The sequence below is a fragment of the Denticeps clupeoides genome, chromosome 5, assembly GCF_900700375.1.
Source record: "Denticeps clupeoides chromosome 5, fDenClu1.1, whole genome shotgun sequence".
Classification (NCBI taxonomy): Eukaryota; Metazoa; Chordata; class Actinopteri; order Clupeiformes; family Denticipitidae; genus Denticeps; species Denticeps clupeoides.
In genome coordinates this window covers 25,358,665-25,502,843 of record NC_041711.1, presented here as the reverse complement: position 1 = coordinate 25,502,843, position 144,179 = coordinate 25,358,665, and the positions used below count along the sequence as shown (strand labels likewise).

General features: G+C 44.5%; 6 protein-coding genes across 17 annotated transcripts in view; 1 reads left to right on the top strand and 5 right to left on the bottom strand.

Moving 5' to 3' along the window:
• The window catches only part of grik5 (glutamate receptor, ionotropic, kainate 5), a 53,155-nt gene extending 29,355 nt beyond the window's left edge, over positions 1-23,800 (bottom strand). For all 4 annotated transcript variants that reach the window (XM_028979049.1, XM_028979048.1, XM_028979050.1 and 1 more), the window contains exons 1-3: positions 23,520-23,800; positions 23,207-23,360; positions 20,373-21,795 (exon numbers count right to left, since the gene is read on the bottom strand). The gene's annotated coding sequence lies outside the window, so the exon portion shown is untranslated. The remainder of the gene's footprint in view (positions 1-20,372; positions 21,796-23,206; positions 23,361-23,519) is intronic.
• A 5,542-nt stretch (positions 23,801-29,342) lies between these two features.
• znf574 (zinc finger protein 574) lies at positions 29,343-43,299 on the bottom strand. Of its 4 annotated transcripts, XM_028981996.1 has the most exons (8): positions 43,237-43,253; positions 42,299-42,359; positions 42,095-42,224; positions 38,916-40,365; positions 38,010-38,568; positions 34,913-35,007; positions 33,917-34,368; positions 29,343-30,338 (listed from the first exon to the last, which is right to left on the bottom strand). In XM_028981996.1, the coding sequence occupies exons 3-8, from the start codon at positions 42,218-42,220 to the stop codon at positions 29,781-29,783; spliced, it is 3,240 nt and encodes a 1,079-aa protein (XP_028837829.1). In that variant the 5' UTR covers positions 42,221-42,224; positions 42,299-42,359; positions 43,237-43,253; the 3' UTR covers positions 29,343-29,780. The 4 variants fall into 4 exon arrangements, with proteins under 4 accessions (XP_028837829.1, XP_028837830.1, XP_028837828.1 ...); XM_028981997.1 differs by lacking the exon at positions 42,299-42,359 and having other exon boundaries at positions 43,237-43,299; XM_028981995.1 differs by lacking the exon at positions 43,237-43,253 and having other exon boundaries at positions 42,299-43,070.
• Positions 43,300-45,713: 2,414 nt separating this feature from the next.
• gsk3ab (glycogen synthase kinase 3 alpha b) lies at positions 45,714-60,642 on the bottom strand. The gene is made up of 11 exons (XM_028981650.1): positions 60,411-60,642; positions 59,440-59,716; positions 54,668-54,852; positions 54,052-54,135; positions 53,846-53,956; positions 53,169-53,299; positions 52,248-52,452; positions 51,361-51,456; positions 50,643-50,829; positions 48,526-48,603; positions 45,714-48,141 (listed from the first exon to the last, which is right to left on the bottom strand). The coding sequence occupies exons 2-11, from the start codon at positions 59,618-59,620 to the stop codon at positions 48,071-48,073; spliced, it is 1,329 nt and encodes a 442-aa protein (XP_028837483.1). The 5' UTR covers positions 59,621-59,716; positions 60,411-60,642; the 3' UTR covers positions 45,714-48,070.
• znf526 (zinc finger protein 526) lies at positions 60,319-67,377 on the top strand. 2 transcript variants are annotated; one of them, XM_028981647.1, is made up of 9 exons: positions 60,319-60,706; positions 61,219-61,321; positions 61,410-61,709; positions 62,331-62,500; positions 62,750-62,851; positions 63,277-64,070; positions 64,144-64,270; positions 64,685-66,421; positions 66,680-67,377. In XM_028981647.1, the coding sequence occupies exons 3-9, from the start codon at positions 61,415-61,417 to the stop codon at positions 66,857-66,859; spliced, it is 3,405 nt and encodes a 1,134-aa protein (XP_028837480.1). In that variant the 5' UTR covers positions 60,319-60,706; positions 61,219-61,321; positions 61,410-61,414; the 3' UTR covers positions 66,860-67,377. The 2 variants fall into 2 exon arrangements, with proteins under 2 accessions (XP_028837480.1, XP_028837482.1); XM_028981649.1 differs by having other exon boundaries at positions 64,688-66,421; positions 66,680-67,375.
• A 210-nt stretch (positions 67,378-67,587) lies between these two features.
• On the bottom strand, positions 67,588-97,903 carry cicb (capicua transcriptional repressor b). Of its 2 annotated transcripts, none has more exons than XM_028981645.1 (21): positions 97,696-97,903; positions 89,123-93,202; positions 77,490-77,639; positions 77,230-77,413; positions 76,180-76,294; positions 75,698-75,880; positions 75,451-75,583; positions 75,170-75,360; positions 74,759-74,873; positions 74,533-74,630; positions 73,491-74,448; positions 73,022-73,161; positions 72,724-72,884; positions 72,311-72,498; positions 71,670-72,188; positions 71,206-71,540; positions 70,619-70,776; positions 70,257-70,408; positions 69,985-70,119; positions 69,759-69,890; positions 67,588-69,659 (listed from the first exon to the last, which is right to left on the bottom strand). In XM_028981645.1, exons 2-21 carry the CDS (start codon positions 93,033-93,035, stop codon positions 69,382-69,384), a joined length of 8,238 nt encoding a protein of 2,745 aa, XP_028837478.1. In that variant the 5' UTR covers positions 93,036-93,202; positions 97,696-97,903; the 3' UTR covers positions 67,588-69,381. The 2 variants fall into 2 exon arrangements, with proteins under 2 accessions (XP_028837478.1, XP_028837479.1); XM_028981646.1 differs by having other exon boundaries at positions 72,724-72,845.
• A 3,250-nt stretch (positions 97,904-101,153) lies between these two features.
• erfl3 (Ets2 repressor factor like 3) lies at positions 101,154-141,244 on the bottom strand. Of its 4 annotated transcripts, none has more exons than XM_028979966.1 (5): positions 140,725-141,244; positions 112,955-113,189; positions 106,859-106,974; positions 105,328-106,421; positions 101,154-105,233 (listed from the first exon to the last, which is right to left on the bottom strand). In XM_028979966.1, exons 1-5 carry the CDS (start codon positions 140,744-140,746, stop codon positions 104,544-104,546), a joined length of 2,157 nt encoding a protein of 718 aa, XP_028835799.1. In that variant the 5' UTR covers positions 140,747-141,244; the 3' UTR covers positions 101,154-104,543. The 4 variants fall into 4 exon arrangements, with proteins under 4 accessions (XP_028835799.1, XP_028835797.1, XP_028835801.1 ...); XM_028979964.1 differs by lacking the exon at positions 140,725-141,244 and adding an exon at positions 135,003-135,213; XM_028979968.1 differs by lacking the exon at positions 140,725-141,244 and adding an exon at positions 128,063-128,076.
• Positions 141,245-144,179: the final 2,935 nt, after the last annotated feature.

Genomic DNA, 144,179 nt, shown 5'->3' with positions numbered 1-144,179 from the left:
CACCTCCAGTGGTCGGGTTCGCTGAAACGTTTACCGTCGCAACAGCACTGTGTCATTATGGTAATAATCCATATGCTGTGAGGAATACCCAAGCAGGCGAAATGAGTGGATATTTACGGAGCCGTGCATTTTTTATGCAGTGTTAGCCTAGTCTTGTTTCATAGTTCAGTGAGTCGCAGTTGAGTGGTAAATATATGCATATTATGCATTGTGTGCCTGTGTGTGCGTTCCTGCATCATGCAAACTAATCTCAATTTTGTGGGTGACATTTTGCACTCTAGTGTGTTAATCTGTTGTGATGAGTGGAACAGGCACACAGCAGTCACCAGGATTCAGCGAGACTTTCTGATTCACCACCCCATTTCCACAGAAAACGGCAATGATTAATTTGGGCCTCCTGCCATCTGCCATCACAGATATTATCAATTTCATTTTCAGGCTAATGATGTGATGTTCTGTGCCTGGCTTGCAGGTTCAACTGGACTCAGTGGTACTTGCACTCAAAGGTGTTTTGTTTCAGATCGAAACAGGAATGGAGTTCAAAAAAAGTCACATGGAGACTGGGACATATATAGCAGAAGTTCCAGACATATCACTCCTCACTCGTAAGGCGGCCTTCCTGCACTAGCCCACACTGTCAGATAGTGTGCCCCAACTCCCAATCAGTGCCATATATTACCCTGACAGCCAAACTCTGAATCAATATTCACACCCTGACAGCAAAACACACGTGTGATGGTGAGAAAGAGAGGGGAATGGAAAAGGGATGGGATAAACACAATGGGGGGGAGGGAGGAGATGATGGGTAAAAAGGTGAAGGGGAAGGGGTTTTGGAGGTAGCACGGCAGAGGCTGAACTGACAGAAAAACAGACATAAACAAATCGCTGGACTGCGAGGGAGAGGTGTGATGGAGTGGGGATGGAGAGCGAGATGAAGAGAGCATGCGAGTGGGAGGGAGAGGTGGATTCTATATATAATTGCAGGGTTCAGGCACAGTGTAGAGTTTCTCAACTGATGGGCTGCGGCCCACTGGTGGGCCATGAACACCCAATCAATATAGGGAAGAGTTCACTGGGCTGTATAGGGCTGCTGGTACAACTCAACATCGCATTATATCTTTATTCGAAACCATGTGTACTTGTGACATGAGCAAGCACATCTGGGTTCACACATACGGGTCCACAAAGATGTAACTGCAGGCATGTTGCTTGTAACATGTAACCACAAGTGTCCCAAAATGTCGTTCCATTGCCAGAGGTATGCAGCAAATCTAATCCAGACTACATTTAATATGATGTTTGTTCCAATTGTCACTGCAATTCTCAAATATTTCTCAATTCTATCAAATATCATTTTTGCCAGTCCCACAATGAAATTTCCCCAGGATGCGCAGTTTTGGTGTGTGTAGCTTTAAATGCCAATGAGGAGGAGAGAGGCCTATACAAGTGTGCGGGCAGGAAGTCGTGTCTGCATTTTTCCAGAAAAAATTTAATGAATCTTCCATGATTGAACTAAAAAATACATTTATGCTAATTTTTACAATCAATCACCATTTTCAAGCCATGACGGTTGGTGGAGTTACTTATTTAGGGGAGGGGAGGGGAGGGAAATTCTGTGGGTGGACAAAGCATAAAAAAGGGGAGGTAACCTTTCCCCTTACTACAACATAAGGGGAGACATTCCAGATCTGACTGTCTGAGCTGCCACTCTCTGAATGGTGAAGCAGAAAGGACAAAGCTCACTTTATACGTATCACCATATCTATTCACTGCAGGACCACAGACAGGCTAGGGGAACTTGTAATAATGTTAAATAATCTCACAAAGTGAAAATTTCATTATAGGGGACCTTTAAACAAATGAAGGTATTAAAAATGTAATGTCAGGGCATGGTGATAATATATCTCCCTGTTGCACCACTGCTTTTTCAAGAGCAGGGGGAATGAGCAGAGACGTTAAATCAGTTGAATTTGAATGAGTGTAAACTCAAAAAATCCCTGGACAAGTGATGGAATAGAAAGAACACTCTCTCTTCATTCCTGTATCCTCCAAAGTATCTCCAGTGCCGAGAGTAATTAAGTACAGCAAACTCAAACCATAAAGATGTGAATTACACCAACACTAAGAACAATATCTAATAGTAATAATCTAAAAAGTGAGCATGTGTATGTAAGCACACAAGTACATACTAGTAAAAATCGAGGTTTGTCCAAAAGACTTGATCAGACTTTTGAATTTGAAGAAATTGAAAACCCCTGTTGGAGGAAGGTGGTTTTATGTTTGATTTAAAACACACACACATCTAATCAGAGAAACCAAACTTGCTGTCAATAAACCATTTCACACATTTGGAACATACACTTGCCCTCTTTCAGATGCACATTCAGGTCCTCATCCAAGAGATCAACATGTTCAGATCTTTACCTGTCCATTCTGATCTCTCGGATGAGGCCTGCTCAGCAATGATATCGGTAAAGAAAAGCCAAACATGCTGGCACATACACATCTGCACTCATGTTCAGATTCGGCAGTGTGAATCATTCTCTATACACGCGCACAGCCTGCTTCTCCTGCCACTGCTAACTGGAGATGAGAGTGAGAGGGTCACGGGTTCAAACCTGGCTCTGTGCAGGCTGTAGTGTAAAAAAAGGCTTGGAGCTTCAGCTGGCAGCACAGAATATATCTCACACAGACAGACATACAAAACCAGCAGGGTAGTATCTAAAGGCCACATCCCAGAGAGCATGTGCTATGTAAGCGAAGCAAAGACAGCTCAGAATCCCCTTTTGCCACCCACCGACACAACCCACAACTAGTACACTTTGATAAGGCTCTCTTGCCTCTTCATCCTAGGCAAGTGTTTCTACCGTTTGGCCCAAAATAAAAGGCGAGTGCTCAGGCACTGTGGGAATTTCCAGGAACAGTTTGCAGGGCTGACCCTCTTCTTTTATTGTTTCTGTTTGTGTCTGGGTGCAGAATGAAGAAAAGGAAGACAGTGCAAATCAGTTTAAAAAAAAAAAAAGCTAGATTCAGTTTTCCAAAGCTGTTTGAGACCAAGCAGCAACACCGCTTTCAAGACAGCTAATTTCAGGACATCTGGATCTGTCCACATCTGGATCATTCAAAAAGGACATCTCTACCATCCTTTAAAAGGACACCAAAGACTGTGTTCAACCAACTTATGTAGTGGTCCTCAGATTGTTGCTTGGGAGTACCAAATCATTCTGCCTGGCTCTTTGGGAGGGCAAGAGCATGTCAGTAATAAAATCAGAATGTCATAGGTCAGACCATAGGTCAGACCACATCATAGGTCAGACAGGGAGTAAACAAATGCTGCTTTAATTGTGTTAGTTTATTTTAACTTGTTAAAATTTTATAAATGTATGTGTTCGTGAGTGTGTATTAGCACATCTGAGCAGATCCTGCATTATCATGTACCCGTCAGCCCAAAAAAAGTCAAGTGAAGACCTTTAAGGGAAGAGCAGATATTTCAAAGCTGTAATAATAATAAATGAATGCATACATAATAACGATAAACCTCATCAGTCTCCTGACTGAACTAAAACTAATTTACCCTGCCTACTGACTGAAAGAACCCATGCATTTTGTACTGTAGTTGCTAAAAAGTGGTACCCCTAATAACCCACTTGTTGGTAAAATCTAAATGTATTGTTTATATGGCAGTGAGGTAGCAATCATTTTTCTGCAGCTGAGAGCAGCATATGATGCCAGTGAGGAAGCCATTTTGCTTAGCAGTTAATGTTCATTTTCCAGACTATCAAACTGAGCTCAACCACTTGGGGTGAGAAAAAACAGGAGCAGGGGATCGGGGGAAAGGTGTGTGTGCAGAGTATGATACATGAGAGCGCAAAGAAAGACTTGTTATGGGTCAAGATAAACTAGGTTAATGCTGGCGTGTCTCTTAATTCTGTAATACGTCAAAACAAATGTAATTATTTTTGATAGATGGGTGAAAGAGAAGAACAGCACACAGTGCACACAACAATGTGTGTCCTCTGCATTGAACCGACCATGGGGCCACCACTGCCTCTGGATGGATAGATATAAAATGAAGGTGGCAGAGGAAGAAATCTTATCTGAATACAGATATTCTAACAGTACTGTCCTCCTTTCACTGATGAATAAAAGAGAGCTTACATGTGCAATGAAGTCCCCACTGGACCATAATTAATATACAATGACCATTACAGACATGTAAGTGTTAACATGGTATGGAGAGAGTCTGATTTAGACCCACCATGCAACGTTAAAAGCTCTTCATATCTTGACCCCGTATCTAAAGAGGAACAATGAAAGTGTTATTACAGGTCTATCAAATGTAATTTGTTGCAGTTACAGGTGTGGATTTTGTGCTGAAATTCTATATATTTAACAATTTGTTGTTAATTAATGTAACTGCTGAAATGTTGCTGTTTTATTGAATGATTTCTTATCTCAAAACTGAAATATGATCATAAGTGTAATCATGTCCTGCCCTTCTGCATGTTTGACCTCATATTTATGGTTCTATATAAAGCTAAATGAATCTGTCAGTGGTTAGTAAGCAGTGAAGTTCTATTGTGTATTGCATTTACATTTACATTTTACAGCATTTATCAGATGCCCTTATCCAAAGCGACTTACAATCAGTATTACAGGGACAGTCTCCCTGGAGCAATTTAGGGTTAAGTGTCTTGCTCAGGGACACAATGGTAGTAAGTGGGATTCGAACCCGGGTCTTCTGGTTCATAGGCGAGTGTGTTACCCACTAGGCTACTACCACCCTATTGGTATTGGAAGCAGATGATTAATCAAGCTACTTGTAGTGGATAGACAGAGAATATCCATCATCAGTCTTAATGTGTGTTCTGACTGCTCAGGGGAGGCCCGGGACTATGGCTGCATTAGGTAGACAAGTCCCTGTGCAACAGTCAATCCTGTTGGAACTCAAGTAAACCTGTGCACACACTGGCATATCAATTAAAAGACACACATAAAAAGACATGTGTAGCCCTGGAGTAACATCACTCCAGCTCAGCCCCTCATCAATTCCTTGTCTGAGCCGAAAGGAAGCACATCGCGTTTGAAGGGTCTTTTCACATGAAGCACTGCCAATTATAATCAGATAGGACAGGGGGCAGGTTGCCACACGTGTGGTGTAAAACTATAGAGGTGATTAGTGACAGTAGCATGACAGTGAGGGGATTTCAGCCCAATTTGTGTTTTGACACTCTGTCCCTGTGTGGTATGAGGAGCAGCAGTACTCCACACCACAGAAAAAATAGGGTGAGAGACACAAAAAGAAACCAAAATGACATGGTTTTCAGTTGAATGGGGGAAAAAAATAACAAATTGCGTAATTTTCTGCTGCTCTGTAGCTACGTCGGCTCTAAGTGTTCCACTACAGACCACTCTGGACAAAATAAAAAGCATGGAACATGTCGGTGCCCAGGTTCTTCTCCTGTATCAGCTACGTCAACAGCCCTGGGAGAAAAAAGTAAGACACTGTTTATATATAAGGAAATCATCCTGATAATAGAAATAGTGCTTCAGCAGGGTGGGGTAGGGGGTAAGGGGGTCAGGTTGACGTCAGACCGCTGTGTATAAAAAAACGCAGCCTGTGATTATGCCTGGAGTAGAGTGTAGAGCAGGAGATGGAGATGGAGATGGAGTGAGAGAGTGAGAGACGAAAGGCAAGGAGACAGTGCTCTGTGTCTGTCAGGTGTTCTGACACCAACTTTAGACTGTCTGCACTCACAGAAGTGAAAGAAGCAGAGAGGTGCTGACAAGAGAACTGCTCTCTAACATGCAGCCCACGTGGGCGTACGTGTCTGTGTGCAAAAGATGAAGCTGAAGGGTAGTCGTTAGTCTACATGTAGGTTACTCTGTGTGCAGGTATGAAAAGGGTGCGTGCATCTCTTTATAGGTGACGTTTTGGGGCAGCACGTAGATAAAAAAGAGTGGGAGACCACCCCCAGAATCAGTTCTTCACGCTGTTCCCATTCGGCCGCCAATATAGATTTGTCCACCACAGAGCTGAACATAGCTGAGCCTTACGTACAGACCCATCATTTGTCCCTGTCTGAATTACCTATCAAAGTAAGATCATCATAATGTCACAGTCCACTATCTGATACCGTTAAAATAAATGTTAATATGATACAGTTAAATTGGGAACCCAGCCACTGGGGATGCACATGTTTGTTGTGTATTTCTTCAGTCCCAATGAGGTAAATGAGGAGGTTTGCGTCAGGAAGGGCATCCATCGTAAAATTTTGCCCTGTCAATTGTGCAGCTAGCCAGACCGGCTGATCCCAATGGAAAAATAATTGATTTGGAGTTGGTAATGTTGATATTTTGTGGACAATTTGTTGTAATGAACCATTATCCCTTACAGCCAAAAAAAAGACTCAAACAGTAATAATAAACATAACGTTTTTATGTGTCACTGTATAAACGGGCATTTAGCGAGGAGCAAAAGCATGGTCATGGCACATTTGTAGTCCTAAATATACTCCTGGAGGCTTCAGGGTTTAAAACAGCCAAGCTTGTCCTCTGTCCAACTAATCTAGAGACTAAACTTGGCTTCAAACAGTCATGCAGGGAGAAAGGGGAGAAACGAGGGAGGACACGTGATGAGTGGAGGTTGAAGATAATGACTAGCAACATGGTTTGGGAGGGGCGAGGCTTGGTGAGTTGAAATGGAGGAATGAAGAGGGAGCGATTTCAGGGCCGGTTACGCCTTTCTGCTGGCACAGCTGCGCTACCTGTCAGAGTAAAATACCCACACCGCTCAATTCAGTTCAGTTCAAAGGAGCTTTGTCGGCACAGTTGACCCCTTGGAATGCAGCCAGAGAAGTGACGAGGAGCATTCAGGAGCGTCGGGAGAGCGACAGGCCCCCGGGGAAATGAACAGCGCGGTGGAAGGAGCAGCGAGAGCAAGCCTGAGATAATTAGCACACAACAAACTGCCAACAAAGGGTTAAGAGGCATATTCTTCCCCTTTGCTTCGCCGCGGCGCCTTTTAGACGTTTACATATTGCTTGGCTTGCGTGGCTCTCCCCTGAGTGAGGACAGCGCTCACATGTTAATCAGCACGTCGGGATGGTGGAGCCCTGCATTCTCTGCATCTGAGGGCCATTTTAGAGGAAATTGTGAGCCATAAATAGAATCTCTTAACCTGAACTGAAATAATGTTTTTTAAATAAGATTTCTATGCCTTTATTATGCCCCAAATTATTGATTAATCATTGTTGTGTGGTGGGGCAGTGGTGGCCTAGCGGTTATGGAAGTGGCCCCGTAATCCACTGAGCAAAGCACCGTCCCCACACACTGCTCCCCGGGCGCCTGTCATGGCTGCCCACTGCTCACCAAGGGTGATGGTTTAAAGCAGAGGACACATTTAGTTGTGTCGCCATGTGCTGCAGTGTTTCACAATGACAATCACTTCACTTTCAAAAAACAACAGTTGTACAGACAGTGCTGTACATGCTAGTCATAAGATACAATACAAATAGCAGAATTCAGATCTCAGAATAATGATGTTATTTAGAGATTCAATAGTTTCACTGTAAAACCACATTATATGTGACATGCAGATGGTGTTGGGGACAACGTGTATGGACTGTAGCATATGGGGCATATGCTCTGGCGCTGAAACATGGTCCTGTGAGTGTGATTAAACCACGCCAGTACAAATCTGGCCCAGTTCTAGGATGCTGACAGTAGCAGAGAATCTATCAGACGTCCACTGTGAAGACAAGTCGCTCTGTGTCAACACACACACACACACACACACACACACACACACACAAACAGGCATGCACTGCTGCTCACAATCTGTGTCAGCGGTGCCCCAATTCGAACAAACATCCATCCAATGGTTACAATTTAGGGTTTAACCCAAAGTTGATTGGACAGAAGAATACTCAATGCTACTGCCTCTGCATTTGAACATTAGAGGAAGAAGAATGACATTTTTAACTAATCTACATTCAGGCTGAGGCTCTTCAAAACATTGGAAATTTGGGGTTGTAGTGTTTAATGAAAGATTAAATCATTTGTGAGTAGCAATCTGCCATTGGGTGCTTGTGGGTTGAGTGACTTTGTTTGTATGTGCATATATCCTTTATAATTCCATTTTTTGTCACTTTTCGGTAGAGTTAATTATCTTCCCAATCCAAATATTTAATGTTCACCAGCTTCTAATGAGCTGCGATAACATCAACGTGCTGGGTGCCAAATACCAGCGGAGAGCCCTGGAGCAGCTGGCATCCTTCACGGTCTCGCTGTGTATCAACCCACACCTGCCCTTCAACGTGCCAGCGCGGCAGCGGCACAGGACCCGGGGTGTCCAGAGCTCTGCTCATTTCTCATTACAGATGCGGCGGGAGGCGCCGTCTGAAATGGCCGGCTTTTTCATTTTCCGCCGAAGGAAAGGTAAGGTGAGAAGATAAGAAAAGAGAAGATCTGTAACAGTGGGGAAGACAAAAAAGGGGAATAATTGATAATGGATGAGAGAAAATGGCGAAATACATATTTTTCTACACTTTGATCATATTTGAATATTGTTTTTTTTTTTCTCTCTTTTCCGGTGGATTCTTGCACCTCTGCAGTTGCAGGGCTTCAGACGTCAGTGGTTAACAGAGGATGAGAGAGAAGGAGGGAGGGGGAATACAGAGACGGAGGGGAGTGATGGTGTGTGGCTCACAGCAGGGTGAGGTGTGGTTTATGTGGCGATGTGGAGGCTGCAATGGGAAAAGGAAGATGTGCTACCAAACAATCTTTCACCTCTCTCAGCTGTAAAAACTTTTATTAGGACTGTTTCTCTAATCCTACAGGCTCTTGAATACAGCCTTGGGATTTCAAGGCAAATAGTCATTTAATTAATACCAAAAATCCCTGGGAGAGTCTCTGCCCTGGCCATGTCCTGGAATGGGCTCTGGCAGTCACACCCTGCTTACAAGTAAGAGGTCATAGATTGAAAACCAGAGTAAGTTAGTGATATCCCCACTTTTACTAATTTTTCACCAAAAAAATGTCATTGCTTTCAGAGGACAGTTGTTCATCCTTAACAAAGACACTTACACACACACCTACGCCAGAGTGTGACTGGCACTCAGTTAATTAGGCACATAAAACATCCAGTTTGTTGTAATGAGAGATTTGAGTGAGTGTGTGTGTGATTTTTACATCTAGTGCGACGTGGTTCTTATATGGTGTTCTTATGCAGTGTTTTATGTGGTTTCTTAGGCAGTCCTTTCTTAACTCTTTTAATATGTTGTCTTAAATATTCTCTGTTTTATTCAACCCCTTGTTTAATTCAAATTGCTGCATGTTTTATTTTATTCTGTTTTTCTTTTGTCCATGTCTGTTTTGTTCCTGGTAATTTAACTTTTTTTTTTATTTTAATGTACAGCACTTTGGTCAGATTCTTTGTTGTGTTTAAGTGCTTTATATATAAATATGGTATGGTATGGTATGGTATCTACCCTTCTGATACCCTTCAGTGCTCTTTTCCTCTCCTCTCCTCTCCCCCTCGCTGTGCTGCTGACAGTGGAGTATTGCTGGATGCTCTGGAGGTCTCAGCTCATGAGAGGGTCGGGGACAGTGAACTCAGTCTCTTCGGCTCTGTCTCTCCTCTCACCATCCTTCTCCTGCTCCCCACCCTCTCTCCTCCTCTCCACCCTAACCCCATTCAGCCCATTTTTCTTCTCCTGTTCTCATGATGGAGGCAGTGCACACACTCCCCCTTTCTGTCTCTCCACAATTTCTATCGCCATCTCCCTCGCTCCCTCGGTAGACAAAGGTGAAGGACAGAGAGCACGGGCAGGAGGGTGTTTGCGGATGTTGTATGGGTGAGTGAACGAGAGGGTTGATTTATTGCGACTGTTAGTGTTTTTCCAGCATTTAGGCTTGGCGGCTGAACCCAGTCTGCTCAATCTCAATAAAGGTTCTCGGGTCTGGCAAAAAAACAAATGAAAATCTGAAAATTGCAGGGGAGGAAAAAAAAATGGCTGCAAAAATCATCAGACAGGAGGAGTGGAACAAATGGAAGGAGGGATGCAGGTGAATGAAATCAGAACAACAGAAATAGCATGTGGGTTGCCGTATTGCCAAGTTCACAGTTTAAAGTGTTATGCTCCTGTTCGCTCTGACTGCATAGGAGGAAATGCAAATTTCTGGACACCGAAGGGGTTTCAGGGAACTGAAACTAGGCTGGAGAAAATGGATGAGGGCGGTGTGTGTGTGTGTGTGTGTAGGGGGGTAAGACAGTGATAAAAGATACAGAGAGAGGGAATGAAGAACAGAGACAAGCGAATGAAGAAGAACGTCAGAGAGAAAGCGATAAGGAGAGCAGTCAGAAAGTGTGACGGGAGGAAGAAAAAAGAGAGAGAGTGAGAGAGAGTGATATGGGCATTTGATGAAGGAAGATATGGCTGGAGCAGGGCAAAAGTAAACATGGAGAGTTCGAGCTGAGGAGGGAAAACTAGAGGGAGAGCTTTAAATAAGAAATAACCAAGGAGATGGAAGAAAAGAGATACGCATCTTGTTTGAGATCCAGAGGGAGATATTTGCTCTTTCAGGAGAGGAGAGAAAAAGGCAGTCAGACAAGTTAGTGTGCAGCAGTCAAGGTGTTAAATCTGTACAGAGTTCAGATTTTAGCACTAGGTCAGGGTTAAGCTGTTCGCTGTACACAGTGTAATCAGTGGCAAGGCAAGGTAATTAGAAAAGGAATGCATGGGATGTTTTATAACTCAGTGGATTGGGAGTCATGAATCCGCTAGGGTTTTTAATGTCATTTTAGCAATAACACATGAGATGGAGTACTATACCACACTGTGTATGCTGCAGTCATAGACTGGTGCCAATATCCCAAGGTACAAAACAACCAGGTGAGTGTAAAAGCTCAGATTTATGACCATTATCACCATGAAAAACAGCCTCAAACTGTAGATGCTCAATTGGATTGAGAAATAGAGAATTTGTGGGTCAAGTCAACACGTAAAACTCATTGTTGCATGTCAGGGTGCATTATCCTGCAGAAAGCCTTGGTGGTCATGAGCCAGCTGCTGGTTCGCTGGTTTTATTTGCTCTGAAGAATTTGTGTTATGCCCTAACCACTGCAAACATGGAGCATCCCACAAGAGCTTCTGTTTTGGAGATGTCATGAGCCAAACATGCACCCATCATAATTTAACCCTTGTCAAGTTGCTCAAATCTTTGGAAATTTGCCCATTCAAATTCTTACCCCATTTTAGCAATTTATTTTTTACATCCACCTCAAGGACAAAATGGTCATTTGCCGTATAAAATATTCCACCCACTGCCAGGTGCCACATCAACATTATTCTCTTCTCCTGTCGTAAGGATATGGCTGATCAGTGTCCATGTATCTTTAAAACACATTACTGAGAAACGTTAGAGATCCCACAATGAAAAAGTTCCTCTCCTCCAGTTGTTACTAAGCAACCTCCTTCAATGTAAACAATGTACTAAGGCAGAATGATATTTAAAGAGATGCGCTAAGTGATATTATCATGAGAGGGAGTCTTACTCCCATGATGCCGCTCAGCCATTTAAAAAATGCAAGGCTGGAATTATCCATGCTACAAAGATTAGTATGTAGGCATAAATGTGGAGCATTGGCAACAACAGACTTTTTAAAAAATCAAGAAACCACTTTCCTCCTCTGAATAAGACAGAGCGCGACTGTGTTCACATGTCACAGCAAATGTTCATTTAAATACAATGACCTCATGCTGATCGTGACACATGCAGATGTTTTCAATCAGACTGAATGCTGTCAATTGGGATCCCTGATTATCCAACATTCAAATAAAAAAAAATAAATAAATCGCTCAAACTAAATGAAAAAATGATCATGGCAGATCATGGCAAGTCACAGTTTGTGTCTTGTTCATTTAATGAAATAAAATGTTTCGGAAATGTTTATAAATAAACATTTCAGACGTCTGTAGGTTCAGGACCACTGTGGTGGTGCTTTGGCTGCTGTTTCCATAGGCTGTGCAGTGTATTAAATGGATTAGCATGACACTATATTTCTGCCATCACACGCCTGATTAACCAAAACATGAACTTGTTTCCTATGCAGCAGAAGCCTTTTAGGCTTGACTAGATCCGCTTTGACCTTAGAATGACTTGATGATGGTTACAGGTTCCACTTAAGCATTTAAAACGAGGCTTAACCCTTTGACATTTAGATAGCAGACCACTTAGACAGTGGCTCATCGGAAAAGGCTGTGCTGACTCCTGGGTAGTGACATTAAAGAAGAGCAAGACCTCAGCATGTCACGTCGAGCAGAAGATACTCATGCTGAGAATGGAAGCTCACCACACACTTCATCACAGTGTGAGGACAGTGTGAAGATGCCCCCTGCCATGCCTGCCTTTGTTTTACTCAACAGCAAACATCAGCCATTATTGTTTATTTTATGCCAAATATAGGGTACAATTTAAAGAACTGTCTGGCTGGACCTTTCCATGCACGACTCCAGCTGCCTGTCAGATTTCAAAGCCTCCGCCAACAGACTTTCTGAAATGATTATTGTTGATTCTCTGTAATTCTCTCAGATGAACAAACACAGCACTCTGGTTATCAGGCAGGAGCACAGCTGTGTTTAACCATCAGGTGGAAAATGAGCTGATCGCAAGGATTTGTGACTTCATGGCCTTGTTTTCCTCTCCACTCATCACCGGCGAGTAAAAGGTGACCAGCTTCCCATGAGAAAGTGCTGGTGGGGTTTCGCGAAGTTTTAAAGATGGTGTGGGCAAGCTGAGCCCACCCACAAAGTCCCTCAGCTTCCTGCTGATGGTTGATCGATAAAGTTGGAATTCCTCCCCCGCGTCACGCAGGCCCGTGGGGAGAGCCAGTCAGCCATTCATGCACCAGCTGGACAGAGGAGACCCAGGAACACTAAGCCTGCAGATTATTCACCTGGGTCTCTGATCTCTTTTGTGTGAAGCCTCTTCCTCTCTTGTGCTGCTGTCACAGTCCACTTCTGTGACCCACTTTTTCGTTATGCACCCTCCCTCCAGCCTAATATCTGACTGAGCAATGATCAGTCCTTGTTTTAAATTTAGGCTTATGTCTTTTTCTGAAAATTGTGGTTTTACCATGATGCAGTAAATGCATACAAAAAATTCAAATCCAACAATGATTTGGAAATAAATGTGGGTGAGTAATGTGTTCAGAAGACACATCATCCACACACACAATAAGATGTGCTGAAAATCCTCATTAACTGACTCAAATTGGCATTCAAATACAAACTTTGAAATGAAAGTTTTGAAACGATAATACTTTGTGTGGAATAGCATAGATTGGAAGCCCCCTGGACAGATCCTCTGAATAAATCAGTAGTTACACTTCGTTAACAAAGAAACAACGGAGAATAAAAGGTTGAAATGGGTGGACATGTTAATGTGGTTAAGAAAGATTTCATTTAGCGAGATGAAAGCCTGGGTGTTGGACCTGACTGACGTTAGACACTTTTCTAATTGCAGATTGATCATAATTGTGTAAATGGATATCAAGTGGGGAAAAAAATTATAAAAAGGAAATAGACAGGCATTATTCAGAAGCACTGTGTATTAATAGAAATATTAGCATAGAAATGTATTTCCATCAGCCTGGGTCCTGGGAGAACAAGAGCCTTGTTAAGGTCACCAAGGACAGTCCAGCAGGGCTCATAAATAATAGGTGGAGCATTTCAGTCTTATTTCATTTTCAGAATGGAATACCGAGCTCTTGTTAAAAAGCATGTCTTCAATTGCCCAAAGGGCAGAATGGTTGTAAAACATCTATTTCGAAGTACTGTTACCTGTTCAGCATGATATATTACAGCCAACAAAGTTTTCCTTGTTCTCAGTATTAGTTAGTTCTAGTCTTGATAATCTAAGAGCAAAAAAACAGATTAAATATGTGTTCCTTGTGTGAAAAAGCATGTTAAAAACAGAGTACAAACCCAACATCATTCTCAGAAGTCAGTTAGCTATGCCTCAGCCTCAAACAAGATGCTTTAATGCTTTAACAAAACAAATCAATGTTCCCCCTTCTGTTTTTCCATGCAAAAGCACATTGCAGTGATGGAGCCAGAGCCTGTCATGCTGTGCTGTATAGTCTCTTACACTGATTCTCACTTGCCCACACCCTTTCACTGTTAACAACAGAGTGCATCACTGGCATACGTCCCTGCTGCTTCATTATCTACACGCTGTGTCTAACCCACCCACCAAATCACACCACCATACAGTTTTACTTCACCCAAGTAGCAATGTGATGTATTTCATAAAATTGTATTAAAGATGTACAACAATATAAACTGCACAGTAGTACTGCGTTTCGTTTTGTTTCATATTGTAAACCTGTTGTTAACATGACAAAAAATGGATTTGATTTGTTTTTAGGCTGCAGCAAGCATTTGCATCACAATACATTACAATACAGTACACAGCACATTATTATGCCCATTCATTTTTAGTCAAACACAGTGTTCTCTCACTGTTATGCCATCAGTCATAAAAAATATAGTGGAAAAAAAGTTAGAAAGCATCATACTCAAACCCTGTGCAAGTACTGATATTTTGCTGAAAAAAGTGACACTGTGAAATCCTTAGTATGGTGGGCCTGCAGACATATTCTCTTCACCACCCACTCACTTTCAGTCTCATATCTTAATGAATCCATTAAGCACAGAGCTATTGTGCAGACGGTCTACATCTTTATGTTTTCTGGGTTCTCAGACCAGCAAGAGATGCTTGGAAGTAAAGTGTGCTGATGCCTGCCCATAAGTCCAACTCTCCACCCTGCTTCACCATGTTCATCTCAAAGGACAGACACTCCATCACCACTCCCTCCCACAGAGGGGAGTCCAGAGATGTGGAAACAGGGTCATTTTTTCCACTCCATTAGGCAATGAAGATTGAGGGAAAGGCTTTTTAAAAAAAAAGCCTCAACCTGGCATCAGTGCCAGCACATCATCACAGGGATCATATTCTCATTATTTACATGGGCCTTGTGGTTTATGACTCAAACAGTGGAGGCATTATTTAACGAGGGGGAAATTTTGGTGAGAATAGAACAGTGTAATAAGCCCTATACTGCCAGATGACTAATGGGTGACAAACCATTTCTCACCAGTTGACCTTCATTTCTTAGCTCCATTTTGAATAGTGGGTAACTGATCATTGAGAGAGTGCTAAACCAGGAGGCTACAGTTGGTTCAATAGTTCCTTTACCAGTCATCAGTGTTCATGCTTATAATGTTGTACTGACAATAAATCTCTCTTGCATCTTGAATCTATTTTAGTCCATTCCAGTTCAACTAAAGCTGAATATTTAGTGTCAATGATGTGACTTACTGTCATGGTTGGGGTAGTCAGGAAAGAAACGTGCAGGCATCCTTTCATGAACTCAAAATGGTGTGAAATACCAACAGAACTGCAATGGAAACCTTAGAAAACATAAAACAGAACTTGAGGCACATTCACACTGTGAAAATAGCCTTTGAAGCTGAAACAAACAATGGGGAAACCAACAGACCTGAAAGGGTTTAACTGACATGACAAGACAACAAGGAAAGGAAGACGAAGCCCCAGGATGGGATCAGGTGGTGCTCTTGTGACAGGGTGTGTATACACAGAGGAATCTGGCCAAATTGTCTCAGGAATTGGGATTGAAACGGATTTATATAAGTCATGTGATTTTGGGCTGTTCAGACTTGATACATGTGATCGGATTCCAATGGGATATGCAAATAAATTGGATTTGGACTGAATATGTGAACAGTCTGCCATATTCAGCTCAAATGATAATTCCTGAGACGTTGTTGAGACGACGAAAGTGTGACAGGGAAGGGTTTAAAATATCATCTTGACTCATGTAATCTACACGATTCATTCGCACAATAGCAAGTTGATACAAGTTTTTTATTTGATCTCGTATTGTTGTCTGCTCAAATAAATGTGTTGGATTGAGAGGCCTTTTAGGTCTTAATATATAGCCAATTCTGATGCTGCACAATGCTCCTTTTGGGAACAGAATTGCTTAGAACTCACTACCTGAATGATGCGAATAAAATCCACCTGAAATCCACTAGCAGACAATAAAGCCATCCATCCTCCTGCTATAGTCCCAGTTTCTCACCTAGCTAGAATGAGATATTAGAGCTATTGACAGCAACATACAACCTTTATCCTGTGCATGCAGAGTTGTTTATACAAGATGGTCTCCATCTCCAGGTTTTGGTGCTATGGTTTGTCATTTTGTATTAATGTACTGGCCCAATAATTTAATGTAATGAATGATCATACTGCTTTTCTGAAAACATATGTTAGAGGGTCAAGGTGCAATGGATGTGCTTCAACATGAGTAAAATCCATCAAGACTTGTGGGTGAGACACTCGTCTATGAACCAGACCAAGTCACAGGTTCAAACCCCAATTACTACCATTGTTTCCCTCAGTAAGACACTTAACCCTGAGTTGCTCCAGGAGGACTGCTAAATGATAGAAATGTAAATGTAAAGCATTTGTGATGTACAGCATAACTTTGAAATGGTAAATGCTTTGCATTATCCCTGCAAACCAGCTTTAATGTTTTACAATAGTATACATTGAAATGTGCCAAATTCTCTTCCTGACACCCAAACCTTCTTCTTCCACATCCATGCCTTATTAATATTTGCATAATGTGGTATTGTATTGTTTGAACATGAGCATCTTAGTTACAATGTTATCTTGAAGAAAACATACTGTATATTGATCCAAAATCTGTAGTATACCAGAAGTACAGGGTGGGCCATTTATATGGATACACCTTAATAAAATGGGAATGGTTGGTGACATTGAACACATTTTATAAGTGGTCAGAAACCTATAAATAACTCATGAAAGAATAAAGTTACTTTAAAACCGCACACCATTGTTTTTCTTGTGAAATTACCAATAAATTTGATGTGTCACATGACCCTCTTCCTATTGAAGTTGGATCCAATGGCCGACTTCAAAATGGTCACTATGGTCACCACCCCTCTTGAAAAGTTTGCCCCCTCACATATACTAATGTGCCACAAACAGGATGTTAATATCACCAACCATTCCCATTTTATTAAGGTTTATCCATTTAAATGGCCCACCCTGTATAACTGAGACTAATCTAAGCTATGGCAAGACCCTGATTACTAATTACAGTCTTCCAAAAACATAGAATATTGCCTCATCCAACCACTGTTCACTGTGCAATGTTTACACCATGTGAAGATACATCCAAGATGGGATGAAGCAATATGCTTTTTTGCATCTTAATAGTGTGCCAGCTTGTTCTGATTTGGGGTGGAAGCCCCAAATTTTTATATAATGCTATTTCTTTGTAGGAAAGTAGCTGTATTCTCTCACTCATACACTATCCATAACTGCTTTTACCTAATCAGGGTTATCGGTGCCCGTGACATTAGGAAAAGCACATGTTCTCGTAAAATCTCATTTCCAAATACTTGTAACAGTTTTGTAAAATATAACTGGTCTGAATACTGAATTCTTAGCTCTTTAATGCCCTGCTTATCAAATTTGAGACATGCCTTCCTGAGACCCTGTCATGATCCGTTCCGGAAGGGGTTAGTCTGGGTCCGGGACCCAGACCGGAGTTTCATGTTGGTCCTGTGTAATGTTTCCTGATCGTGTTCACCGGTGTCTGATTGTATAAAGCTGCCCTGTTCGTGTCTGTTCGCCATCGGGTCATTGTTAGTTATTACTGGATGTTTCTCCTGTCCTGTTGATCATGTATTATCATGTAAATGTATGAAACCCCTGTTTCGTGACATCGCCATGTCCAGCCAACATTCCAGATCTACTGCCTCGCCATGTCAAAACAGCATGACCCATTGTAATTTTGTATACTTTTGGATATGACCTGATGCTTGTCTTCTATCTTTTGCACTACAACAATTCTCACATAAAGCCAGTATAAAGGGAGATTCAGTGGTAAATACCTCAATGGTCATTAGTTATTTTTTCCTGGATGTTATATACATTTGTCTTCCATAATCCACAATAAAGTGTTTTGATTAATCAATCACACAATTTTTAGATGATAATTTATAAATGGCTAAAAGGAAGTTCCCTTCGCTTGATGGCATTTGCTTGATGGCAAGGCCCATAGAAGTATGATACAAATATGATATAAAACAAAAACATACTTGTAATGTGTAATGCCAAAAGTATCAAATTCATTGCATACTTGCAAATGATTATTTATTTATTTACTCGGGGTCAGGCATTAATTAAATGGTAAATCTCAGTAATTACAGATCCTATTAGATCCAGCATTAACTCAACACAGCCACCCCAAAATGGTAGGCACATTTTTTGAGATGCTTATCTAATTTAAAGGCCACTTTAATCATTGAACCTAGCTCATTCAGTGACTAAGACTGAGAACTCGATGAAAGACAGACAAAATGACGATTTCATTCCATGAGCAGGTTTTGCTGTTCTGTCCTATGAGTGCAGAGGTGGACATTTCAGATTCATAGAATCAGACCACGATCTGTTGAACCTAGTATGTCCACCTCTGCCTCAGCGTAAAGCATTCACAGCTCTGAAGCCTTGTGCTATAGCAGCATGATGTTTGCCACACCTCAGTAGATGCTCGTGTTCTATCATGTTCACAGTAAAGTAAGCACACGAGGGCACACGTGCTCAACATCCATAGTCTCTTTTCCTAGGTTAAGCATATGTCCAGTATAGAAAATAAGTGCTTGGGCCAAACTCTTCAAATTACACAGCTAAAAACAATTACGCTTATCCGGGCGGGGCAAACAGGGTGCAGATCATGACCCAGGTGAGCAGTCTGGAGTGCTGGTAGGATGATGGATGGACAAAATGTTAGGACTAAAGACCTAAATTGGGTAATATTCTACCTCACCATTTGTCCTTAGAAATAAGTTAAGTGTCCATCCTGCACACTTTCCAGCTTTTCCTTTACTGATTCCTTAACTGATCCATTAACTGGATCAGTTAACTTAAGAAATGAAGTACTTAACTTAATAATGATCTAATGAGCTGGGTGTGGAGTGAAACTGCAGGACACACTGCCTAAAATATTACATTTGTATTCATACCAAATTTCTATATCATACTTCTTAGTCATTTATTATAGGTATACTCTCAGCGCAATCCACAGGTATACATTTTTCTGAAGTGTTCACCCGCATGCATGTGAAAATTAATGCTTCCTGTGATGTTATTAAAGCTATGCTCATGTGAGGCAGTAATTTAGTTTATCTCCATGTGAACTGAACTCCCCTACCAGCAGAGTAGACAGCATCAGACAGCAGGAGCAGCTTTGTCTATGGATATCTGTCAAAGATTGCATGAAAACTGCAAGGTCAAGCCAGGGAAAATAATCAAGTCGGAGAAGCATCTACACCTGATTGATGAGCTGGCAGACTTACTTAATCCACAAAGTACAGATTGAGACAGAAGAAGGGAGGCAGTGTTAGGAAGAAACTGCATCGGAAGCACATGGATTCACTTGTACACACTCAGAGTGCATTATATGAACAGATATCAATGGGCATCGATTTATGACTAAAAATTACAGTCATTAACTTCAAAGTGGAAAACAAATGGCCATTGCAATAAGTTTTATGGGAGAGCCAAGGCAGGGTCGAATAAATTCATTGAAGCACTTTTCAATCCCCCTTCCAATAGAGACCAGGTCCTGGACAATCCCTGTTCATGGATTTGTGTAATGGGACCGTTATGATTGTCTAGCGGTGCTGGGTGTTCATGCTGAATTAAAATGCTGCTCTGTCTGTTGACTGATTGTAAGCAGTAATCTTGCATTATGGCAAAAGCATCTACAGAGCAATAAAACATGGGGGCTAGAAACAGTCTCTAAAGCACCATGTACACTGATGCGTCGAGAGAAGAAATACTCTCTCGAATATCCTCTCTTTCATTCTGTCTATTTGGTTCCAGTACAGCACTGCACAAACAAATTTGCTCAGCAATTTCAATTGAGGGCTGTTACTTGGTGCAAGAACATGTGAAAGCGTCGGCAAAAGTGGCTACATGACAATCCACAGAGTACACACATTAAAGCAGAGATTACCCTCTCTCAATGTGATATTTTTAATTTCTCTCACATCCACACACACACCCACACCAAAGTAGAGGGATAGAGCAGCTCATAGTTTTAAATATAAAGGCATAGCTGGAACACTACATAATGTAAACCGTCAAAAAGACAGTGACGGTGGGGAGTAGAGGACACTTATGAACATATGAACACACACACGCGTGTGTGTGCACAGAGAAGAGATGGCAAGAAAAGCAGGTGTACTCACAGAATGAAGCAGCCTATATCAGCAGTGGTGTTACATGGATTGCCGTGGTAACCATTCAGCACAGCCCTCGGCGGATATGTAGATGGGGTCCAGTGATGGAGGAGGGGTTGGGGGGTGTAAGGTATTAGGAAGGCGATACTTCAGTGAGAAGTAGATTTTCGGGAGGTGGGCTGTGGTTTCCAGATACTTTCTTTTTGAAGAGGCGTGGGAAGGTTACAGATGGCATGAAGATAGAAAATTCCAGTGCCTACGCTGTGAGCGTCTGTGATATTCCATTGGGAAAGAATTGAAAGAAGGAAAAAAAGGATTTTTGGAAAAAATAATGGATCTTCAATAAAGAGAAATTGTCAGAGTAACAATTACAGTCTGCGTAAATTGTACTATTCCTCTTTTCTGTTTTTAACTCATCTTAGTCTTCTTCTGCTTCCCTTTCTTATGCCTGTCTGAGGCAACGAGGTATGACAATACGAGAGGAGATCTGGGCCTGGGAGTAATAGCCGGATGAGGTATGAAGTATGTATGATTCCACCATCTGTTCCCCCTCTTTCTGAACTTTCTCCCCCTCTCCGTATCTCCCAGACTGTGACCCGAGTAAAAAAATCACAAGGAAAGGAGGCAATCAGATGCTCCTGTGTTCGGACGCAACTGGCTGTTCCAGCTGATTACAGACTGGGATGACAAGGCTGGCTGATCCTGAGGATCCTCCACCTTTTACACACATGCCTTACAAGCGCTGGCTCTGCACTCAAAAGACGGATGTTTTAGTTGCCTACAACATCCACGACCTCAGACGTGTCTTTGATCGCTTGTTGGAGGATAGGAACAGGCTGGGACCAGTCTTTTTGGCTCTCGGATCCACCTGATTCTGAACAAGCAAGATGGATTCAGGTTTGGAAAAAATACTTGTTGTTTGGGTTTGCAGAAAAATATTGTTCCATTAAAGAAAGACGAAAGCATAAGACTGGAGAAAAAGCACTTCACAACACAGGTTCTCAGGAGGATTTTTCAATTACTTGCTTCTGCCCATGAAGTGAAGTGAGAAGAAAACTTTCCAGCCAAGTCTTTTCAACACTTCATGGTTTTGTTTCCTTCTATGATTTTCTTGATTTTTTTCTGTGGCAAGTCTGAACATTTATATCCAGGGTTTCAGAAGGTCCAGTGGATTTTCGTGGCAATTTTACACAAATCCACGGTTGACGTCCGCCATAATAATAAATCTTGAGGTGGGCAAAAAATCAGCCTAGTCTCTGCTGGTTTGTAGGTAGGGCAAAACATTTCATTTCTTTCATACTGAGGAGTGGCATCTGTGCAGGTTTCTCTGGTCGCTAGCACATGGAACTGGTCCCCCATGGCGGGGACTGCACACCCCGGAAAAGGGAAAAGCCAGCAGGGGAAATGGGGGCAGGCCTGGGGTGCGTCGGCTCTGGAAAGGAGAAGTCCGAAAGTTAACATTCTAACTGAGATGAGGGCAAGGTGTAGCAGTACATAAAGTGGGAACTGGACCAGTCATCGAAAAAACAGGAAAAAACAAAAGTAAATTCATAAGAAACTAACGAAACAATTTCCCTTAATATTCTGAATTCAACTTTGTGTTGCTGAGCAATTGACTTTTGTCCACTTCTGGGTTTTGATAATTGGTCCAGCTCCCTGGACCATAAGCGGTCCCCAGGACTAATAAGACTTCACTGTCTGTGAAGCGTTAACTGTCATTAGATCTCTCTGGAGAGTCGCTGATGGAGACGAGGCTGCACGCTGCAATGTGCAGGAGCTGAGTGACAGCTGGAGCCCTCGTGAAAATGACAAGGGGGTAAAAAGGAGAAATAAGGACCACTTGAACCGCCACCTTTCAATGTTCTCCATGCACGCCGCCAAATCAATACCCAAGAGCGGATACCACCGCTTATCGAGACACACACTGTCCCCGAGGAGCATTGCGGCTTGTTAGCCTGTTAGTGTGGGGATGACAGCGTTATATTTGGTGTTGTCACTGGCCGGGCAGAGGTGTTAGGTTGGAAACGGATATGATGACAAGATGGATCGATGAAATACAAAAAGTTGCCACCCGCTGAGCACCGGGCTCTGTTTTAGCAACAATTCAAAAAAAGAAAGAAAGAATTGTGTGCGTTTCACTTGAGGGAATGAGACACAAACGCAAGCCCATCACAGTGCACATGGAGAAAATGGCAAGATTGTCCAGAGTTCTCCTTCTGGTCAGGGACGCAGATGCCGGTGTTACCTGTTAGCTGTTAGCCGCTAGCGCTGGCATTCAAAGCCCAGAGCAACAGGGGATGACTCCTACATTTATTTTCTTTTCTTTCCTGCTTGCCTGACAAAACGTGTTAGCGAGCGGCTGAGACATAAAATCAGGCAGGGAAGAAGTGGACAAGACAGCGGGGAAGACCGAGGGAAGAAGAGAGAAGGAGAAGCAACAAATTGAAAAATTTTTTCAAAATTTCCCCAAATCCTGACCAGCTGAACAGAGCGGTCTGGGCATGCAGCTTTACTGGAGGGCTGCTGGAGAGCAACAAGAGCGCATGGAGGAATAAAGGATGACAGAATGACAGAAAAAAGAAAGAGGGAAATGGGGTAAAGGTGGGTAAAAAATGGCTGATGTAAATGTATGATGTATGATGTGTGCTGGTGTAAAATGCACTGAGGAAATGGTGGAGGAATTCATCAAGGACACGATTATCATGGACCGGCAACAGCCGGGAAAGGGACACAGAGAGGGAGGCAAATGCGAGACATAAGGAGATCATGAGTGAGGCAGAAAGAGAGAGAGAGGGAGAGACAGAAGACAGAGAGACCGGAGGAAGACACAGCTTCAGACTCACCCATTTCAATGCATTCCACTCCACAGACGAGCACAATTCCAGCACTGTGATTCCATCCTGAGCCGGGGCTTGGTTTGAATTGTGAGGCTGTGCTTGTGGAATACCAATGGGGCTGCTATTTGAGTTCTCACCGGCAAAGAGAGAGCGGACAACACTACAGACACACACACAAACAGTCATGAACACGACACACTGTTTCCTCCTCTTCAGTTCAACATCCACAAGAAAGCCACATTAACCTCCTCCACTCTTTCACTATAACATGGCTACAGGAAAACACTTGGAAAATGCGAAGGGGATTACAAAAACTCACTCTAATGTTCCAGGGTTCCAGTGACGACCCCCGTGGTAGAAACCCTAAAGGCTCAGCCATTCCTGAGAGAGTGGGCAAAATGAATGAGAAAAAAGAACTGCTTTCCCCTGTCCTCTACAGCGTTCTCTCCCAGACGTGATGGCAGTGATTTCTGGATAGTTCTCTGATAGATCCTGTGGTTTCGTGGTTCCTCATGGTGGTTTAAATACTGGTGTCTGTGGAAAATATCCTCTGCTGTAATTCCACGGCACAGGACTGCAGACTGCATTCGTTCTCTCTCTCTCTCTCTCTCTCTCTCTCTCCCTCTCTGTCTCTCTCTCTCTACCCCCCCCCCCCCCCCCCCCCCCGCCCCTCACCTCAATTGTATCCCCATCCCTCGACTGCTCTCGCTCCAATCCAATCAGGACTCCCTCCCTGCTACCTCCTCCCCTTCTCCCCCCTCCTTTGAACCACCCACCCTCCCTCCCTCTCTCTCTCTTTCTTATTCTCTCTTGGGATTTCTCAAAGATAAACATCAACTGTCTCCCTCACCCTCTGTTCATCGCAGAGATAAGTGTTATTTAAAAAGGGAAGGGTGCTAAAGAACAAGCGGAGAGGAAATAAGTGAAGGGACGCTGCGCAGACTGTCCAGGGTAAATAAAGTGACCCCGACGCGCCTTGACACCACTACATGCTCAGGGTGACAAACACAATCGCGGTGACACACGAGTGGGCTGATACACTATGACACGGTAAGACACCGCGCCGCACACACCATCCGTCTCTCGCCGGCAAACTCGCACAACACACTGACTGGGGAGAGGAGACGCCTGCCAGTGAAGCCAGATAAAATGACAGCAGAGATCCGCTATTAGCCATAACTTCCAGTGAGGTCTCGGTCTAGGAGTCTCCGAACGAGCCGACATTTGCAACAGTTTTTTTAACCAGGGACCCCAGTCACAGAAGCAAAGGGGCAGCATGTTGGTGGGTTTTCGCTACAACTCCCAAATGAATCTGCTAATTAAGGCAATGGACTGGCTCATGAATCTTCTCGCATGGCGTTAAAGGCTATAATAAATGCCTGTCCTGAAGGAAATCATACGCACGCACACATACACCAGGAATTCATGGGGTTAGATAAGACCTCGCTCTGGGCTGGTCTCACAGAGCACTGAGCCCTGGCGGAGTGAAGTGACAGTGAGTCACTCCTACTCAAGTGCATGGGATCGTACAGGCTGCGCTTCCTGTAATGCATGCAGGCATTAACCTCCACAGGGTGGTAGAACACACCAAGGGGAATTGGGAACCAGCTGGCTCACAGTGGGGGGAACCACTAAACTGTGTGTGTGTGAGGGAGGGGTACACACACAAGCACAGACCATAATGGCTCATCTATGAGTCTAGCCATGTTTGTGGTTCCTGGGAGTGAGCGAACAGGGAGAATAAATATTCCACAAAAAGTCACCTTGTTGTTTCGTATTGAATTACACTGACGCTCACAGCTTTTCTGAACGCTTTCACCCTTGTCTGTGTGTTCTGTTTAAAGGGACAGCCTTTTTGCATGTGCATTTTCTACATAGCCGCTGCTTCGTATCCTCGACAATCTCTCTTCTCTGGTCTACATATGTACAAAAAAAAAAAAAAGTCCATTGCATTTTAAAATCACACCTCAAACATTTACCAAATAACACCTCCTCTTAAATATGCCAGTTGTCTCTTCCATATGGCAAGGTGTTAGTGTTATTAGTGCTAAGCATCTGCCAAGTCGGGTCTGTTCATTCAACATTTGTTTGATATCACTGGATATTGAATGCAGGCTTGACCATTATCTGTTTCACACACAAATTAGACCCTTCATTAGAAAGAGCAGAAATTGAATCAACGTCTGCAGAGCTTCCTCTGCATGTAATGAAGCAACTTCTCTTCGTTGTATTATGCTGCAGTAAAGGATCATGGGAATTTTTTTTTTATTTCTCTCATCCAGTCGACCCAAATCAGATCACAATCGCCTACTAATCAAATAATTTGTCAGGTGACTGTGCTACCACACAAGTGGCTCTAGGGACCCCAAGAGGATATCGATTGCAATACAGGTTTAAATCCCTGCGGGTCATGTGACATCACTGCCATTCAGGTTGTGTGTAGAACTGTCGGTGTAGATTGTAATGTGTATATAATCTTTTATTTTTATGTTATGTGTATTTTGGGTGGAGTGATGTGTGATGGTATATTGCAACAGACCCAGTTACCACCTGGCCATTTTTTTACGCTGTCTATTCCCCCATCCCTTCTTTTTCACCCCCTCTTCTCTCCCCTTCTCCCCTGCAGACAAATACAGCATTTTCATGGTCCGAGTCTGACCTTCAAACCCACACACTACCTCCCGCCATTCAGTCAATAGCCGCTGTGTATTTAAATAGCGGACATGAATTTCTTGAACCACTTACACATGGTTGAACAGTGGCCGTCTACCCGACCGCAAGTGTGTGCGTTAGTGTTACCTTCACACTCATCTTCACTCCATTTTTCCCAGTGCAGTTCTAAGTATGGTTCATATGTTAACCTTTGACTGGACAGACCACAAATGGAGGGGGTCCAAACAGAGACTAACAGTGTGAAGAGTATAAGACCATGGGAGAGAGAGAGAGAGAGAGAGAGAGAGAGTGGGGAAGGGTGGGAGAAAATTGACATTCAGCCTGAGCACCATGCCTTGCTTGTGGAATAATGATTAGCTGCTCAGTATTCTAGTCACATAGGCTCTACTATCAATGAGAAAGAGAAGGGAGGGAGGGGAGGGAGGGAGGAAGGAAAAGAGGCGGAGCACAGGGGTAACAGGGAAAAGGGGGAAGAGATACACATACAGAGAAACAAGATGAACAAAGGAGGGGAGGATGAGAAGAAGCAAAAGAGAGGAATGGCAAAACAGCGGCAAGGGGCTCTAGCGCAACAGCCAGTGGAAGAAGATAATTCTGCATCGCACCGCAGCCACACGTTAAATACAGAGTGGCACGGCCACACACACTCATGAACAGCTTCCAGATCCACCCCAGACTTATCAAGCAGATAGAGATGCGGGTCTTAAACCTGAGGGGGTTGTTCATCATGTGCCGAGATCAACACGTGATCAGTGCCTACCCACACCCACATGGTCTTTCATAGTATTGGACACTTCAGCACGCATGCAGTGAGAAAACATGCTTATATATGCATCTCTTTCTCATTCACACACACACACACACACACACAGAAAGAGAGGGGAACAGTTTGTCAAAGTCACAGCAGGTACAGCCACCTCAGCAAAGAAAGAGACATACCACAGCGGAGCAGGGTTGGCTGGGGTATGGTTTTGAGCATACAATTTGGACAGGAGGAACAAAAAATGCTTAACTAAGTTCATAACTTACATTCATGCACAATGAATATTGAATCAAGCCATTTAAGAAGAACAATTTGGATTTAAATTTCTTCAAGTGCTATAACTCTCTCAGTATAATGATATTTCCACCCCCAGTACACTGTCAGATTGAACCTTTTACCACAGGGTCACAGCCAAAAAACTTGCAGCATATCAACATGATATTATTATCTAGAATAACACTGTTTTAAACAAAGGGGAATTGGCTATTCCCTTCTTTAAAAAAAATCTGTATTTGAAGCGCATTTCAATAAACGTAACTCACACGCTTTTATTTAATGAGGTTACTTTACAGGTGCAGCAGAGAGAGCACTGCTCATGAATACTTATAGGACATTTAATGAGTTATTCTTTCACAGATCTCATATATATTTATACTGGCCTGCTTACATTATGCACACACTGATATACACACGCACGCAAATCACAAATGTACTGTGGTAACTAGCAGTGATCCAGATTACTGGCCAAATCAAAACCATACGTGCAATTGAAAATATAAACCATTACACTAATTTAATATTAGCCTTATCTCTAAAATAAGTATCCAGTGTGGATCACTTCACACCTACATTTGCAAGAGTGTCTTTTAAGCAGCTCTCAGGTAAACTGAGAAGTGGGCAGCAGGGAGAAGGAGCCACTCGGCCCTCAAGGGCCATGGCTTGAAAAACTGGTGTTACGTGCTGCCCTAAAGGCAGTGAGAGCGGCTCCTCTGCTGAATATGCAGGATCAGAGAGCAGGTCACCACAGAGGTCAGCTTATTTATAGAACATATGAGGCAAAAAGAAGAGCTCGACAAACAAATCAAGGTGAAGTCCTGGTGAGGAGCCATCTTCTCAAGGGCAGTCCTGAGTGGGTTCTGAAACGCTTCAGCTTTAAAGGTTCATCAAATGGGGAAAAAAAACAGGGAGTTTGATGACAAAATACTTATTATGCTGTTTTATTGATGTTTTATGATTTATAAGTTACATTTAATTATATATTTATGTAGATGTTCACAGGACATGTTCCACTTTTTTGTAACCCACATACAAGCGGTAAAAACCCACACTTACACACAAAGAGGCTCTTTAGTAGAAACACTAAAAATACACCTCCTCTCCAGCGCATTGGCTCATCACTCTGTCCCCACGAGTGTTCTCTCCATCCCCTCCACTCCCCACAGTCAGCATCCGTACCACAACTCACCCAACGCACAGTTTACACGGTGCATTTATCAGCCTCGCTCAGAGAGGGAGTCATCACCAAGCTGTTCCATTCGCCTCACGGTCCCCGTTCTCAAGGTCTCCATGTCCCGCAGATGCCCGGTGGAGTTCTTCCGGTGCATTCCACAGCACCACTTCATTTCAGGATTGATTCGGCTTAGATGGGATCTTTAAAGCATGAATAAAATAATGGACGGTTTCCCCTTCACAAGTGAGCTTTGAGAGGAATGACTGAAGCCACAATCAAGTTCAAGTTTTATTGACATATTTACACACATATTACTGCACAATTCATATACCACATTTGCATGTGAGGGTAAAGTAGTGCAGCTCCCCGGGCACCTGTCATGGCTGCCCACTGCTCACTCAGGGTGATGGGTTAAATGCAGAGGACAAATTTCACTGTGTGCATCGTGTGCTGTGCATCACTTCACTTCACAAAACATTTTTAAAAAATGGTAAGCACATCAGCATGTCACATATCTGATACTGAGACATCATTTGGTAAGTGCAGGGTGTTTTTATTCCATATTTCCTCTGTTGTGTATCAGTGTGAATTGTCAGTGTAGTGGTTGGGGCAATTAACAATTTAGTCAATTCATACATTTTCATTAATGTGTTCTAAAATTTGTTACATATTTTTTCCTGAACAGAATTCAGAAACTCACCAGACACAAATGCTTGAATCAAGGTGCATCTATGTGGCAAAAGCCGATTCTTGGAATGCTTGCAAATACTTAATGGGTTGTGGGCCTATGGTACTTAGGCACAGAGTCGATTGGTGCTTGCAGCTCAAGCAGATAGGGATGCAAATTCAGGAGAAGGAAGTCGGCATGCCTCAAAGAAAGAGCTTACGCAATCAATGCATCTCAGTCTAAGAAAATGGCACTTAACCTCTGCTAGGTACCGCTGTGTTTTCTTCTTGCATGTTTTTCCCCCCCGAGCAGGAAGTAAAGGTTAGGACAGCTTGGATCTATTACCTGTTAGGCAAGACAGCTTCCCCCCTGAATCACATCCATCCAGTAAGCGGGGGTCTCATCTGCAAGAAAAGGTTATGCTCTGCCTGTGTTTTTTTTTTGTGTTGGTGATTCAATACTGCTTTGTGTCAAACGAGTGCTTTGGCAATTTACGGTCAAGCCAATAAAACTGAGGAAATCTGACGTGGAAGACAAAGCCGGGGCTCCATCCGGATGCCTCCCGACCAGTAAAGGAGACACATGGAAATAAATTTGCTGACAGAAAGCTTTTTATTAAAGAGCAGGGTTTACAGCCAGTCAGGTTCAGCTCTGATAAAAATGAACCATAAAAAAAATACACAACAGCTGTATGTGAGGGCAAACACACAGACACACATGCACCAGCATTCGGTGCCATTCTCTCTGCGAACAGTATATACAATCTGACTGCACGGGCACACGTGTAAGATTCCCCACACTTTCACACCAGTCTTTTTTTGACCCGTCTATCTGTCTCCATGGCGAGATCCCTGAGCTGAGCTTTTCTCAACCTCGCACAGAACCCTTCGTCGCCTGCCAGACTCTCTGGTGTGGACGTATGCACGCACACTTTCATACTTGTCTACTTTGCTTAACTCTCTACAAGTCTACATCTGACTCTGTTCACACCTTTTTTCATTTCTACATCGCTCATCAGTCCCGCTGTCTACACCGTCTCCTCGATAATGAACTCGAGTGTGTGTGGCACATCGTGACTCTCCACCACTGAGATGGGCATTGATGACATGCTCATGTTCGGTACGGTGATGCTCGGGTGGAGGATGACCACCGACGAGCCAGAACCGGGCAGAATGGCACCGGCAGCCGAGACCTGGTCAGCTGGCAGGATCACAGCGCCCTCCTCCACCTCCGCCCCGCCGACCGAGGACACAGAGGTGGGGGAGGCAGGGGCCTGCACCAGCAGGATGGTCTGCACCGCCGACTCGCCCTCGCCCATCACTGCCTCGGCGGCCGGGTCAATGGGGTCGTCGGCGTGGAGGCGGAGGTGCTTGTCGAGGTTTGGGCGCGAGCGGAAGGTGGCCGGGCAGCGGGGGCAGGCGTAGGGCTTTTCACCGCTGTGCACTCGCGCGTGTTCAGTCAGGCGCGCCGCCACGCTGAAGCTCTTTCCACACACCCAACAGACGAACGGCCGGAGGCCGCTGTGGATGCGCTCATGGTCCTGAAGGTGGGGCAGCTGGCGAAAACGCTTCCCACAATGGGAGCACTGTGGGAAATGTGGGGAGAGAGAGAGAGAGAACTATGTCAGAATTCATAACCATAACGTACCAAAACAATGAAACAAAATTATTAGGATTTTTTTTTTTAAAGAGAGAAAGATGTCTATTGTTAGCACTGACCAGCACTGCACAGCCCAGAATAGCAGTAGTGGCAGCAGAGCTGGCAGGCAGTGAGGACTATGTACAGCCTCCCGTATAAATCAGGGCTGGGAGACGAGGGAGGCAGGGACAGTGGGATGACAGGTAAACAGGGCCAGCCAGCTCTGCCACGACGTGTCATCTCATGAAGGAAAGGGAATATACTCTGCATGGTGGCATCGCTGCCTTGATAAAAGGACCCATTGCCACAGCGCAAGGCCTTTGAGTGGCCGTCTTCAACTTTGTTTTAAAACTGAGATGGCTGACAATGTGAGAAAATAAATGGATTTCGGCTTGACACAGAGGAAAAAAAAAAAAAAAAAAAAAAAAGTGTGAATGTATGACAGCTAGCCTAACACAGAGGTTAAGACACTTATCAGCAGAGTTTCTGGACTCTGGAAAGCTGGAAATGTTGAGAAAATCCGAGGTCAGGAGCCAGCGGAGTGGAGGATGGTATTGTCACGTTGTGCCTGTACACTGCCAATTTCAGCAGCTGAGGCATTAAGTCATTCTGGTCTTTTACTCGCTTCTCTGAACACTCATCCATTGCCATTGATGAGTTGTGGCTAATGAAGCAGTTGGACGTTTTATCTGCTCTGCTCAAACGTGTTACATTGAGAACTCCAGCCAACTGTGACTTTTCATTCAGAGTTTTGAGAAACACTAAAAATATCAAAATTGAGAACCTACAAAATGGCTCATACTATATAAATATAGACTGATCAGCTTGTCGAGGCACAAACTCTATTAGAACTCTGAAGGTATGCTTTGGCGTCTGGCACCAAGCAGTCAATAGCAGATCCTTTAAGTCCTAAAGTTGTGAGGTGATTTCTCAATGGAGTAGACTTACAGCAAATCCCACGTATCTTAGAATGCATTTAGGTCTGTGGAATTTGGAGGCCCAAACTAATCGTCGTGTTCCTCATTATCCTGCTGAACGAGTGCACTGCCATCAGGGAGTACAGATTCCAGAATCCCTCTGCCTCTTACCATGGTGCATCCTGGTGTCACCGCTACTTATAATTATTCACACGCATATTTCCCTCCTTCAAACACGTCAACTTCAAGGACAAAATGCGCATTTACTGCATAGTGCATCCTGCCCACTGCCAGGTGCCACACTAATGAGAGAATCAATGTCAGGGGTGATAATGTTAAGGCTGATCGGTGTGTGTGTATATAAGCACTGAATTGCATGTGCTTATACGACAAGTGAACATTGATTTTCTGATTATCTAGCAGCAACTAACAAGGGTTAGAGAATTGGGGAGATGATGAAATGTCACCATGTGATGTGTTTACATTTACATTTACAGCATTTATCAGACGCCCTTATCCAGAGCGACTTACAATCAGTAGTTACAGAGACAGTCTCCCTGTAACAACTTAGGGTTAAGTGTCTTGCTCAGGGACACAATGGTAGTAAGCGGGATTCGAACCCGGGTCTTCTGGTTCATAGGCGAGTGTGTTACCCACTAGGCTACTACCACCCTATGTATGTATGTGTTGGAAGAAAGAGAAATGGGTGACAATCATCTCAGTAACAACGAGCACCTGAAAGCACCTACATTGGGAATGCATGCATCAGAACTGGACGAGTGAACAACGGAGTTAGAGGGCCCGGCCAAATTTTCTAAGACCATGTGGGATCAATGGTAGCACGATGCAGGATGACAATTCTGTACACCCAGTTTACAATTTTATATGTGCACACAGTTCGGTATAACTGATTTCATTAAATACATAGTATATGTAGTATAACATTTTTACATTACCAGCATTTGCGCTCTTATCTAGAGCAACTTGCATAATTATTTAAAAAGTCCATCATCGAAATATTCATTTGGTTCACTAGAACCCGATCTGTAAATACCATTATTTTAATAATTCAAAACCAAACCTTTAAATACATATAGTCTGTATATACATAAGTCTGTATATACATACATATGCATGCACACATATGTAATTTACTTAATACTTTACTTCCTTAAAGGAAATGTATTAGCTTGCATTTGAAGGTCTTTAGATCTTTTTAACAAGAGATGAAATGAGAGATTTTCAATGCCACAGCCTTGTTAAAAGCAGCAGTTGTAGTAAACTACAGAAAAGTCCCAAAAGTTCACCTTGGTTCAGTCTGTATCTTAAGAAAGACGCATTTGCGTATGTTTGCAACTCCAAGTCCAACTCGACAGAGGAAGGGGACTGAAAATGAGTTGGAGCTGTTTTGGCAACATAAAGGGAACTTACACAATACAGGATGGTTGGTTTAAAAATATATACATTGTTTTCACATATTTCAGAGGGTAATAAATATGTAACATATGTATGATAAACTATATATTTTCCTAGAGAGCATTTTCACTCGGGATGTTCTTAACGTTCGGATGTTTGCACTGCTTTCAATTGGCAATTCCTTTATGCAGTTCAGCATTCAGTCCGCACTCCTGGCGTCATGAATGCCAGAAAAATGCCTGGTTCAAGACAATAAGTCATGTAGTGATGACGTGGTCTCCTCAGAGTTAAGAATACAATGAATCGAGAAAGTATTCACTTTTAAATGCAAAATGCATTTAATATATTTTGGCATAAGGCTGTAAATGTGGAAAAAGTGATGTGATTCAGTGCATCCGGAAGATATTCATAGCACACCTCAGCAATACACAGGGTTTTTGCACATTTTTACAAAATAATTGTAGTTGTAAATGTAAACTATGTGGAACTATGTACTATGTAATGTTATACATTAATGTGTCAATCAGATTTCAATGACTTTTCCATGACTTTATTTTGTATTCCAAAACTCTTCAAGGCTTGGAAAATTCTATTTTCAAATTCCATGACTTTTCCAGGTTTTTAACCCTGTTATTATACAACTTCCTGCTGCAGTGCCTTTTCTATGGACATGTGACCCCTTCAAAAAACAAATACATTACAATTTACAGATCAAATTATATTATATTATATCTTCTATCGTGTATGGTTCAATTTGAATTTTACGGCATATCGCACAGCCCTGTAAGAAATCTTCTGTTTTTGAGCTATCTGAGTGAAACACAACGTTTTTTTTTTTTAGCACTACATCATGACCACATGACATTTTACACACAGATCTGACATTCTGTGTTAACTGTTGCTAAGCAACGGCAGCATGGAGCCAACAGGCCACGGTGAAACCTGCACGCATTAGCCAATCTGTTTAACTCTGCAGCTAGCTCATATGAATCCATTTAAGTGCACTAGACTGTGAGTGAATGTGTGTGTGTATATGACAGATAAATAAATAAGACTTAAATACAGTATGATAGTGGTACTGCCAATAGCAGCAATACAAATGCTCATATGTGGACAGAACTTGAACAAACATATACTTCAATAAAGTTGATCTTTGGAAAATAATATGTTTCCATATCAATTAAGGACTTACCTCAAATGGTCTCTCGTCAGTGTGGATGCGCATGTGCACAGCGAAGGTGGACGCATAGGCAAACTCCTTCCCACAGTGCTGACATCGAAAGCGGCGGGGCGTGGTCTGGCTTTTGCCCTGCATGCCCTGGCAGTGGGCGAGGACGTGGTCACCAAGGGCAGCACTGGTGGCAAAGCGTCGGCGGCAGGGGGCTAGAGGGCAGCGCAGAGGTGTCTGCCCTGTGTGCGAGAGCCGGTGCAACTCCAACCCCTCCTGTGTCACACAGCGGTGTCCACACATGTCGCACTCAAGTTGTCCCATGCTGCGGCCACGGCCCTGACCACGCCCACGCCCACTACCACTGCAATCAGACAATTCTGAGACCTGCGCAGTGCAGCGCTGCAGGTGGATGTCCAAAACGGCCTGGTTCAGGAACTGAGCCGAACACTGAGGACACGACTTGGGTTCTTTATCTGAGACAGAGAAACAGAGAAAGAAAAATGACATGAGAACATGTGTGTGAGTGCAAACCACAGCAACACGGGGAGCAGCAGTTCAACATGCTGTTAGATGAGAGCAGACAGGAGTAATTGGGTTCAGTTGCAAACAGAGAAGTTCACGTCCACATGCAGTGAGGCCAACACACAAATTAACCAGGAAAAGGGCTGAAGTATACAAAAGAAGAGGGCGGATGAGGGCAACACACAAAACAGGAACACATTCAACCACAATGCATCACATAATACAGCAGAGCCAAACAAACCGAAACACATTTTGATAGCAATCAATATTTAAGCTCCAGAGGACCAAATGTCATCAGCATCTAATCGTACCAACACAAACAAGGTCATAACGAAGACAAAAGAGAAAAATGTTCGTCCAACTTCATTTAGCCCCACGTTAGTATTAATCAATGAGAATACATTAACCTGCTGTAACAAGGGTACCAAACATAAATGTGTGTGAAACAGACCAATTACTGACTGAGCCCCATAACCCCCAGCATTGACCTCTGACCTTGGTGCTGCAGCGAATGCAAATCCAGATCTTTCCGACGTGTGAAGGCATCACCGCAGTATTCACAGGTGAATGGGTGACTGGTGTGGAGGAGCCTGACCCCAAAGAGAGACATGTAAAAAGGGGGTTAAAAAAAAAAAACACACACACATAGAAAGAGAAATTCAGTCCTGTTTGTAATGTGATTTTCCACACATAAGCCACTCCTTGAGGTTAATCGTTGTGTAATCCTCCTTTACAGAAAAGGGAAAGGCATAAACCAAGACTTAGTTCAGAGTATTAGTGTCATCGGCAAGAAAAGAACAAGAACAGTCAACACGTCAACTATATTTAAAAAGTCTGTGGGTTGCAAGACTAGGTATTAATATATCAAGCCCAGAGGCTGAAAGCCACTCACACAACCAGGGTGTGTGAGCAAAATTAAATCATTCAACAACCAAAAGAGGGAGCGAAAGACTCAATGATGTCAAACACTTTCTTAGAAAGCAGAGAGCCAAAAACAGCAGTGCGTTTCATTAGATGTCTGGGGCTCTTTTCTGGTCATCGATGCTGAATCAATTAGACTATGGCACAAGTGAGAAAATATTAAGATTTAAAGCTTATTCATAATTCGGTTGCGTAGAGTGGTCATTAGTCATGTGCTCCATGGTGTCTTCTCAACACCATTGTGTAAGTAGTGAGGCGACTGGGGGCCAGCATTACACATTTATACTCACCCCACTGAAAGTTAAATGAACCCAAGTAGGTTACTGCTTGGCAGAGGGGCACGTATTGCAGTGTTTAACCTTGTGCCGCATTTAATCCTTTATTTCTTTCGCTCTCTTGGAACTCTGTATAGGTCCACAGCTGCAATGAGGCTCTATCACTAAAGAAAAGGGTTTCTGATAAATATTTGAAAGAACCCAGGCTGCTGCCAAATGAATTTTGGAGTCGAGGGCCTTGGTTTCGACCCCTGTGTGTAACCCTGTGGTAATGAGGTGGCACAAAGAAAGGGCAGCTCCCAATGACACCAGCGCAAATGAGGCCGTATCCAGTTCGTTCAAGGGTACTGGCTCGATTTGGCTCCAGCTCATGCTTTCACACAAGTCCCAAGGTCTGAATCGGTGTGTGAACTCCATGTGAACACAAAACGATGAAATCAATTTGGAGTCCTTTCATATGCGGTCCTTGATCAGGGGAAGGCTTTTCAGGGCAGTGTGTGGTCACAGGTAGCAGAATTGAGGACAAGAACTGTGATGCTAAGTTGACCAATTATATATTAAGTCTGTTATCACCATAACAAAGGGTTACACTTCACAAAAGTAAAACGAGCGCCTTCATTTAAACCAAAAAGCTTTATCCATTACTCTCTTCCAGTTTTAATGTTGCCGTCAGGTTTCACCTATAATGGCACATCATAATGCCATTTTTCCATAACATACAAAAGTACTTGAAAAACGTCAGTTTTCTAAACTGTGTGTAGATGGTATTTAGATAAAATAGATCTTAAAGGGCTAAAATGACTTTTAGGGTTACTTGTAAAAAGAAATTGAGCCCTTTTTTGGCTTTTCATAAAAATTAATCCATAAATTGCATACGTAGAAACATTTTTACGGCCCTCTTAATCCCAATGCCACCGTTTTATTTTGCCCCTTCTCTCTGGGAGCTTGAAATGAATTAACTTAATGACCAAGGTTTCTGCAGGGCTCAACGGGTAAAATTTAAGACTCTTTAAAACAGTTTTCCAATAATTACTTTGAAAATAATTTAATTTATTCCCCAAACTGGAACAGCTCTCCCACATTTCTTTGCTGTTACATGACTAGAGTTTTGTTGCATGTAAAATCCTGAGCACCTCTGCTTTAAATGCTTCATCCCCAAACCAGAACTCAGTACACTTGCACTCACCCATTCAAATATCAAATCAGTACATTAGAAAACCATTCAAACTGCCATCTTACACTACATACCATGCAGCCTAGCTTATGTCAACCAATTTGTAAAGTTTATATCAAATGTCAATGCCACCTTGGTCACTTTTACATTGGAAAATACATCAGAGTTAAATAAGACCTAAATAAAGACCTAAGCATACGGTATTTACATTAAATCTTAAACTCATTAGAAATCCTGATAATACAACAACAACTGTATGAAGGTGAGGGCAAGTTTGGTGGGTTATTAAAGTAAAGCTGGGATTCAATAGGTGTCCTGCAAAACCAAGGCAACAAGCAGTTTGAAAAAAACAGAAGTCAAAATTTTCACTTCAGAGCCAAGCGCATGGCACTTCAAACTCAGATTAATCATATACAATCGCCTAATAACTTTTTGTTAATAAACTGGGAGATATGCATTTTTGCATATCCACTCTCCCAGAGTACTTGTTTTACTGAGTATTGTGTGATAAATACTTTGTCGCAGTGTAATTTGCTGAAATCCTAATTTGTGCATGAATTAATATAAATGTTACATGTAGCATTCAGTTCATTTAAAAAAAGGAAGGATTTGAAGGATTATGATTTAAAAAAAAAGAAAAGCTATTTGATGGCACTTACATACTAAGGTTAGCATACTAATTCATTGGACATAAAATATCTGGATCTGGGGAAAATGTCACAGAAAAGCATGTTATTATTCCACACTAATAAATACACCATTTAAAGCCTATTTAACCACAGACCTTATTTAAGCAGATTCTCTTAAATAGCGTTGCGTTTTCCCCACAGGCAACACCACTCAAGCACTCCATTAATTAAGAGAAATGTCAAGCAATTCAGTGGAACACATTACTGTACATGTAAACAATATCTGTGACACATTCCCTAAGACTAGAGGGTTGCTTGACTGTTTATTTTTTTCCATTTTCCATGTACAGGTTCTTAAAGGCATTTAAAAGCCACAACATTACGCTGAGTGGCATGTAAAAAAATTCCACATGTGACTCGATTTGACTGAATGAATCGGGGTGAATATTCCCCGGAGGTACTGTCCATTTAATAGACATGTACACACACATATAGGAATGTGTATTCACACTCACACCCACACCCAACCATATACGGATACCTCATGAAATGAGGTATCCCCATCCCGTTGGATGCACAAAACACCTTCTCACCTGTGTTTCTGCAGCTGTGTGTTCATTCGGAAGCTGGCAGGACACTCAGGGCAGCAGTGCAGGAAGGGTCCCTGGTCCTCGGAGGACATCTTGCCGGGCCTGACACGGCCAACCCGCCGGCGGGCTCCAGGCCGGCTGTGGGTGAGGGAGTGGCGTTTCAGCGTTCCTGCCTGGGAGAAGGTCTTGCCGCAGAGGCCACAGCGGAACGGTTTGATGGGCGCGTGGGTCTGGCTGTGGCGCAGCAGGTTGTTTGGGCTGGCGAAGGCTTTTCCGCACACCTTGCAGCTGAAAAGCTTCTCACCTGTGTGGCTGTATACATGGGCACGCAGCAAGCAGCGGCGGGTGAAGGTGCGGCCGCAGTGCGGGCACACATGGGGCAGAGACGTACGTGACCAGTCTTTGGTCAATTTGGCCGGTGGAGGGGGAATGGCTGCTTCGGACAAAGTCACAGGAGTGGTGGACAGGTTCTGAAGGTGCTGAGGGGATGTGACAGACTGAAGAAAGATGGTTGTTTTGGCCGGCTCTGTATCTTCACTCGCCAAGACAGTGGCAGAATTTTCTGCAGATAAACAAAGTTAAAAAAATATGTTTGAATTGCCTCATATGTACAAAAAAAAACAAAACAAACAAAGAACCTGCCGCAATCAATTGAGAAATACTGTTGCGGTAGAATGCCGGTTATTACGCCAGCACTCAGGAGATCAGTCATCTTCTTGGTTCCCTTCAATTACGGAATTCACTCCCCTGAGTCCCTCTGTTAAAAGTTGCATTAGCAACTCGTGGATCAATTAATAATTCAGACCTTCCAAACACAAGTAACTCTACTGAGAACTAAAAGAAATCAAAGTCTAAATTACTTACCACATCGCCACCCTGAACACAGACACAGACATTAGCACATCTAACCTTGCTGGCTGCTCTTCAGGAGGCTCATTCCCATTCTCACCACCTTGGCTCTGGATAAACCGGACGCGGCACTGGGTGGGGACAGGATCCTCTTTGCTCCCATGGCACTGCCTCCTTGGCCAGCATCAGTGTTTTTGTGTTCCCGGCGATGGTAAAGGAACTGGGTGGTGTTCATGAACTCCAGGCCGCAGACAGGGCAGCAGTGCAGAGCCCCCTTCAGACCATGCTGGGTTCTGCGGTGCTCCAGCAGCTCAGGCTCGGACGTGAAGCAGATGCCACAGTGGTTGCACAGAAAGCTCTTCTCCTGCTGCGGGGTGGGGGACAAGGTGGAGGCAGGTGCTGAGGTGAACACTTCCTCCACATCCATTTGTTCTTTCTCTTCTGTAGCCCCTTTCTCTTCCTCCGTGTCTTTAGGAAGATTCTCGTCCCCAGCCTCCAACGCTGCTTCAATCTCAGGCTGCTCCGCCCCGTTCTCCTCTTGTTCACTAATAAACTCAACCTCCTGGGAAGTGACCCCTTCCACAAGTGCTCCTTGCAGCATCTCATTTGTCAGGACGGTGGGGATGCCCAGGCTCTGGCCTTCCCCTGCAGCTGCCAGGAGCAGGAGGCCTTGGCCGTGGGCCACCTCTGACACCTCGATTGGTATGGGGGACTCAACCACAGTCTCAATCTGAGCCTCCTCGACCTGTTCCATTTCCTGTTGCCGCTGGCGGTGCTGCTTGCGGTGGTAGAGGAAGAGTGTGGTGTTGAGGAAGCTCTCACCGCACACGTGGCAGCGGTGCAGCGCGTCCGCCAGCCCATGCTGGCTTCGCCGGTGGGACACAAGCTCGGCCACGGCCCCAAAGCCCATCCCACAGTCCACACACAGCAAGCTCGATGGGGGTTTGGCCTTCTTAGGACCTCTCTTCCTGACTGGTGGCTCCTGCTCCTCCTCATAGTCCTCCTCCACCGGGGCGGTCTCGGGATGAGGAGGAGCTTCCTGTGTTTCGGGGCCATCCGTTCCACTCGCTACTGCTTCCTGGGAGGGCTCTGCTGCCAGATCAGGTTGGACTTCACTTCCACTATTTATTTCGGCTTGGCTCTCATACACAATTGTCTGGCCATCCTTCATCCCATCCACACTCTCCTCCAGTTCATAATGGGTGATTACATTCTCACGCTCATCCACTCTTGTAACAAGATCAACCTCCGCGCCATCGGCCTCTCCATAATCCGGCCCCTCTTGGTCCTGCCCCGTGTCTTGACAGTTGCCCTGCTTGCGGTGCTGCTGCCAAAGGATGAGCGAATCAAACAGGACTTCGCAGTCACCGCACTGGTACAGGATTCGAGGCACATCGGCTGAACTGCTCCTTTTGTCTGGTACGCTGGGCTCTGGAGACGTTGGGACACCGACCGACGTCTGGTACTCCACCTGGGTGATCTGGGGCATACACACCACTTGCTGCTGATGCTGCCAGGGATGAGAAAATGAAGCGTCGACATGAATGAGCTCAGGGAATGTTTGCTCTGTCGCTACAACAGCCAGACTAAGCACATCACACCTGAAGTAAACACCAGCATCAGACAGGAGGACAATGCAGACACAATCTCAGTAGTCAGATAGGTGAAACTTCAGTGCGACTACCACGATTTAATATTCTGTAAGCATCTTACAAGCAAGATGGAGCAGCTGGCTGTCCTTGAACGGAAAGCATTGACACCTTAAATGCAGAGCTGGGGAAGCTGAGTGCATTGCCATCTTGTATTTTTCAAATTTCACTGGTTGATCGAGAACAGCAGTAAAATCTGTAGATTGACATGTCCAGATCAACTTTCTTTGTGTAAGCCTTAACATTCTGCTTTATTCTTCAACAAGCACATAACCCTGCCTGTCATCATCTTGTTTCAGATTAATATCCTGCACATTACTGCTGAAATGCCAAATGCTGAGAAGTCAAAACCGCATCAATGATGTCAGATTACATTTCGTTCAAAAAAAACAAAAAAAAACATGATTTTCTTTAAAGGGGGTTCAGCGGGGGTCGGAGTGAGCAATTTAACAGCCTTTGTGGTGGTCTTAATCCGAAATGACAACACTGGTTAGTGTGACTCATCATCTCTTAAAAATAGCCCAACTAGTCCATTTAAAATTCCAGATGAAAGGCCACTTTAAATGGAACAAGGCGTGGATTGAGGAAGCAACCCAGATGAGTCGCTGACAGTTGTTCATGTTCTGACAGAGTGAAGAAAAATTGGCCTAACAGTTCAATTTTCTGCCAAGCAATTTCTTTTGGTCCTTCAACCGCTCTGACAATTTGACAGATTGTTTAATAAGACACATTTCCAAGCTCAACAAGACACTTGTCTGTGCCTGGATTGCTGTTGCATTTGAAGTAACAGTAATCTTGAGGAGCTTCTAAGTACAGGACTCAACCAGAAAGCTTGCATAGCAAGCAAGATTTGTTTTTAACCCATTTTCCTAGGAGTGAGTCACATGCTTATTATATATACACTAACAGCCAACGGTTTAGATGCACATATTCATTTATGGATCTTGCATTTTTTACATTATAGAACAAAACTGAAAATACAGGGCTATGAAAAAACACGAGGTTAAAAAAAAAAAAAAAAAGTTGAACATTTGCATCTCTCCAAAGCAGGGAGCTTTTGCTGTGATGGCAGCATTTCACACTCTTGCCTTCTCTCAACAACAGGGATGTTTTCCAACAGTCCTGGTTTATGCTGAACACATTCTTATCATTCACTCATCTCACGAAGTGGCTTTTGATGAACACAGCAGTCATTAAGTTTAAAAGAGGCGACTGTGAAAAAACATATTCATTAAACATACTTCAATTGCTACGTACTACAAAAAATGCTGAATAGGTTTCTTGCGTTGGATTCTTCAAAAGTCACTGAACAGGTGCATCCAAACTCTTGACAGGTAGTATACACGTATTTTGAAGTAACAATTAATGCAAATTTAACAATTCAATGCAAACATATTCAAAAGTAAATTGAAGCCATGTGAGTGAAGTATTTTTAAAATATAAAACTTTTCAATACAGACTGCACGCTAAAATGTATCAAATGCACTAGTATCAGCAGCAGATATTGAAACACACCCAGTGGCATGTTTACGGCCTCTTTTGAGAGCAGTATGTACAGCCGCCGTGTGTCTGGGTCCGTAGATCTGATACCTCTGTCTGTAGGGCCGGGGCTGTGGGTGCCTCTGCGCTGCAGGTCAGCTGGTGGGCAAGCACCTCTTCAAGGGTGGGAAACTCCTGGTAGCAGGGGAAGCACATGTACACCGAGGACGTCTCCATCGCTCTGGGGGGTACAGAAACAGTAGTATGGTGGGTGGTACCGAAGACAGAGGAGACTATTCAACCAACTAAACATACCTTTGTCAGGTTTGTCAGGTTTTCAGAGCCCATTTTAAAGCTCGTTTGGCAACACTGCCCTCTTCGGGTGAATCAGGGTGCTTGACATTAGAATTCATGGCAATAAACTTTTCTTTTCACTCTCATAGGTTACTTTAAATAAAAATAAAAAAATAAAAAGACAGGACAACACGTCTGACAAATGGTTTTCTTGCACATGAGTGTCCTTTTGCGGGAGGAGACGAAGAGTGTAGGACCGCTTAAACTTTAACCGAGACGCTGCCGGCCCACACGTCGGTGTGCAGCAGACTTCAACCCCGGTGAACGGGTGTAAGGCCTCCACCGCGACCAACACACGCCCGGTGACGATCACAAGCAGAAACACGCAGGCCGGTGGACATCTCAGACTAAACTGCAGTGGGCGGGATATTTTCAGGCGTCTCGCTTCAAAATAAGCAGCACTGTGTCGGCCCTTTTTTATTACTTTTATTCTGTTTTTGTTGTTTTCTCTCTCGACAGCGCCATTCCACCATACGTTGTGTCAGTCAAAGCTAAATTATCTGATTACATGCAGGAAACGCTAGCGGGCGGCTTAGCGAGCAGGCTAGCTAATGCGCGAAGGTTCTGAAATATTGAGCGAAGCACTCCGCTCCTCCGAACGAGCGCGGCGCTCGCAGTGGCGTCCTGGTCAGGGACCAGCGCTGTACGCTCGACGAGCCGAGTCGCCGCCCGGCTCCTACCGCCCCGCGGTGGGAAAGCGGCGAAGAAGGGCGCCCTGCGCTTCTTCGGTGGTGGTACGGCAGCTCGCACGGAAATCCCGGCGCGGGCTGTCTCCCCCGTTTGAAACTCCGCGCGGGCCGGTTAAAAAAAAAAAAAAAAAAAAAAAAAAAAAACGAGGAATAAAATGTACCAAAACTCCGTAAATCGGACGCGAGAACTCGTTTGATAGAAGAACTCACCGGACAGGGCCTCCGCCTCAGAAAGAGAAAATACTGTATTCGAGGCGTCGCAACAACACGCCAGTTGATTGGTTGACGTCGACTTGAAAGGACCAATGGTGTTCAGACAAACCCAGCCGGTACCTCCGCGCCAGAGTCAGCGTTAGCCGTTAGCAATGCGCATGCTAAAGACTTTCTTAGATAACTAGTAAGAAAAGACGATATTTAGTTTTATTCTTCTTTTTCTTAGTTGCTGCTCATTGCTGAAGTGTATATCTAATACGGTCTTTAAATATATATTGACAAGCAATAGCTCTCTAAATGGGTTATGGTAGGTTATTATATAGATATTGTTAGTAATGTATTTTTGTATGTGTCTTGTATTCCTTAACTTTATGTCGAGTGAGATTTTCTGTAGATTCTTTTACTACACAGTTACCCTGGTTTGAGGTACATTTAAACTAGTGTTTAAACCCAGGCCTTATAATATAAAGGTTATAGATCAGGCTCTGACTTTGCAAGCATTATTGAAGTCTTAATTAATGCTGGTTCGCAGCCAACAAAGTGAAGTGATTGTCATTGTGATACACAGCACAGCACACAGTGCACAAATTAAACGTGTCCTCTGCTTTTAACCATCACCCTTGGTGAGTAGTGGGCAGACATGAAAGGCGCCCAGGGAGCAGTGTGTGGGGATGGTGGAACCTCAGTGGCACTTTGGCGGTATGGGGATTTAAACCAACAACCTTCTGATTATGGGTCCATTTTCTTACCCTCTAGAATATAGAATAGAATGCATCCCAGAACATAGGGTGCAGGGTGGGTCATGACCCCGGACTTGACATTATGTGCACTCTGTTTCCAGACACTTCCAACAAGATAGAAAGATTGTTAAGCAGGAACGTTTTTTGTGTGCAATGCTCTTCACAGTCTACAAAAACGTTGAGTGGCAATGACCACATACTCCACAACAAAATGGTTACATTCTTTATTCTATTAATTGGGTCAGCAGTTCTGACCCTCACTCGCTGTCCACTACCACATATTTCATATCAGGTTTGCAGGCACCAGAACGCACCCCAGAAAATTGAGTGCAGGGTGGGGATTCACCCACGGCATGACACCAACCCACCACAGGGTGCAGTTCTGAGCACTGATGTGAAATATTGGTAAGCCATTATGAGCATCCCAGATTAAAGATGTAAAACTATATAATACTATAAAACACTCACTAATTATCTTGTATTTTCTAAATCAGCCAAATATTGGCCATCCAGCACTGTATTAAATCCCGTCCTCACCTTTTCACCACAAATTGTTTAATCCTGTCTCTAAAATGCTATTAAAGCGCTTCCTGGGTGTGTTGACAGTGATGTGAGAGGACTGCTCTGTCTCCACAGCAGATTATCAGAATGACTTTGCACTACTGGATCAGGTATGTTGGGCATTTTGTGTGACAACATACATACCATATGTGGTATGGTTGGTTTGGTAAGTGTATTACATCATGGCTCAACTCTGTGGGTGGTAGTAGCCTAGTGTGTAAAACACTCACCTACAAACCAGAAGACCCAGGTTCAAATCCCACTTACTACCATTGTGTCCCTGAGCAAGACACTTAACCCAAAATTTCTCTGGGGGGGCGACTGTCCCTGTAACTACTGATTGTAAGTCGCTCTGGATAAGGGTGTCTGATAAATGCTTTAAATGTAAACACTGGGAGAATCTGCCAAATTATGCTAAAAATGGCTGAGGGCAATGATTTTTACATTTAAAAGATAAGTTATTAATTCATAATTTTCACTAATGTTCTGGAATATAAAAATCTTGAAATATGGAAAGATGATGAGCCAAACTGAGATTTTTTCTCTTCTTTTTTTGGAGACAATAAAAATAGTTTTGATATGTTGATGCAATTACTGATTATTAAGTGAGGTCAAACAAGGTTTTTCCAATGTTCCTCTTTCCCATGAAGGAAGGTGCTTAAAGACCCTGGAGCATGACTATAAAAGTAGTCACTTTCATGCATTGGCCAAAAGCATAAAGAAGCTCCAATGTCAAATAAAGATTTTGAATTCTGAAATATGAAAGGCAATATCCAGTCCAGAGATTAAGCTATTTGTGTTGTGATAAATATCTTACAAGAACTCAACTGTATACATACTTCTGCAATCAAATCTTTAATGCTACTAACCATGTTTGTTAATTTAAACATGATTTGAATATACTGTAGAATATATTGTACAATATATATTGAATATATTGTATAAATGTATTTTATAAACATACATTACGGCATGTCTCTAAATACTAATGTACAATTTATTTAACATAGCATATACAATTGGTAATCATCGAAGAAATCTGTATTAAATATTTAAATATGATGGCCTTTAAAATCAAATCCCAGAAGAATAGCACCATTGCTATTTTCAGGAATTCATACAGTTCTGAAGACTAATATTTTACAGATGAAAAAAATGCATGCAAATCATGTAAGAAATTGAAGTTTCATCACTTTATTAATGAGTTTAATTATTTATACAAAAAAAATCTTTCACTCCCCTCCCCGCCTCCATTGCTTTCCACCTTAAACCGTTTATTGATCCATGACCCTTATCCTTTAAACATAGGAATAAAAACATGTTGAGTCATTTCTTCATTTTGGTAGGGTATAGCAGAGATCTGTAATATTAGGGGCACAAAGTCATTGTAAAGCATCTCTAATAGCCATACATACCAGCAATCACTCACTCACTCCTTAATTTATTCATTCTGCAAGATTCCCTCAGATATTTCTTCAACATCAGATTTCCTTTCATTCTCTCTCACATGCAAACGTGCAGTCACACAAAAAACAGAGTCCGTAAAGTTAGACCAAAGCAGCCATCTACATAATTTTGAATGGACAACAGCATTATCAGGCTACAGTACGTCCATGAGGATTCCAGCATTTTCTTCAGGTACTATTATACTCAGTCACATGATCTTCCCTTCACATTGGGGGAGGGGAAACAAAAATAATAAAAACAACCATTATGGCTCTGCATTACCATCTTGAAGTGTACCAGAATATGACCAAATGTTTACTCCACAATATTCCAAAAAGTTTTTGGGATACGTGTACCTTGGAACACTCTAGGTTTCTTACAAAACAAAACAAAACCTTCCAACCATCCCACCCCCCAAATCATTAATAATAAAAGGAAGAGACGGTAATACAATAAATAAAAGTAAAATAAGATTGTGAGGGGTGGGGAGAGGTAAAGGAAGGACTGTCAGTCAGAAATAATTGACGAGGGGGTAAGCAATAAAGAGCAAGAGAGGGAAAAAAATTTGTTCTGTCACCCTCCCCAATAAAATGGCATGTACATCCTGATACATACTGGGATGGGAGAGTAGGGTCTACTCCACTAGAGCAGGAAAATAACATGGAGAAGATGGGGGGTGGGCAACAAAATACAAGAACATCAATATAACAATAAAAAAAATAAAACATACTTGATATTTACAAATTACCAATGAGACCTGGAAAAGAAAGGGCTGCAAAAAAAAAAAGGGAAGGCTCCATATGCAGTCCAGAGGGGATGTTCTTCACTGGTGTGAGATGGAGGGAGGGAGGGTGTTTGTGTGTGTGTGGTGATACAGAGGTGATTTGCAGCAGCTCTTTGTACATGTATGTTTTCAGCCCTCTGTGCTACCTACATTGCTACACAGAAACGCTACAGAGACTGGAGGATGTGTTTGTATGCTTATAGCACACACACACATACTAATCTACAACCACTTGCATTTCTCATATGCACAAAGACAATAGTGGCAATCTACACAAATACATTTCTGTGAGCTCACCCCTAAGGTGCATGACAGTGTGTCCTAAACTGAGAATTCAAGAGTTGAACTAAATTCAGAGCCTTACTACCACTGTGACTGGTCACACTCAGGCAAGGCTGTGTGTGTATAAACAAAAGATCATCTTAGAGCAAAAATTAAAATCCAAGAGAGCAGTCAAATAAAATTACATCTATAAAATAGATATGACTGGAACCCCAGTAGTATATGGCTCAGAGATTTATGTTTAATTTAATTACTTATGAAAAACACACCCCAAATACACCTTAAAACCTGCCTCTCCATGTGGAAGGGTACAAAATTATTTCATGACTAATATCAATTAAATGTTTTTATGCATTAAAAAGGTCCCTCTTTTAAAATCATCTTTAAGACTAATATGGAAACAAAGTTCCTCTGTAAAAATAAGCAGTGAATATGGCTCCCTTATTTAAATGCCCGTTTGGAAAAGGAAAAAAAGCTAAATAATAATACAAAATTTAATTCAGCATTGTTTGCCTCTAAATTTGATCAATATCTCATTAAGAAATTGACCAGAATATAACATAGAAACAAACCAAGAGCTTCAGGTTAAAATGAACTAAAGCTCAAACTGGGGATTTCAGCTGGTCCCACCAGTTTCGGGTCAGTAGAATGAATGTCCAGTAGAGGCCACTAAAGCACCTCTGATCAGTACACGAGCGCCCTTCTCATCTCACTACCTCACGTAAATCACATAAACCAGTTGTACCACAGTTTCCTGAAAATGATTAGACTAGTTTCGCTGGGAAAGACCAAGCTCAGGAATAGGGAGGTGGAACAGGGTAGTCCTGACAATTCTGGAAGTCAACGGACCAATCATACACTCTTGTAGCCTGACTTACTTGGTCAAATAGTTGCTTTCCATGATTGTAGTATTGTGTAAATCTAAATGTTTGGGTTTATTTTTTGGAGCCTGCATTGTTGGGAATGAGGAAAGAGGAGAAAACATAAAATAAAACATAAAAATGACATGTAGGAATGTTCAGGTGCTGTTGCTCAGGGGACCAGGCACTGTGCTGGACTGGGATGGACTTTCTGAGACACCGCTCTCTACTGGATGGGGAATAGGGGGAGAAGAAAGTGTCAAATGAGTAAAATAAACTGAGAAAATACACACAGCAGAAGATGTAATATAGTTGTGCTGTTTAAGTCTCCATCTTAAATTTGGTGTACAGTGTGCATCTCAGAAAATCTAATTATCAGAATTTTGTAATTTAATTCAAACAAGTAAATCAAAAAAATCACAAAAAAAAGCAATAGAGATTGAAGGAAAACTATGAGATAAAGGCCTTTGACCTTTTCAGCTTTATATAATGACAGCCCATTTCATATATGACTGGTTTTGAAGTTATTTGACAAATCAAATCAGGGCACCTGTATCAAAACACAGCCCTACTACCATGCTTCATATTGATTGTTAATGCAATGTTGTCTTACCATGTGAGCCAGGCGTTGTCTGTGCACGAGCATGGGGAGGAATGAGTGTGGGGTTTAGCTGGGGTTGGATGGAAAGCTCTGCAAAAGAAATGGGTATGGTGTAGAGCACAACACACACAGACACTACCTACGCACAATAGCAGAACTGACTAATTTTAACGTGTGAGTCTCCCTCCCACCTACATTAAATCAAGACAAGGTCTACAAATTAAACTGTGCTCTGATACAGATCATTATTACTTAAGAGTAGGTTTGCAATGATTAGAAAGCTTGGTGGTACAATTATAATCCATGAAACAATCCCGATTTCATGATTATTTTACATGAATTCACAACTGTATTAACATATATAAAATCACACAAACATTATATAAAGCTTTTTGCTAAAGCTCAGTTGTTGGATTGAATAGGACTAACAATTGTGCTGTGCATATCAAAAGGTAGATTGTGTTTTGTGCAGTCAAGTGTTATCATTAGCTTGATCAGTCAATCAGTGATCATTTCAGGTTCCCCTGAGGTGTGAATCTGGGAGCAGGGTTTAGTGATTTAGAGTGGTCACTCTGCTACAGACTGTCTGCTGTGTATACAGTGGTAAGCAGCAGCAGTCAGCTGCAGTTGTCCCTCTCAACCTTTCTTCCACTTCACATCTCTGACCACCACTTTACGTCCTTCACCCTCACTCTGCCTATCAGACCCGAGACTGACCACCAATCAATCATTTGACATGACCTTTGACATAACGTTCACTCACCTTCATCCTCATCTTCCTGCACTCCTACCTCTGACTTATTCCTCTCCTTACCACTGGAAACTGCCACTAACACACTCCTCACTTTCCCTTTCTAAACCCAAAAGGACTATCTGAGACGTTGTGCGGCTTCTCCACTAACTTCACCTCTGCTACATCTACTACAATGCAAAACTGCCTTCAACTCTCAAAACCTCCATAACATATTCTACTATTCTCTACTGAACCCTCCAACTCCTCTTGGTCAATCTTTCATAACTGCTGAAGATTTCACCAGCTCCTTCACAGGAAAGACTAAGCAAATCTGCCAGACATTCGATCCAAACTGGTCCAGTTTCAGAAACAGTCATTCTACTTAGACGGCCCATGTGGCCATTTCTGAGAAGCTACATGTGGCCAGATCAGCAAACCTCATCTGTTCTTATTCTTCTCGACCTCTCTGCAGCATTTGATAGTTAACCACAAGACTCTACTGTCTATCCTGAAGAAACTTTGAATTTGGGGCTCAGCATGGCAATGATTTGCTTCCTACCTTGATTAGTGGTCTTACCAAGTGACTTGGAAAAGAGCCATGTCTGCTTCACGCAGACTCTCCACTCACGTACCTCAGGGCTCAGTACTCAGTCCTTTTTTTCCTCCCTCTACACCAGATCAGTTGGTGGGGTCAAGTCTTCACATTAGTTATCATACCACTGCTATGACTACGACAACGACACACAACTCATCTTCTCATTTTCTCAATCAGATGCACATGCCACTTCCAAAATCTCTGCATGCCTGAAATTTAATCTTGGATGGCAGGCCTCTATATAAAACTCAATCCCACCCAAAACCAAACTAATATTCATTCCAGCAGATTCTTCACAACATGAAGATCTTGCTAGCTACCTGTACAACTCAACTGCACACAATCCTCTTTAGTGAATACTTAGACTAACTTGTAACTTTCTTATAGCCTGACTTGTGTTTGAAAAACAAAGCAAAATGATTTTTTAAAAAAAGGAATTGCAATATAACAAAGTGTGTGCATGCGCAGTGGTGGCCTTAAGGAAGCTGCCCTGTAATCACAAGGTTTAAATCCTGATCCACCGAGGTGCCACTGAGCAAAGCACTGTCCCCACACACTGCTCCCCGGGTGCCTGTCATGGCTGCCCACTGCTCACCAAAGGTAATTTGTTAAATGCAGGACATATTTCGTTGTGTCTCCATGTGCTGTGCATCACTATGACAATCACTTCACTTTCACTTCATACATAAACACACGCATAGTTGTAATATGACTTTGCTGTATTAGTTATTAGGGGCTGTCAAAGATGTGTTTTTTCTTAACATGAGTAGTAAAGAGAGTCCTTGAAACAGACTGACTCACCCACAGGGCTGAAGTTAAAGAGCATGGGCAGCTCACGACCACTGGGCAACCGTGCATTGGGTTGGCGCAGCTCGTCGAAGAAGGCATGGGCACAGGCCTCAAGAGGGGACAGCCGTGTCACTGGTGTGTACTCCAAAAGTCGCGAGCACAGCGAGATTGCCTCTGGCGGAGTTCGTGGTTTAAACACCTGATTGTGAGAGACGGCAAGAGTTATATTTGTTTGCGTTAAAGACAGCTAAAGTGTACCACTCTGACACCCCCACCATATGCAATCTTCACAAAGCCACAGCCCCCTCCATACATAGACACACACAAACAATACTATTTTCTTGCCGTAAAAAGCAACAAAAAAAAAAATTGTGGCTCCCAGTGTGTTCTTGTTTGTTGGTCCAAATGGTTCTTTGAGTGTTAAACGGTTGCCGACCACTGTTCTAGACCTTCAAGCATGAGCAATGGCTGACTTCTAGTATAACTGCTCTTCAGAAACTGAAAACTGACCTTTGATTAATTGTGGCACATCGTAACAGATACTAAATTAAAGCCTATTCATTTTGCACTGTTGGAAAGGGAGGTGCTCTGTTCAGAATATGTGTTGGTTTGGGATAGGGTTCGGTCTACAAAGACGTAAAATAAGAGGAAAGTAGATGAGAGATGGATGTAAAAGGGCAGAAGGAGATATATAAATAACTGCAGGGTTCAAAGCTGGGTCATTGCATACCTTCGTCCATGGGTGTGCTTTGATCTGTGGGAATTTAAACTCTGTATAATTCGGGTTCATCTCTCTGATCTGTTCCCTAGTTGGGGTTCCCAGCACCTGAAAGATAATAAGCATTTCATCATTAACTGATTCAGTGGGACAGTAAATATGTTTCGCTATCCACAGCATACAGATCTGCTAGCATTTATTTCCTGCTGACACCCTGGCTGTAATGAACCAAAGCAGATCAATGTATTCTATTATGCATGCACTGAAACCAATATCAATGTTTAGCCCAACACCATGTGCTGGTACTCATACTCAACCAATTTCCTATAACGGTACCACTACTTGTAATAGGTGTTTGAGTTCAGTAAGCACGCATTGGCAGTGGAAGGGGGTGAAGGCACTTGAGGTTTTAACATGGCCACCCACCACTCCACATTCTCTCATCATGCCCATCACTGTAGTGGAGCATCACACAAAAGATTACAGGAGTGAATGTATCCCACATCTCCCTGAAGTCTCCCACATATCTACAGTGGCTTTTGGTTGCATGATAATATAGCATTTTTTTTCTTTTACAAGACTGTGGAAAGTGAAGACATTTTGATAACGTAGATTTTGAGATTTTCTAGAGGTGCTCCACATAACTTTCTCAAGCTTGATTAGGACATGGGTGGGTTTAGTGTTTTCTTAAGCCAACCCGTGTTTAAGGGGATGGATGATTCTTTTGAGCATTGACAAAAAAATAGAAGTAAACTGAAAAGGGTTATCTGAACATTAAAATGGTCAGATCACCAATCCCTGTACAGACAGTAGCTGGATATGGATTGGTGATGACCATTTTTTTTCAATTCTATTTTTTAAAATGTATTTATGACATTTTAATGTGTGATCCATTTTACCTTGATTATCTCCACCAATTGGTCCACTCCGCTGTCCCCAGGGAAGATGGGTTGACCCAGCAAAAGCTCGGCCAACACACAGCCTGCTGACCAGATGTCGATGTTGGAGGTATAGTCAGTGGCTCCAAAGATGAGCTCAGGGGCACGATAGTACCGTGAGCAGATGTATGACACATTAGGCTCACCACGAACCAACTGCTTAGCACTGAACAAGAGTAAAAGGGAAGAGACAAAATAAGTGTAAGGGAGACAAACATTTCATATGAACACAACTAACGGTGTGATGTAATGAACAACTGTTGGATGCAGTACATAACATGAAAAGGGTTGCAAAATTATACCAACAATAGTAAGAAACCACATTGGAAAACACACAGCCCCTTCCCTGCTTCAAACGGAAGTAGAGGGATATCAATGATTAAAAAATAAAGTGACAAATCACATCAGATTGTGGTTTGTCTAATAAATAAAATTATAGAAATTTAACTGTAAACCAAAGAAAGATATTTCAAATAACAGTTTGGATTAATAAACCTGTGCTACTAGGAATGAATATTGGCAAGGATCTTACTATATGATATGTATCACAATATGACTATATCCTGATATATTGTGATACTGTACATACTGTAAATTCTACAGTTCACAGAAAATGTAAAAACAGAGTTAAAATAAAATATGCTGTGATCGGTCTGTCATGTTTTGCGATTTCACTCTGCCTGGAATAACAGGTAGATTCAAAGCACCCAGCTGTACAGTGCCATCTACAGGAATGGAGGTTGTAGTTGATTCTCATCTCTGCTGACCTCACAAAACAAAATGCCTGACAGCACCACCCGGTGGACTAAATTCATATACAAAAATATTGATATTTGATGTCCCTATATCGATTCAATATCACCATACACATGTGCTACCAACCTGCCAAAGTCGCACAGCTTTAAAATGGCTGTATCTGGGTCCACGAGGAGATTTTGGGGTTTGATATCTCTGTGACAGACGCCCTGGGAATGAATATAAGCCAAGCTGCGGAACAGCTGATACATATACACCTGTAAGGAGAGAGAGCAAATAGTCAATACTGCTATTGCGTTGGCACAGTGACAAAATTGCTTTGTACCACAGATATGACGCCTGTGTGACCCCAACACTATGTAGGCATCTCTGAAATGCCTTTTGGTAATTTATTTTAAATCATTGTTTAAATTCCCCTCACTAAGAGCTGCAGCAAGAACTTGAAACATGCTACTTTATTAGGTAGTTTGTTAAAACTCAAACTATATATTACATTTTCAGAGGTCAGGCTGACTTCACAGACAATGAACTCATATTAAAAGGCTGAGGAAGTTAGTAAAAGTGACAGGCTCATGGAAAATCTATTGGGTCAAATGTGTGCACCCACTTAGAAACCTGACAAATCAGTCAAAGCATCACAGAATACAAGAGTGTATTTAGGTCAGGAATGACTGAGGGGAGAACACTTCACAGGAACATCTCAGTCCCCCAAGAAAAATAAGACATGCATTCTGGACTTTGAAGAATGAGACACACAAATTGAAGAATGAGACACACAAAAACAAAGCTGCACATCATTTTACCTTCACAAATATGATTGGGATTGTGGACTTGGATTTGTTGAAATGTCTAGCCACTCTGTACACGGTCTCTGGCACAAAGTCAAGCACAAGGTTGAGGTACACCTCGTCCTTCTGCGGGGTAAAGGTAAATGTTATTTATGTACAAATGCATTTCACTATAGGTTTAGATGGAAGTGGGTGTTTAGAAGTAATGCAACTGATGTCACCTTCTCTCCACTAGAGTAGAAGAAGTAGCGTAGCCTGACGATGTTACAGTGGTCCAGTTTCCGCATGATCTGTAGTTCACGGTTCTGCATGAAACAGAAACACAGTGATTGAATGAGAAACCTTACTGACCTACACTGATCAGCAATAACAGTACAACCACAACAGAATAGGGCTGTCTAATATGGCATAAAATTCATATCGTGATATAAATGGAACCATAGGCGGTAGACTGTACATATTGTGGTATTTAATCTAAGAAGTAAATTTAAATGTTAACAACTGTTTTTGAAAGGGTAACGTGTCCATGGCAAAGGCACTGCAGTAGGAAGATGTATAATATTGTATTATGAGTAATGACTTATGTAAGTTGCTCTGGATAAGAGTGTCTTCCAAATGCTATAAATGTATAATAAACTTTTAAAAAATACATTAACATATAGCATAACCATATACAAGATAAAATAATATCTGGGCAATTCTACTAAAAGTGGACTTTCAGACACTTCAGAACACCTTCGCATCTACATCCTTTGGCCTTTCACAACATTCTGCAAGTGGTGTTAATGCATATTTTGTATACTTGCAGAAAAGCAGTATGCTGGACAATATACTCACCTTAAACCTCTTGTCCTGAAGCACCTTTTTGATGGCCACCATCTCCTGACTGTCAATGAGTCGGGCCTGGTACACAACTCCAAATGACCCATTTCCTATCACCTTAATGTCAGTGTAGGACACTTCCTGAGGACGATCCGGACCTTGGCCGGGTGTGGCCACCACTTTGGTCACCTTACTTTCCCCTAAACAGACAAAAGACCAGAAGTAAGTTCAACATCCCCTTGTTCTCTGCCACCAACCTTTGTACAAACTACTTGCATGACAAAAACTACTCAAGACTCGCTCTCTGTGCCCCTGGCATTGCAGAAGCTATTCTCATTACAAGTCTCCCTGCACTCACAGCATGCTGGGTGCCTGACACCATAATGAACACTTGCCTGGGGGAAAACATTCATCAGCGCTATTAACAATGTTCACTTCTTACAGAAGTTTGAGGGTCATCAAATTCCTCCTACAACATGATGAGGCCTGTCAGCATTGAGTTCACCATGAAGATATGATGTGTTTTAAGGAACACAACATTCCTCAATAGGCCTATTAGTGCCAAGGCAGGGCCAGGGTCTATAATGTAATACATGAAACTATAATTCAATATGTATCCCTCCTAGGGCTGCATGATTATGGCCAATAAGATAATTACAATAATTGTAATCACAATATTGTAATTATGATTAAAATTATTATTTTTCCTAAAATAATGAATAAACAGTAAGTGAACCAGGCTTTCAGAGTTTAGGGAATTAAGAGATGACTGAAGGCAGGTCACTATGAATATATACACACACACACACACACACATAGCGGTTAAGAAAGTGGCCCTGTAATCAGAAGGATGCCGGTTCGAATCCTGATCCGCCAAGGCACCACTGTGCAAAGCACCGTCCCCAGGCGCCGCTCATGGCTGCCCACTGCTCACCAAGGGTGATGGGTTAAACGCAGAGGACACATTTCATTGTGTGAACCGTGTTCTGTACTGCTGTGTATCACAATGACAATCACTTCACTTTATAATATGAAAGACAAACAATCATTTACCTGTTATTTGAAAAAAAATTATAGGCAGAGCAGGTCCATACACAGAGGCATTTTGAATAGATTTGTCAAGAACTATAGACAATGAACTAACTATGCAATATATACAAGTGTCAAGAACAGAAGCTGTGCCTTTCCTATGGGATGGGGGTGGGAAGACAGATGCTCTGGTCTGTAATGTTATTTGTACAAGTATACAAAATGCTAAAATAATATCCTACTTATGAATGCATTGGATCTTTGTTCGCTCATTATTATAGCTGTATGTGGCACAAATGTCCAGCATTTTCGCTTGTACCACCAGGGAAGCGTGACTGAATTAAATATGACTGCGGTATTGAATCATGCTGAGAGGCTGAATGCGACAAGCCCAAATGCGGAACACTTTCTTACAGGTGTGCATGCAGCACATCTCACTCTGTCACAATTTGAGGTTGCCGCTCCATCTATGCTTTCGTTTGCCCCCTGGTGGTTGGTTATTTAAATGTAAATATCGCACAAGATCATGTTAATTTAATCATTGCAGCCAAAATTCTGACCGTGATTAAAATTCAATCAATTGTGCAGATGTTCCTAGATTTGTAGGACATAACTCACAGAGTCTAATTAATAAAGAGTGCAGTTAGTTGACTGATTTTCTTCAATGTGTAGAAAGTTTTCCTTTACATTTGCAGCATTTATCAGACGCCCTTATCCAGAGCGACTTACAATCAGTAGTTACAGGGACAGTCTCTCTGGAGCAACTTAGGGTTAAGTGTCTTGCTCAGGGACACAATGGCAGTAAGTGGGATTCGAACCCGGGTCTTCTGGTTCATAGGCGAGTGTGTTACCCACTAGGCTACTACCACCCATCCTTCAACTTGACCAGCGATGAATCAACTTGGAGGAAAATATAAAACCAGGATTAAATAGAAGGACTTCTCAGAATCCATGGATCAGGAACAATAGTCATTTACCACATTTGTCAAACTGGAACGGAGGCTGTTTGACAGCTGTAAAAGGGAACAGACTTACACATGCATATGACAGACAGGCTTACTACACCTGAGAGAATGCTCAATTTTCTGGGGTCCACATCAAATAAAAGACATAGATTCAATGTTAAAGTATTAATGACAAATTTCCCATCCCAAAGATATGCTACTGGACTTGAATGTATGTGAATACTATTTGCGTACCCTGAGCCAGGGTAGCCATGAGTGGAAATAAATGGCATTCAAGAGGAGCAATGTAACCAAACATTGTCCATATCAATCAACCAGCCCATATATTTAGCCCCCCATAGACACAATTCAAGACTGATCCATGAATTTAAACAAAACAGTGCATGCAAAAGACCACCATACCACCAGTACACATTCAAGACTATAACAAGTAAAAATTAATCTAATTTTTAATTGTCCACTATTTACACTTGCACTGACCTATGTTTTTTTTTTTTTTTTTACCTTTGCTGTTTTTAGCAGTAGGGTGGAATTCAAACATCTTTCTGCTCCTCTGGCCACTACCAGGGTGGTAGTAGCCTAGTGGGTAACACACTTACCTACGAACCAGAAGACCCAGGCTCAAAATCCCACTTACTACCATTGTGTCCCTGAGCAAGACACTTAACCCTAATTTGGTCCAGGGGGACTGTCCCTGTAACTACTGATTGTAAGTCACTCTGGATAAGGGCGTCTGATAAATGCTGTAAATGTTGGATTTTTCTCAGCAAGGATTTCTTGATAGGCATAACAAAGTTTTTATTCAAGTAATTAAAAAACTGAACTGGAAATCACTACTGAGGGGAAGTGGTGGCCTAGTGCTTAAGGAAGCAGCCCCATAATCAGAAGGTTAACAGTTCGAATCTCAATCCACCAAAGCTCCGTCCCCACACACTGCTCCCTGGGTGCCCGTCATGGCTGCACACTGTTCACTAAGGGTGAGGGAAATGCAGAGGACACATTTTCTTGTGTCACCGTGTGCTGTGCTGCAGTGTTGCACAATAGCAATCACTTCACTTTCACAAAATCCTATTGATACCCATTCCTGGAGATTTCATTTAGTAACCCAAAGATACAAACCATATACTAGAAAATCCTTGTCAACTTCTTTCACATATACGCCATCTATGATGGCAATCAATGAAATGCGGCACCAACCTCTACCCAGTAGTTATTACATGATCAAATAAAAAATTAAACTGGAGCAAAAGTGGTGTGCGCGGCAACTAATAATTTAGCCACGCTTGTCCCTGTACCTGTGCTGATCAGCCTAAAAAAAATTCAAATGGGTCCTGTTTGCTTTGTGTTCTACCTAAAGATCAATCAATTTAACCAAAAATATTCGCCATCATTACTACATTAAACTGGGGGCAAATGTAATCTTTGTGATGAGGTAATAGTACAGAATGCAAGAAATAATCCTGAATTCATACAGTAACGCAGTGAAATGTTTATAGTGCTCTTCCTTTTTGTCAAGTTAATAACAAAGAAAAACTCCCCCAGCTGTCCAACAAATAGAGACCAATTCATGTCAGACAGTAAGACATGGAACCAAATTATTAGTTGTTTTCGGTACTTTGTTAACCAATAAAAGCCGATTCACCCTAAAAACGACCCTTTACAGTGAAAACTAAACGAAGCCACACCTGTATGCCTCGAACATGTCCTGTGTATGATCAGCTATACGTGTGCAGCCCAAAAGCCCAGCATTAGTTCACCTAAACCTTTTAAAAGATAAATAGCATCTGTAAAGGGATGTAATTGGTGTGCTATGGTCCATTTCCTATCAGCCATAGCCCATCACTGGTAACTTCTGTCTCGTGTCTGTTCTGGCAAGGTGCATCTGCATGGCCAGATCCTGGCCACCGCCCACTCCCTCACAACTTTTGGTACATCCACAAAACTGTTTTATTGAGTTTCTTATTTCTAAGATTATCAACAAAAGGATACGGATTAAGAGTATTAATCAATTTCTGGTAAGACCCCTAACATTTGAAGTAAAGCTATTAGGTTTGGGATGATGATCACCCCGAATTCTTCCATTAATGCATCGCCTGACTGGACTGTGAATTCACACATTACAGGGACAAGATTTATTAATGATTATTAACCTTACATAACTGGTTAAATGCAACAATGGTCACAAGTATTTAAACTTCGTCCTGCTTTTACAGACGCTGTCATTTACAGACGCTGAACTTAAATACAGCAACGTGCCTACAACTGAATTTAACACATGTCAGGAAAGCAGGAAAGTTAAAGTACTGACAAACTGCATATTCGTTTATGGTTAACCAATCAAGGACAATCAACCAATATCAAGCAATGACTTTAATGTAACCGGGTAAACCCAAGTGCAGGCTTTTAAAAGGACGCTTGCTTGTTATCCAGCGTACTGAGCTTTGTTCGCCAGCACGACGACCGACTAGTGAAATATTTAGTCCGACTTTCCCACCTGTCTCCGCCAGCCCCTCTGGCTCTTTTAATCACAATATTACATTACTTTTGGCCGATTAATACTCGCGGCTAGGCCCAAATGTGCTCGTATTGTCTAGTTATTAACGTTACCCGCGAGCCAAAGCCTTCGTCTCTGTACCGTTTACACTAACATGGCTAGCCTTAGCCACCTAGCATTGCTAACTGTTGGGCAACCAAATAACATGGGAGTGCAAACTGGCAACAAAAAAAAACCTACAATTAATTTTCAGCATGCGACCGGGCCCCCTCTTGCCAACAAATAACACGAATACTCACTGTTCAGTTTCAAGTTTCCAAAAGACGAACTGCTCCCGGTGGCCTGTGAAGCCCCGGGTCTTCCTGAGGTGGTACCCCCAGCAACGGCCGATCCCGTGACGGCGGCTGCTGCGGCGGCAGCTCCGGGAGCCCCCGGTGGTTCAGCGAATGAGCTGGTCCTGGGCCGCCCGCTGCCGCTCATATCTGTGCGTGAGTGTGTCAGGCCAGGGGGGGGGCGAAGTGTCTCGTCGCGCAGCGCAAAGTGAGTTCCGTCAGCCTGTGGCCGACACACGGGTACCTGTGAACGAGAGCGGAGTCAGAGCGGCGTTGGTGCGGACGGAGGCAGCCTCAACTCCCCTCTTTTCTTCTTCTGCCCGTCTAAGCGGCAGGGCGCATAGAAATTCAAGTATAGAGCGAAGGCGGCCATTTACGCATGTTGGAATCTGTTGAGCATATATCTACAGCGCGAGCATGCGCACAACAGTGCACGCATTGCTCCTGGGAAATGAAGTTCTAACAAACTCTGCAACAAAGACATACATTTTATGGGCTAATACGTATTTGTTTAACGTACGGCAGACTCCATATACGAAATGGAAACTGAAATAATTGTAAGGCATTGTAACGCGTTATTGGTTTCATGGTACCATTGCACACATTTTAGTTCAGTCAGTATAATGTGAAAATGTTTAAGTAAAAAGAACTTCTGCGTGAACGTGGTAAGGAATAATTAATATGATTGCCAAGTTGTTTATCTTACTTTATAATTTTGCATGATTTATAACTTTGTGGATTTGTATTATGCAATATTAAACATGAATTCGAAAACCCCATCCACAACAGCGGCCGCCGCCTGTTGACTGACAGGCCTGCGGTCCAATCAACGCGCCCCCCGGATCACACGGTCAGCGCGTCAGGCGGGGCTGCGTGCCCAGAGAGAAGACACCACGGCTGGAACAAACGAAGCTTTTCTTGCCGCCGAGTGCATTTACCCCCCGCTCGACTTCACGGGCCGACCCGGAGCCGCGCTCCGAGCGCAGGCGGATCCGCGCAGCAGGGACCGACGCGCCGGGAGCTCGACGACAATCCCGCGAGCCGCAGTGACGGCGCACGAGGGCCGTCCGAGAACAGTCGATGAGCGATTCGGAAACGGGGAGGGAGAGGAGGCCTCGCCTGGCCGCGATAGACCTGCGGACAAAATTGGAGAGCGCCGCCTGACGACCGCCGTGCGCCGGGCTGCGGCGGAGCAGGAGACCGCGGTGTGCGCGATCAGGTCGGGGGGAAATCGGTGAGCGCCGCCAACAGCTCGCCACAGGCCGTGCAGCTTGTTAGCGCCTAAGTGACAGCCGTGTGGAGACGGACGTCGCGTTTTCACGCTCGTCTCACTTTTATCGGCCGCGAATATGTACAACATGCCTTCAATAACTGCTGCTAATGGAAGGTCCCGGCGTGTAGATGCAGCCAGCAGCTTATTATCAGCTTATGAGAAGCTGCCGATAGGACAGTCTTTTCCTTCATCGTTTTCAGTGTCTAAAATGGCACTAAACATGCCGGTGTGTAATACGATCAAAATGTGTTTTCCAGTGTATGCAGGTGACGTTTCTTGCCTAAAAGGGTTCTCTCGATGTCACCTGTAGGTGAGGGGAAACACAAAAGCCTTTAAATGTGTCATATTTTTTGTGTTTCGACCTTTTAATTATACAAGTCTTGTTGTAGTGGAATGGCTTACTTAGTTTGGAATGCTGCTTTTAATCGATTGATCTTTTCGTGAATTCTGTGCCCATTTCTTCTTGTTTTCAGAAAGTGCAGGACACTTTACAGAAAAGCAAGGCCTTACAAACCTGAGGTTCCTGTAACCTTTCACTTCACAAAAAAACCCTGCCAGCTTCAGCATTATTAAAAGGTGATTTTTCTTATCTGATGTGGGGGAATAACAATTCAAGAAGTGGCATTGTGTCACAATATCTTTGCTATATATTTCCACGCTGCAGCCGCCATGAGTGTCCCTCAGGAAGAACCAGAGGGGCTTTATGTGGAACATCAGTACATGTGTAGTGAGTGCCATCAGCTCTTCAACACACTGGAGGATGTACTGGTACATCAGCAGAGCCATGCTGGGATGGAAGCCGAGGAGGGGGAGGATGGTGCTGCCCAGCTACGGCAGGGTGAGGTAGATGGAGGAGAGAGCCAGTACCAGTGTCTGGAGTGTGGCGCCCTCCTCAGGAACCCAGATGAACTTTTGTTGCACCAGGAGCTCCACATGAGGGAGGCAGGACTGGAGCCTGAACACGGTGAGAGAGACAGATGGAGAAAGGGAGGGGGGAGGCTTATGGGTGGAGTGGTAGAACTGGTCGGAAGTCTCACCTATCAATCAGCTAATCCGAAAAGACCTAACAATTAACAAGTTATAACATTCAGAACATTATTACTACAGTTGTACACTAGAGAAATTAAAAAATACACTAGATAAGAGATCCAGCTAAATGAGTACATGAATGCACATAATAAAAATGCTTATCTTTGGTCATAATGAAAAGTCTTACCTTGCTCAAGCGGCCTTCATCGGCACCTTGACGCTCCGGGATTTGAACCCGCAACCCTTTGTGTCCGCTTCCTTACCCGCTAGGCCACCACTGCCCCCATAATGAGAGAGTTATGTCAGAAGCCAAAAGCATACATTAATGGCCAGTATTGTTGGCCTGAAATAAGGCAATGTATGAATTAAAATTTAGTTGTTTTTTTTTTTAAATACATGACTTCTTACATGAATCAATCCATATGGGTTTTGATGCCATAACAGTGGGAAATTACTCTGTTATGGATAGAGAATATAAGTAATCTACAGGTGATATGTGAGAAAACTGAGAAAATGTTGAGCCAGGTCTGGAGTGCTGTATTCTCCTTGTCCCCAGAGCTTTGTGAGGTGGTGGAGGCTGGCGGCACAGAGACAGAGGCACCAGTGTCCACCCCGATTCAGTACCAGTGTTTGGAGTGCCTGGCACTGTTCGACACGCCTGAGCTGTGGCTGGCACACAGGCAGAGCCACAGCAGGAGCAGCACCCACAGCGACCTCTCCAACACAGTGTGTACTCAGCCACCACAATCACAAACCATGCTCATTGCTCACAGCTTTTAAAAAAAAAAAATAAAACTCTTCACCAGCCATGTTCACTGTCTGACCACCAGTCTACGTATGATTCCAGTTGTTTTATCTTGTTGAGTAGTAAATGAGTAAGTTGAGTGTCTGAAGTCAAATGTATACACATGCCAATTAAATGTATTCCCTTTAACTTATTCTGCATTTCTGAGCCATTTTTTTTTCTCTTAACAGGAGTATATCCTGCAGCCTGATGGCTCCATCACTCCTTTGGTTAATGTCCAGAACCTGGTACTGGATGAGCAACGTGCGGGAGAGATACTGTCATTAGCACAGGTACCATTCAGGAATATTTTATTTCAGTAAAGGTCTTGATTTCCAATGCTTATTCTTCTTTTATAGTCTCTACAATATTTAGGTTTTAGTTTTAAAAAAATATATATTGAAAATTCTTGTCTAATGTACAATAATTAATATAATATTTTTTTTTTTTTAACCAATCGCACCATGGTGGGTCTGTGTGAAAGTTTTTCAAAATACGGTTTACTGTGTATACTGTTGTACTGACAATAAATCTCTCTTGAATCTTTTTAGCTTTAGTATGTGGTAAATTCAGAGATGCATAATGATTAATATTAAATATATAGATGTATATTGTGTATAATGTGTTGGTCACTCAATGAATAATTTATCCTCTGCAACTGCTCTGTCTGATTGTGATGTTATTGGAATATTTGTGTAATTATGCTCTATCGCTGTAGGTCTTGGCTCAACAGCAGCTGGACACCCCAGCTACAACTCCTCGTGCCTCCTTCCTTCCACCTGCATCTCCTATGGCCGGCTCAGCCACCCTCAGGCTCCAGATCTGCACTGCTCAGGCCCTGGCTGATGGCTCCACCACGTCCCACAGAACAAAATTGCTGCCCCTGTTGACCCCCTTGGAGGGCATGGGTGCTGGCAGGTTGGGAGGTACGGTGAGTCTGGAGAATGGACTGCATAGGCTGGATGTGTCTCAGCTGGCTGGGAAGCAAGAGCAGCTGGTAAAAGAGGGCGAGGTTGTCATCATCCACCCATATGAGTGTTCGGAGTGCGCCCTGCTCTTCCAGACGCCTGAGGACTTTTTGCAGCACCAGGGGGAGCACTTCCTCGGTCAGGACAAGGAGAGCGGTGAGGAGGGTGTGATGGAGGGCTATGTGGACGAGGAACGTCGGCGGGACATCGAGGTCAGGGAGCCAGAGGAATGTGGAAGGGTGCAGGAGAGAGCCAGGTTTGTGGTGGGTCCACGGCCACACAGCGCTCGCTCTTTGGGAGTAGATTCAGAGCCGGTTACGCTGCAGTGTGGGGAGTGCCAGCGCATTTTCACTTCAGCCAACCGGCTGGCAGCACACAGGCGTGTTCATGAGCATGGCACACACGAGTGCCCAGAATGTGACAAGGTATTCAAGAAGCCAGGCTCACTGCAGACACACATGCGCTCTCACTCTGGGGAGGCCAGGTATTTGTGTGTGGACTGTGGCCATGGATTCTCCACTGAAATGACCCTGATCATACACAGGTACTGGCACAGTCACACACCGTTACACAGTGTCAAGCAGAAATATATAAATATGCTTCTCGCCCCCTTTTAGGAAGTCCCACACCGCAGAGCCGCTCCACAGATGCCAGTTCTGTGCAAAGACCTTCACCAACATGACCAAGTTCTTGTACCACCGCCGCACACACACAGCCCGGGCCAACATCACGTCAATTTCCATGGTATGCTCCATTGTTGCAAAGAGAATTCAGCAGCAGTTAAGATGCTGAATTGTAGTAATAATAGATGATCTCTTTTATGACATCAATCCACTTTCCATCTTAACCAGTTCATTCAGAGTGTTGTTATCAAGGTTTGTTGTAGTAGATTTGGTCAGCAGAGGTCATTTTGAATTGTGGTCCTGTGAGAATGATTGCATATGTACAGCATTTACAGCAGTCACTCATGATTGGGGTATACAAGGGTAAAGTATGCCATGGTAGAATATTTTCATTCCACACCTGCACTGCTTTACATGAAAGCCAAGCGATTAAGTAGTAAAGTACTTCCATTTCATCTGCTGAAGCCATATTTTTAGATCTGTGCGAAGGCTAAATACTTTCCGTCATGATTATTAACTACAGCGTTTGCTTCAGCAGACTCCACTAGCTCCACGCAGGCAACCTGCGGCCCCACTCAGCATCCTGCAGCGAGCAAGGGAGCGAAAAGAGGCCAGTAAGAAGGAGGGACAGAACGAGGCCATAGCTGTCGAGAGCGGCCTGTTGGCTTCACTGACGGGTGATAAAATGGACACTTATGTCTCTGCTGAGACAGAGCACTCAGCTGCTGAATCAGTGGCCTCTGCTGCAGCCTCCCAGCAGGAGGGAGCCACCGGAGCAGAGAACGGTTTGGACTCGATTTTTGCTCCCCAGAGCGGGGAAGAACTGCAGAATGGTGGTGAAATGCCTAGCGATCCTCACACACTTGCTGTCACTGCTGGCACAGAGGCGGTCACGATGACAGGAAATCTAGAGCGAGCTGAGGCTGATTCTGTCACCTCCTGTAGTGGACTGCAGTTCCCTTGTCCATCCTGCACCAAAGTGTTCCCCACCCAGCTTCGGCTGGTGCGCCATCGACGCACCGTTCATGTAGCAGAGCGTCGCTTCAAGTGCAGCATCTGCAGCAAACCTTTCAAGAAGCAGATTCACGTACGGAACCACCTGCGGACCCACACAGGCGAGCGACCCTTCCAGTGTAGCGACTGCGGCAAGACCTTCTCCTCGCTGGCAAACCTGTCTCGCCACAGCCTGACGCACTCGGGGTTGCGGCCGTACCGCTGTGATATTTGCCACAAGGCCTTCAGCCAGTCCTCCAACCTGCGGCAGCACCGCCTTCTGCACTCCAACACCCCGCCCTGCCCCTGCCCTGACTGCCCTGCCACCTTCCTGCGCCCCGCCAAGCTGGCCGCTCATCGCTTCACACAACACCCCGGGTCTCCTGCGCCTTACCCCTGCCCGCACTGCCCACAGGGCTTCCTGCGCAAGCGCAAGCGGGACCTCCATTGCCTGGAGGAGCACCCGACGATCAGCATGCACGCCAGTCAGGACGCCACCCCCCAACCAGCTCTGATCGGAGAAGATGGGAAGGCAGTCCATGTGCCGGGGCTTGTTGCGAATGAGAGCCAGGAAAAGCTGCTGTGTGGTGCTCAGAGGGAATCTGGAGCGGTCACTGCCCCATCGCGGCCCAGCCTTGACTGCTCCATCTGTGGCAAGCGCCTCAACTCAGCGGCAAACTTCCGCCTCCACCAGCTCAGCCACGGCATGGAGATATGTCGGCCACGTAGCTCAGGGCTGTTGGCATCAAAAGGAAAAGCTCATCAGTGTCCCGTGTGTGGTAAACTGTTTGTGTCATCGTCCAGCGTGGCCCTGCACCAACGCGTGCACACGGGCGAACGGCCCTTCCCCTGCACCGTGTGTGGCAAGCGCTTCAGGCAGAACACACACCTGCGGGAGCACCTGCGGACGCACTCGGGTGAGCGGCCTTTCTGCTGCGAGATATGCGGCAAGGGCTTTGTGCAGAGCATGCATCTGGCAGAGCACCGGCGCACGCACACTGGTGAGCGGCCGCACCCCTGTCCCGACTGTGGCAAGGCCTTTAAGACCATTTCCAACCTCCGCAACCACCAGAAGATCCATGCACGGGCCCAGCAGCAGCAGCAAGAGAAGCAGCAGCTGGAACAGCTGGAGGAGGATGAGACCATGGAGACTAGCACGGCTGTGGCTGTGGTGGACGCTTCTGGCTTTGACCTGACTTCCGCAGTACCAGCATTGTGCCAGCAGGGGGCTCTGGGGCAGCCACAGCTTATCCAGATTCAGACATCTGACCTGCCACAGGTAAAGTGGAGTTTAAGTGATATGTGTTACATAAGTCTTGGCTGGAGGAATTCGGGACCATCTAGACTAGAATACGGTCACATGCCACAGCAGTCTGTAAATTGCATTTTATTGAATGTTTATTATTCTCTATATGGATCCCAGCAAGAAATAAACCTCAAATGCACAGTATAGAATGTGAATGCAGCTTCTATATGTATATTGAACCTATAATGCACCTATAATGTATATTGAAACCTAGAATGTTTCTCTTTTCAGTCACAAGGCACACCGACCATCATGTGCAATGAGTTTGGAGAGACCATCGCCATCATTGAGACGAGCGAGGGCGGCACCCTTCCCCTGGCCGAGGCCTTGGAGATCTATCAGACGGCCCTTGAGAACACCCTGGGAGTCCCTATGGACTCTATCACTGTAGATGGTCTGCAGCTGCTGTGAGATACTTCAGGGACACTACAGGGCCAGAGGTCCCCCAACTTCAGCCTGAAATGCCTGTGGACCAGTTCACACTACTGTGAACACTAATGGACTGAAGTTCCAATGAACAATGGATGGTGGAGCCTTTATACCCAAAGTGAAATAGAGCTGAAGGAACCCGCTTAAGTGGAACAGACTGCACAGACCTAACTGATCTGTGCAATCAGGGTGAGCAAGATGTTTTAGATGATTCGTGGACCTTACAGGTGGGATTGGGGAACATATAGAATTGAGAGAGCTTTTACAATTCGGACGTCATACTCCGGTTCAGTGTAGTACAGTCCAGTTCATCCAGTGATCCATTCGTTGGGATTGCTAAATGAAGCATTGAATAGTTTTCTTTGTTAGCACTAATTTTTATTTTCTTTACTAGTGTTGGCATTATTTTTGTTCATAAAAAATAAAAGTGACTTGTGGAGTTTTACATCCCACCTTTAAATACCTTTGTAAGGCTAATGAGCAGTCTTTTTTCTGCAATAAAATTTCGACGTTTGGTTTTAATGACAATTATCACATTTGTTAATGCTAATAAATTTCATCAAACATGAACAGAATTCTTTTTAACACAATCAAGACAGCAATATCCTTTGATGATGGGGTTGTAGTAACAATCTTAGGGCATTAGATTTTGGAAATGAAGTAATGATTCTCTTAAGTTTTCATAACACACACAGAAGCCTCAGGTTTGCTTATTTTAAAGACTATTTATTTGTATACTGATGGATACAGATACAAATTTAGAATATAAATTTCTTACTTGCATACTTTATTGGTAAACCAAGGAATAACACAAAGTTAATAGTCATATTTATTTACTTCCATCTTACAATTTAACGTCCTGTATTGTGTCTTATTCATTAATTTAAGAATGTTTTAATATCTTGAGTCTTCAGACTCTACAGTAAGTATGTACAACACAACCAAGTCTTGCACAATAAACACGACTAGTACCCACCCAGCTCTAGCTGAAATGCCCACCCTTCCCTTCAACCCCCCAATTTCTCTTCTCACACACACAAAACTACAGTGGTGGAGAGAGAACAATAAAGCAACCAAGGGAGGAAGGAGAGAAGGAAGGAAAGAGAGGTGAAAGAATACAAGTGGTGAAGTTATACTACCAAGGGAAGATGGGGGACGCAACATTCATCTGATAGATATGCTTCCTTTTCTTCTTGAAATGTAAGTAAAAACATTAGCTCTGGTCCTTGATGAGAGGTGAAATTATTGGTAGCAGTGGGAGCGAGGGTGAAATGGGAAGACTGAGTCGGGGAGGGGTAAAGAAGCCCCACTACCATCAGAAACAAAACCTCTAAGATAAAGAAAAGCAGCAGAGTAAGTGTCTGCACATAATAAAGATTAGACAACACAGTTACCATGAAAATAGTAATAACAATTATAAGAAATACAAGTAATTATAGTATGTCCATGTGTGATTAAAATAAACTAAAAAGGTAAACAAATGTCTCTTCTTGGTTCTTAAAGAAGGTTATGGTCCAACCATTTTCTGTTCTTCTTACTTAAAAACAATTAAAAAAATTGAAAGATGTGTGGTTACTCAAAAACATCTGCAAAGTCTTCAGACAAAATGTGCCCACTTGCCTTCCTTTCTCCACTTCCTTCATAACTAACCAATCAGGTGCAGGGAAAATTCTGCTCAGGTCTGACTGGTGGCTGCTGCATGCAGTCATGGGAAGTGAGAGCTCAACCTCAAATCTAAGCATCACTGGGTGACACTGGTAGGATTGGGAGCGTTGCCACAAAGTTCAGTTTGTTCAGTCAATCAAAGCTGCTCTTCAGTGCTTGAAAATGCCTTCTCGCAAGAGCCCGATATAAAAACAAAATAACATAAAACATAAATCATGTCCTTCTCACTGTACATGACTCACCTCCAGTCAATAGGGGCCCAGCCTCTCAATGTCTGGCAATAAAAGATGAGCCAGCCATCCAAATCCTACGTCACTTCCTCCGGGTGCAGCCTAGGACTGCTGTATTGGATGATTGTGTCAAGCAATGGGATATGATGTCATTTAAATAGGTCCAGCCCCCAAATAATGAAAACAAACGAGGTGGGCTGTTAACAAGGCAATGTTTCTTCGGTCTGTAGCCCAGTCCCAAAGTCCACTGGCATCAATGGAAGCTTTAAATATAAACGTAACAATGTGCTAGTTCAAGTGTGGGAATTTAAGACTGTCTATACAAAGCATACTGAAGTATAGACAAGTGGCATGTGTCTGTGTGCGTTTTTCAGAAGACGCTGTGCTACGTCAAAAGTGTACTTCAAATGTCACATTCATAGCACAGGGAAAAAGGGTACATGAGTACATAAACCTTCGAAAGCCATTCTCCCCGCATATAGCAACGTATTTTCTCAATGTCTCCATGCTCATTGGTGAAACTGGCAAACAGAGAGGTTGTAGGTGAAGCTTAAGATGCAGGGGAGAGACCTGGCTACTGATTTGACAAATGTGGTTGTCACTTTAAACTCATCTGGAGTCCTGTGAATCTGCAGTGCTCTTAAATTCTTCTGAACTGCTCTGTTCTCCCTCTGCGTCTTTGTCTGTCACCTCGGCCCCTATATCAATGGTCTGGGTGCTAGAGGGGCCTGGCTGGGATGCAATTTCAGAAGTGCTAGGTCCAGTGGTCTCAGAGGGTGCTGCAGTCTGCATGATTTTCTGACGGACCTCTCGGATCTTAAGCTGCAGGCACACTTTAGTTGGGAAGATATCAGAGTAACGTGCCTGGAAGGCAGCGGTGGCTTGTGCTGCAGAATGAGCAAACAAAGACCAGAAGAACACAATGAGTCTGGTTTACATAAACTGTAAAGGTTGGACATATTTATTACATTTAGAACAAATCTCACCAGATGGGAAGAAGCCATGCTCTTGGAATAGTTGCATGACTAGAGCTCTGCGCTGGTCCAGAGTCCTTCGCAGAGAGGAGTATGGCACCTTATCAAACTCCAGCTCCCCTAGGATGTCTTCACCATCAGTTACTGAAAAAAGGAGGAGAAAAAGGAGGTAAACTGAGGTAAATAGAAGATACATGGGCAAGTGGGCTTGCTCTGCGTTTTCATGAGTAGAAAATACCTGGCCTGTCAAAGGTGAAGATATCCCCTTCACATTTGGCCGCACTTTTAGGTGTGCTCGGTTCAGAACTACAGCTGGAGCGCCGCCTGCTCTTTCTCTTTGGCGAAACTGGATCTTCAGTTGACGAATCCAAATCTGAAATCAAACACATCTTTGGTTCAGGTGTGTCCTTTCACATATATTTAAATATTAGCTATGTAACAATAAAAAAAATCCATGTTTTCTGACATCAAGGGGCACATTTTTCACTCTGTCACTTTTTCTTCAAGTACCTGTGGAGTTTTTCCTCTTTCGGCGGTAGCTGCCCAGAATAGCTCGAGGGGACGTGGCCAGGCTCTGTAGGGTAGGGGATGGGAGCACTTCCTCTGGACGAAACTCTGGAAGCTCAGCAAAGCGTTCTTCAAAGTATACCTCTGACAGAACCCTAGGAAGCCATCCAATCAGAGGTCAGGATTCCAAGGTGCCATTAAACTCCATTCCCTATTTTCAACAACAATTGGCTAATTATCCTGTAGCTTGTTGAAAAGTCTTATTTCAGGCCACAGCCATTTCTGACATATGATATGGACATAAGCACTGGGCCAAAGTGAATGGAAATCTGATGAAATTTTATTAGCACAGATAATGCACTTACTTGTCCACAGAGTCAAAGGTCTTTTTAAGTGGAGGGGGGCGAGCTTTAACCTTTTTTGTTGGAGGGACGTCTTTGTCGGTCTGTGGGGGTGGAAGCACAGGTTCAGGCCCATGGGAAGGGGGGAGGGGAGATGAAGGACAGGAATCCTTCCATCCACCCTAAATATTTAAGCATGAGAGAGAAGACGAGGAAGAAAGTGGAAATGAAAGCAAAAGAAAGAGTGGGTGAGGTCAATCACTCAGCTACAAAAACAGCAGCACTTCAAATGAGCTGCATGCGCTGCTCTAAATGATATTCTGTGATCTTTTGCCCTCTTCTTCTCTCCATCCTGCTGAAGTACTGAGGGAGTTCTTATAAAACAGGAAGCCTGGTGCTAAGCTGTCTATCGATGGAGTTTGCACAGCACTGACCTCTTGCTGATTATTCAGTGCAAAAGGAATTAACCTAATCAAAGCACTGAATAAAACTGGCAGCACATTTGCAGTTTTGTACCATTGACAGGAACATAGGAGTTCATATTCTTCAGAGTATAATACAGTATAATATAATATCATGCAGACCAGCAATGACTAGGTCTTTGCCCCTACCTCTTTGACTGGTGCCTCTTTACTATGACTGGCAGTGGCGGTGCTGTCCCCAGCACTATGCCCCTCTGAGGTCACCTCTGAAGGGCCCTCTTCAGCAGAGTGTGTCTTGGGTGAGCTTGTGTCTCCAGGATGCTCTAACTCAAAAGAGAAATGGCTGCTGCTCTCTTTTTCTTTCTCTCTGTCTTTTTCCCGGTCCCTCTCTCTCTCCTTCTCCCTGTCTTTCCCGCGTCCCCCACTTTCATAGCTGCCCACGGGAATACTGGCAACAGTGGCCTTCACTTTTTGAGGAGTCCTTGCAGGGAGGGAGGGTAGTTTAGGGGTGCCTGGTGCACTGCCTGAATAAGAAAAGTATTATATAATTTAGAAACTTTGCCAGCACAGTCACAGCATTCGTAAAATCATAGATGATGCAGTATGTCATGCGAACATTTTTTCCCTTCTACACCACTCTATATGTCTCTTACCTGTGTGAGAGGGTAGAGAGGGGCTGCTGGGTAGCAATGGCACTGCTGATCCAGATGACGACACAGCTGAACTGGCACTTGCCTTTGCTGAGACCTGGGTCTGTGAGTGAGATGGCCTGTCCATATGCGAGTGAGTTTCTAGCTGCCTGTCTGCCAGCCGTTCTGTCTGCCTCTCAGCCTGTCTGTCAGTCTGTCGTTCTGATGGCTTTTCCAGGGGAAGGTGTGCTTGTCTTTCTCCATGAGGAAGTACATGGCTTTGCCTCTCAGACAGGGAGGGGGCAAGGGTGGCAAGAGATTGCTTGGGCAGGATGTGTGGTGACAGGCTGGAGGGACTTGACACTGTGTACACAACACTGGGTGGAACAGTTGCCACAGAAACCACCCCAGTGGCCAGGGTAACAGTGCTGGGTGGATAAATGGCAGTGACAATCTGCCCCCCTGTTCCTGTGGCTGGGGCAGGGAGTGAAGGTAAAGAAGGGCAGTTAGATGATGGGGCTGGAGTTAGCATGGGAGGCTGACCTGTTTGTAGGGTTTAAAAAAAAAAAAAAAAAAACAGGAAGCATTATTAAAAAAAATTAAAAAAATAAAAAAAAAATAACATGGCTGAATCTGCAATTGAAAGTTAAAATGACCACACTGACCTGCAATGAGGGGCTGTACTAGTGTCTGGCCAGGAGGTCCAATAGCCGTGAAACCAAGTGTTGCCAGGGGCGATGGCACATATGCAGATCCTGGTGGAGGAGGGGCTGGCTGACCGGAGGAGCCTGTTGTTGAGGATACTAGAGGCAAAGGGGTCGGGACACCTGGTGTAGACTGAACATAAGTTATCCTGTGGCAGAGAAAGGAGAAGAAAAGGAACGGGTGTGAGAAAATAGAGATGGAGACACAGATGGGAAAAATGCTGCAGCCAACAGCTACCATTGCAGTAGAGATGTATGCTAGATTGTATGTGGGTAGGAGTGGGAAGGGCAGTGGTCAGAGCAGCACTGCTGCAGTAGGCTGAAGTGAAGTGCCCACTGTTTAAAAGTGTCTCTGTTCAAATCAGGAGTCATACCTGGTGGGTGGGGGAGGCAAGAGCAGAGTCTGAGGGGGGGTGGAGCCTGGGGCAACCACAGTGGCTGTTCCCATGGAAACTGGGAAGGGGCTCCCAGGATGCACTGCACCTCCCGACTGGAGCTGGGATTGGACGACAGGCATTGGAGCAATCTGGATGATCTAAAAACAGCAGCACACCTGAGTGCCAAACCTCTGTGCTAGATCAGAAAAGTATTCTCCAACATCTCTTAAATGTATGAACATCTCATACATCACCTGCAAAGTTGTCAGGGTCAACAAAATTAAGATCTCCTCACCTTGCCTCCTGCCTGGGCACCATTCTGAACAGGTAGAGGAGGGGCCACAATGGGAATCTGCTGAGAAGGGGTGGGTGCTGTCCGTACAGTTGCCATAGGAACCAACATCTTGCCCTGCAAGACGGGCGACTGTGTTTGCACTGCGGAGGGAAAATGGCCGATACACAATATTAGAGGTGAATATATCTAGGCTCTACAATCTACAATTACCTTGCTGCAAACTACAGGACTACAGATGTTTGGGCCCAGCAACAACGCTCTGCTGTTCCTAATTTTGTAACTTTAGACTACAAATAAAAGTTACTGACTGCTTTTGATGTCTAATGTTACAACATGCACTGTAAGTAAATGAATGTGGAATTTTATGCATCTGTTTAATCAAAATCCACAGCAGCACATATACACACACACACACACACACACATATATATATATCCCACTTTCCTGTAGCGAATAAATTATTCCTCACCTCTGGCCCCAGGACTGACCACTCCCACTGCTGGACTCGAGGCATAACCTGTCAGTGGCACCGCCCCTGACTGCTTCCCGTTGGCCAAAGATACATGAGTGGGTGGAGCTGTGGGCAGGGTGAAGATACTAGTTGGCTGGTGTGGGGAGGGGCTCTTGGGATTGGTGCTGGCTGAGAGGGTGGGCAGGATGTACTGCACTTGGGTGATGGCCTTACCAGCTGCAGAGGGGGCAAGCGTGGGAGCAGGAAGAAACTGAGGCTGAAGCAGGGGTAAAGGCACAGGGCCGTTGCTTTGGCTGGGTGGTGGGGCAGAGGCGGAAGGACTGATGAGCTGGACTGTGGGTTGTGTGGGAAATGTGCCCCCCAGTACCAGATTGGTCACTAGTCCTCCAGGTGCTGACCCAGTGACCGTCCCTGCCCCTGCAGGATTGGGTGAGGACGAGGAATAGTACCCACCCCCTCCGGCTGCCCCGGTAATTCCTCCCGGTCCAATTAGAAGCTGAGCTGCCTGATGGCTCTGGGCTGTGGCAAGTTTCCTGTCATGAGGAAGAGGGCTGGCAGGTGTTCCTTCACGGGGCTTGCTGGCAATCAGGACCGGTGTGCTCACCACTGGACGCACCACGTTGGTCACCACTGTGGAGGCAACTCTCACAGCACCAACGCCCACAAGAGGAGACAGAGTAAGGGGAGTGGCAGGGGAGGGGTGTGGAGCTCCAGAACTGGTCAACTGACTGGAAGAGGACAGTGAGATGGTGCCTCCTTCGCCACCTCCATATCCATCCTTCTGTTCCTTATCAACTGCTCCTCCATCCAATCCTTTCCTTCGTCTGTGTTCCAGGCTTCCCCCACTGCTAACCCCACCTCCATCACCACAGTGCTTAGAGGGGTAGGAAGAGAGAGAGATGCTGCGCCCATGACGAGTTGAAGATGATGAACATATGACAGGGGTAAATACTCTCTGGAGAGGAAAGAACAAAGTAATGAAGTACCTTTCCAAATGTTAAGGTTTGGGATTAAAATACGTGAATACAGGGAACTGTACCTTACGATCTCCCTCATCCCCAGAGCCATTGTCACTGTCACTGTCAGTCACCCTCTCCTTACACTTCAAATCTATTGTGCCTCCTGGATATGGATCCTCTGAAAGAATGATCAAAAGAGAGAGTCTATGATCAAATCATTAAACAAATAAATTAATTAACTCAAGAGAGATATCTTCAGCCGTTACCCAAACATTGTCAGGCCACACAACAGACCAAGGACCTTACCAATGACATCATCGTCCCCCTCCTCTTCACAGATTACCATTCGCTCTTCATCACTTGTCATGTCCTCACTGACCCCCCGCTGCACCTGGGAGCGTGCAGGAACATGGCCTGAAAACTGACACATCAGACACATCAACACACATCTGAGATTTAGCCCAAAGAGAGAGACCAAGATGGAGGAATTATGGGTAAGGGTAGGAAAACAGAGTGGATGACTCATCAGACCAGCTGCCACTGAATTAAGTTTTTGCGGACAGGCCATCTGACTGGAATTCTGCCAGATAGCTACTGTCTCTAGATTTCACAAAAATTTTATTCAAGCAAAAAAAATCTGGGAGAGCAGAAAAGAGAGCACAAAAGAATACCTAAATATAAATAAATAAATAACTAAATAAATAACCACAGATTTACCTGTGCCAGGTCTGCCAGAGCTTGGGTGTTGCCACGCTCACTCTTCTCCAGACTGTGCACTGCACTCTGGGAAAAGGCTCTGGGGCGAGACAACTGTGCTACAGGCATCTCAACTCCTCCACGTTCAGCAACCCCAACTAAGCCAGACCCCACACCTTTCAGGTCCATTCCTAATGACACTGAAGGCGGTTCTGCAAAGACAAACATTGCAGACAAAAAAATGCTTTCATTAATAACACAATAAACAAACCAATAAACCGTATACTGGCATAGTGCCTTACCAGTGGTCTCTGACATGCTCCTCTCCCTGATGTCTTTGCCCCCAGGGACACCACGACCTTCGGAGTTTGACTTCTTCCTGTCTTTGTTGCACCACTTCCAGTCTGGGTGTGCCTTGAAATGGGCTTCCTTCACCTGTGTGAAAGGACAGGATTCAATAAACATAAACAGATTCGGATTCATTAGTTCATTCATATGACTAACTGTGCACTTAAGCGTTATCCCTTAAGATATGATCTTGTGGTGCACCTGGAAAGCCAAGTCATGGTACTTCTGCTTTTCTTTGGGTCCCAGTGCATACCACCACTCCCCCAGGATCTTGCTAACAGTGCGGTTGTCCTGGTTAGGGTGCCTCTGGTGCACCAGCGCCCGATGACGTTTACTGAAAATCATGAAGGCATTCATTGGCCTCCGGATGTGGTCCTTCTCTCTCTGTAGATGAGAGGAGAAAGTGAATAAAAAAAAGACGAGGTAATTTAATCAAACAATGAGTGAATAAATGAGTGCACAAACAATGACTTGTGACACAACCGCGGGTTACGGATGATGTCTATGAATCAGTGCAAGCATATAAGCAAAACACTTAAGACTGTGCATGTATATATTAAACACTGATTACATCATAAAGTTTATTTCACTACTTTCGGAAGTTTTATATCAGACAATTTCACTAACATAAAACTAGTCATTCAAAAGAGAGAAAGTCTGTGAATTTAGTGATGCTATAGTACCTTCCCAGGACTATTCTTGTCTCCATCTTTGGGCAGGGCACTGAGTGACTGGGTCCTCCTCTTGACTGTTGGAGACACTGATGTTGGAGGCTCAGGAAGTACACCCGGAAAGAAGCTGAAACAGATGAATTTTTTACATATCTGGCATTTATCAGGAGCCTCTATCAGGAGCAACTTAATATAGGTGGAAAGTGAAAGTGAAGTGATTGTCATAGTGAAACACAGCACACAACGAAGTGTGTCCTCTGCTTTTAACCATCACCCTCGGTAAGCAGTGGGCAGCCATGAAAGGCACCCGCGGAGCATTGTGTGGGGACGGTGCTTTGCTCAGTGGCACCCTGATGGTTCGGGATTCGAACCGGCAACCTTCTGATTACAGGGCTGCATCCTTAACCGCTAGGCCACCACTGCCCCAATATTAGTAATTACAGGGAGATAGTCCCCCCTGGAGAAGGGTCTTGGGACATAATGGTAGTAAGTGGGGTTTGAACCTGTGACTTTGGGGTTTTCTGGTCCATAGGTGGATGGGTTAGCCACTAGGCTACTACCTATACAATTTTATAAAATATTAGATTGTTCTATAACAATACAGAAGAATAATTAGAATGCCCACTACACATAATGACAACACATGGCCATTTCATAAATATGTAATAGGCCTAGAACACAGTGAATGACTGAGACAAAGAGTCCATCATTATAAACAGAGTTTAAAACTACACATTAACATAAATGCATCCACCCACATATTAGCACTCCCTGTTACACACACACACACACTAAAATAAGCTCAACTCCCCAAAGGCAGTACAGTCTACTCAGGTGACAGCTAGTACGTTTCATTATACGCGTGCCTCCCTCACTGACATTCAAGTACTAATGAAGGCAGGAATGGGAATGCCTTTGTTCCTGTTTTCATTGTGTTGTCATTATTTTGCTCTCCATAGACACTGACAAAGCACATTCAGAGATATAAGTATAGGTTGGTACAAACAGAAAAAAAAAAAAAAAAAAAAAAAACACACACACACACACACATTAGAGACTTACGGATCATCCACATCACTCTCTGTCTCACTGTCTGGTCTCTCTCTTTCCCCATCCCTTTCTCGCTCCCTCTCTTTTTCTGGGTGCAAATCTTCTATTACTGGTGTAGGACGAGATGGGGTTCCTCTTTCCAGGACCGGAGGTCCCTCACTGACCTCCTTCAGATGCAATGCAGGACCTTGACAGTCTAGAAAACATGAAACCCTTGACAATCATATCAGAGGAGGTTTGTTTTTCTAACAGACAGAAAATATTACCCATACCTTTCTTCAAACTGGCTGCCTGTGGGTGGCTGACAGACTGTTGTCCATCACCAGGATGAGTCGCTGCATCTGATTGGGTGGGAGCCAGGAAAGGAACCAATGAATGCCATGGAAACACCGGGACTGACCGAGGCTCCACATTGGTCCATACTGCAGAAAAAACAACAAAGGTTTCAATGGTTAGGCAATATTATAAATTGTATCAGAAGATTTTCATATTTGTTGCATTCTAGAAACAAAGTTTTATTTTCATATTATGATGACCAAATCATATCTTACTGGAATTTTTGTAAAACCAAACGAGAGCAAATTCCAGTATTAACATTGAAACACATATAATGTTTATAACAACTGTGTGGTGGTGTTTTTGTGTGTGTAAGTCAGCCATACAGGTTACCAGAGCTCAGATGGTCTCAAAGTTCATAATATGTAATTTCTCTGAGCATCCAAATAAAAACCAAAACTGAAACATTAAATTCACTCCACATCATCAAATTAAATTAACATATTGTGGTGAAAATGCTGTCTTGCCAAACGCACTTACTGGGCCAATAAAGAGTTTTTTTAAAAAAATTCAATGACTCAGAGCAGCACGATATGACCGTAATCGGCACAAATATGTATTACATAACCTTACAAGGTATAAGACGAAATCTTAAAACCATTATATTGTCTATTTGATGGTATTTGACATGGCACATTCAGACATGTGAGTGAGTATTACTGACCAAACATGCTCAATCCTTGACGGATATATTGAGGGCCTTCGGACGAGAACATGGTTGAATAAAATCCGTTCTCTTTGCGGGAGAAAAGTAAGTCTGTGGTTTTCACGACGAAAACGAAAACACTTGGCGTGCCTCTCAGGGCAAAACGCGGGATGAATCCTCTCGGCGAAGTGTCACAAGTCCAAGCGCCCGGCGGCTTTTGCAGGTGATGGTGGGTCCATCGGTAGAACGGCAGGTCATAGTCGATGTTTGCACCGCTGCTGGCAGCCACCCTCACCGGGATGCTTCCCCGCTTTCGCCCCTCCACTGCAAACACAACTCTTCCGGAGTGCGCGGACAATTTTTTTTGCGCAATTACTAACCTAGTATTATCATGTATATTTTTTGCGAGTGCGACGAGTGACGATCGGACGCCGCTAGTTCCGCTCGGACCATGTTAGATTTCAGCCGTCGCCGCGAAACGTCAACTCGGAAGCACAGACTGCAGCCAGGAAAAAAAAAAAAAAAAACAAACGAAAAAAAAAAAAAAAAAAACCAGAAACGCACGAAAGAGCGCAAATAAAAGGCCGCTAGAGTCGCCGACGCTGACCGTGCAGCCTGGCTGGGGAGGCTGCCCTGCTTGGTCCAGTTACCCCTGTTTGTTTACACTGGCGAAGCGCCGCGGCACGCAGCGGGTTAAGTAGGCCGCTGGCGCGTCCTCGGTCTAAATTGCTCCCGCAGACCGCAACCCAGATAACCACGAAAGCCCCACGCTCGCAGTCGCCGCCGTGACAGTAATGGTAACAACAACACGACAATGTGTCGTACTCGTCTTTTGCGCGCGTTAGACGCACAGTCGGGTTGGTTGCAAGAAGATAACACGATTAAGAAGGATAAAAGGCGGCGAAAACGGGCACGGGGCAATTTAGCCGTAATTAGTTAGCATCCGCTAGCGGGATAGCAGCCTGGCTAACACCAGTGCGGCGCCAGACGCTTGACAGCTCCTGCCACAACCAATGTTTATTCGGTCGGGTTTTGAACGTGTTGCGGCACTGCGCGATTTACGGGTTCAGAAAAACGCAGAGCGACTACCGAGCATTGCGTGAAGCTCGGCCGTTCGTGAACATGCTGGGGTCTCCTATAAACGGTCGCGGTAGTTAATAAATGGCACCCAAAACAAAACTGGGCTTACAAATGCGTGTCTTATATATAATGCCAAGTCGTGTGTAAATTTGACATGATAACGCAAGTTTTTTTTTTTTTTGCGGTAGTGTGTGGAGACTGACGCAAATACGGCGATATTCTGTTATGGCAGAATTGCCGAGGCCGTGAAAGCTACATCATACCCTCGCTGAGGGTTGTTGCTGCTGCGGCTGTTTTTCCTCCAGAAACTGGACCTGGTTTAAGCGGCAGCGTCCCAAATTAGTCCATCCCCCCGGGAACGCCCCTGGCCCCGCACCCGCAACACTGAACGCGGCCAGAAAGACGGAGGATGTCCTCATGTCGCGGCCCCCAACATCCACGACCGCGTATCGCCCCGTGCCGCTTCCACGACGCCCTCAGCTCAGCGCACAGCAAGTCGCGCGGAGTCCAGAAACGAGCAAACAAGAAGAAGACCACGAATCTGGAAAGCAGGCATCAGCCCCACCAAATCCCGCTGTCCACCTGTACGCTGCGGACTCTACGTGTAAAGTTCTCCGGCGAGCAGCATAACGGGCGCACAACTGTCCGTCGATCAGGTTCGGGCCACCTGGGCGTGTAGCGCGTCTCGGGGATGTCCAGCTACCCAAATTCAACGGAGCCGTCCCCGCGCGTCATTACTCTCACACCACGCGAACCGAGCCGGTGCCAGTAATAGTACCACGAGAGAAAAAAAAAAAAGAACTGACGATTTTTACAGCGATCTAAAAACGACCCTCCTCTCCCCGATCCACATGGTACAAAACGACTTCAAAAGACGACTAAAAATACGACAACAGTTCCAACGCTGTCACACTGCGCCGATGAAGCCGCTCTCTGACGGACAGCCGGGCGAGGCCACCTCCGTCCACTGTCCCCCGCTCTTCGTGTTCACCCACAGCGGCGTGACCGGCGCGCAGTCCTTCTGCGGCGGGGTCACTCCGATCCGCCGCTCCCCGCAGCGCCGTGCGCGCTGAGGAGGGTCTTCGTTTTAAAAAAAACAAAATGTCCCTATCCCACTATCACCCACTTGAACTCGACTCTCCCCTCGCGCCAGCTACCCTCTCCGGCCTCGCGGAAAACCTTCCCTCCCTTCTTCTCTCCTTCTTCTCTTTTCTCTCTCTCCTTCTTTCTTTTTTTCTTTCCCTCCCTCTTCCTCCTGTTGTACGCCAGGCTGCCCCCTCTCGCTCTCTCAGCGTGTCAACCTCGCCCAGCCGGGGCCCCGCCCTCTTCCACACACAGGCCCGCGCTTCATTGGTGCGCCGGGCCACGCGTCACACTCGCGCCGCGGCTGCTGATTGGCCGCAGGTTGCGCTGGAATGTCAGTCATATGCAAATCGGCCTGTGTCTTCCTCGGCGTACGACTGGTCCCTGGCATGAAAAAAAGGCTCCTAAATATTTAACGCCAACAACCCAAAAAAAAAAAAAAAGAGAAAAAACTGGAGCATGACTTCGCATTGGCTCTTGTGGAGTGCGGCGCCACCGTGACGTTTTCGCTGGCGGGCTGTGATTGGCGTGCATGATACAACGAGCCTGTTATTGTTTTACATAAACCCGCCCGCTGAACAATCCCATTGGCGAGGTTTGCTGAGGTTTTCAAGAGTGACGGGAAAACGGAGAAATCGAAACGGAGCCTATCTTATTTAGGACAACGAATCGCTTCACACAGCTTACAAACCCCTTCCACCCACAGAGGTTATTTGAGACGAAAAGGGAGCGCGCCATGTGCCAGGCTATTGTTTAAAGGCCTTGTTCATATGTTGAGCTTCTTCAAGGTACAACAGTTCTTTTCTCTGGCGTATTTGCCGATTTGTTAAGATGAGAAAGTCCCAGTAGAATGGAAACCAATGGCTGTGTAAGTTTTGTGTTGCAATACCAAACAGGGAAGTCATACATTTCTCTACAACACATGCACACAAACACATATCAGATATAAAGGTGTACACAAACATCTATGTAAAAGAAACAAACTCAATCCACAACCATGTGTAATGACCGTTGTCATGCTGATTTAAAATAAGGAACGTCTAATCGAATAGAGGTTTACTGGAATATGACTTCAGTTGACTTCCCGCTAAAACAGTCCCGTAGCAGGAAACCAAACTCCCGATTTGGCTGCCACTCATTCTGACTCATTTGAGTACAATGTAGATACAGGGACCGTTCCCCCGGAGCAACTCAGGGTTAAATGTCCTGGGGTTTGAACCTGTGACTGTTTTGTAATCCAGTCCATCTTTTTTTTTGTCTTCCTGTACCATTATTCACCACGTTCAACTACCTTCATGTTGGAATGGCTGATTTACTGGGGGCTGTGACTAATGCTTGAACGCACTCCACATTTACACAGTGAGAGCCTGCCAGGTGGTTGTGTGTGTAAGTTGACTCGATAACACTGTATAAAAGGTGCTTTATGCAGCCTAGATCAACTACTACCCATTTAAATGAGTAGTAGTGGAATGTTTGAGGAAGGGGGTGGAAAATTGGTGGAAAGGGGGAAAAAAAGAATGAGTGGGGCGTATAAAAATAGACTGAGTCATTCTCTGCAAAAAAAAAAAAAAAGTGAGTGAGGACGAGCAGGGAAAACAAGTTGTGAAAACTGAGGGGGAGAGGGATCGAAAGGAAAGCAAAGGAACAGAGAGAGATGACTACGTACGATGGTACGAAAGCAAAATCAAGATGAACAAACTCCTTATACATTTTGCGTAGGATTAAAGGTGAAACAAGCATCAAACAAAACACATCCTTCAATATCATGTCCTTTAATGCACTTGCCAATCAAACCCAGGGACAATAATCCCTGATTTATCTAGGGAAATCACAGGAAGTTCTGGGATCCAGCCAATGAGGTCACGTTAAACACCACGCTCAGAATGGAAATTCAGTAAAAGAGTGTAATTAACAGGTTTTACATTTATTTCTGTTAGAATTGATATAAACAGTAACACTTTCTCAACCTTTCCACTATGACTTTATTGTTAGAAAAAACATTGGAAGATGAAAGATCTTTTCTGAACTTGTTCTATCACTTTAGTATTTTACACTATTCTCCTGTACTGTAATGGTAAGAAGGTCTCAAGAACAGCCCTCTTTCTCTAACAGATTGAGATCAGGACATTCCAGGACATTGATCTTCATTTTCTTAGGACAGTGAGTGATCTGCAGCAGATCACTGTCCTGGTATTTGGAATTATGTTGACCAGAAGCTTTTGCCCAGCTCCAAGTTTATACTCAGAGGTCACTCTGGAAGGCACTAAAATGCTAATTAAACCTCAATGGTTTTAGTCCTTATGTTCTGTTAATTGACATAACAAAACCAGATCCCAAACCAGCATTTACGTTCTGTTGAAAGACAGGCTGATGTGCAGAAGCCCATTAGACATGAGCGACCACATAAAAATCTGAAGGATAAAAATTACAGACTTAAAGTGTGATGTAAAATACATGGATGAAGATTCACTGGGGAGCAGTGTGTAGGGACTATATTTCGCTCAGTGGCACTGCCCCTGAAATAAAATTATAATAGGGGACCTTTAAAAAAAAAAAAAAAAGACATGAATTCTATCTGACCATGTCCATTATATCACCATCACTACTACTCTCATAATTATTTTAAAAATCATTTGTGACATTTGTTGTGCCACCCCATACTGATTATTCTGATCTGTCAAACATCCCTCAACATCTGGTTTCCCCCCCACTGTAATACTACCCCACATACGTATGTATTAATATACTACTTATTTATTAATGGAAAGTAATCCAGGTTATATTTTAGAGCATTATGGTCAGTAAATACAAGTATTTTTCAATGTTATAACATTAAAGTTATGTGTCCAGTTGTGTAGCATAGCGTGTTTGGTATATCCAGTGTCTCTAAGAATAAGAGAGATCGTGAAACACAACTTAATGTCCTTTAAACCATGACAGGCATGTGTGGGGATGATGCTTTGCTCAGTGGCACCTTGGCTGTTCGGGATTGGAACCGGCAACCTTCTGATTACGGGGCCACTTCCTTAACCACTAGGCCACCACTGACCCTCCTGTTGTTGTATCAATCAGAGCTGAAGTTCATCAGAGAACTTCATCATGATGCCAGTGTCAAGGGCTTTGCATTTTATGTAATGAATAGTACTTTGAAATATTACTGGATGCCAAAGCTTATGCTTTTTTCTAGTTTGCCTTTTGTATGCCTCAGTCAAAGACTTTTCATCATACAGCAGTGCCTGGGGCTGGGATCACTGGAACTGGTGTGGATAATGAGATGAATGAGTTGTGAGCATTGCCAGTCAGATGTATTATGGAACAACAGCTTTTCATTTTTATTGTTTTGCAGTAAATGAAGACTCTGTCTCTGTTCTTCCAGTACATGCAACACTGTGATGAAAAATCACACTTTTAGAGCTTGCACTGTGATGCTCACTGATGACAGGCTGACAGCTTTCTGGAGCAATCAGTGCACTAATTGATTTGCACTCTTCATCCAATCCTCTTTCTTTGTCTTAGTCGCATAAAACCCTAGCTCAGACGTGAAGGACGCTATTTATGCTTTCATTTGTAAAATCTTCTTCACTGTAACATCTTCACTATTTTTTTCCGCAGTGTGTGTTGTGTTGTTTCTAGTTTGAGTGACTTATGTATGTATCCTCCAAATTAATTTCTATAATTCGTATGATTACTCTTTCAAAGTCAGCTCTCTGTACATCAGATTGCAAGTTTTATACATACTTTTTCAGTTCAGACTTTAACTTGGAGTCAGGATTATATTTAAGCCAGAAAATAGGTTTTCACTTACGCAAAATCTGACGTTTCACTGAGTATGCACTTTCTTTACCTTTCTATTCTACAACTCATTTCCATTATCCACTTGATCTGATATTCTTCTATGTTACCATGGTAACAGGGAAGTGGGCATGGGTTCTCGAGACACTCTGACAAACCAGCAGCCACTGATGCCATGGAGCCCTTCCCACGCTACAGCGTAACCCCGCCCCTTTCCCCTCCGTGGAAACTGCTCAGGATAAAAATACCTCTGATGCCATCTGGCTGCGTGTAGCAGTGGGCTTAGCGATTGTAAGTCAGAATATCGGGAAGATGACAATTCAGTGCTTTCTCTTTTCTTTTTCTTTTCTTTTTTTTTTGCAAAATCACAAGCAAGAGACCAAACAGCTGGATGTGTGAGTATTTAACATATTCGGCATCTTTTCGTTTATATCACACTCACTCTCCTTCCCTATTGATCCCAAGCATCTCGAATTTGCAACACACTCGTGAATGCATGTGTTTTCTGTGCGGGTCACCAGTAGACATCCAGCGCATGGGCCAAGACTGAGTGCTGCATTGTCAGGCTCTGTCCACGTGGTGGCAGCATGGGCCCGTGTGAAAACGGGCAGCAGCAGCGGGTGCAGAATGACTGGGCTGGTCACCCAGGAACGAGCGAAAACTGCAAACGAGAGCGGGACAAGACAGAAAGCGCAGAGGACTGTGGAAATAGAAAAAGTCCCACGCTCCCAAGTTATCCAAGTAAAATTGCAATAACAATGTGCTTCAGAAATAGAACGTTCAATGCAATTGACAGTGGACTTGCATACGGCCTCACACAGAGGGAAGAAAAAACATTATTTAGTAAATTATTATGGCACGGTAACTCATGCTTATTATGAATGTGGTGACAGTCAGTAATGCCTAGGCCGAACCAGGAAGTCCCCACAAGGCAGATTCTACAGTCCAACAGAGCAAGGGGTTAAGCCACAGGAGAGAAAGGTCAAAAGGACACTGACACATTGTAGGTGTAGGACAACTGTAAAGAAAGTAGACAAGATGAGCAAGAGACAAAAAAAAAAAAAAAAAAAAGACAGAAGACACAATCCTCCATTCAAATACTTGCCCCATGGTACCAAAAATATCACTTACTTGAATCAGCGAGTCGCTTCTGGCTTTCTAATGGCTGCTAAAGATTTGACGAATGAAACAAACAGCCTTTTAGATTAAGACTGATGTGTGTAGACAATGCCAGAACTGGCCTGTCTGCATATTTATCCTCTTCCTCGACTGTTCAAAGGCTTCTAAAATAATCTGCATATGCCATGCTACAGATTCTAGTATTGCATTCAAACATTCAAACACGTACAAGAGAATTTGAAAAAGAAAAGAAAAAAATCCCAGTTGATAAAATAAATCAATCAACATTTTACTTTATAGAGCATGAAATAAAAAAAAACTGTTTGACATCAAATTAATAATTCAGTTTGGCCCATTAGATTTTTTTTTTAAAGGATCCTCTATCAATAATTTGATGAATTATTTCTACAGAATTGAGTGTTTCTTGTGCACTACAGTCGCTGGTGTGTGTGTGTGTGTGTGTGTGTGTGTGTGTGTATCTGCTGCAAACAGGGAGATAAACACACTCGGCCTCCTTGGTTGGCAGCAGAGAGGATATGTATAGTGCGACTTGTGTATCGGTGTGTACATGCAGGTGTGCATATAGACATGTGTTATAGACTCTATAGTGCTGTTTGCTTTGGCAAACAATAGTTTTTGGTGTAATATGACAGGCAAACTTGCTCTTTCACTCTTTTTATTTTACACACACACACACACACACACACACACACACACACACGCACCCTTAAACATAAAATACATTCTTTCTCACTATTTTATTTTTAATCTCCCCCTGGCTTGCACATGTTTTCATCCTTGTCATCTGTCAGTTCCTCTCATCCTGTGTCAGCCTTGGTAAACATTTTCAAAACTTCAAAAAAGCTCGACCATCTGATCAACGATTTACATGTACAGCCCATACACATGCACACACTCTCCTTCAGATCTCAGATCTTAGCAGAGTTCTTCTGAACCCTGCTCAGTGCAAAGCGAACCCTGTCCTCACGACGCAAGGAGCGTGTTTGCATGCAAGTTAATGAGGGCTGCAGTCAGTATTACTGAAATGTTTCTGGGTGAGAAAGAGAGCAAGAAAAATATGTGTGTGTAAGAGAGAGAGAGAGATAGAATTTCATAACACATTACATACATAATGTATGTACATACATACATAAGTCAAAATATGTTCAAGATAATGATGAAAAAATATGAACGTTTTAGTGTGGTTGAGGGTCAAGGTTAAGCCAGAACATTTAGCCTTTTTTCAGGATTTCAAGAATTGTATGTTAAAATATTTCACATTTCAAGTCTGTCTTTATTTGCTTATTTTTTCTGATATTTAAGTGCAAACCAATAATGTAGCCCATAACCTCTACAGCCAAAACATTATTCCTCCCTGAATCTGGTAGATGACAAATCTAGAGACTTTCATTGTGGCTTAGAATAGGTATTTGACTTGATCATAGACATCCAGGCAATGGTAAAAATAAGAGATAAGTGGCGTTTCTATTCCAAGCACTGCAGAATTCACATTAAGAGTTTACGTTTTATTCATTCTAATTAACTTCAAACCTAAAATGTCTCTCTCCTGAATCTCTGACTGAGGGAAATGGTTTAGCCTATATGAGCTAAATAAATGGGTGAAAACACATTGCACAACATTCCAGCTAGTGTCCATAAAAAGATTACATAAAAATGCATGTGCAAATATTACATTAATATTTCAATGATCAACTACAGCAAAAGTCATAGACAACTAAAATAATATTATATTATTATTATATCATATACCATTTCTTAATTCACTAATTTAAACGTTTGTCAAATTAAAACATGTTTTTATTTAAAATTGTCCATATATTTCAATGCAGTGAAAATTCTGTATAAGGAATTTTACAATGGTTTCTGACGTCTGTAAAATATACAGGGAATCTTGGCTTTATTATGTTTTTTCTAGCTTAATGCCACATGGTAGCAGTTGTAGTAGCAGACCTCACTGTTCATAACCTGCGTCAGTCCTGCCCTTTTGCAAAAAACATGTCTGGGCAGACCTCTCTGTCCCTCTCTCTCTGTCTTTCTCTCTCTTCACAAACACAGGCCTTTGATTAAATTAAAGCTCACACAAGCACACCATTCTCAACACACATGTGACCAGCTGCAGAGCAAAGGCCATGACTTATCCTAATCCCGCATGACACTAAAAATACGCGTTATAAGCTGCAGAGGACAAGACACCTTATGTTTATTCGCCTTAATGCAAACATATTTGTGTACACACAAAAACACATGCACATGCAATGCACCAACACAACACGTGCAAACAGGTAATATTTGGCCTTTTTGTATGTGTTGTGAGTGAGATATCAGTGTGGTTCATTGAGAGCATGAGCATGGACGGCACAGTGCAATCCCACACAGGAGAGCAAAAGCACAGCTGAACGCATCACACACCCACACTCACTCTGTCCCTCAGTGCCACAAACACACACACAATGCAATGCAATGCAATCCCACAACTGCTTCTGTATGAATACAAATATACACTCACATGTGCATGGAGACACACACTAAATCTGCCTACGACAGCCCTCCTAAAATGTCACGCAGCCACACATGCAAACACACACTCTCAACTCAGAATGCGTCATTGATGAGCACGGGTGAATTATTGCCCAGAGGAGGGCCATTCATGCTAGTCAACCTCCACTCCAACACACCCCGAACACACACGCACACTACCCCCAATCGTACACAAAATCAAAAGAACCCACCAAATGCAGCAATGTAGTATCTTCACACAGTATCATCACACAATGTAAAAATGTGTGTTATGTGCATGTATGTGTTATATTTATTTATTATTATACACTCAAAAAACAAGTAGACATCTTGATGTTTCTCCAGAGTAAACTTGGCTAAAGAGATAGAGTATTGTACATTTTCATGCTTCAAGCAGCCAGCACATTACAGTCATTTTTGCACAAACATTCTTCTGCTAAGTCTGGAGTTACCTCCATCTAATATTATTAATTCTCATGTGCAAACCCTCTCAAGTCCTAAAATATACTTTTCATCCCCCTTTCAACCCATCCATTCTTTTTTTCCATTCAGAGGGCTTTCCTGCTCTGTATATCTTTACAAATGCACCCACAGACTGGGAATGAAAGCAGAGCTCTCCGACTACGCACAACCCTCACTTCCGGAATATCTGCTTGCCATGGGAATTTTGATAGTTCCCAGGTGAAAAAATGAAGAAAAAAAGGCCATTTTGTGTGTATTTATACAAAAAAGGTAGTAAATATGTGGTATGGTATTAATAACCTAAACACCACTCCATGGTTCCAGCAGCCACAGTGACATATAGTAATAATACAGCAAAAGTAAACAAAAAAGTTTAGAATTTATCTCAATGGAGAAAGAAATTTTGAACGTTGCAATAGCTTTTGAATGAAAATAGACGGCGGTACAACTAATGGCTCCTTAATGTGGTGTCGCAGAAATGAATTCTGCATAAATGATCATTTAAAGAATCTTGATGCTTCGGGTTCCTACAAAGACAGATGAGTGGAGAGTACTACATGGCTCCTTTCTCAGACTGCTGATATCACTTACAGTAGATTCATCATCTGACCAATTCATCACATAGCTGGATATGAGTGGCCTTATATTAGACTTTCACAGGGCCAACAGCAATGTTTTTAAGCCTTAACCAGAACTAATAAGATCTATTGTAGGCACCTGCAGTCACATTAAAAAACTAATATAACAGGATTGCAAGCACTTTATTGGTGCACTATGTTAATAGAATAAAATCATCAGAAAAAATCATTATATTTTAACAAAGATATTTTAACAAACATTTACACTTACCTGTGCCAGGTCGTCCCATGATGATGTCCTTTCGTGGAGCTGGATGGAGGCTCTCAGCTGGTAATATAAGTGGCAGCAGGGCTGTGGGAGTGGGGTGGCATGGCACTGGCTGCTGCAAGGGTCCATCCCTGTCCTTGCAGTCACCATCTCCCGAACGAACAAGGGCAGAACCAGAAATAGGGGTGGCCACAGAAATACAAGTGAGGGCAGCATTAGATTGGGTAGCGAGGCCAGATGGAGTAGGATTTAAAAGGGATGGTGAGGAAGAGACCAGAACCAGAGTTGGCGTCGGACTTTGAAGAAGAACTGCACCATTGTTCACCGCAGCAGCGTTTATTGGCACAGGGACCTGCAGCACTGCCCCTGCCTGAATCGAGGCATGGCCACCTTCTATAGAGGATGGTGTGCTTCCAGACACAGCTCGAGCCAGGGGTCTTTCCGTAAACTTGGCCAATGGCACCTCAGGGTTCCTCACAATAACTGGGGAGTCTCGCAAAGGCTGCTGGAAAACTGGGATAACTCTACGGGAGTTCGAATCTGTTAGAACGGGTGATGGGGGAGTGGCAGACACCAGCATGGGAGGAGGGGAGTTGGTCGAAGAGGAAGGGGGTCGGCTTGAGGGCGTGGCCACCCCTCTGGGGCAAGAGTGTGTGGGCGTGTGAACTTGTGCCTGCGGTGAAAGCACCCGGAATGTTCTGGTATCTCCTTGCTCCTGCTCTGGCTTGGCATAGTCCTGCATAACAGGTGGAGGTGGTGGTGGGGCGTCTGGCTTCCGCTTGCTGGGGCTCATTGGAACTGTGAAAGGCAAGCTGGTGTGGAAGGAGGGCTGCATCCCAGATGGGTGGCGCTCTCGCTCTGAGCCCAACTTTGGGGTCCCACTACCAGCTGTGCCACTCGGGTGGCGGTGGCGACGGGGATGGGCAAGGACAGGTGAGGCAGTTATGGGGCTGAAGTTGGCTGGCCGGAACCCAAAAAGCGGAGATGGTGAGGGCGAAGGAGTCTGTGAGAAGGGTGACTGATTGGACACTGGTGAGAAAGAGGGTGTTCCAGAGTGGGAGCTCCCCAGGGACACCAGCATAGTGGCTGCCTCGCACTCGTCAAAGTCAAAGCGTGAAGAAAAGTCTGATAATGGCAAGAGAAGACGAGAGGCTCGGCCTCCGCTGGTCTCACTGCTGTCCCGTGATGTCTCATCCCAGTCAAATTCACTGCTGGCACGTCCTCGCAGGTCTGAAGGGGTTGCCGTCCCTGAGCTGCTCCCTCTCTCCCTTTCCACCCCTCCAGCTGCTGTGGCATTGGCCGCTCCCTCCAATTCTTTGGTGCGCATAGAGAGGTGGCGTGAGCAGTACCCGCGGCGCTGTGACTCCTTCATGCAGCCATCACGAGAGCAGAGTCGCCGCCACTGCTTCCCATTGAATTTCTTGCGAATGCCATTGGGTGTGCACACCACATCACCCTTTTTGTACTTTTGTTGAGCAGCAGAAAGTGGGGTGCGGGACCGTGAGGAAGAGCCAGAGGATGGTGCAGAGCCCACTGCCCCTGGAATGGGTGTAGAAGTCTGAGAAGGGGTTGGGGTTTCCTCCACTGGGGTGAGGGGTGTCCCTGTAGAGCTGACTGAAGGTGTGATTGAGGAGGACATGTGATTAGGTGTTACCACACACCTCTCACTTCCTAAAAAAGCTGGTGAAGCAGAAGGCTGTGAGTTGGTTAGATGATGGTTTGAGGTCAAATGGTGGGATCCCAGCGGAGTCCCTACTTCTTGCACTGAAGACACAGGGCTAGAGTAGCTAGTAGGGTTTGAGAGTATGTGCCTGTGCTGGGGTGACCCTATAGCTGCTGTTTTTGGTCCTGCGATTGGGGCCCCCACATCAGCAGCATCCTGCAGGGGCCCCATACTGAGCCTCAAAACCTCCATGTCCTCATCTGGAGTGTGTGTCTGCTTCCTTTCTTGGTCACCGTGTTGCTCCTTTGCTGCCTTACTTCCCTCTCTTTCTACAGATATACTAAGTGCACTGCTGGAAAGCAAGGTTGATGAGGAGGTTGTGTTCCCATAGCAATGTCCCATAACCACACCTCCAATGGGTGGGTACCCAGCATAGGCCATTCTAGACACTCCTGCTCCTCCCAATGCCATTCCAATACTGAGCTGGCACACTTCCCTTTCCACCTCCATCTCCTCTCGTCGCTCCCTCTCCTCTCTCTCACGCTCATACACCCTCTCTTTCCCATCTCCATCCAGCTGTTCTGGCAGCTCCCAGGGTGGGATGAGGAGACGCAAGCTCTGACGGGACACCCAGACAGCTAAATTTCCGCCAGCCTCAACCTCCTCCTGCTCCTTTTCTTCACTTCCCTTCTTCTTGTCCTCATCTATATCCTGGCATAGCACCACCCTGTAAGGACAGGCCACCGCCGGGTGGGAATCCACCTGCGAAATAATTCCCTCTCTGTACAGTGGTGGATCGTTAGAATCTCTTCTTCCATAAGGCACACACACTCTTGTCCCTGGGGTAATGGACCCAGTACCTGGTGGAGGGGCATCAAGAACTAGATCCACCAGCTCACACCCATTCTCGTGGTCCACTGTTGCAGCATCGAAGGGGTACCAAAGTATCTCATCCTCCCCCATGAGTTGCACCCCCACACTAAACTGCTCAGCCCTCCGAACAATACCAGGACAGAACACAGGCAACAGAGTACCCACTGACTCCTCATTCACCGAATTCTCCTCTTTTCCACTTGCTCTGTCTCTTTTCCTCTGTCGGCAACGGGCCAGCACCCTCTGGTTCTTCAGCCCCTTGGCTAGAACATCAGCAAGTACCCCAGACAGAGGAGTACCATCCTTACGAAGGTGGGGGCTGGAATTATTATGAGACGGCTGAAAATGGGTGCTTGAAAAGAGGGGGCTACACTCTGTATTACTGGGGCTGCGTTCAGCTGGGGGCAAGCCAAGGGGTTCTGAGGTTTCCAGATCTCCTGAGTGCTCACTGGCTGTGTCAGTTGAAGAGGAACGTATTGAATTAGGGGTGTTCTGCCCTATCCTATTATGTTCTCCATCCACTGCCTTCCGTTCTTGCCCAAATCTTCCAGAGTTCCCTCTGCCTCTTTCGTTGTCTCCTCTATCCTTAATGGTGCTGTCTGAATGACTCTCAGTGGCCTTTTCACCACTGTTGGTGCTGGTGCTTTTAGTACTACTGTGGTAGTTGCTGTTAAGCATGGTAGAGGCAAGGATGGGGCTAAGGTTTGAGGTAGTGATTAGGGTTGGGGCTGTGGCATTGGCTGCACAGTGCTGCTCATACATGTATTTCTTCTTAGGCACCCTGGCTTTGAAGGTGGCTGTCTTGCGACTGGAGTGAGTGTTGGGGCTGTGGTTAGTAGACATGTTGTTGGTTAGGTCAGCACTGTAGGTACTGATGGTGTTTGTGGTGTTAATGTTGTTGTTGATGGTATTTGCATTGTTTATGGCATTTAAGTTGTGGCTGTTAGTGGTGTTTGCATTGTTAAGGACTTGATGTTGGGCATTTGTGATGCTGTTATTGCTAATGACCGTTTTTGAGCTTTTGCTATTGGTTAAGACAGCATTTGTGCTGTTTACATAATTTGCATTGTTCACACGCTTTCCTCCTCTGCCAACATCCTCTGTCTTCCCACCCTCCTCCGCCCGTCCTCGTACCACCTCTTTTGGCCCCTTCCATGCAGAGCTCTTAATGGGCTCTGAGTGATGGCTTTCTGACCTGGGTGGGGTCTGCTTCCTGGATGAAGGGGTAGGAGTTAAAGACTGTAACTCTCCTTCATGGTTATCCCTGAGTTTCTCTTTCCTGTTCCCTGCAGGGTTGGAGTCCACTGCTGCCCGTCTCTTGCTCCCTTTGGCCCTGGTAGCTGGAGGAGAGCGTGCCGCCTGCTTCTTAGGATGCTTCATCTTTTTTGTAATTCCTTTTTTGTCTACTTTTCAGTTTTGTATAGTGCATTCGTGGTACTGTTAATTATTTTCTCTCCAGCTTTTCTTTTTTACATATGTCTTCAGTGTTTATTTTTGTTTGTTCATATTCCTTGTTTCTGTCCTTTTTCTTCTTCCCTTTCAGTAGCCTGAGAAAGAAAAAGAAACATTTGTTACTGCCATCATGACACTGCAATCAGAGATGATGTCATACCTGAATGTGTGCATTAAGGGAAACAGCAAAGAGATTAACACGCAACCAGGGCTCTAAGTGGGAAAGTGCATTCATGTCTGCAAAAAGCAGTGGGATCAAAACCACAGTGAATACATTTTCAGAAGTCAATATGTGCCTGACTTTTCCCTAACACACACACACACACACACACACACATCCCATGTATATGTATAACTTGGATATCACAAATGCATTTCATTACTCGGTGCAGCATAAATTCAAATACATTTTAAACCTCAGTGTTAAAGTGCTCTAAGATGAAAAGTACAAATATATGTGCAAAACTAAATGCAATGTATTCCAAAACAGCATTTGTTATAATTCACCAAGCTATTTCAACAAAGAAATTGTGTCCATCAAGAAAATAATCTGCTGCTTTTAAGGGTATATTTATAGGTATAATGCATACATTTAATCAACTGGGCATTAAAAAATTCTGTAGGTCAATGGTCATCTGACCTTCCTTCCCCCCTCATGACACACACACACACACACACACACACACTATTAGACGATAATTCTTTCCTTCAAATTCCTTACTTCTGTGTATTATACACAGATTCCACATTTCTTAATTACTAATACATAATGAACTGATTTGAAAATGTAAAAGAATGCAGTACAATCACTGCAGCTAATACTATACTTACAGTACAGGAAATTTTATATTTTGATGTATTTTTATTTCAAAAACACATAATAATCAATTTCACGCATAGCTTTATGACTCGGATATAAAATATACTAAATTACCATAAGTATATACTTGAAAGCAAAATTTGCTAGCAAACTCAAAGCTTATAATTCAAAGCTCTTAAACTGTGTCAGTCAAGAAATTCACTCTTGGATTTTGCAGTCTGAACACAATACTTTATAAACCTATCAATTATGAGTTATACAATTATAATCACTTCTAAAAAGTGATCGGTAAAGAGGATTAGAGTGGAGGGCAGGATATGGTGATAATGATTTATACTGAAACGACTGCTTCTCCGGGCTACATCACTGCCAATGCACCATCCTTTTATTTTGTCTTTAAAGACACACGTAAAAAGAAATGCTGCACAGTCATATCTGCTACGTCATGCTTGCAAGGTTTTCTCTTTTTACTCTCGTAATGCAGCATGGGTTAAAGTGTCAAGGTGAAGGTGGACAGCAGCTGGCACGATTACACGAGCTCTTACTCGACTGTCCACAAAAAGAGGGCGCAGACCCACATCAGAAAAACAAGACACATGGGAAAGGTGGATGGGGTGCTTAGGTGTGGTGCGTTGTGTGTGTTTGTGTGGCCGTGAACTCTCCGTTTGCCATGTAGAGTCGCAGGGAAATTCCACACTCCCTCAACATGTCCAGATTCTCCTTCACGTCCTCCTCTCCCACCTACCCACCCGCACTCTTAAGGGAAGCAGAGGGTGGCGGAAAAAAAAATAATAATCTGGCGCAGTGTAATAAAATTGCGAGGAATTAAAAACCTGGCACACAGTCAGATGCATCTGCAAAAGTGGAAGAAAAAAAATCTGCATAAATACACACTCACTCATCTACAAGCTCGCACCGAAGCTCCCAGCCTGTGTCACGGGAGAGAGGAGCACAGCGCGAATTCTTCGGACCTCCGTTCCTTGACCGTGGCAGAAGTGTTTATTTAACAAAGCTGTTGCATCACATCCTGTCCTTCCTCCACGTTTGTTATGATCGTTTCAAAATTCGTGACATTGCCGTCATGTCCTCACTTTGATCTCTTTCTCACTGCCGCTCTGTCTAACTCACGATTTAAAATGGACAGGAATGGCCTTTGCTGGTTTACAAATCATTCACATTATGAATAATTAGCAGTTAAGTATGTGGGGGGGCGGTGGCTGAGATGTGTGGCGGTCTGAGACCTGGAAAATGGCACGAGAAATCGACGGCATCCGGCCTAAACCCTAAGTCTAAGTATTGTGCCGCTGCGAGGGAGACCAAGCCTCGGCTGCTGAGCTGAAAACTGCGTTCGGTCACGGCGTCGCCGTGAAAATGTGCCTGTCTTGACGCACTCGGGGGGAAAAAAAACTTCACAACGGCCATATGGACATGTTACAACCACGTGAGGTTCACATCGGCTGACAGAAAGCTGCGTTTGAAGCCTGTGGGCAAGCCCAGCCATACACCAGGGCCGAGGTCTTTAAATAAACGCATGCATACACACACACACACACACACACACACACACAGGTGTAGTCAGAGGTACCTCGCACATAGAGATGAATAGAGGAAAAAAAAGAAGAAGAAGAGAAAGAACACGCACTCCCCCACCACGCGTTCGCTGCGGCACAGGTTACGATCTAAAGTCGGACTTCTCCAGACTTATTTAGAAGGACTTCAGCCTGGCATTCATCAAAATCCCTGTGTACAGCAGAAAGGAACGCTTTCGCTGAACGGCCACGACCGATTCGTTCAAACAAGGACATTTCACTCGGACGACTTAACACAGCGCGTCACATCGACAATGGAAAGGAGAATAATTAAAAAACGTTTTTTTGTGGTTTTAACCTTAAAAAAACCAGAAGAAAATGTATTTATTTATTTGTTTGTTTTAATGGATGTGATCACTGCTCAGAATTAAAAAAAAAAAAACCTAATCTTCGAAGGTCAAAAGAATTGTGGTAATAACACAGATGTAAAGTTCACCCGATCGTGCCTTTTTGCAACCTACAGCGCATGTTAAGCATGTTTATTTGAAAGTTACATAACATCAAATTTGCAGTAAACAGGCCGCATCACAAAGTAAACACATTTGGGAGGAAAAAGAACGAAAGATGCCGCAACACACACACACACACACACACACACACACCTGCGACACGGCCCAGATGACAGTGCAGGGAACCCCGAAGTCAGCGCCCATCCGATCTACAGCGGCATTCCGTCCAGTGACACGGCATGCCGACATGCCAGGCCCAGCGCACCCGGCGAGGGGGATCCTGCTGCCTGTGTGACGACGCACCCCGGACCGAAGCTCCGAGGCGAGCGAGCGTGTGTGAGGACGAACACACCTCCCCCCCCCCGGGTTCCAGTGCGTTAGGCCGTGCGCAGGTCACACTGCAGGTTAACAAAACAAAACGCGTGGGCCACGACATGCCGAGGGAGTGCGGGGGCTCCGGTGGCGGCCCTTACGTCGTCTCCACGCCACACTCTATAGCCGGGGTTAGAGTTTCACCTCCTAACTGGGTCACACGGGACCACAAACACTGACACACATGAAACAGCAAAATGCTTAAGAGGCCAGAGCTCACGCACTCACACCGGAGTCCAGGCACCGCGCTGGCACAACGGCCGTCTTGCACATGAGTAGCTGTGGAGTAGCTGTCGGTGGGGGTCAAGCGACAGGAGGATCGGGCAGGGGAGGTGACACCAGGGCTGCCACTCGACTGACATATTTGTACAGTGCGAAGGAGCGCGTGGGAAAAGGGGTTTCTTAACAATGCAGGCATACGTCCTGGTGCCATGATGCAGACTTGCACTAATAATAGCAGCATGCATGCATTTTAGGAGGAACGTTGCCGTGCAATACTTAACACATGAGCACACAAGTCTATGAAAAACAGAACGCGTCCTGTTGCAAATGATTGACGCGCTTAATGATCATGCATTCGTTGAAATAAAAACAAACAAGCAAATGCTTGGTTGCCCCCCCCCCCCCCCCGCTGCCAGTTCGATAAGTTCGCGCGGTGCGACCGCAGTTGGACTGACCGTGACAAGCGTGGGGACCAGGCAGGATGCCGTGGCGTCGGTGACAGTCGGGGCTCGTAGTTCTACCGGCAAAAGAAGCCAAGACGCGCAGGCCTCCCTACGCGGGTCCGCAAAAAGGCGCAACTCGGCCTCGTAATCGCCGCGATGCAAACAGCGCGTCCCTGTGATCGCATGGAGGCGGATCGAAACGTCGCGCAGCCGTCGCGCAGCGAGCGTGCACAGGACGTAGTAACTGCCCACCCACCGTTGCACGTTATAGAAGCCGCCGTCGTGTCAGCAGCAGTGGTATTAGTAGTAGTAGTAGTAGTAATAGTAGTAGTAGTAGTAGTAGTAGTAGTAATAGTAGTAATAGTAGTAGTAGTAGCAGCAGCGCAGCAGGCACCCCCTGCGCCACGGCTTTACGATCCTCTCTGTGCGCCACCTGAGCGCTTCTGCAGAAGTTGCGTAAAGTCGGGCTCGCTGTCGAGTAGCGCCAACAAAACCCCAGAAAAGTAACTTTCGGCGGCGTTACTGGGGATCGGGCGAAGTTTTGGAGGGCGCGCCTCGGCGCGATAAAATACGCGGAGACTCCGTCGTTGCGCGCGCAATCGGTGACGGGAAGAAAAACAACAACAAGCAGCTGCAATAAAAAAGTGACAGTTACGAGGCGACCTCGAGCTGGACGCAGCGGACCAAACTCACCGCCGGACTGCGAGCCTTCGGCGGGCGGCGGCGCGACACTGCGGACGAGAGCCGCCGGGGCCGTCGCTTCGCCTCCGCTCCGGTGAACGCCTCGCCGCTCCACGCCAACTCGGGCGGAGATGAAAAAACTCTCGCGGTCCCCCTCTCCACTACAGTCACAAAATGGTGAATGAACCACTAACAGCTGGTCCGTCCGGCCAATCGCAGCTCTCTGACAGGTACAGTAGCCTATAGGCTCGCTGGTGTAAAATGAGGGGCGTGGCCTGCTGTCAAAGTGCGCCGGATTGGCGTGCGGTCTGTCCAATCCCGGTGGGGAATTAGCCAGACCGGTCGTTGGTGCGAAAGTTACAGTATCCAATTGGAGCCCTGGGAACCATAGGAACAGGCTGTGGGCGGGTAGGGGGCGGGGCCGTGCCCGCGCTGCCCAATAGCAAGGCGCACAGGTCCCACGTCCCTAAATAACGGGACATTACTAATGGTAACCATCCCGGTCTCAACCAGGTCTCTCTCAAAGATTTTTTTAAAATCTTATTTTCGCCAGGAGGTTTGCGGGTGAACAAGGGAAGCGTTAAAAAAATAAAGTTTTAGAGAAATTAAGTTTCACGCGGGGAAACTGCGCCAAACCAGAAGCGCACACGATGCTCATCCCTCCTTTCACCTTTCCCCACTCTTCCTCTCTTTTCTCTCAGCAACAGACCCTCACCTCGCAGCGCACAGCCAATCGCGGCGCGGTGCCCGTCCGCCTCTGACGTCAACCACCGCCTGGCCCCGCCCCCTCCCAACAAACTGAAGAGGATTTTTGGGCTGACGTCACCGCGCCACCGCGCGATTGGCCGGGTGCGCGACGAGTCGGAGCCAATGACCGAGCGCAACGGTGATGTCATCACGCGTGTTGCCACCAGCTGGACTGTGGGGGCGTGGCCTCGCGTAAACTCGTCTAACCCCGTGTTTATTTCACGGGTCTGCGCTGACGGCACTGGCGCATGAAAACTTTCTGGCCCGCAGTGGTCCACACGCAACATCATGTCGACTGTGATTAGAAAAAGCGCCGAACGTCGCACCATTTTCACATCCACGCTACTTTTAAACCACGCGAGCTCGTTAATCGTTATATAATCGCCCTGACGGGAACAAGCAGGTCCCCCGTTTCAGCGCCCTCTGTCGTCATCAGAATGCCCGGCGCGGAAAAGTGCAACACCTCGGAAATAAAACGGCAGAAAACGTAAAAACAGGCGAAAGTTGGTGTCGAGCAGCTAATTAAACGTTAAAACAAGACAGACCCCTCCCGCTAGAAGACTCGAGAAGATGAAATTAAACTAGAGCAAAGGACGATTTAACTCAGTCATTTTTAATTACGATGTGTGGTCAAAATTATTTAATAAAACGCTACAAATATAATGTCAAACTTTTATAACTCAAGTTACAGAGGGAGGAAACCGAAGAGATTGTCTGAAAAAGATCTAGAATGGAAGAGGGCCATCTAGAGGAATTGTTATAGCTTTACATGTTGAGTGTTTTGTGGTTTGTTCTACAAGGCCAAAAAAAACTGATCATAAATAACACATTAAAAAGAGGTGTTTTATATGTTTGCTTCAGCTGATGTTACTTAAACAATTCACATTTCAGGCCACAAAAGTGTAAAATTGGAACATTGGAAGGAAATAAACTCCAAATAAACTCTGCGGTGTCTCAGGATTTCAATAAAGTAGCATGCTCCGTCAACGGGACAGAGCTATGACATTGCTGTGCAAATGGCCCACATTCCCTCGTCAGTCGAGCCTCCTTTTTTCCTTTCTCCACGGGACTTTGCCCTATGATCCTGAACTCTCAGGCTGACAGCCACTTAGCTCTGCACACCCCAACACTTGCTTGCCAATCAACTGTCCACCCCATGCCGAGCACTGGGGCATTTGATCGGCCTGCTGTTTTAAACAGATGCTAACAAACGGGACTAAGGGGACAAAGAAATTGTCTAAAGCAGTGAGTTATAAGAGCATACAAATCAACATACAACATGAAAAGATATTATAACTGTATTATATATTGTAAACTTTTAAATTGGTTGTATACAGTGGCTAGAGAAGGCTGGTTGAACATAAAATATATAACACGTACGTGAATGCAGCGTAGGATTAATATATTATACACCTGATTTTAAACCTGAAGACTCCATGTTCTCACACACACTGTAAACCTCTAAAACCTACTCAGAAGGAAGGACTTCCTCTTTGTGGAATCTAATGCTTCTTAATTTCTGCCAGTCTGTACAAGTTTGTATGAACCTGTCACTTGTTGCTTTATCTGTTCAATGTTTGAGAAGATGACACATTCAGCATCTGACAAATGCGTACAGACATCAGTCATTATGATTCCAGTTGTGAACTTTTTTTACAGGCCATATAACACTACTGTCATGATTGTATACATGCATTGGGTAGATCCCAAGCCCCTGGGGCACAAAAAGTTCCTCTCACCCCAATACATTAATTAATTCATTTTCTTTGTCCTCAGAAGGGGCAAAGAGCAGCAGATCCTCAGTTAAACTGACATTCAATTTTACTTGGTCACAGCAAACACCGATGATTTGCATGTCTAAAAAAAGATCAAAGTCAGATCTTTATCAACATAGCAAGTCAGATTCATTTCAGTGTTTATGCTCAATCCAACTGGAAATATATAAATGAGACAAAATGTCTGTCTGGCAGAAAAACAATCCTTTGCATCTGCTGATATTAATATGCATTGGCTGTGTAACGCGAGAGCTACGTGTTGCTCATATTGGGTGACACTGGCGGTGAGGAGGGAGTTGTGGGGACTCTGGCGGAGTGTGATGCTGCGCGTGAGTGGGTGATGGAGCCTTTCCAGCAAGAGCCGTGACTAATTACACAGATCTTGTGATGGTGGGCATTTTCCCATCAAAGCTGTTTTTTAACTGCAGGTTGTTTGTTTTAGTCTCATGACAAGATTTTAAAAATAATAAATATTAATTTTACTCACATGATACCATTATTCACTTATCATCACTTGTTGTCCTTTGAATGTACTTTTAATCACCGGTCTAACAGTCCGCGTGGGCCGAATTCTTGGATTTAAATTATTTTAATTCACAAAATTTATTTATGTGGTCGTCATGCACTCACTAAAACTAAGCACACGAAGAAGCGGATTGATCGTTAAAAAGTGTGACAGCCTGTCATTCTTCATTTGTAACAGTAGATGGCGACATTTCTCACACAAAGCCGCATCATGGAGCCACATCCAGTCGTTCACTACATAGAAGTAGACAAAATCTAAGTTAATTATCACAGAGTGACACCATAGTGTCACTGATTCTGGCCATTTTCAGTCAGCAGTCGGTCACTTTCAAAATTTTCCTGAAGCGAACACCACCCCACTCTATTGGTAATGGAGAATTACTGGACTGAGCGATTACAGTTGACAAAAGCACAACACTTCCAGATAGTTCCAACCTGTTTTAATTAACCCTGATTACATCTTAATTACATGTTTGAAACAAATAAAACACAAAAAGAAAGAAGAGAAATTCATAGTTACATCATTGTATTAAAACTCATCCCTCTATGAGTGTTATGTAACTGCAGAAAAGAGAAATGGGGGAGGGAGAGACACCTTTACACAGTAAAACAATAATACATCTCTTCTTTTAAAATAGTACAATCCCCGAATGAAAACAAAAAAAAAATGTACAAGAGCAAGATAGAAAGAAAAAAGGTAACATTACAAAATAAAAATTACAATACAGGACAGATCCCCCCCAACACACCAAAATAAAAATCCTCCCTCATCCCTCGCCTTATCCTGCTTTGCCACTTCTGTTACCATAGAGCACTATATGATTTAATATTACACCTTTAGTTATCTTACAAATGTAAAAGTTACACCAAACACAAAGAAAGAAAAAAGGAAGAAGAACCTTTTCCCTCCCCTAATTTCCACTGAATGTGATAAACACTCAATGAAAATGACTAAACCCATGAGAAACGCAAGGGAGGGTTAAATTATTCAGCAACATTAATAACAATAATAATAATAATAATAATAATAATGAACAGCAATATTGATATCGAAGGAATAGTATGGAGCAGCGGGGGTGAGAAACGAATTACCTGTAAACACAAAAACAAAGACAAACGAGACCATCGCATACTGCCTCCGCCAAGCCCCTCTGAACACGGAGAAGGGGTGTGGCCAGCATATGCCCTGCCCCTGCCGTTCAGCAACCGCTGCTGCCGTTTGGGCCGGGTGATGCCCTTGGAAAAACCACTCACAGCAGCCTGAGTACGGACCCAGCATCCCAGGAAAGAGCATGTGACCAAGTTAGACTGAGGGCCTTGTACAGTATGCAATACACAGTGGCAAACACAGCACAGACAAAAGCGATGTCCTCCAGATATGAAGAGTTAGTAGTAAGGCAGCTTTCATTATAAGTACAGACGCAACAGGGTGGATTGGGTGAGAGGGATGGTGGAGAAGCTGACTAATGACACCACGTACAGCGCAAAACAAGTGGGTGTGTCAATCAGAAGAGCCCGACCAAACCAACATAAAAACGTTGCAAAGAACGTTTTAAAATGGAAGGAGGCCTAAGGTGGTGGCTTAGATGGGACTGGGAGTTTAGAGTAATGCCCTTTGTAGATCAGTCCTGAACATATCTGGTTTTTCGGAGCATCATAGAAAGCACCTCCTCCCCCCAGGACGAGGTGGACACGGCCATCCTGGCCACAAGCATCTTTGCTGCTATCCTTTCGCCCCCACTGCACCCTAAAACCCGCCACCAACTGACTCATTACTGTCAGCTCAATGACACAACATTCCCCAACATTCATCTCAAGACCCAGTGCAGGAGGACCGAACCTGAATTTCAGCAGATTGATGAGGGTGAGCACGGGTTTGAGTGGGCGGGGTCTGAGAGTGCACTGGACACAGCTGCCACTGCTGGGAGCTGCTCCGCATGTCCATACGTTTACTCCCCCATCAACGGGACACATTTATATAAAACGTTATATAAAACAGAAAGGGTCAAACCCGAGAGCTATCATTATAAGCTCTCGAGCACTGATAAATCGACCCTCCAGATCAGCTCTGAAAAAAAAGACAAAAACATTTACAAAAAAATCTGGATCTTTAATTTCTTTAAATGCCATGGTCTAAAATTGTATTTTATAATATTCATATTGGATATATAATATCTATATAAAGGTACAGTTTGTGAGTGTATATTTATTTAATTTTTCTTTTTAAAAAACATGCTATAAAAACAAGGCATAAGAGGCAGTGTGTGTGAGGTCTGGGACTATCGTCTCCTCCTTCGGTACAAGTGACACTTCCCAGAATCCTCTTCCTGTGACCAGGTCAGAAGTCACACCTGCCATGCTGGTTGGACTGGAGAGCCAGAGGACATGAGCTAATGAATTAAAGGCAGTGTGAATTTCAGTGTGTGTGTGTGTGTGTGTGTGTGTGTGTGTGGCAAGTGAACAGTGTGTTCTGCTCTGGTGTGTGTGTGTGTATGTGTGTATTCTCGATATGAATGGTTTTGTTAACACTATGAGACTATCATACTAGACATCTTGTTAGCTGGTGGACTTGATTGGTGAATTTCTGACAGGTGACCTGGTAGAGAACCAGTCGCTCCTCCAGGTGACTGGAAGGTGAATTTGATAGTGAGCTTGTCCTTCTTTCATTCATGAAAGGCCATTCAATTCACTCCACCACTGATGCTTCCTCATGTCCTCTCTGCCATTCTCCCACTTCTTTATGGTCAGATGGGGTGGAGGAGTGGCTGGGATGCAAAACAAGGAGTAGCAAGGAGTACCTCTGCTAGTCTGTTCATCGCCTGAGTTAGTTCGGTTTCGAAACGGTCCAACAGTAGCAGATAAATCAGCGGAATGAGAGGTGGGTTTGGATCCATGTGTGGTCCCAAAGAAACATCTAGCTGGAGAAAAGACATGAGGAGATGGGAGTATAGGCAAGCTTCGGTTGTTGCGACTGTTGTGGCTGTGGTCAAGTGTGTCAGCTTTCACGTCTTCTCTAACCATTGCTGACAGAGCCTTTGGATCATGATGGTTCCTCAACCAAGGTGTCAACAGTTGTGCAGCAGACAGGGAAAGGGGAAAGCCCTGATTACGTCAGACCGGGAGTTACCTCGAAAGCACAATCAGTCTCCCTCAAACCTCCGCTGGGCCAGGACAGAAACACGAAGGAGGCCAACACCATCAAGTGTACCTGAGTGGACCTGTCCATTTATGTGTTCCTCAGAAAAGCCAATAGAAAATGGTTCAAGGCTTTTCACTTGTGACCAGAGTTGTGAACTGCATAGGGAGCGGCAGGACTGAAGCAGTAAGAAAACAGGTGGAAGGACAGCACTCCTCCGTGTAAGTTCAGTAGATTAGAGGGAGATGATTGACGACTTCACACTCCTCTCCCCTCTTCTCACTTGGGTCATGGGTTCTGGGTAGATTACAGGCACTTCACTAATCGGATTCATTTATTTTAGAAAAATAAAATCTACACCTCTGACGTGCAAGGTCAGAGTTGGGAAAGAATTGTGTGCCAGTTGCAAATCTCTGATGCATCCAATCACTGTGCCCGGGGCTGAACCTGGCACATGCATAAATATGAACATACACATTCAGAGACAGGGTCCAGATCAGGGTCTAGGCTCCATTTTGTCCAGGAATCCTCAAAGTGTTAATGTCAGACAAAAAGTAAAACCTGTTGTACGACCGGTGAGCAGAATTCCAGTGTTCTCATGCAAGTCTGGGGTAAAAGATCTTGTGGTGCACATCAGTATTAGCATCGGTGAATGTCAGTTGTTTGAGAATGTGGGATCAGCAGTCGTTGTTCTCCAAGGAGAGCTGGGCAGTTGCCCGGTGCAGCTCAGTGCTCGCCCTGTGATGGGTGGGTGTATGGGGCAGTGGACATTCCAGGCCCTGATGAGGCGGGCTTTCTCCTTCTCCACTTATGCTCCCATTCTCCTCCATAACCTCCTCCTCGGCTCCATCCCGCTCCTTCGTCTGTCCCTTGAACATGTTGGTGTTTCGCACCTTTTTATCCTCTGCTTCCTCTGCACTGGCCTCCATGCGCTGGTCCTCGCTCCAGCGCCGCTTGAAACGCAGCTTCAGAGGGATACACTTGGTTTGCTGTTGGACTTCACTGCTGGTGGGTGGAGGAAGGGAATGGGGGTTGGCAGCTGGTGTTTCTCCAGGCTCGTCCGGCTCACTTTTCAGTGATGGGAGACCACGCCGGGTCTCTGCAAAGTGGGGACTGAAGAAGGGTAGCAATCCTGGTGGTGCAGGTGCTTTGAAGACATCCTCCAGGTCATCGTCCAGATGGGGTGGGTGGGCGTTGCCGTTGGGGTGATGGGAATGGTGTTGATGGTGAGAATGGCGATGGAAAGAGCGGTGGTGGTGGCGAGACGAAGAGAAGGACTCAAAGTCATCACGCTCATCAGCCTCTTCATCACTAATGTCTGTCACCTCTACCTCCTCTTCTGATTCAATGTCAGAGATGGGTTCCACCTACATGAGGAGACATTAGGGTCAATTAATGATCTGATGGGCATTAAACAAACACCAGATGAACCATTACTCCAGACACTGGTTGGAAACTCACCTTGATCTTTGGTAAACCGGTGCTGTTGAGAGAACCAGTGGAGGAGGAGTTGGACACCAGGCCTGAGCCACCGGCTGAGCTGAGGTCACTGCCAAAGGAGAGAGAGGAACCCAGACCAGAGGTTGAAGTGGAGGAAAGTGAGTTCTCTCGGACTGGACCTGCTTGGCCACCTTGGCCCTCCCTCTGCTTGCGGCCCAGTGGTGGTGGTTGTAACTTGAACTTGAAGGGTGAAAGGTGGGGTGGCTCTTCAGCTAGGTGAACTGGGTGGTGGATGGGGTGGGAGTGTGGTGGATGTCCATGGCTGTGGGCATGTGGGTGGGACAGGCCAGAGTGATGGCTGTTGAGCACTGTTGGACGCTCCCCCCGATCAACAGACCGGTCAACACTTCCCCCAGAAGCAGCTCCAGCCCCTGTGGATCCTCCTAGACCCTTATCGCTGAGCCGGTGGGGCTGAGGGATGACAATATTCGGATAGTGCAAGAAGGCACGGGGACTCAGGTGGTAGTTGTAGACACTCTGTGTGTGAGCCTGAAGGTAACGCTTCATGTCTTCTGGGTTGAAGGAGAAGTGAGAGCCCAGCATGGGGGAGAGAGTGGGAGATGGTGTGTAGGGGAGGTGGGATGAGGGTGTCATGGAGAGGGCAGGTGAAAGAGGAGGGGCTAACAGTCCAGCAGGCCCGGGACCTGGGAGTGGAGAAACAGGGAAGGGTGACAGAGGCTCAGCGTGGACCCTATGGGTTGGAGGTGCACGAGGTGGAGGGGGCGCTGCATTGCTGGGACCCCCATACATGCGGAACAGAGACTCGTGGGACAGGCGCGGATGAAGGATGCTCCGGAACCTCTCTCCCACCCCTCTCTCTCCTGCTCTCTCTTCTGTAGCTCCCCCGTTACCCTCCTCTATTTCGGAGTTGACAGACGTGCCGTCGCTGCAGTCGCTGACGGAGCCGCGGGCTATACGCCGTCCCATGCTGAAGACGCTAGGGCTGCGCAGCTCCTCATTGGGGGAAAGGACCTCCGAAGGCGTTGAGGGAGGGAAACGGAAGTGTGTGCCTGCCCCAGTCGGCACAGGAGGGGCACTCTGAGGAACTCCACTGCCTGGACGGGGAAGAGAAAATGTGTCCAATCATCTCATAACTTCACGTAAACTTACAATGACATGCTGAATATGATTTCAAAATTTTAAGATGTTTAAATTTGACAATAAAGTAGTGTTGAAGAACATGGAAAACAATTTCCCTCTGGGAATAAACGTTTTCATGTTAGAGATAATTAGGTCAAGCATGACCTCACATCACAATGCATTAATTATTAAATGGCTAATTACTGGCAAATTACCTGTTTAAAAGGTGTAACTGCAATGTTAAATGTAATCCAAATTGTTTAGGAATTAATACACTGACTTATGGATTGCAGTAATTTTTTTAAACTACAGTGACATTGCTAATCATGAATGATTTAATATTTAGGCACACTGGCCTCGGGAAAGACAGATATAAATATATAGCCTGATTGAGCCAGAGACACAGTCGTACCAGTAGAGCCCATGTCTATGAACGGGTAGTTGACCAGGACCAGCTTGTTGAAATTGAACTTGTAGGTGAACCTCTTCCCTTTAGTCTTGTGTAGGATCCTCTTGTTATAGTAATATCTGCCATCATATAAACACACACAGTTTAGACACTCATTTTATAGACAGATAACATGCACAAGAAGTTTATGTGAGACCAGCAAATCTAAGTTTGTTTCCTTTGAGTGTGTTTGTTGCTCTGTTGATCAGTTTGGCCAAACAAATGGGTGGTAGTAGCCTAGTGGGTAACACACTCGCCTATGAACCAGAAGACCCGGGTTCGAATCCCACTTACTACCATTGTGTCCCTGAGCAAGACACTTAACCCTAAATTGCTCCAGGGAGACTGTCCGTGTAACTACTGATTGTAAGTCGCTCTGGATAAGGGCGTCTGATAAATGCTGTAAATGTAAATGTGGTCAATTCAGGTTTGCCATAAGGTCTAATATATGGACTTAACAAACAGCTTCCGATGCGAACCATACAACAGAAGCAGATATCTGTCAATAAGAATAAATTAACCTGAATAGCTTCATTACCATGAATGTCCAAGAGTGTATGGGGGACCGTGGGTTTGCTGAGCACACAATAGGTTAGTTACATTTGTTGATGTATTAGACACTGTCAGTGTGATCTGTGCTCTTTTTGTTTATTTTTGCCAGCATGTCTGTCTGTGTGTGTAACAGAGTAAGTAGTGAGTGTCAGGGCCTTTTCAGGACAATGCTGGACATTCAGGTCAGTGTAGCAGCAGCAACCCATCACTTTACATAACACTTTTAACACACCAATAAACTCTCCCCCTCCTTAATCGCCTTACATAACAGCCATTCTCTCCCTGGGCCGTCTATAAGACCCCATCTATAATAACCTTTGTCCTTCTATATCATTTTATATAATCGGTTCCCTTTTTTCTTTCTTTCCATCCTTTTATATAACCCTGGCCCAATCTACAGCCACTTCTTCAGGGCTCTCGAGACAGCGTGTGTGAGCGTGTGCATGTGTGTTGCGTGCTCTTTCGTTCTCTCATTAGAGGGTAAACTGGTAATCTGAGTGAATGGCAGGGTTAGAGGAAAGACGCTTACATCAGCAGACTGCTGAATGTATAGAGTGTATACTTTAAAGCAGTGTATGCAGGTTACGTACGAGTCAGTAGAGTACGGTTATTAGGGTTCTCACGTGGTGGAGTTAAATATACCATAAAAGGGAGACAGAAAGACTTTTGTCTTGGAAACATGGCGTGTGTATGGGAGGGAGTGTGTGATTATATGCTGTATGTGTTATTTAGGGTTATGGAGAGCCTATGGCTTGGCTCTATTATGGTCTTTAGGATGTTTCTGCATCTGTTCAGACAGGGAGTTGCAGCGAGTTTTGCCTTCTCTCCCCTTTCTAGTCAACAGCTGCCTCAATCTTTCATTTTCACACGTGTCCTCATGTCGTCCTCCCCATTCTGCCATTCTGACAGAGACTGGGGAAAAAGAGACAGAAGTAGAGAGGGTGGGGGGCAGGTCTGCTGTGTCGAAAAACACTGTTTACACTGGGCCAGGAGCAGCCATGTAATTTTAGCGCATTGGAGAAGAAGACATTAACAAGGGCTTCTTCCCATGGAGCGCAACTGGGGACAATGAGGAGCAAGAGGCTACAGGAATGCCTCAGAGCACTAAATATTTACAGTAGCACCATACCTGCACACGTTCCCACAGCTGCAGCCCCGATAGTTGTAGTAACTGTAGCCACGGCAGTATGGCAGCCAGCTACGGGGGCACGTGTGGAAACAAAGCTGGAGGAAAGTTACTTTATCATGCGTCTTCGGCAACTAGTGCAAGTGAGAATGCTGGTCCTGTTGAGAGACGTGGGTCTCTGTTGGTTCGGTCGCATCGTTTTCAAATTCCAGCCAGAGCGCATGGCCGCATGCGTGCTCAACACAAACTCCACACACGGCGCACAAATACTCGAAACTTTTTCCCACCACTCCTCCCCCTCTCCCTCCCACTCTGTGAGTCAGGGAGGGAGGGCGCACTTTGAAGAGCATTTGAACTCACTTCAAAAAAGAAGAAAGGATTCTTTGAGGGTCTGCGTTTAGCTGCACAGCCACCCAACAGCCCAGTCCTGGCTGACCCGCACTCATCCAACATGGCTGAATCAAGATTTACAATTGAACATATATGTATAAAACGTTTTTTTTTCAATCCAGCAAAAAGGGAAGTGGGCCTTTACGTTTTAGGGAGTTTTAGGGAACATTGAGACTGTATGATCTGCAGTGGCCATGAACAGGATTAGAGGGCAGTTTAAAAAACCCACCGCAGACACCATATTCCCATTTGAGTGTTGAACAGGAAACAGACAAAAACACTTCCCAGTATTTACAGTGGGGCATTTCTGTGGTTAATTATGCTGGCCACGTTTCTGTCAATGCATTTATTCTGAGCCCTAGATCTTTCACACAACGTTCTGTCTCACAGTCACACAAATACATTCACACACAGCCCTGCATGTCCACGCACACAACAATACAGTGTACAATGTATTCAAATCAAGTTAAAGAAACACCCTGTAAAATGTCTGAATTTAGTGTAGTGGACTCAAAATCTCACATTCGCATTTCCTAATTTTTTGCCTTGTTCATTTTTTTAATTACTTTTAACTGTCACTTTTTATACAATTTGTATTTTACAGTTTGTTTGTTTTTTTTCATCCTAACTGTATTTTTTACAGCGTCAGTAAAGTGGAGGGGATGACGCTCTGTGGGTTTTCTGTTATTGTCCATGGTGCAACACCAACTGTTTGTTCGGTCAAACCATGTAATGACCTACACTGTTACGAACATGTACACACTAGTTGTCTGTAGCACAAGATCACCAGCTAGTCTGAAACTGTAGGTTTGGAACACTGGTAAAAATATTCCTACACCAAACCTACTGCTTAACACTGTTTTCATACACTAATAAATATGGGCCCAGGTTCCACACTGATGGTAAGTAGGCTGGTGACCACATATGTCATGGCATATATCAAGTTAATGCAAGTGGGATTGCATTGGATTTAAAAAAATGTGTGGTGCACAAGACAAAAGACAGTCTGCAGAATAAAATATATCAACAGTAAACCATAAATAAAAAGAAATAGAGCATATTTTAGTACAACTTGGCTTTATTTGGTGGGATGCCTCTATGAGTCACATGTAAAATGCCTCCAATAACAACAGGTTTTCTTTAAGAGAACTATATATTTTTTAAGTTCTTTAAAACACCCCCAAAACACCCACCAGTTTCTGCTGTCAATCCTACTGATCTGTGTTCATGCCAAACTTGTGACTGGATGTAACCATGCTGAGTGTGAGTGTGTGTTCTTTTCCTGAAATGGTCATTAAAGAAAGGGGGTCGAACAGCTCTGGTCACATGTCGAGACGAGGAGTTCCTGCCCGTCTTCCCCCTGCAGTGCATGGAGTCCATTCACTAGAGCCAGATAAACATCATAACGCACGTGTGTGTTTGCATGTGCCACTTGTCGGTGGAGTGTGTGTGTGCGCGCTTGAGCACGTGTATTCACCCACACAGCTAATAATGGATTCATTCTATGCCAAACAATAAGATGCACACAACTGCACAAGCTCAAACACATGCACTGAGTCAAGTTAACATCAACATGAGCATCAACAAGTCACACAAAGACATTCACTCAGCTATGTGCACGCACACACACACACACACACACGCACACACGTTCCATCATCCAACAATGAAGGCTGTTGTAGACCACAACTACTGTCCTGCTAAGTGCTACAAACAGAGTAGTGTCACAGCAGTTCAACCCAATCAACCCCACTGAAGGTCACAGCAGTCCAGCTCAATCAAATCCAGAGAGAGCTGATTGCCATCACAGCGGTCAAATTCGATCAAACCTGCAAGAGCTCAGTGACGTTCAGTCTCAAAGGCTGAATTTCAGTTAGTCACCACAGCACATAACTCAGCATACAGCGCAACACAAATAAAATGTGGTTAGTTGAAACACTATGAATTCACACCTCGTTCCAAAAAAATTTATAGGTTCTCCACTTTATGCACTTAAGATACCGATCCAATACCATCACTGCAGTTCTGCCAGTACTGAACAAGTACAGCAGTACTAACATATTGAAATTTGTACTGTGCTACTAATATGTCTTTGCATCTTTAAAAGTGTCACAAGCTGTCACAAGACATTGGACTTGTGGTATATTGGACAGAAACCAATATTAAGCACTACACTATATATTTTTTTTTAACTGAATATAAATTGTAGACTTGCTCATTCCCACTGGATCCCAGTGGTACCCATATAAGGCCAGTCTATAGAGCTCATTGTATCTTTTTTACTGGAAAGACAGCGAAGAAGCAGAGGGGTGGAATGGCAGTCAGAATCAGAAGATACCAGAGAGGGCAGAGATGGGATTTCACTATTTTGGAATTTGGACAAGAGTTGGAGTATTAAAAGGACCAATTCTTGATTTCCCTAATTGGGAATTCAGCAGCACAGGGAAATGACGAACAAGCAGAGCCGCATCCTAAGGTCTCATGGAATGTCAACAGTAACACAATAGAAATTCAGATAGCGGGAGTTTCCATACACGCCTGACAGGAAAGCGTTAGGGCATGGGCCTGAAAATAAAAATACAATTGTATAAGGGAAGGAAAAAAGTCTGGTTTGAGGACGGGCCCAACAGCACACACAGTTGTCAAGAAGAATAAGCTGGGGATTTTAAGAAATGGCAGGCTGTAATTTCTGGGGCCTGAGGTTTTTCTCTGCAGCGGTATCTTGAGGGATTCCACATCTGCCCACATGACGCTTGGCGTGTGGTGGTGTGTCGGAACATGCTGTGTGTGATTTCGTAACCTGTCATTTACAGTGTCATTAATCTGCTCTCAGCATTGTCTATGCACTGTTGAGGGATTTAATTCCAGTGTCTGTTCAGATCCTAAATGAACATGGTCCATCACAAACAGATTGGGTGTCACTGTGTGAAGTATCCAACGTTTGGTGTCCATTTGTACCCAACCCTGTTTCTTTATATATACAAGCACTTTGTCTAATTGGAAAATCTGTTAGAGCTCAGGCTAAGAATAGAACTTATTGGAAAAGAGTAAGGGAAAGAGAAAGTGTGAGAGAGGAAGAGGAACGTGGAGAGGACAAGAACTTCAGATGTGGGTACAGAACCTCTGGGCTTGGGTGGCAGGGCCTTTAAATTGCAGGGATTAATGATGGAAAAATCACTCCGCATCAGCAGCCACATGCCCCGTTCACTGTTAAAGAGCGACCCTTCTGCTGTTTGGAATCATTTGCCAGTCTGTTGTCATTCTTTTAGCCCAAGTCAACACGCCGTTGGCTGTGCCGCCTGGCTCAAACTTGTGTAACGGGGGTGATGTAAGAATGAAGCTCTGTCGTCAAGTAGCAAAAGCACCCACACAGTCATCCTCTCATCACAGGCCATAGTGGGGCATCCCAATCTCTAAATGGCAAAGTGAATATCAGTCTGATACCAAGCACAGGAGTTAAATATGTACCTGCACCCAACAGTGTGCAGCCTGTCTAAAAGTTGCGCTAATTTGAATTGTTCCTGAAAGAGTCACATTTCTATTCCTTCATTCATCTGATGCTGTTGTAATGGTCAGAAACAGTGGTACACATTATATTTACAGGTATCCTCACACTGGGGAAATATTGTGTAAGCTTGAGAGGATTTGCTTGAGAAAAAATGTGCTAAACAAGAGTGAGACAGAGACAGAGAGAGAGAGAGAGAGAGAGAGAGAGATAGAGAGATATAGATAGATAGATAGATAGATAGATAGATAGATAGATAGATAGATAGATAGATAGATAGATAGATAGATAGATAGATAGATAGATAGATAGATAGATAGATAGATAGATAGATAGATAGATAGATAGATAGATAGATAGAGTGAAGAATTGCCGTCACTGGTCATATGAAAGCGAGATTACCATTATGAGAATCAATGAAAACACACAAGCAACAAATAAATAATCAACAACCAAGTAATTAAAACCATTGATGGAGTTGCTGTACCTGAGCGCACGGCTGAGCTTGTCGTAGTTCATTTGGGGTTTGCACTTGCGTGCCCCCCACAGCCGAGCCACCTCATCAGGGTCCTTAATGACAAACTCGCCATAGTCTCCTTGCCAGGCAATCACATCATGATACTCCTCTTTCCGCAGAAGCTCCAGGATGAAGTGCCACAGCTGAATTTGCCGTGAACCGGGGCTCGACTCAGGCTTGTAGGCCCAATCTGGGAAGGCAAACCCTGTAGAGCACAGACACAAAAAGATGGTAGAGATGTTACTGAGGATGTCGCCCATCGATAGCCCAACCATCAACAATCTAAGGTCATGGGTTTAATTTCACATATAGGCAATTATATCAGTCTCAACTTGCTTAAAACAGACCAGGGACATATCAGTACATAGGTTTGAAGAACCTGACCAAGTCAGTGTCAAAAATGGTCCAAAATGACGTGTGACCCACATGATGTACCAGGGTAAAAGGGGGATCATCAAGGGGGAATGAATCAATAAAGAGAACATACTGCACATTCACATATGTTAAACTTTAGAGTTCAAAAAGAAAGCTCATGATCAACTAGAAAGACTATTTTTTTCATTGAATTTTCATACAGTAAAGGAAACATTCTACATTATGTTAAGATCTCAAAGTCCAGTCCTACATGTGCATTAACTCGCCTCATTTATTTACTCAGCGGTTATGCTGAGTTTTACCAGTTCTTTAGATCAATCAAACTAGCAGCTGGTTTTGTTTGTTTAAAGGTCAATTATAGGTTTATCATATACAGCGGGGGTTCTCAACCTTTTCAACATCAAGGTCCAACTATTGATCCTTAAAATATGTCAGAGTCCATATGAAATTTCTCAAAAAGCTCTCTCTCTCTTTTATATATATATAAAAAGACTGATGGCTGCAGGAGTCTACATCTTATTTGATTGCTCAAATTATGTACATAGAATACAGTATAATACAGATTCAAATAAAGAGAGGATCTCAATGTCATTTTGCCTCATACAGCAATGTTACATAAATACATCGCTGTAACAGTTCTGTATGAGGGAAAATGACATTCAATTCCTCGCTTTATTTTATTCTATACCACTACTGTATTCTATGGAATATGGAGCCATCACCCTTCAAACCTGTGATGGCAAAGCCATCTTTGATGGTTTCTGGTGAACTGAATCTTTTACTGAAACTTTGGAGAATTTAACTACACCCCTATTTGGTGACACCACTTTTACTACCATCTCTGGTGATTAGAATATTTCTGAACATATAACTGCACTCTTACATTTTACATTACGCTCCTTTAATGACAAGCAATGGTCATTAAAGTGTGTAATGTCAGATGAGTCTCTGCTACCAATGTCCCTACTCCTTTCTGGGTCAGACAAGAAAGGTCACCTAAGGACAGGGCTCCCTGACCGATCAGTGGAGGTGAACCTGGTGGCTCTGGGGCATTAACAGGTGAGAGGCCTGAATGGCTGCTCTGTAAGAGCCAAAGAGGATTAGCTTTATTTTTGGGGTGAGCCAATCCTGGGAAGCTCAGTTATTCCAAGCTCGGCCACAGACACAAATCCTCATCATTTATACCCCCAATTGCATGACTAAGAGCTTCAGTCTGTTCAGAGGGAAAGGTAAAGGCTGAGGGTGTATGATGCCATTCAAGAGATTTTACTCTGCCTCAAACGTATTCACACAATAATACTAAACATTATTAAGAAGTTGCTCAATTTTAATCAACCAGTGAAACTTGACCAGTAGAATGGAACTTGTATTTTGATAATCATGAAGGCGGAACATGTGGAATGTGGAGATTTTCTTGCCCTTGCCTCAACTGACTGCCAGTTTAATGGGAAAATGTGGACTATCTCGGACAGTCAAGCTGAAAGCAGCAGTTTCTTCAGGCAGCTGAGAAAAATGTAAAAAACTACTCATGAAAAAAACATTCAAAATAGGCACTGAGAGCTCATTAAAACAGCTATAAGCTGGAGATCAGCGCTGCCGAGTATAGCGTCTCTCTAGACTGAATGTCCAGTGAGTAGTGTGAGAGCTGGTATGTGTGTGTGTGAGAATGTAGGCCAACCCCTGGTCTTAGATGGTGAGTAATAATCCTCTTTACACTGTCCAAAACGGAGCCATGTTATCTGGCCAGGCTAAGCCACGTCTCTGTGGTCCATGCCTCACCTCATCAGCGAACAGTAAGCCACAGACGGGGGGTGTCGTGATGTCAAACGTCATGTAAGGCCACGTCCCTTAAAAGCCTTCATCTTTATATCCTTTGAACTTGAACCCTAGTACCAGCCCACAGTGACTATTCTAAATCAAACCTAATCCCAGAGCAAAACAGCAGCTTTTATTTTATTTGAGTCAGGGCATCTCCCTTCCAAAACTGGACATGCTTCAACCTAATTGACCCAACACGTCCTCGACCCCAGCTGCAATGTGTTATTGATTTTTGTACAGCGGTCTCCGTTGGGAACTCTTTCGTCACAGTTTGACTTTTTGATTAGCAGCAAATCGCTTTTTTGGTGGAACAGCGAATGCTCTTATCTCAGGGTCAGTGCTGTTTCCACGGCACGCTAACCCTCAGATGTGGGCGTCCAATATCCGCGGCCCGGGCCAGAGAGTCAGGTTTCACAAATTCGCTGGGTCTGAGAGTACCACACTGACACAAAAACACTCACATGCCCACACACTCAAACAGTTACTACGAAGGTGAAAAGTGGGCAAAATAAACAGGGTATTAGTAGGACACACACACACACACACACACACACACACACACACACACTCACTATCCAACGGCCTATCTGTGACTTGTGGAACACTTCTCTCTGCAGAGCATTCTTACAGTGTCATTCAGACAGGAGGTGTCCCACTCATCTCCTTTAAGCACTACAAGAGAGAGAGGTGTGTGTGGGGGGGGGGTGTCTGCAGGTGAGCTGGGTGGTGGATGTGACACGCTGTTTTCGCGGCTCAAATGACTAATTAGTTCCACGCGAGAGCTGCTCAATGCTATCGGGAGTCTCGCTCAGAACAGACTGGTTACCCTGTCTGGAACCAGCCCATCCCAACTCCCAACTGCACTTTCCAGGGGGGTTACGGTTCGAGACAAATAGTTGCATTTTGCGACAAGCACACAGATGCACAGCAAGCGCCAGGCTCTTCATTAAGCATCACTGTCCGTGCGCCATCTCACGACCAGAGTGTCCCTCATGTGCTCAGGCACAGTTATGTAATCTGCTTAATCATATCAATACACGGTCTTTCAGGCTGCAAAGAGGACCTATTCCATTGCACCCACCCAAGCAGTCGGCCTGCATGTTCACGCCGCTTCCAAATCAACGCTGGAGCATTCTCACCTCAGACCCGCTCCCACGTAAACCAACACACCATGACCTCGGCACCTGCTCACTCACACCTGCGCTTAATGCCCGAAGAAGACGCCCACAAAACTGCTTCTGCTTCTGAATGGCCTGCCTGACTGTCATAAGCACGGGTTCCTAAAATGTATAGGCTGAAAAAATAACTGCGTATTCATTTTATATATTTAACATTAATGAAATAAAATATTTTAAACGAGTTGACATCATTATTGCAGCTGCAGACATAGGTGTCATGACATTCATGCGAGCTAATTTGCAGGGATTAGCGCCACACTTAAAAAGTAACATTTTGGTTAATTTCTGCAATGTGCACTGCTAGGATCTGAAAGACCCAGAGTTAGAGCTCTAAATCGGGTCGAGTTGGGTTCGGGCTCAATTTCTATCATTTTAGTTTAGGTCATCCCAGTACATATGTGTGATCGTAGCGTTCTTTGCCAAACATGTCTGTAATAGCTTTCAATATGCATTTTGACCAGCTTTAGTATTGATAGCAAGCTTTAAAGTTAACATTAACATTTTAATCAACTGACAGACCATATATATATTTTATCTTGCAGTAATTTAATCATTAAAAGTGGCAACAGTTGGAACATATTTAATTTCCCTGTAAATGTCCAGCATACCCTTTTGTCCCAAAATTAAATTTACTTTTCATGTAAATAGCAGCATCAATCAATGTTTCACAAAATAGTGTTGCCCTCTCTACTTCAGTGCTGCTGCAGTGCTATAAAACCATAAGTGGGCCAGATAACCTTGGTTCAAGTGATTGATTTCATTAGCTAGAGGTCATGGTTGTGACTTTGACATCAGGCATACACAAACGGATCCCGTTACAGGTCAGGGTGAAAACGGATCCCGGGGTAAATGGCTGTAACAAATTCAATCGGCCCGCCGCTGCCTCTGGGAAAGAATGTCGGAGAGACATGAAGCATCATAGGAGTCCACAGAATGTGAGTCATGCCTTCACACCCACATACAGTCCGCAGGAGCGTGAATATATGGTTACACACACCACACACACACACTCTCATACACGTCTCAGTGCTGACAACAATGGGTGCCTCTACTTTTTGGTTATGAATTCAGAGAGCTCTGAATAACAAGGAATGTGGTAACATTATATTCCAGTTATTGTGTGTGTCTACAGGACAAGCGTTACACATGGCCCTGGAGAGGGTTGTGCATTGCGAAGGTTCAGCATCAGGTATCAGGTATATCAGAAATAAAGCGATATGAAATAGTGCATGAGAACAGAAGTGCTTCATGGTCTGGGAATGCATGGAATTAAAAGACTGGGATTCCTGTGTTCAAAGTAAATCAGACTTCCTTCCCTCTGGTTTAATGCCCTTCATACATTCTTTCAGGTTTTATCCACCCGTCTGTTGCCATCCTTCCCTCCAGGGGTGCAGTCAGTCTGTATTATTTGGCACAAAGCAGAGCTCGTGGTGAGGTAATCTACCTTTCAGAATAAAAAAAATCCCATAAACCAGCTTTATTCCACTGTAATACACCCGTATCAGGATATTACTCTATTACAACAGATCAAAGTAGCTGGGGCCGAGGCTCTAATGCTGCACACGGCAGCTGTGAGGGATGGTGTACCGGTGGGCTGGCACCACGCTGAAAGAGAACACCAGCCAGCACGCATCCAGATGTATGATTTGGATCAGATGAGTTTTATGCAGTTATTTCTTAAAAAGAAATAAAGTATGATCATCATAAGTATGCGATAAAATTCAAAAACAAAATATGTATCAAATCCCATTTTTTGGGAAAACTTTGGTCCTACTGTGGTCCTGAAGGTCCTCTGGAGCTTAATATCCAACTACCTCTAATGTACAACAAGAATGTCCTTTCCCAAAGTCCAACTTTATACTAACACATATTTTATAGACACGCATATTGATTTTTACAATTAATAATTTCTTTCCTGTGAAGAAAAAATGCAATAATTCCAAAGTCTGACCACAAGTTCAGTAGGTTGTGTAACACGTAACGTTCAGCATTTCCTACAAAAAAATAGTCCAGAACAATGAAAATAATAACCTCACCCCAATGGGATGCTGACAAAACTAGAAAGTGTCAACTGCTTCACAGTGAGTGCCACCGGGCACCAAGTTTTATTGGTTTCTACTTTGATTGCTTGAACACCCCTCTTTACCAAAAATATAAGATTTAATGTTTATTTTTTTGTTATAATTAAAATGTTTTAATGATACCCAGCCATATACAGGCCTGCGCTTCAGTTAGTGTGTGTGTGTGGATGAGTGTGTGTGTGTGTGTGTGTGTTTGTGTGCGTGGTTGAGAGAAGTGTGAGCTGACCTAAGCACACAGCAGCAGGACAGACTGCTAGTGAGAGTGCCAGCGCCAGTGTGTGCTCACGGGCATCGGCGTGTAAACACCAAACAAGAGGGAGTGTTCGGGAGGTGTCAGCAGATGACCTAACCACCTTCTCTTGCTCTCCCTCACTCTCCACAACCCCACCCCACCCCACTTAACCTTACTGACCTCCACCGCGACTCCCCCTCTCCTTTCACCCCACCCCCAGTCCACCTCCCTTAGCCCCCTGGGGTGGACACTAGATACCCATTACTGCTCAGCCACAGGAGAAGAGGAGATGGTGAGACACACAGACACTGAGACACAGCATCAATAATGCAGCCGCCCGACTGGGGCAGGGTAGAGTGAGTGAGTGTGTGTGTGTGTGTGTGTGTGTGTGTTTGTTTTTTAGGGGGGTGGTTGGAACTGAGTGAATTAAAACACAGAAGAAAGTAGAGAACAGAGAAGAATGTGAAAAGATGGGTCGTGCTGCGGGACGGTGAGAGTGAAAAGAGAGAGCAAGAAAGAGAGAGTGTGAGCAAGAAGAAGAAAAGAAGAAGAGGAAGGAGAAGTGGGGGTTGGAGGAGGAGGAGGAGGTGGGGCAGGAGGAGGGGGGATGAGTGGGTAAGAAGAGTGGGAAGAGAGAGGGAAACAATGGCTGGAAAGAGGGGGTGGTGGAGGAGTGAAAAAGAGGGATGAGATCATAGCTCGTCTGGTAGTCTGTTGTCATCCAGGTCAAATTGCCTCCATCCCTCCCTCCCTCCATCCATCCCTCTCTGTAACTGCAGATTCCTTCCTTCCCCTCCGAGATTTCAAATCTCATGTGGCTCCTCTTTAGGAAAAAGGGGGGAGAAGAGTTTGAGAGTGTTTGGGATGGCCACAGCTAACAACAAGCTAGCGTAAGAGCCAGGCCGTAGGGGGACCCGGGAGAGAGCGAGAGAAGGAGGGGAAGAGGTGGAAATAAATTAGCAAAAATTAAAGTCCAAATTCTAAAGCGTTTCTGTGGGGTGGCACAGTGGAGCGATTGAGCGAAGGGAGCTGCTGGCTGCTCCCTCCCTCCTCCTCTCCCCCTCTCCTCAAATGCTTTACTGGCAGGAAACACATGTCAAGATAGCCAAAGCACCGACAGTCATATAAAAAAAAAAAAACAGTAAGATAAATAAGTATTTTTCATAAACCAATACACAGGCGCAATAACATAAATTTAGAGAACTTTATGAGTCTGCCAATAAGAGAGAGGCGCCTTCTTAATGTCTTAGAGACATGTGCAATTAATGCAGAAGACATAGAAGAATTTTGAAAGGTAGGCAGCAGAAAACAAGTCCACCTCTGTCTGCACCACCTGTTACCGCAGTGACCACACACACGTCTCCCTGCGCAGCCGGGCCCGTCCGTGCCTCCGCATTTCTACGGCAGCCGGTGGCTAAAACTAACTACAAACACAAAATAATCTGACCACTTATAACATCGCGGAGCATAAGTGTTCTGTTTTAACTGCATTTGACTGACACATGTATAAAGGCATGGTGGGAATGCTGTAATAAGTTTTTTTTTTTTTATATATATATATATGTTCACGGTACAGTCCCTGTTAAACCGAGTGACCTCGGCCTGTACTGAGTGCAGCATTTTGGTTTTGCACCTGTCATGTGACCCCTTTCACTCGCCATCAATGCAGTTTGCCGGGTTTAGAGTGCTAAGCCCAGTTAGTTGCCATTTGTCATTTCTGTCCATTCATTTGCTGGGTGCCATTCAGTATTTTCTTTGTTGTCGCGGGTCATCAGGTTAAGAGACAGATTCCAGATCAGTGTTCCAGTCAGGAGCTGAATGGGTGCTGGCCAATCAGCACAGAGCCAGAGAAACACTCCCAAAACAAACCCCCTCTGAACTGCATTCTGGGGAAAATATGGTACAGTCTGGAGCACATTCAAATGTAAATATCACTTGCCAATTTATGGCTACAATCCATTGTAGATGAAAGATGCGTAACACCACTCAGGCGAATGCTGAATGAGCACAAACACAGCAGAAGCATGTACTCCAATGCGCTTGTCCAGCTGTAAAAAATGACCTGCATATTTACTGTGTACAGGGAGTCTGATCTGTCTGAGACGGTGACGGTTGTTTGTGAGTGAGTGTGTGTTTGTTAAAGAAATCAGAGGATCACACTATCAGCCACAGACTCAGAGAGTCACGGATTCATTTGTGAGAGACGGAGCAGAGACAAAAAAAAAAAAATAGTGGGACTCAGCAGAGGAGAAGAGTGGAGAGGAGGATGTGCGATGGAGGGATGGAGTCATTACTCCACCTCACTCCACATGGGACTGACTTTAGACTAAACACTGGGAGAGACAGAGAGAGATGGATTAGTTTCAGGATATAGAAGTTATATAAAAAAAGCAGCAAAGTGAACACAGCACAATGCCCCCCACCCTCTCTCTCACACACACACACACACACACACACACAAAACACACACACACACACACAAAACACACACACACACACACAGACACACATACACACACAGGGTCTTTTGGTAAGTGGTAATGAGACATTGCTTTTCAGAGTGCGAGCAAAGTTAGCAAGAGAAAGAGGGAGGGAGGAAAGGAGAGGCATGGAGGGGGGCACTGGTGGCCTTGGAGGCCAAAAATAGACACACACACTGGGGTTATTGTTCATCACAGAGGGAGGGAGAGAGGGAGGGAGAGATGGAGAGAGCTGTGAGAAGGAAGATGAGAGAGATTGAGAGGATGGTTAAAGAAATAAAAGAGGGGGATGATAAAACAAGGAAGGGAGGGGGGCAACTGTTGGAGCAGTGGCTCTGTCTCACCCCCTCTCACACGCTCACAAGTTTACCTCCAACCAAACAAGCCCTGTTCCAGGAAATCGTGTAGGGAGGAGCAAGAAAAGAAGAATGGAAGAAAAAGAGGGGCGGCGGGGGGGGGTGTAAACGTGTCTGATGTAGGCATATGATTCAGTCTCTGTTCCTCTCTCCCAGACTCTCCGTCTATTAAAAGAAAATGTCGACGTCTCCTGCGGTACAGGCGCAGCGCGGCCACCACGATCACACCCATCAACCCCAGACGTGTTTCAGGCCCCGTCAGCACCACCGACCAGCGTTACTCCTCATATACCCTGCCCCCAAATCACTACACTACACTACATCACTTACTCGCCCCACACACACTTTAAACTGCATGTGGCCAAATTAACGATGATATCACGATACTGTCAAAAATGCTGTGTATAAAGCTGATATATTACGCAAAGATTACGCACGATGCTACAGCTTCTGAAAGAAGTATCACGATGCACTGCCAAATTGATTTCTGACCCTCCCCTAATTTGTGGTAGGGCATTTGGCTGTGATGTGGGAGGTAATAGACTACTGGAAAGTTCCCTATGAACCACAGGTTGAACCACAGGATGAGCAGGTTGCTCATCACCCTGAGCAAGACCCGTATGGTGGTCTTGAAACAAGTGTTTCCGAGTGAGGTAAATATGACATCTGAGACCTTTCAGCCAATGAAAACGTGTGCAACAGGTCCACTGTAAAACTGTAATTACAGTAGCTGCAGAATCACACCCCCCCACCCATGATCTTTCACAGCCAGCTTATCCAAATTTCATTAATTGTGCTAACAAATTAAGCAGGTTTACAGGTTTACGGGCCATACCTGCAGCCCACCCTGTGTGCTGTGCCGACAACACCCACCACACACCGCCGGCAACAGAATAATATTATTTGACTGAGCTGAGCGCTGGTACTCCCAGGGCATGCTGTATATTTACCCTCGCTAGAGTAACGCTCGTCTCTCAAGTCATTAGCTGCTCCGTGATGTGACGCCCCCCCCCACCACCACCACCACCCCGCACCACTAGTCCCTCGCTCCTCTCCTCTCGCCCTGGCTCTCAGACTGGTGTTAACACACTTGACCCGGTGAACAACTGCAAGCTCATTCTTCCCCAGCAACGCACTGCCCGGCCCCTCCCTCCCTCCCTCCCTCTCTCCCTCTGTTTTATATCACCAGGCCCTCCCGCTCTCTCGCACCGTCATAATATTGAGCTGCGTCACGTGTGTTTGTGTTGACACTCCGCTTCACAGCCATGTGTCAGGGTGGGAAGTTCACTCCTTGAGCCTCAAAGTCCCTGCTTGGCCGCGTCGGCTAGTTGAAATGAAATATACCGCAGCACAGTCATAGTTTGTGGCGCTGCACAGCGATTCTTTCAATAATCAGAAAGGTCTAAGCAATATATTTTTATGGAATCAAAGTTACTGTAATACACTGATGTGTACAGCCAAAAACATGATAGCTCAAAATAAATGACACATTAGTGAGAACTGGGGAACAAACTACTTGTGACAAATAGTGACAACGTGACACATGCATTATAGCAATCATAGCAGAGCCTGTGTCCTAATTTTGAAACATCTGTTCTTCAGCATTCTCACTCAGAATGCACACATCTCAAGACTCTCTCAACTGAAGTCAGTGATGGATATGCAAACAAGAAAAAAAGAAACACAAGATGTAACTGGCAACGAAAAGCCCCCTGCTAATGGCGGTCACCACACTACACGTGTTTGTGAAAGTTGTGTGGGAGCAAGGAAGCAAGCTTCTGTATGGCGTGTCCTGCCGTGGCACTGACGGGGTTAAGCGTAGTGTCTGTGTGTGGTGGGGGGTTCTGGGAGGAGAGGAAGAGGGGATGTTTCCTGGAATGTGCCACCATAGCAAGACAGGAAGTGAGCAACTGTTCTACACCACAACAGCAATGCTGCTTCCTGTCTGTGTGTGTGTGTGTGTGTGTGTGTGTGTGAGTTTGTATTTGTACGCTGTTGATTGAGAGAACGTTTGTCTTTGTTACTGTAAAAACGCAGTGTGTCTGGTTTACCTGGTACACTATCACAATGCCTCAGTCTTACTATACCTACACTTACACCTTCCTCATGAGTTTAAAACATGCACACAATCCAGAAAACAAAAATCCCAATACAACCTGTTGACACAAACACTTGTTTTCATCCCACTGCAGACCAGCAGGATATTGAGCAGGTTTATAGGGGGTGGACATGTGGGACACGGCAAGAGTCAAACTTCACAACTTTAAAAGCACAAAATAGAGAGGGAAAAAAGCCGTGAAGTGACAGAAGACCCACTGAATCAGGGGTGGCCAATATTGACAGAAGTGACACATGGAGTACCAGCAAAATAACAACAGACACAACTTAGAAAAAAACAGCACAATAACAGCTACTGGGCAAAGAAGCTCTGTGTGTGTGTGTGTGTGTGCGCGTATGAGCGAGCACTGACTCAGTGCGTGAGTGTGTTTGTAATTCAGGATTCAGAACGCAAACACTTCTCTTCTCCATTCCCCTGCTTTCTCTCGTTTCTCTCCCTCCCTCCCTCTCTCTCTTGGACACTGTCTCCTAGCAACCAGACACTTCAGGCCTAAAAATAAACTCCTAGAAACATACAGAACAAAAAAATAAACCATAAACGACAATTAATCTTTTCATGCTGAGAGGAACGCCTCAAATAGAACAGGTAGGAGAGAGAGAGGGGGCGAGAGCTGGAGAGCCAGCAACAGGTAGTCGTGAGAAGACAGAGTTCTAAGTTTGTCTTCTGCTCCTCTGTTCTCTGGTCCAAGCTGAAGACTGCCAGGAGTTCATTCTAGCAAGGACGCGTTCAATTATCACACACACACACACACACACACACACACAGACATACACAACCTTGCTCTCCATCTGCATCCTAAACACATGACCTTTCAGCTATAAAGCCTTTCGGGGAGCAACTTTCACCAAACAAACTCAGTAAACCATTAGCTCCTGCTTTACTGAACTGCACCCATTAATAATGCTCTTACAAATGAACTTTCCAACTGAATGCTTAAAGAGACAGCAAAATGTCCACATTTTGATTGAAAAGACATTTTGTCCTCACTAAGGTGTAAATCATATAAGAAAACACACACACACACACACACACACAGACAGGCCCTTCTTCTGGCCAGCTGCATTCTTGGCTGGATTAGGATACTGTGTGTGCAGTGAAGCAGTGGAACACCTGACCTAAACAACAAGCATCAGACCAGAGCGGGTCAGAGTTAACCTGCTCAAGCCTACAGACCAAATGAAAGCACACATTACAGTACTCACGTACAGCGCTATTATTCACCATGGCCACGTTAACTATTTCATAATACTGAACAACACAGAGCTGACATCAGGCAGATGTGTAATTGCTCTTAAATAATGACGTAAAAAGATTTAAGATCTGTTTTAACTAAAAAATAAAAAACCTCAAACTTTCTTTACATGCAAACACAAAAATTACAAACACAAAGTTATGTGAAAAAAATAGGGAGTTGGGAAAGAAACCTGCCTAAATGATAAAGATCAACTTCATGTGCACTTCAAGCGCACTCTTATTACCCATTTAAACTCAAAATCAACTTTCTGGCAGCATCAGCATTTCCCTCCACGTTCCACACTACTTAAACATGCCAAATTATGAGTAGTTAGCCAATTAACCCACTCTAGAGACAGTTTATTTGTACGAATAGTCTTAAGTACATATAAATTTGCCCAAGTTGCCCATTAGGCTACTGTGAAATCCCGCCATCTCCCATAAGGCCTCAGCTCTAGACACCAAAGGAGACTTTTTAACTGGTGGTTACAGTTTAAGTTTTGTGACTGCAGTTTGTGAAACCTGTCCCTGGAAGACACAGACACACACGCACACACACTTTCTGCCCGAAACGGGCTGAGGTTTTGCTCCCTGCAGGGCAGCACTGATGGTCTGGTGCTGTTGTCTGTGTTTGAGGCCCTCCCTAATTGCCTGGAGAGTCTCTGGGGAGGGATCAGTGCGGTCCTGTTTTTCTCCTCTCCGCCTGGGACTTGATGGAGGGAAGCTGCTGGCAGCTCCAGCATGTGACACTTGCGGCAGCGAAGTTTCAGTTCTTACATTGTGTGTGCGTTTTTTAATGGACCCTCTCCTCAGACTCAGACAAAGGCCATGGTTGGCAAGTCATGGTCTGCACCCTACAAACACAATCATGTACGCTTCCTGACAAACTATTCAGATGCAAAGTCTACACACACCTCTACAGCTTATACAAATAATAATAAATTGAATAAAATTTATTTTAATTCAAGGCGCCTTTCTAAAACCCAAGGTCAATAAAAAACAAATAAATAAACTTTCTGCACTGTCGACGCACGCACACACACAAAAACTTACACAGGATTAGTTGGCCCACAGCATCATCCGTGACCATACTAACAGCCTTGTACACACCACCTATACACGTCACGACACAAACCTTCCAACAACTGAACAAAGGCCCTCTGTGCCTGCACACAGCACAAGAGTCTAAAGCGCCGAAGGAGCCAGACGTAAACACGCGCCACACACTCACACTTACTCAGCAGGCCCAGTCTGCTCCCTTAGCCGCCACTCAAAACCAGAGAACCAAACACGGGTGAAGTGTAACAGCACCTACTGTTACCAACTCCAATCATGCCTCATTATGTTTTCCTATTCAAAGGGGTCTGATTAGGGACGACAGGAATGCCGTGAATCACTCACTTCCAGGGTGAAGATTTGATGGCCCGTTCCGTGCAAAGAAATACCAACCCTATACCACAAATCATCAGTAGGACCTTTTACGCAACCTCCTGCACGTAAATGTTAAACATGGCAGAAATCTGATATCTTTGCTAAAGGCTGATGACATATTTGAAAAGCAAAAATAAACATAGTATTGGGTACAGAGCACCATGAGCCCCTAAACTGCGAGGACATTTGTTGACAAATTATTGACATGTAAAGAAACCCATAATAATAACACCCAAAAGATGCTTCTTCCAGCATCACAATTTGAAAGAAAGTGAAGTGATTGTCACACGTGATACACAGCAGCACAGCACACAGTGCACACAGTGAAATGTGTCCTCTGCATTTAACCCATCACCCTGAGTGAGCAGTGGGCAGCCATGACAGGCGCCCGGGGAGCAGTGTGTGGGGACGGTGCTTTGCTCAGTGGCACCTCAGTGGTACCTTGGCAGATCGGGATTCGAACCAGCAACCTTCTGATTACAGGGCCGCTTCCTTAACCACTAGGCCACCACTGCCCCAATTTGTACTGTGTGTGATGCGATATAAATTTGGCCAACGGGAGAGATTTTGGTAATACTGGCCTACCGCAGAAATATCCGCATAACCTGAGCGAAACCACGCCTACTGGCAGCACGAGGCCTTATTTTTGGAAAATGGACGTGAGCGCACGGAGGAGCAGCTTGTTAAAAAGAGTGGTGCAACGCCGATAATCTGACCTGAGCAATCTTAGCATTGGGTCCTGTGTTCACAGGCATTCACAGATCTGTATTATCCTTCCCGATTCCCTACACCGGATTTCCCTCCTTGAAAGGAGTACCTGCACCAGTGTTCCAGGTCCGGTATTATGGTTTTTGTTCGTCACTGTTTGTGCGTGGCAGGGCAGGCCAGGTCAGCGGTTCTACAGTGTCTGGTCAGTGGGTTGGCAGGTCCGTCAGGCAGCACCCTGACATGTCAAGTCTGACTCATGGGGTCTTGGTTGTGTGTGTGCGTGTACAGATTATGGTGTTGACGTGGTGCGAGTGTGGAGTGTTCCCCCGTGTGAGGGAGCCTTTTCGTCCCCCATTCCTCACCCCCTTTTCCCAAGCAGAGCTCTATATGTTTATTTGTCCTTCGTTATAATAAACCGTTATGTTTAAGCACCCACGCCTGGGTCCTCCCCTTCCTAGGTGTTGTCACATAGGGTTTGCGTTTTATTCTGAAACGCTGCATTCCATCAAAAGCGTAGCAAGTGGAAGAGTGGCTGTATTATTCAACATTTTCACAATTTATTCATAGCAGCAAAAGAAAAACCAACATGTACGTTCAGACATACATGACTTTGTGAAAGTGGAGATTTTGAGGTTTTTGTTTTATGAGTCAGAGAAAATCCTATGTAAAGTTCTATGAATGTCTGTCAAATACAGACAGGGGTGGTGGTAGCCTAGTGGTTAACATACTCGCCTATGAGCCAGAAGACCCAGGTTTAAATCCCACTTACTACCATCATGTCCCTGAGCAAGACACTTAGGGTTAAGTTGCTCCAGGGGGTGACTGTCCCTGTAACTACTGATCGTAAGTCGCTCTGGATAAGGGCGTCTGATAAATGCTCTAAATGTAAATATTTTTTCAATAATTGCAGATGTGCACAATAAATATTCTACTGGCTACTTTTTAAATGTGTAAACAGTTTATTATACAACTACCGGCTGCAGTGCCTTTGCTATGGATGTACCATGATATATACTTTCTACTGTCAATGGTTCAATTTATATTGCAATATGAATTTCATGCCATACCGCACAGCCCTAGTCCCAATTTGGTCCTTGTCAGTCTCTCAGATCCTTACTTGCTGCCCATTCCTCCCGACCCCTCGACAGGTGTCACTGTAGCAAGGATATAATTGTGTGGTTTTAATGTTGTGGATGATTGTGGTAAAGTGCCGTGTTACAGTCTTTTTAAGCTGTAATAAAACCAGAAGCAGCCTTCTCGACTCGCTTTTGATGCCAGCATCGTTGTTTGGGTACTCGGTGGTGAGTGTGTGCGTCTGTGTGACGCGTGACTGGCCAAAAATACACATTTCTCCTTTATCTCTATCAGCCCATTCCCACACCCCCTTCCTCCTCCTCCTCCATCAATCCCCTGTTCCCTCTCTCACTTGCGTTCTTCCTGCCATTCTTCTATAGATCTAAATTTAGAGAAGGGAAAAAGCAGACGTCCACATCTGCTAACAATTTTTGTAATAGGTGTAGAGAGACACAAAAGTAGTTCATTTCCCAAAAGCTCTCTGTGAATATGAGTAGAAATGAAGGCAAAGCAGAACACTTAACACTTTAATTAGACACCCACGAGAGTGAGTGTGGGTTATACATCCAATGGGCTGTATTTTCCCAGAGCTAAATAAGACTTAGAACACGGGGTGTGTTCACTAATGTCAAATCAAGTATGACTTCTGAATTTGCATAAATAAACAGATACAAACCAGAAAGGACCGCTGGGTTGTTAGCTGTATTTTTTAGCACAGGCACTAACTGCTCACATGTGAAGGTGACGGTAGTAAACATGTTAAAAATATGGATCCAGGCAGCAACATCCGGAGTTTGGCTGTAAGCTTTAAATGTTGCTTTTAAATAGTTGCAAAACCCACAAATAAAAAGGAATACAAGTGTATACAATAGTGTTGTGCTATACTGTTCAATAGCGTAATATTCTACTTTGTGTAAATTATCTTTGACCTATGACCTTTGGCATGAAGCCTGTACAGCGATATACATACAGAGAGTGTACTGTGTCATGTGTATAATTTAAATATTGTGATAACTGTGGCATTTAAAAAAAAAAAGTTCCTTGTCATTGGCACCAGTCATTGTGACTGACATTGACACGGGGAGCTGAAGCTATTCAGACATAAAAAAAAGGACATACCGAGGGCAAGACACAGTGTGCGTGTGTTTGTGTGTATACATTGACGTACCACACTGTCGGACACACACCGCGACACCGCCTGTCACCGCGCTCGTGCTCAGTTCCACATTTCTCCTGTACACAGCTTGTTAAGTGTGTCTGCTAAAGCTGATTAAGCCATGTTGATCTTCCTTACATAACATTCACCTCACTGACTGACTCCACAGGGGAGAGGATTACTCGGTGTGTTTCTGTGCGTGTGTGTGTGTGTGTGTGTGTGTGTGAATGTACATTCATGTACGTGAACAAGAGAAAATGTTCTGAATAAGTGTGTGGGTGTGGATGTGTGTGAATGTACAAGCACAATAATAGGGCTATGACAGCTCAGTACAGAAGTAGAAACAGGATGGAGAGAGAAAAGGAATGTGAGGCAGACCAACACCATAATAGAAGGAGATGAGAGGGAATGAATTCTGACGTTGTCACCCTTGGGAGACAGAGAAACCACAGATTAATCATTCCTGTTTTGCAATCACAAATAAAACCATATATATGCACATATTGGCAGATGTGATATTTATTTAGCAAATTATTTTGCTTTTAATCATTTTGATCTTAAGAGACATGAGGCAAAAGGAAAAAGAAACAGATAAGCAAGTCGTTCAATAAACTGGAAGTTGAGTAAATGAGACACACACACACTGCTGTCTGCCTGTGTATCCTCTGGTCCTCTCTCTCTCTCACACACACACACACAGATTCACACACACTCAGTAAAATGAGCAGGAGGCGTTTATCCCATTAGTAAGTGGACTGATTGACACACATCTGAGTTCAACTTAGCAGAAGGACCCATGAGGGAGAAAAGATGGCGGTCAACAGATTGCAGGTCTTCTGTTCTGTTTTACAAATTGTAACTATCTGACCAACCCTGCAGATATGCAGAAAAGGAGCACATGTCTGCCATTTTTCCTCTATTCCCTACTATCAAACTTAAATTAGGTGAATGGACCCAGAATGGATGAGAGTCTGAGTCGAGCGTGGTCCTGCCATTCACAGTTTCCTTCTCTCCATCATCCACTTACTCCCTCCCTCCCACCGATCCATCCCATTCCCCCCTCAGCCAGTCTTCCCTTTGTCACTCAGTCTCTCGCTGTTTCACTCACTCTCTCCTGTTCTCTCTCTCCCTCCAGGGAGGGGTGATTATGCTCAGCTGGAATAAATAAAGCCTGCCGCGTTACGCAAGCCAGAGTGATGTAACCGCGCTGCTGCCTCGATGCCGCCCGACGCACCCTCACCGTAGCAACCCAGCCCAACGCCAACATCAGCACCCCTGTCACCGAACATCAATATATCTCATGCGCAGCAGCAGCAGCACACTCAGCAGCGTCAGGGATGGAGCTACATCATTCAACACCAACGGCCACAAGCTCGCGCACCTACTTTATTACAAATGAGAGAGTGAGAGAGACTGTCTGACTGCTGGAGAGCAATATTACATAACACACACACACACACACACACATACTGAGCTATGCTGAGCTAGCAGAAATCACTATCATGAATTGCACTCTTCCACATTTAAACTGTAATATGAAACCATTAACACATCAGATCTTCTGTTCACACACGCACAGTGCTGGATAATGAAGTGACAAATGCATAAAGGATAAATCAGACAGGCTGGGGAATCCCCTTCAAAAACACCTATCACCTGATACTGCCATTAACATTCACTACACACACACACACACACACACACACTCAAACAGGATAATGTTTCAGGTACACACACACTCACACAGCCAGGACCCACGTCAGTGCTCTGGGCAGGACAGGCAGTGACAATTACAAGAAACACACTACCTGAGTGAATGACAGCAGAACAAAGCGGCACACATAGTTGCTGAGTCACACACAAATACACCCACAATGCACGACAGCTACAGCCCCCCCCACGCCCCACACACACGCACATACAGCCAGCACAGGCTGGGATCATAGACGCTTCAGCGCCTCTGCTACAGAACTCCTGTCCAACAGCAGCAGCAGCTCCTGTAGGGGACAGAGGGGGACAGAGGGCCCTAGGCTGGTCCTCAACACCCTAATCCCCTAATTCAGATGCCTCCCTTTGTGTGTGTGTGTGTGTGTGTGTGTGTGTGTAAGACTGCCCTTTGCTCAGACAGCCAAAGCTAGATGTGTGTGTAGTACTGCCCAGTGAGAGAGAGAGTGGGAGAGGTTGCATAATAGAGCATTGCTCGTCTGAGGCTAAAAATGGTGGCGGTTAAAACAATTACAACCCCGGAGCCGGGGCCACACAGCAGACAAGCCGCTTAATGATGAGGTCATCCCTCCGTCTCAGAATAAGGGAAGGGGGACGGAACGAACAGGGGAGAAACGGAGAGAGAGGAGGCGGAGGATGAAAACAACACAAACACATGGCCAGAGAGAAGGGCAGATGAAATGAGATGGAAGAAAGGAGGTGAGCGATAAAGATTCACTACAGCAATTAAAAAGCTATGAATAGAGAAGTGCGGCATTGTTCAGTGCAAAGGCTGACACTGGGACACGCTGAGCACCGAGCTGCACTTTTCTATTGGACAGCAGTTGAACAATGGTGCACAACAGAAAAAGTTCACTGGGTGCCGAGAGCAGAGAAGATGATGGCATATGAACAGTATATTGATCAATCATTTTATTGTAACTGAGATGATGAACAGTATAAGGCCTGATTTCCATATCATGGTGTGTTAAAAAATACACATAGATTATATACATATACAATATCTTGAAGAGGAAAAACAAACCACTGTGTCATTATTTTGGACACCCAGAAGATAAAGATTAATGACGACTTTGTAAACACAGTTTAATGGGAGGAGCAAACAGGGATGACTGACAGCTCTCAGACACACTACTTCCTAATTATTTAAACCCACTCCTGTCAATACGTTACAATATACGCAAGGCTAGCCCATTGAGACATACTGTATGTGATTTTGGGCTATTTAAGAAATAAATGTTGTTGTAGTAAAAAGTCACCCCATGTCCTCCTTGTGCTAACTCCCCATGTCTTGTACTGTTTATGATGTGATATTTATATCACATATCTTTATTTTCATGAACATTTACATTGTGTCACCAAGAGGAGTCACAAAAACAATCAAGCAGTAATCAGAGCAAATGGCGGCTATTTTAAAGAAACTACAATATAAAACATGTTTTCAGTTATTTCACCTTTTTTCGTTAAGTACATAACTCCACATGTGTTCATTCATAGTTTTGATGCCTTCAGTGAGAATCTACCAATGTAAATGGTCATGGAAATAAAGAAAACACATTGAATGAGAAGGTGTGTCCAAACCTTTGGCCTGTACTGTACATATGTATCCCGTTTGAAACGTCTATGTCCAACTTCTTGATAAAACTGCATGATAGACAACTACGGTTCATTTTCATGTGAAGAACAACATTTTCTGCAACTTGCAACAATAAACCAATCAAAACACAATGTGTGGCACCAACTCATTTTTCCCGGTTCAGTTAAACCCACTGCAGGTCGTGGCCTACCTTTCCCATGCTCGCTAACATTTTTGCTACCTTTCAGCTAATATTGTTTATATATGGGCTCTAGCTCTTCTGCATGCTTACATTTTGGTGTGTTATAGAGATGCCTGTAGTACATCTGCACTTCTTCAAGTCCTGTAGCATGTGTTTTGGGGTATTTTCTCACATTTTCTCACATTATTCTGGTCCTAAAGGTCTTACTAAGTCAGTGAGGTCTAAGTAACAGTGCAGAGAAGACGGGATCAGGGTCGTAGGGCAGACACGGAGGATACGAAGGGAAGCTTGAGCAACTGAAGAGAAAGCCATGAGGCAGAGAGAGAATCTGGCCTACAGCCTCGGCAGTGAAGAAGAGCTGCAAACAAACAGCCACAAATAAGTGCTGACTGGACATTTTCAGCTAAAGCCTACAGAGCAAGGAGCATTAAAATTTAACCACTCCCCTCCTCCTATAAATACCTTTCCCATGATGAAAAATGAAATGCAATATTTTTACCACATAAAAAAAAAAACGCATTAATACAAACGTCAACTATGGCTCTTTAGAAGAAAGCTACTTCGTTAATATAGGTGTGGGAAGAAAAACATGAAAGTGGCTGAATGAAAAAGTGTGAAGGAATGGAACAAATAGAACTCACACACACACACACACACCCTTCTCGGGACTGGGTGCTGTGGGCCTACAGCTAAATTACACAGAGAGGCAGAGACAACAAAAGGAAAAAAGGAACAAGTTAGGGGGGTGCAGTGGAGAAGCGAAAGAAAGCAAGAGTGACAGAAAGAGAAGGGAGGGGGTGGTAATGGAAGAGGAGAGGCCACGGGGGTATTCCACAATGGAGCGGTGACCAAAAGATCATGAGATGGGTATGAGTGTGTGTGTGTTGACCATATTTTTTGAAAGCTTTGGACCCTTTTTTTGGACAAACACGACCAACGCAGGTTCCCACTCACATTCACACGGATGAGTGGTACAGTAGGCTTTGTGGTGACTTCCTTGCCATGACTTTATTAGATTTGTGACATCATATCCCTGCTCCCCGCCCTGCACATGCTCACATTCCCCACTAAAAATAGAGCCCAACTATTCCAACGGCGCAGCCATAAAGCCCCTTTCACTGGGGGGAGGGGGGGCTGATACTGAGGACATCCGAAATACACTGAGCTTCTTATGAAGAACATGTCCCCCCCTACACACACATGCTCTAGTCAGAGTCCTCTCTTTCAAAATAATGCTCCCTAGTGTCACACAAATACTCATGACTTTGAGGTTGCATTAGCGCTGATCAGGTGTGTGTGTTCAGACAAAGGATATGTGTGTGTGAGGACTGATCAGGGATGAGTGGAGCTCTTGTGCGCAGATCGGTTTCACTCACAGTGCCAATGTGTGTGAAGCGTGGCGCCACACACACACACACACACACACACCTTCGCTCCTTCTGGCACCAGGCCACACTTATCTGGATTTCACCACAAAGGGACCTGAGTGTGAGCAGCATGGCTGGGGGCGAACAGTACAGTACAGTGATACAGAGACCTACATCAGCACATCTACTAATGTCCACCTCACCTCACCCTCCTAAACACACACACACACACACACACACACACACACACACACACACACACAGTGAAGGAGGGCGGGGTGGAACACAGGGAGAAGCGAGCGACCACTCATGTAACAATGGCAAGCCCTTTAGGTAACCTGGTCAAAGTAACCCCACAAGAATTTACTGACTGCAATGAGACACACACACACACACACACATTGTATAAGCCGGAGAAATAATTTGGAGGACTTTACAAAAAAAAGCAAGGGTTTATAATACATTTGTGTAGCATATGTGGTTTGAGTGTGAAAGGAAGCCTTTGAACGTTTGTGTCTCTCTGTGTGTGCACATGTGTGTGTGCAAAGTCTTAGGCTGTTTTTCCCAGAATGCATAATGCAACACAGACAGCAGCGATTTAACTTTTGAGCTGGAATGTGGGAGGTCCAGTTTCCTCTGCAATAAAACGAGCACCATACATGTGTGTGCGTGTGTGTGTGTGCGTTCCTGTGTGTGTGTGTGTGTGTGTGTGTACAAGCCTCAAACCTGTAGCTACTTTATGCCATTATTTTAAATCAATTAATGTGCCAATATTCTATAGGTGCCGCCACGGTGCCTGAGGCAAACATGCAGCAGCTTCTAATGGGATTACAAATGAACCGAGTTAAAACACACACACGCACAAACAAACCTCTTTGCAGTTTAAGGAAATGGAATGCATGTCTACCGTTCCTTTTGCCAACACTAAACCAGGCAAAACCCCGAAACTGGATCTGGAGCACGTTCCGTTGTTCACTGGTGTTGGAGGCCCAGCCTGAAGCACTGCGGTGGATGAGGGCGAGAAGCGGAGCTCCCTCCAGGCGTGGCATCAGTCAGAGGTCAATAGCAACTTGCCGCCGTTGTGTGGCGGTGAGAGAGACATTTGTGTTGTTTTTGTGTAGTGCCTCCATCTTCCCTTTCCCCGAAGTGGCCGGGGTTCCCTCCCGTGACCTCCATGTAAATAAACAGTGACAGCGAAACGCTCAGTAAGTGGAATAAAACAGTGACAGATCATTAACAGACGGGCTGTGGCTGGAGCGTTCAGCTCTTTACGCGTCAGGCCGGAGGCCTGTTCCCCCGCCCGCGACCACAAGAGATAAGATAACTTATCGCCACCAAGAGAGAATGAGTCTTTCACTCTCACTCGCTCTCAAAGATTTAAAAACCTTCTCTTCCTCTCGACTCTACGAACACTTCACTCAACTTTCTCAGGCCATTCAGACGGTGGAATTCTGCGCCTCTAATTGTTTCAACATGTCAAGCGCACATTCCACCTCACGCTATGCACACTAAAACTCACTAAGCTCGGCAGCGCGCTGCTATTACACAGATATTACCAAACATACGCATGGCGACCCCCTCCAACATGTGATCTGCACTTCCTTAAACCCGGGCACATGCCACGTTGCACCACATGCGCACGAACCAAAAAAAAAAAAAAAACCAAACACACACGCACCTGTGACCTGCTGCTGAAAAAAACAACACGCACGCCCATCCCGTTAAACACACTCTTCACTCACTCGCACACACACTCTCTCTTCACTGATTGCCGAAATCAAAGTGTTCCTTATCAGCTCTTTAGTTTCAGCCAAGCCCGTGGACGGTCCTGCTTCCAACAACACTTACAAGCTGAACGATTCTCCGTGTGCTCCTAAATACACGCAAAATATTTTAAGCGTTTAGTCATTTTATGCAACAAACATTGCAACCACAAAGAAATCAAACACATCTCTGATCAATCCCTCCATGAGCAAACGCTAGCGGTGAAATATTCTGCTAATAGCTGTTATCCGCCCATCTTAAACCACTTCGAACGTGTCCTGACTCCAAAAGAAAGGTGGTGGGGGGGGAAGGAGATCTTTTTCTTTCTTTCTCCAGCAGCGCGGCGGAGGAGGCAGGCGCTACCTGTTCGTTTAACCCACTTCTGGGAACCGTCTCAGAAGCAAGTTCTGTGAACGCCCGGGGCGTCATAACAAAGTGCAGTGGAAGTGGCTGCTGACAGGAAACAGGCAGGGAAACTCTGGCCTGTAATAAACACAAGCAGCAGAACAGCAGTGGCTCAATACGACAGAGGCGTTTCGCAACCGAACGCCACCAATCTCGACACGCTGGCTTTAGGTCCATATGTGCAAGACACATGCTTTAGCGAATAAATGTTTTTTTTTCCCCCCCCAGGTAAATACATTGTTAGAATATATTAAAAATCAATATATTAAATCATATGATACACAGCTCTGATTATCGGTGATTATCAGGGTGGTAGTAGCCTAGTGGGTAACACACTTGCCTATGAACCAGAAGACCCGGGTTCGAATCCCCCTTACTACCATTGTGTCCCTGAGCAAGACACTTAACCCTAAATTGCTCCAGGGAGACTGTCCCTGTAATTACTGGTTGTAAGTCGCTCTGGATAAGGGCGTCTGATAAATGCTGTAAATGTAAATGTAAATGTGATGGTGACAGGTGTTGTGTCATTAGGGCAATAATAATATGTGTGAATTTATTTACTGGCGTATTCAGAAGATGTGTTCGGGTTGTTTTGTAAAGGGCCAGCATTGCTTGTGAAAGATCAACAGGTCCGGATTCAGATGGGACACGGCCGCTGTCACCGGGCATCCTGCACACGCTGCAACTTGGCCCCTGTGGGGGGAGGGGAGGGGCCGGAATGCAGGAAGGGGCTTTGGGGGGGGTTTCGGGGGGGTCAACAGGTCAGGGTCACACACATTCTTACTTGCACACACAGGGGCCTCTGTGCTCCCATCATTCCAGGGTAGAGGACACACGGACACACACGTGCGGTTGTACAAGCACAGTCTTAGCAGCCAACGATGCTAATACCAACACAGGGCTGACTCACACACACACACACACACACACTCTGCAAGCTCTACAAACTCTACTCTACAGAGCACACACACACACCCTATTGTTACAGAGGAAAATAAGCAGCGCTGTGTCCAGCACCAGAGGACGTCCCTCACAATGGAGACAAATGGCCTAACAACTTCATGCTAATGTTTGCTACTTCTCAGGCTGATTTATTTATACATTCTTCTGTATTTCAATGGCTGGTTCCTCAAAACCACCCATTCTGAACATTTTCATTTCACCCACACAGGCGACTCTTAACTGCATTTTTTATGCATGTGGTACGTTGGAAAGCTAAGCGTCTGAAGTGAGTAATTGGTCAATGTCCGCCAGTAGCATGATTGAGGACCAGTGGCCAGGCAGGTCCGGAGTAGGAGGAAACAAATTATTTTTAACAACTGCAAATGTCTTACCACCAATCATAGCTTGAATAGTAGAACAAGATAAATCACTTCCCTGAAAATTACAAGGAACATGGGGAAGTACACTACACAGTAGAAATGCACCCACATCTTGGTGACCATTCAGTGATATGACATGTGGCTGTTCTAAATGTGGAATATTTCAAAGTAACTTTTTAATCTATGAGATATCTTGAAACGAATCCCAACCAAAAACCAATAATCAAGAACAGAAGCGATTTGCATACAGAAGCATGTACGAGTGTGTTTCTGCACATGTGGGTCTGCTGTGGGTCACCTTATTTGTCACAGGGTGGACAGACACTACAAGCTGTTGCTGATAATGAGAGAATGAATCGACAAAACAGCAACAATGGTTCTGAACTGTGTGAAATAATGTTCATCACAATTAACAAAGGAACAGGAAACAATATGGCATTCAGATGCCAGGGGTCACTGCGCTAAATGCACACACGCATACAAAGACAAGGAGTCAAACTGCTTTCACATTTTATTACACATTACAGCGTTCAGGAGCATAATCAATGTATTTTTATATATTTAAATATTTAACATTCCATATTAAGGACCTTCTTCCGATTGAAAGCAAAAAGAACTCAACTGTCATGAAACGAATGTAATAACAAGGTATTAAGCGTCCAGAGAAGAGCAAGCAAACACCGAAGAGTTTAGTCATTCTTTCACACAGGCAAGCAGAGCAAATCAACTCCAAATGATACGCCCGGCACGGGCAAGCAGCCATTTTGCAGAAGCACACCTTCACAAGGGTGGCCAGGAGAACTCATGACTAACCACTGCTACTGACGTGGTACTAAAGAGGCGTATAAAGAAATCGGCCACTGATCCAGGGTCATGACAGGTCACGTCAAATGAACCACCGCGAGCTTCGAGGTCAAGGCAGACGGTGAGAAAGTGGTATACAATTTAAAAAGATAAGCCAGATAAAGAACTGTCTTCCTATTATGTTTCCTCTGCCACGCATTCTGATGAACCTGATCATGTCACTGAAGTGACATGACAAAGCACACGCAGTAACGAAGACCTTTTTCTGTTCGAGTGCCCATTGTGACTCCAGAAAACCAAAATCATGTAACTATTGCACAAGCATCGAATTTTGCAACCATCTAAAATCTGGTGGCATTCTGATCTAAAACCACATGAAGTTCTCCATAATCCGGGGTGCACAGGTCACCCCCCCAAAAAAAAAAAAAAAAAAACCTACAGTAAGGGCATAAGGGCAACAGTTTTAAAATCAAAAAGTCAGAAAGGTCTCTGGAAAATGAACACGGCCTCCAATTGCCAGTCAGACCTTTGAAGTACAGTTATGTGATGTCACTTTAGGATCTGACAGCGACTGCAGGTCTCATTGCAACCACATCCTTGACTTCTAACTGTACACAAGGCTACAAATGCACTAGATGAAAGCTAAGTGGGTCATTCACAAGTTGACGCGAACAAATGAACCCACAAGGCGAACAGAGCAGTTAGTGGTGAGTTACGTTGGGTAAAAAGGGTGGTAGTATGAACCAGAAGACCCAGGTTCAAATCCCGCTTACTACCATTGTGTCCCTGAGCAGGACACTTAACCCTACGTTGCTCCAGGGGGGACTGTCCCTGTAACTACTGATTGTAAGTTGCTCTGTTGCTCTGTATAAGTGTAAATGTAAGAAAAAAAAAAGCAATTATATAATTACTGCAGCATCACAGCGGCTGTTTTTTATTATTATTATTATTAAATAGCTTCCACGAGCGGTGTCGAACGTTTGCCAGACATTTGTCCCTTTGAAATTTCAATTAGGAGTGAAATGTATTATTCAGCCCATGGAGAGATTGGCACCGACGGTGACACTGCACTGTACACCACTACTGTGAATTCATATTTATATTTGTGAAATGTGTTAAATAAGCCTTCATTCAATAATCTGACATATATCACGTCTCAATGCCACCGTGAAATGTCACAAATCCTGGAAAGCCTCTAAGCCAGACAAAACGCAACACTGCGAGGAAAATTATGGTAAAAGGTTTTTTTTTATAGGGCCCGGAATAAGTGCAAGTGGTTTAAAATAAACCACTACAGGTTTTAGTGCATTGAAGATATTCTGATATACTGAGCGCGGCTCTAAATAAACGCAGCAACAGTTGGTCACGACAATGGCGATGATGCAGACGGTGATAAAGACGCTTTATCTTCCATAAAGTGTCACGTCGGATGCGATGAGTATCGTTTCGAGGACGGAACGCGACACCGGTGAGGATCCGCATCCTCCATCCCTCCGACGAAACTTTCCCGGATCGCGGCGTTCCTGCCGGGACCCTCCGGGGAATGAGTTGGGTGACTTTTACCACGAGTGGAAATGAAACGAGACGGGCGTACGCGGGCAGCGAATTCCTGGCGCGGGTTCCGCGGCGTTCCTGGGTGAGGCCCGCGGCCCGGGTGGCTCTCCTTCTTCCTTCTTCACTTCCTGGAGCGCCAGGAACGGACTAAACTTCGCACCTCCGGGAGGGCGGGCGAGCCCGTCCCCTGGCCGCCTCCTAATCCGATCGCCCTTAGGAACACGATACTATCGGCTCGTCTCTGTCTCGCTGCGTGGCGCGGACGGAGGGAGGGACGGAGGGAGGGAGGGAGGGAGGGAGGGAGACTCCCGGGTCGCCGGACCCGCTCCCAGTCGGACCAGTTCCCGGCCACGCGCACGTGGGTTTGGCAGCTAAAAAAAAAACTAAATAATAATAAATAAATAAATAAAGATCGCCAGCGGCGCGTCGTGTTTAACTTGGCGAGAAATGCGCGGGTCGCATTCAACAGGCGCCGCTTCACCGCGAATCGAACGTCCAAAGAGCCGCCGGGATTTTACCGTCGCGAAGTTGCGAAACTTAAAAAAAAAAAAAAAAAACGCGGCGGAGCCGCTAACGCTGCCGTTTGATCCGGCCAGGAGACGGACCGGAGGCCGATACTCTCGTCGCGGATAGTTTGTCGGGAACCCAAATCTCCTGCAACTTTAGCCTTTAGCTCGACTTCAGCCTGGACACCGGAGCCGCGGAGCCCGGGTCCGTGTTCCATTAACCGGCGTGAGGAAATGGACTCTCGGCGCCGTGCGGTGCCTGTTCGCCACTTACCCGACTCTCCCGGGGTCTTCATGCCTGTGGCTGGTTAGCGCCGCACGGTAAAGAGCAAATATGACGAGTCAGTCCCGCAGGGGGCAAAAGTCGGCCCGTCTTGTCGATCGACCCCCTTTCGCCTGAGAAGCGGCTGTTTTCGGCCCAAACTTTTTGTCCGCGGAGGTGCGCCGGAGCGCCGACCCCCCTCTCTCCGCACTCCGGACGGGTCGCTCCCCCTTCAGACGCTCTCTCCCGGAGCCCCTTCCCCGGGTTTTCCGAGTTCTGTCGCTGGCGGCCCGTCCCGTGAAGTCGCAGGAAGACGCACGCGGGTCCTGACAGAACAAGCCCGACTCCTCTTCTCCCTCGTCTCCCTCCCTTTTTTTTCCGCGTTCACAGCCGCCGCATCACGCCGCTACTTCATTCCGGCGTCCTGACATGTCACTTCCGAAGCAAACTCTTGCGGTTGAAATGAGCGCAGAATTCTTCCCCCGCTCTTTCTCTCTTTTCACGGACTTTCTGCCTCCTCCGCTCTCTCCCCCCCCACCCGCTCCGTGTGCGCGCCTCTCTCTCTCTCTCTCTCTCTCTCTCTCTCTCTCTCCTCCCCCCGGTCTGGCCCGGTCTCTCTCTCTCTCTCTCTCTCCCTTTCTCTCCCCCCCCCTCTCTCTCTCCAGTGTCGTGTTGCTGCACGGGGCCGCCCACACGGACCAGGGAGGACTCGGCCCGAGTCACGCCCACTCGCCACGAGCCGGGCTGGCGTCACTGCAGCACGCGGCGTCGCCATGGACACCGCCATAGCCACGGTCCGCGGTGGCGTCACATCCGCGTCCTACGGGCCGCCGCCGACGATTAGCGAATCGAGCAAGAGGCGGCGAGTGCGCATCATCACGTCCGTTTACGTCAGCAACAAGTGCTTTTTTTTTTCGAGAGCTAATTATCCCCCCTTTTCGTTTCATTTTTATGATAATTGCCCACATCAGTTGAGAGGGAATATTAGAATACGGGGTAATTACCTAGTGATTACATCAGAGAGGGAAATCTTCCCTGAAGATTTAGACGTGATGAAGATATTAGAGCTGCTCTTTTGACATTCAGATCCCTGTTTGACGAAAAGAAGCTGTAACAGGGAATTAGAAAACCTGTCTGCCTCTAGATGGTTATATACATGTTGATGAGATTGTGTGTGTGTGTGTGTGTGTGTGTGTGTGTGTGTGTGTGTGTATACTTTTCCCTTGCAGGGTAAATGACTGTGTCGGCTTCCTGTTAAATCATTTAAATATGTACCTGGTGCACGGCCATACGCATCCTGTTCTGCTGCCACCAAAGTGTCTCGTGAACCGTGAAAGTCACTTCTGTGTTGCATTCTTTATTACAACTTTGGTTTTCCTAGGGTTAAAATAAGCGGTTGGCTCTGTCGAAACTGATGGTGAGATGAAGATGGAACCAATCTCAGTCAGATGTTTAGTTTTTGGGGATCCATTGTATTGCGTTGTGGAATAGTCAAGTCTTTTTTTTAATAAAAGCTGACCACCACACCACATTGAAAACTAGTTGTGGATAAAGCCTTGACAGTGCAGTCAATCAAGGACAGTAAAACAGTATTTGAACATACTGAATTCTATTTGATTATTTGCACTATTCAATTCTAAAGTTTTCATCAGCTGCACTGTGTGGAAATCTGTCCTGGGATATCTCTGTTTCTGTGTTGAACTATATTGCACATTAAACACAGTGGACCAACTAGATGGTTAAACTAACAATGAAGCCGATTTGACTCAACTTTTTTGTGTAAATTGACAAGTATATAGATGGACAAGTATAATTTATACAATACAGGCCAAAAGTTTGGGCACACCTTCTCATTCAATGTGTTTTCTTCATTTTCATGACCATTTACGTTGGTAGATTCACACTGAAGGCATCAAAACTATGAATGAACACATGTGGAGTTATGTACTTAACAAAAAAGGTGAAATAACTGAAAACATGTTTTATATTCTAGTTTCTTCAAAATAGACACCCTTTGCTCTGATTACTGCTTTGCACACTCTTGGCATTCTCTCGATGAGCTTCAAGAGGTCATCACCTGAAATGGTTTTCCAACAGTCTTGAAGGAGTTCCCAGAGGTGTTTAGGTCCTTGTTGGCCCCTTTGCCTTCACTCTGCGCTCCAGCTCACCCCAAACCATCTTGATTGGGTTCAGGTCCGGTGACTGTGGAGGTCAGGTCTCCACTTTTTGTTAAGTAAATAACTCCACATGTGTTCATTCATAGTTTTTGATGCCTTCAGTGAGAATCTACCAATGTAAATGGTCATGAAAATAAAGAAAATACATTGAATGAGAAGGCCTGAACTTTGGCCTGTACTGTATATTTGTCTCATTATGATAGGACAATATGCTTTATATTGTTTATGTTTTTGTGTGCTATCACACTTTCCTCTTGTACTTTAAACGTACAGCAAAGTGAAGTGAGAAGCAAGAGGGCAAATTGTTGGTCAATATGGTCCAAAGGACAACAGCTTTTCACCCCCCACACTTAAAAGATAAATCTGCTGCATCACCACTTTGTCAGACAGAGGCCAGAGCACATTACACCGTAGCCCTGACCCTCGGACAGACTCGCTCTCAAAGGTCAAAAACCCTCCTGTGAGTTTCAACACAAAGGCAAAGTCCAAAAGGTAGTAAATGACAAAGAACACGTACCAGCAAAAGCTAACCACTAAAACCGCCAAGTGTGCCCTAATGACACACATCCCATGCCAGTCTGAGTGATTTTTTTTTTCCTCAAACAAACAGAAGCACAGTGACCCTTCCTGAGAGGAAGCACTGGCCTGGTGTTGTTTATTCCCATGCTAGTGCACTCTCTCCAGGAAACAGGCTCATCGTCGACTGATAGTCATCTGAGCTGCATAACTGTGCCTTTTTGTGTCTGGATCCTGCCTGCTTTCCCCTGAGCTTGAACAATATGGCAATGAAGATAGAGCTGGTCTTTCCCACGGCCAGGTAGGCAACAAGGGAGTAGGCAGTGAGTGGTTTTTTTTTTTTTTTTGTGGGGGGCTGTGACAGCCACGTTCCCACTCCCACCCTCCCTGCTTGTTATGATGTTATATAAGTAGCAATCTCACCTGAATCTCAAACTGGCAGCTGTCCCACATGGTATGGTGTATCTCCATAACCATTGCAGATATGCAAAATTTCCCAGTGGCCATACATTTGAATTCCAGGCTTTAAAGGTCCCCTAAACATTAATATACATTCCCCTAGCCTGTCTATGGTCCTGCAGTGGCTAACAACGACAATAGGTATAAAGATCAGATAATCTGATCTGGAATTTGTCACCTTATGTCATCAAAAAGACACTTCAGATATATTAATAAGGAAACAATTAGACCTACAAAAAAGTTTTTCATCATAGGGGACCTTTAAAGCATACTATGAATATTTCTGTGTTATTCATTGTCATCCCTGAAATATTA

What these genes read in the sequence shown, in the direction of transcription:
- cicb (XM_028981645.1), bottom strand. Translation starts at nt 93,035, where the DNA reads ATGAAGCATCCTAAGAAGCAGGCGGCACGCTCTCCTCCAGCTACCAGG. An exon ending in GAGCATGTCAGAGACCACTG is followed by an intron (nt 75,361 to 75,450) that starts GTAAGGCACTAT and finishes TTGTCTTTGCAG; the next exon opens with AACCGCCTTCAGTGTCATTA. An exon ending in AGTACAGCCCCTCATTGCAG is followed by an intron (nt 72,189 to 72,310) that starts GTCAGTGTGGTC and finishes CCCTACAAACAG; the next exon opens with GTCAGCCTCCCATGCTAACT.
- znf526 (XM_028981647.1), top strand. Translation starts at nt 61,415, where the DNA reads ATGAGTGTCCCTCAGGAAGAACCAGAGGGGCTTTATGTGGAACATCAG. An exon ending in AGGACTGGAGCCTGAACACG is followed by an intron (nt 61,710 to 62,330) that starts GTGAGAGAGACA and finishes CCTTGTCCCCAG; the next exon opens with AGCTTTGTGAGGTGGTGGAG. An exon ending in AGATACTGTCATTAGCACAG is followed by an intron (nt 62,852 to 63,276) that starts GTACCATTCAGG and finishes CTATCGCTGTAG; the next exon opens with GTCTTGGCTCAACAGCAGCT.
- erfl3 (XM_028979964.1), bottom strand. Translation starts at nt 135,144, where the DNA reads ATGCCACGCCTGGAGGGAGCTCCGCTTCTCGCCCTCATCCACCGCAGT. An exon ending in TAGTGTTGGCAAAAGGAACG is followed by an intron (nt 113,190 to 135,002) that starts GTAGACATGCAT and finishes TGTGCTCTACAG; the next exon opens with GGTTTGCCTTCCCAGATTGG. An exon ending in AAGCTCAGCCGTGCGCTCAG is followed by an intron (nt 106,975 to 112,954) that starts GTACAGCAACTC and finishes ATATGATGGCAG; the next exon opens with ATATTACTATAACAAGAGGA.
- gsk3ab (XM_028981650.1), bottom strand. Translation starts at nt 59,620, where the DNA reads ATGAGCGGCAGCGGGCGGCCCAGGACCAGCTCATTCGCTGAACCACCG. An exon ending in TTCAGGACAAGAGGTTTAAG is followed by an intron (nt 54,136 to 54,667) that starts GTGAGTATATTG and finishes TGTTTCATGCAG; the next exon opens with AACCGTGAACTACAGATCAT. An exon ending in AAGCTGTGCGACTTTGGCAG is followed by an intron (nt 52,453 to 53,168) that starts GTTGGTAGCACA and finishes ACTCTTGTTCAG; the next exon opens with TGCTAAGCAGTTGGTTCGTG.
- znf574 (XM_028981997.1), bottom strand. Translation starts at nt 42,220, where the DNA reads ATGGAGACGTCCTCGGTGTACATGTGCTTCCCCTGCTACCAGGAGTTT. An exon ending in CCCCGGCCCTACAGACAGAG is followed by an intron (nt 40,366 to 42,094) that starts GTATCAGATCTA and finishes CATCCCTGGCAG; the next exon opens with CATCAGCAGCAAGTGGTGTG. An exon ending in GCATTCGCTGCAGCACCAAG is followed by an intron (nt 34,369 to 34,912) that starts GTCAGAGGTCAA and finishes TCTCTGTCTCAG; the next exon opens with ATAAAGAACCCAAGTCGTGT.